Below are 121,896 nucleotides of genomic sequence, written 5' to 3'. Positions count from 1 at the left end.
TTGTATCTGTATGTAAATTGTAAATTAAAATGGCAACCGTTATGAAAAAAACTAAATGATAGAGAAAAACAAGTATTAATTGAAAATCAGAACAGAGATTAAATCAACTAACGGCAAAATCTATTAAAGATATATAAAAGAAACTAACAGCATAAACATATATGAACATGGTGGACTAGACAAAAGTAAATCCCAAAACGTAACTAACCCAAGTCAATTTCAATGAACAGAAAGAAGAGAATTGAGGCACATGGGATCAGAAGGGCCACGAGATGAGAGATGAGGGCAACAAACAACTCAATGGATGGAAGGCAACCAATGTGCCTTGGGGAGCCAAACGGAAGGAACACTATTATCATTCTAAAAAAGATATGAGCGCTGAAAACTTTAGCCACAACGATATGTTGTTTAGGTCTGTGGCATTGAGAGACTTTGAAGAGGAGGGGAAAGATTGCCAGATTGCACCCAAGCCAGTACTTTCTGGAGCTGCCTTGGTGCTGGTGCTAGGACTGCGTCTAGGTCTGGGCATGGTCATGGGCATGATGATATTTTGCACACCTGTTGCAAGCATTTCGCATGCAACTGGTTACATTGAGATTGCCACTGCTACTGCTGGTGCTGCGTCTGCCGCTGATGATGTTGATGATGATGATGATGATGGGCAGCAATGGCAATTTGGCTGATGAAAATTTCATGGGGTTAAAGTTACAGCGACTTGCTCTATGAAAACTCTCAATCATGGCTTTAGCAACCACCCAAAATATGCACTCACTTTACCACTACAGGTTCAGGGAACTTAAAAAATGTGCCACACTCACACACATGCAAATCAGAGAGAGAAAGAGAGAGAGAGATTGAGAGAATGTTGCCCCTTCGGCTTTAAGATGCACTCAACGTTTTTTTTAACTCACTCAAAATGAAAGAACTCACCACAGCAAGTTGACGGCGCATTCAGTTTTGAGTTTATCTCACTCCCAAACACTTAGCCGCTCTTTGAGCACAAAATATCCAAAAGCAAGAGAAGTTAGCAGCTTTGGGAAAAAGCCCGATAAATAAATATTAATGTACATTTTGACATAAGCGATTCAAAGTAATCTACAATTTGACTTCATTTAGGCTTGGGCCAATTAATAAAGTCTAAAGTATAATCCCAATTAAAATATTTGTGTCGATAGATTTAGTTTTTTTTTATTTTTCAAAAACTCTAAGTTTAGAATTCTAAATTAAAGACAAGCGAAACTCCACTTATCAAAAAATTATGATTGGGTTATTATTCTTGGTTAACGAAAACAATAATTAATTATTTTATTAGCAACAAATTATTGTAGGATAGAAGGATGGAATAGACAAGAAATTTAATTTACAGAATCTATCTATATTTTTTAGAAAAAGAACTTTCAGTTTTTGTAGTGAAAATTCATACTTTATATCTATGTAGATGAACTACTGAAACCAATAAGGATTTCAATGGAAGATTTCTATATACATTGATTAGAATTAATTCAAACTTTTCTAGTTAAGTACAAACTAAAACTTTTAGAAATTTTGATATATTATTTATTATAAATCTACATAAAACTACAAGCAAAGGTTTAATAGTTCAATATAAGAATACTTTGCAGTTCATATTTTATTTTGATATGCAATATAATAATTGCATATTAATAATAAATTATTAGACAATTAATGCAATTCGTCTACATTCAGATAATAAATAAATAAATAGACTCACCGATCAAGATCTGAATTTCTTTCCACTAAATACTAAACAAAATTTGTAAATCCAAACTAATAATTGCCTTATTTCTAAAATCTAAAATAAAACCAGCAAATATCCAAAATACAAAACGAAAATTCAAAAAAAAAAATACTTTATGCAAACTTAAAGATATTTGAAAGAACATATTCAAGTCAAAGTCATCCTTTAAATATCGTTCATCTTTCTTTGACTTTCTTTGGCAAAAATGTTCAAAAACGTTTCTAAACCAGAGCAAACTTCAACTCTTGGAGAATATATTCGGGTTCAACTCATAATAATCTTTAAGAAAAGTGTACTCTGATCTCTAGATGTTAGACCTCTAGTTTTGAGGTCCTTTCAGCCTTAGAAGTATACAATAGGGATAGTTAAAACAAAAGTTCAGTGAAAGTTCAAATTTCCCGATTACTTTCCTTATCATTTAACTACTTGAATAGCAAAATAGAACAATGCAAATTCTCAAATTTGCATTGTGATCAAAATTTGTAGTCGATTATATTTTCACAAGACTGTCGAAATTGAAACGAGTCTACGAGCAAAACAACAACATCAGAATCAGAATCAAAAAAAAAAAAAGAAAAAAGATAACACCTTTGGTCTCTAAAGCATTTGATTGCCATATTTATGCAAGATAAAAAGGCAACGGCGACAAGATTAACCACAATATTCTAACAGTAGAAACAAGTTCTCACCGGTAAAGGGGGAAGCACAAATTCAACCCTTTGCTACCAGAAATAAATTATACATACATACATATAAATATAGGTATATATGTGTGTATAAAAATGCACAAACAATGCCAAAAAGACGACGAAGAAGCAATAAAAAACAAAAAAGAGAAACCGAAAAAAGGGTAAATGCAAAAAGATTGGAATGCATTGCGAAATACGAGAGGAGGCTGCATCTTCAAGATGCAATTTGCATTGCACGGGGGTTGGGATGGGGCTTCAGGCTTGCCTTGATAAGCACTTTTTGTTTTTTTTATTTGTCTCTTTTTCGTGTGTGTGTGTGTGTGTGTGTGTGTTTTTGGTGCCTTGATATTTGATATATTCGACAGCAAAAGCTACAAAAACAACAACAAGAACAAGCGCTGCTGTTGCATCCTGCTGATAACTTTTTCCACACCAACTCACACACTTTCCATCTCTTTCTATCGCTCTGTTCGTTCTCTGTCTCCCAGAGTCGCTTCCGTTCTCAGATCAGCAAAATTTACGGTTTTGGTCTAATTCGTTGCTGCCGCCGTTTGCTGCCTGTGCTGCCTGTTAGCCAAGGAAGTAAACAGATTTGAAATGCAGTCGCTAACAGGAACCAAACAGGAAGCTGTTGTTAAATTGTATCTAGCTCATTAAATCAGTTGGATGGATGCGAATAGGAGTCGAGTGTATGTATAGATAGATGATGGTTAGTTTGCTTAGGTAGTTGACTTCACATCGCGGATGTATTCAGTCAGAGAATGTGATTATTTTAGAAATTAAATGTCAACGAGCTGTGCTTTATTATATATACATACATACATAAATACTGTAAGCACATCCAACCATCTACCCATCCATTGCAACGACAGTTGTCAGCAGATTTACAAAAAAAAAACAATATATACGTATATATTCTACTTTATGGGCAAAATTACTTTTTGTAATATTTATAATATCGCTGGTAATGCGTGAAAAGGAAAAAGGCCTACGGCCAATTCAGTCAGTGTGAGGAGACCTATTTTAACCCTAGCAACAAAGAACAAAATATAAAACCGCGTCAACAAATCACAAAAGCTCCACAAAACACAAATAATATATGTTTGTGTGTGTGTGTGTGAGAGTGGGGGTGTCTTATGTGGGGTGTGTGAGTGTTTGGTTTTTTTTGTATCTGTTGGTGTCATGTTGTTAAACAAAGTGCGTAGCCTATGCCTGGCAGCGGAAATTTTTATTAAAAAAATAATCACAAGCTCATACAGGGACACAGAGAGAGAGATAGATATCAGCGAATTTGTGAGGAGTTCAAAAGATACAGGCTAAAAGATGCCCTGACTAAAATCAAAAGAGCCATATTAGGTAAAATACAGCCACAAATTAAGCTAACTTAAGGGAGTAATCTCAAAAAAGGCATTCGTAGCATACTTTTGGGAGCTAAGAAATTTAATTTTTAACACATTTCAACTCCGTTTTGGTAACTTACTGTTAAAAATTTAAGCCAGGAGTATAAATGACAAGTAACTATACGATACAGACTGTAAATTATATTGAAATAAACTTAGACTAAACATTAACGATGTGGAAACTATCTTAGGTTTGACATGCAGTTGATCAAGAAGAAAGCATGGCAGAACTTCTAAATAAAGCCACAAGGGCTCCGATCAAGTCAGGACCGAAACTAGCTTATAATTTTGTGTGTTGGAAAATCAAGCATTTGAAGAGGAAAATCGGGTATTTTAGGGAAAACTTGTTGTTTGTATAATGAAACAATTGAGTGATTTCAGAGGTATAGTCACAGCTAAGTAGAGAAATTTCAGTATTTTCCCTCCACGAAGATTAAGTACACCAACCTTTTAAGTCTTCTTTTATACAAGCATAATCAGGCTAAGAAGCTAACCAAATAATGTAATTAAATGAAGAGCTCAAAATTTGTTCCCCTTGCTGATTTAATAATACTTAATAATTTGAATTTTATGGTAAATACTTTGCTTGAAAAACACTAAGATAAATAAAGTGAAAAGATAATTACAACCCAATAGAAGAATGGTAGAAAAAAAGTAAAAGAAAGTAATTATTGTTTTTTTTTGTATGGTCAAAGTAAGAAAAACCGTATAAATTTTTTAAAACATCAATATCCTTCTAGAGGTAAAACATATTTTTGTAGATATTCATGTAAATAGTTAGGCATATCTTGAAAATCGCCGATCGAATTTTCATAATTTGTTTTTTTTGGGTTATCCCATAATACAACATACTTGCATATATATAAATATTTTTATAAATATTTCCTTTTCTATGCTTTCAGTTTCTAGTTCAAATGCATCTTTAAATACAATCTTGATATGCTCAACTTACATATAATTTAATGACCTTAGAGTATATTTTTTATTAAAAAATATGTTTTTGTTATTAACCTTTTTGCGATTGTACTTTTTGTTTCCGTTTTATTTTTTTGCCAACGCATTTGAAATTATTCAGCTTTATAAATATTTCATATTCATTTAAATGAATTTCTGTAATTGTCATTCGTGGAACTCGTTAGCAAATACTTATAACAAAACAAAAAATCATGTTGCCTACTTTGAGGCGTTGGAGGGGCGGGTGTGTGTGCAAGTGTGTGGGTGTTGTCAACTAAATTACTCGACGATTCTTTGTTCAAAAACTCTAAGCTATAGATTATAATTTTTGTATTGTGTTTGTTTTTAGGCTTGAAGAGGCAAAAGTTGGCATAGACTCATTATGACCTTATTAGCCACGCCCCCATCTTTTAGGTTTTCACTTCACGAGGAAATGGGAAAAAATATATTCTACCCTACGGAAATGCTGCCATTAAACTAACACCAAAGGAAAGCACACACAAACACATGCAATTCCTATCCCAACATGGAATAATTGTCCCCCGACCCCTTTGCCCAAAAAAAGGGTGAATATTCCTTTTAATAGGGTGGTTGTTTAATAAAAATAATAATAATAGTAATACCAAGATGTTGTGTTAGAAAAAAAGGGTTCAAACAGATCAATATAGACCAATAAACGACTTTTGTTTGTTAAAAAGTGCGTAAGAGAGAAAGAGAGAGAACGAGAGAGTGAGTGAGAGGGAGTGTGTATATATTTACAAGTGTGTTGGCTGGTCATTGGCCTCAAAACCAGACGCTAACCATTCCATTTGCCATATTCCATTTCAGGCCAAACAATTTTTTCGAATGCAATTTTCAAAACGAAATTAAAATTTTACGCATTTGCTGCTTACACACACACACACACACATACACACTTATAGAGTGCTCCTTTGGTCATAACTCAACTGGCATAACCCGAAGCACACATTACGTAATTAAGGCCTACCCAAAAGCACTTCAGACTTTGCCCAGCTCCAACTCTAGCCCCCCCCTCCAACCAACACCGACACCCCCCCTTTATTCGCCACATTCGTCTACGTATTGTATATACGTTCCTTCTATTAATACTGGTAGGTTTATACGCTTATTGGCTTGGCCTGCCAATCAAATTGTTGCTGCATTTTTGATTCCATTTTACTTACTTGACTCGACTGTGCCAAATAACTTTCGTTCAATTTGTTTGTATTTTTTTTTTATTTTTTGTTTTTTGTTTTACGCATTTTTCGTACATGTGTGGGTGCAGTTTGGTTTTTCAACTCCTACGATTGAGGGATTATGCTCAATTAGAGCTGTTCATATCGAAACTGGCCAGCAGACAAGGAGGCAATTAAGGCCATTTTCCAAGCCATTGCCGAACTCATGTATGTACATGTGCATACATATATCAAATTGTAATCGAATTGTGTACAGCATCTGAGAGTAATTACCCAGAAACTCTTTCAGGACAGGTGAACATTGTCCTGAACTACCTTCGGGTTTGTACTTTGCTCTTGTTCAGTTTGAAACTTGACCTAGAGCAAAGCCGCTTAGGTTGACGCGTCAAGTTTTGTGAGTTTCGCAAACAGGGCTAATACCAAAACTAACATTGAGTATCAAGCCAAAGCATTGACTACTTTTGTTTTGTACTCGTTTTCGTTGTACTCCGAACTTGGGCGGCTTCTTTGGATTTTGTAGTTGGATTTTGCATACATATAACACTTAGATTTTTGTCTAACTATGGCACTAAAAGCTAAGCACGCTAAGCTGTATTAAGCTTATGCTAGCTTATGTAAATATATTTCTGATTTACAAAGTCTACAGAAAATTTGAATATTTTTAAAATTTTCTCTAGGACAAAATCTATTAAATTTCCCAAATTTCTTTCGAATCTCGAATCGAATCGAGATGACTCTTAAGGAGTTAGATTGAGGTCATGAAAGAAAATAGTTTCATTTCATATATTGTATTTACTTTCTTTCCTTTAATAGCAAACGCAAGCCCATATTTGAAATTTTCGACTACTCTTCTATGTGCCATAAAATTATCTACTCAGACTTTAAGAACAAATGAAATTAAAATGTAATTACCCTATGGTATGCATTAAGTATATTAAAAACATGGTCAAATAACACAAAAGTTAATGTTAGCTTCTTTGCCTTTCTTTTTTTCTTGCAAACGTTTTTCCCCAGTGTGTCTGATGATGCATTTATCAAAAGTCGAAAACCTACGCAGTCATCGCTTGGCCTTTGATCAAGCGCGTTTTGGCTGTTCAACGGTCAGAGCCTTGGAGAAAGAGAGTCATCAAAGGCAACAGCAACACAAACTAATGTGCCATAACAAAACCAAATAGAAGCAAGTCGAAGGAGCAGCAGGTAAACCAGAGGACAGCCAAAGGGAGGCCTCAAAACTGAGAAAAAAACGGCTTATGGGGCCAACAGCGCTGTCGTCGTTGCAGTCTGCAGCGGCAGCAGCGACGTCAACGGCAACGCTTTATAATGACGCGCCTGTCTTTTGCCGGTTTTTGTTTTTTTTTTTTCTTTGCCCATACGCTTTGGGTAATATAATCGGTCACTGACTTGGCATTTGGCGTTGTAATTTGAGAACTCTTCGCGCCTCGATTGTTGCGGGTGGTCAGGGCTAAGGGAGAGCAAGCGATAGAGAGAGACAGAAGCTAAGAGCAACAACAAAAAGTCTAAAAAACCAGAGCAGTTGGCCAGGTACAGTCGTCCCCTAAAGTCGTCCTACCACAATCAAATTGCGATTGCACCCAAAATGCAAGAATACATCCATTGCCACGCACAACAATTTATCACTCTGCAGCAGCCCGAAACCGACAAAAAAAGAATTATAACACAATTCAACTTAGGCATATGAACATATTTGATACCCATTGAAAAAATTATAGGAGAATTTTTTATTCAACTTGTGAAAAATTCAGAAAAATATCTTGAAGTAAAGCAATCGACTTCTTTGGCAGATCTGTTGTTTGTTATGATCAGTAATTACCACTTATGATCATTTTTTTGATTCAAAATGTAAAAATAAAAATAATAATTTATCAAATTAATGAGTTTAATTACGATAATTTATGACTTTTTAAAATCGATCCTAGTTCATATTTGATTTTTAGGTCGATTTCCTACAACAATTTGCTTTAAAACATTCAATATATACAAAAATTGGCTTTAAAACATTAAATACATAAAAGAAAGGAATATAGCAAAGTAATGTTCTAGTATTTCCTTCAATAATAAAAATATTAAGGAAAAATTAAAACAAAACCGAATCCAATTTCTTCGACTTTCCATTCAAACGTTAAAGGTTTTCCGTACTGAGTTACATACTAAAATCTGAAAACTTTGTTTATTATTTATTTAAGAACCTAATAATATAGCTTTTAGTCTTTAGGACTTTGATATAAATTAATATTAATTTTCAAACTCTTAGTTCTCTACGATGTAGCTTAACACTTAGATCTTTTAAGTATATATTGCCGTCATAGTTCACTTCAGAGTATGGCCAATGATCATTATAAATAATAAGTCCTTTTTTATGTCAAATACTAATTTGACCAAAAATAAGATACCAGCATACCTTATTTAATTGCTAGGTATTTGTATTTAAGAACTTCTAGAACATCATTGCCCCTCGAAAGAGGGCACATTTCGGTTTCATTTTAAGAATTCGGAACGCTGGCCAACCGCGGCTGGTCGAGCGGCTGCAAAAAGAATAAAAAAAATAAAAAAAAACAGACTTCACTTTCGTGCTAAATTATATCATCGTCGGTCGACGTCGTAGTCGTCGTCGTCGTCTCCAAATTGCAAACCCAGTTTTGGGGGGAAGAGAAGAGAATTTAAGATGTCTTATAGAAGGGGAGCCAAAGTTGTTCGACTCGGGCTCAACTTTGGAGTGCAACAAATTTGCCACAGGCTTCTTCTTCTCTGAAGCACTCGTAGTTTTTTTTTTTGGTTGTTTTTTTTTCGGTGCACATTTTGTCGTTGCGTTCGTCTTGGTTTCTGCCTCTGATTTCCCGCAGCCGCCACCCGCTGCCATCATTCCTTCATCGCTTTCGGTCTTAAGTCGCCTGGCATATTCGTCAATTTTTGTGCGCATGCAATTTACGCAGCGTCGAAGGAGCCTCAGAATACGAAAAACCTTGAGTACGGTCAGTGACCAGAAAAATGCATAAACATTTTTGTGCTCTCCCTCTTTTTTGCAGTTTTTTTGCCTGACTTGCCATCGTCGCCCGTCATCGTCGTTCGTCGTCGACGCAGCCAGTCAATTGCAAATTTTCGGAAATTTCTTGCAAAGAGAGAGAGGACGAGAGGGCAGAACAACAGAGAGTGCAGTAGAGAGAGAAAGAGAGACAAAGGCACGTACGATCGGACTTTGCGATTTTCGATCCCAATCCCGATCGTTCAGTGCCTTCTTGGGCAATGCTCCTCGGCATGGGGAGCGGCAAGGGATCCCACTTAATGGCTGGCGTATTTTTGGCAGACGCTACGCACATTTTGTGCATGTGCTGAGTTTATTTTTGTTGAATTTTTTGTTTATCATACTCTATAGCAATGGTGGGAAAGAGTATATTGAGATTGTTATAACGTTTGGAATCAAAGTTCTACATAAATTCCACTAGAAAGATTAGATAAACGAGATACATAAGATTGTATAAATATTTACAATTATAATTAAAAATCTTATAAACACGTAAGATTTATTGACATCAAGACGGCTAAAACCCAGTTTTATTCACAATTACTTTATTTATTTAAACTTACTTTTAAACGCACTTTAGTTTCTAATTTTAAAATATTACCAAAACAATAACAAAATGTAGGATGTATACATCTCAATTTGTTGCAAACCGTGGCCAAAATATAAGTTTATTTTCCAATAAGGAATTAGAAATTTGTCAAAAATAGGCAGAATTACAAGTTTTCAAAGATTTTAAGGTTTTAAGTTGAGTTAGTTTTAAAATTTCATCTCTTGCAGATTCTTTGTAAATTCTTTAGCTAAAACTTTTGTTGTTATACTTCAAAAGTAAAGTTAAACTTTACAGGGGGTGCTGGGCTACTAAATCCTACTAGATGAAACTGGAGAAAGGCCAAAGAAAAAGTTCAGAAAGGGGTTAAGGGGCCGCCTTCTCAAAATATCAAGAAAAAATGCATCGCAAAATATAGGAAAGATAGGAAAAACTGCGGAAATTTTTGGCGTATAGTTAGTAAATGATCCCTAAGTTAATACTTCCATTTAAGCAAGTTAATACTTCCATTTAAGCAACAATAGAGCCTCATCCTTTGAACTTACCTACAAATTATTCAGATTCATTTTAATATCAAATTATTTCGCAACCAGCAAAGCCCGATTATCAAGCTTCCTATCCCAACATATCAATATAGACAACAGAGTATTCAAAAGTCGACTTGAAACGATTTCTGAGTGTTGTAATGTGGAGCCACATGCAGCATCATACCCATTTGCTCTTCCACTTTGATGTAGTGTAGAGGCTGGAGGCAGAAAATGCAATAAGTCTACCGATCCACTGCCATAATTTTTGTTTATTTTTTGTTTAGTATTCCTTTTTTTTTTTGCGTTTTTGGTTTTTGGGCTCCCCTTTGCTCTGCAGAGCTGCATTCGCCGCTGCTGCTGCTGTTGCTGCTCTGTTTTCAATTATCAAGGACAAATGTGCGTTGAACTTGATCTCGCTTTTCACCGACTGCATCTGCATCTGCCTGGGTCCCACTGGCGGCTCTCCTGCTCCTCCCCTGGCTCCATGTATCCGCTTTTGTGTTTCACTGTTCTTGTTTCTGTTTACATGGACGAATTTTAAATTTAGAATTCATTTGCCCCCTTTACTGCAGTTTGCTGCTTTTCTATGCTTCTTCCTCCCCCTTCAAACCTAAACATAAAAATTGTTAGTTTAATGCTGATTGAGATTAAGATAAAAAAGGCAAGTGCCGATTAAAAAGCCAAATTTATCGGACATGCAATGTGAATATATTCCCAAACGATCATAAGAAAGCCAACAAATGTGACTGGGAATTTGATTGTGCTTTGATTTGAACACCTTGTCAAAAAAAAAAAACAATTTTTAGTTTGAAGAGTCGTTTGTTAGGTACCCTGTAAAGAAAATGAATAACATAGATGTAAGTAAAAGGAATCAAGTTAAGGATAACATCGTTCATACTTAAAATTTATAGTTTTTTGTGATCTAGAAAAAGTTGGATCTTTTAGTTAATAAATTATTAATTTCTCAAATACTAATTGGGTTACAAATGTTTTGAGATTTATTTATTTACTCTCATTAATAACTTCCGCATACCTTCATTTTACAGGGTATTCAATCTAAAAACTGCCTACACAGTCATTTGGGAAAGTCATCAGCATGGCTTGGGATTGGGAGTCTTCGCTCAGGTGTACTTCAGATTGGGGCTGCCTCGATGTCTGTTCGTTAGCAGACAGACAGAATGAAGCCGGCAAGGTGGATTAAGTTGTTATGCCAGGCATTAGCAAAGGTGTTGCTACAGCAGCAGCAGCAGCTGTTGCTGTTGCTGATGTTACTGCCACACCGGCCACCATTTCCAACTCTTGGATTCGTTGAGTATTTTTTGGCTGCAGCTGAAACATTTTCAGCCAAGTCAAATGGGCCTCTGGCATGCCAATGGCCGGTTAAAAGAATGTATGAGTGTTTGAAAATGGAAGCAAATTGTTTTGATTGCATCGAGAGGTGAGAATGCAGCTAAATGACTTATGCATTTTCTTGTTAAACCAAAGAACTAAAGCAAATCCAAAAAATGGATTTCTTCTAACTTTTAAGCCAAGAAATTGCAGATAAACTCAGCTAAGTATTATAGAATTAAGTAATCTTAAACTCTCCAAGAGTTATTCATTAATATTTATAGATGCATTTAACTGAGTAATGTTGAAATAAATATATCAAGTAAAACCACAAGAATCATATTCCGTTTAGTAAGTTTTATTGACGAATTAACAGCCAGCTCATGTGGAGATTGTTGAAATGATTAGTTCTTAGAAAAGTTTTCCATTCGTCAATGTGTATCCAATAATTTAATAGCTAGAATATTAAAGATCATTGGTTATTGTCATTAAGGCTCACAAACAGTCTTATACTTTGGCTTCTTGTCAGACATTAATGGGCACACTATATGTATAATGATGCTAAAAACATTCATCAACCCTATAAGCAAACTCATCACAACGATTTTTAGCATTTTTCAGTTAATTTACCCAACAGGAGGAAAAAGCATTTGAAATTCCTTTTGCAACTTTTGCCCGCATCGGTGACCGTTGAAAGAGTCTTTAACTAAAAATCTTGCATTCGATCATTTATGGCATTTTATTTGGCGCGTCAGCAAATGTTGCTAAGCAATTTATTTATGACATTTTTTGCTGCCATTTCGATGATGATGGTGATGCCAATGCAATTGCTACTACCACTACTACTACAACTACTATTACTACTGTTGCCTATAGTTTGTTGCATTTGCCACTGTTGTTTAAATGCAACGCGGAATCGTGCGGCAATGTGTGGCACAAAAAAACTGGCCGGATGACGCGTCCAAAACTGAGCAAAAGACCTAGCACACACAGCGACAACTTAAAACTTGTAAAACCTAACAGCAATACCAACAACATTGTGCTAGAAATTGAACAAAAGACATGGCCTCAGCCTCATCCCATGCCACAGAGCAGAGTCTCTGTCAGAGTCAAAGACGGGAGACGGGAAACGGGAGAAGCAGTTGGAGTTGGAGTCAAGTTCCATATTCATTAGTTACAATAAAAAGAACAACAAGAATAGCAAAATAGCAAAAGCCATGATCATCAGCGACTAAATGTGGCTAATGACTGGCCAAGGTGTCTTGACTAAATGCTGCTTGAGCTGAACTTGGCCGTGCCGTCTAGTATACCTTGGCTATAAAAAGTTCTTCATTCGCTTTAACTACAAATTGCTAAGGCCATCACAATTTCCATATGAAACATCCAAATTGGACAATTTTCCAAAAGCAATTTTATATAACAATTATCTCTGTTCTGAGATGAGATGAAGTTTTTTTGAAAAACTAAATACTCTCGTTGAAAAATTGATAGTTGGGCCCCAAAACAGGAAAAACCTAAAGCAACGAAAAATCAAACTCGGGGGGAGACACGTTGCAGTGGCTAACAAGAGTGAAGGAAAAACCTGATTTTTTCATATTTTTTTTTGTTTTTGCTTTGGCCAAACATCAGCCAGGGGGCCGGATATGACCAAATTGCTAGGGTTCCCGGTGGCCGGTAATTGGCAACAACCAGCAACAACAACGACAATTTCTTTCTGTTTTTTCAAGTTTTTTTTTTTAGCAAGTTTTTAGCAAAAAGTGCAACAAATATAAATATGAAGCCCTGGATCTGGACCTTGTAGTCAAACTTGAGACAAATGGAGGGGGGCAGAGCGAAGGGGGGGTTTTAGTTATTCAGCTTCTTTTTCTTTTTAGGCAAAACCAAACGCCAGCCAAGACAGATGTGCGACATTGCAATTTGTTACAGTTGCAGTTGCATTAACGGCCATGCAAGTTACTTTGTGGCCTAGGCTTGGGTCTCGACTTGGGCCTGGGAAGAGCTGGCAGTGGCAGTGGCAGTGGAAGCAATAGCCAACCTAAATATTTTAGTGCCCCGGCCACATTGATGGTTTGCTTTTTTGTGCTCTTGTTGCTGCTGCTGCTTCTACTTCTGCTGTGGCAATTAACATTTTTTGCGTGCACAGATATTTTTCGACTTGAGAGAAAAAGCGGCAGATGCACATGAAATTCACAACAGAAGCTGCTACTGCTGCTGCTGCAGCATGAAACTCAAACAAATTAAACCTAAACCTTAAACCCAACAAAAAAAAAAATATATATGTAAGTTTAATATAACAAAAAAAAGTGCACAGCATTAGTTAAGAAAAGACTTGAAAATACCCTGCAAAGGCGTCTTAGAGTTTTCTGTATCCTTTGGTCTGAAAAATATTGGCAACAAATGATCTAAAATCTCTTTCTTTTTTCTATATAGAAATGTAGCATGCCCTCTCAATTTTGTTCTACATTAATCTTAATTTTATACATTAGAATTAGGTAAATAAATGTATAATTAAATTATTATTAATTGGATTTTAAAACGAACTATAGATTTATAGATCCTTGAGATGATTAAAATACAAATTTGTTATGCCATTATGAAGAAAGTCGTTTGAATGTTTGAAACAAAGTTGACTTAAGCACTAAGGGGAATCTTCTTTATGTAATTTTTTAAGAGTTTATCTAATGGATCATATAAGTATATCAAATGGAGAGTTCTAGGGTCAACCTAAAAGAAGAGTCTATTATCCAAAGAATCCACTTTGAAAATAATTAACAATTGGTAGGTATACCCTTATTAATTTCTAGATTGCAGGGTATGCCAGCCAACTGAAAAAACAACAACAATCGACTCTACTTGGCAGAAAACGTAACGAAATATGTTAAAATGCATCCAAGTGAGTAAATTGTGCGCAGCAACTAGAAGGAAAAACTGAATGTTCTGTTTATGTAGCACACACTCTCTTCACACACACACACACACACACTGAAACACACATCCATACTCACATATATATATATATATATGCATATACCAGACACTTCATAAACTAAGCAAATTATTATTTAAAAGCACACGGCCCAGGGTTGAGCCCCTGGTTTGGGTTTGAGTTTGAGTTTGGTTTTGGTTTTGGCTTTGGATTCTCTCTCTCTCTCTCTCTCTCTCTTTCTCTAGTATTCAAAAGCACTTGTACAAAAATTATACATAAATTGTTTTAATTACGCGCTGCCGCAAATTGTGGCATAGTGGGTGTGAGACAAGCTATACAACAGCAAGCAAGGGGCCGAGTAGAGTAGAAAGAGGTAGCGGGTGGAGTGGAGGGAAGGGAGCAGAATCAGCTGCATCGTCCGCATAGTTTGTTTTTTTTGCTATTGCAGCTAACTTTGAGAAAATTGTTGCCAAATTGCATTCGGTTTGGTCTGCCTACATTAGCTTTAGAGCTTAAAGTGGGCTAAATAGGGCTGGAAAATTAAACAAAACCAGAGACTAGCAATTGGCTTATAGGAAGAAGACCACAATAACTTGAAAATTTTATATTTCAATTAATATTACCAGTTTTTGGAGATTTTATCTCAAGAAACATTATCAGAGGGACGTTTCCTGGAAATTACGGATATATTCTTGTTGAATTTTAACTTTTACAAATGTTTATAATTCGAATAAAAACAGCTTTAAATTGAAGATGAGCGACTTATCTAAGTGTCCGTTGAATTTCTGTGGAAATTCATAATTTCAACCTACCTCGTTAATTGTAGCTATTACAGTGAAACATCGATATAACGAATCTGAGGGGGATCGCAAAATTATTCGTTATATCTATTGATTCGCTATAGGTACTGAAATGTAAAACCTTAGTCCTTTCAAGGGACTTAACAAAAAATTCGTTATATTGGGTTTTTCGTTATAACGAAGTTCGTTATATCGAGGTTTCACTGTATATTCTGATCTTTACATTATAAACTTACCTGAAGCAGCCTAAAAATGAGTTTTTCTGCAACCCTGGGAATTAGGAATATATTTTTTTATTTACCTTCTTTTTTTTTTGTTTGGTAGTATTTTTTAATTATAAGTATGTAGCTACATAAAAAAATGCTCAAGTTCGGCATAGAAAATGATGGTCGGAAGATGGGGGTCTTACAGCCACAGGCAGCAGCTAATTCTACCCCCTGCCCTCGCCACCCTCGGCTACTTTAGTCTTCTTACTCCCGCAAGTGCCACAAAAAATATATATATATGTACATGTAAAAAAAAATTTTGTTCACTTAACATTTTTTGCGTGTGTTCGCGTTTTGAATGAATGGAATCGAGGAAAGGAATGGAATGGTGGCCTAAAGAAGTGAAGAGGGCGAAAATGTAAGTAAGGGACGCCTGTCGACGCAGTCAAGATAGACAATGTTGCTTGCCGCTAAGCCACTGATAATTACCAGGTTGTTGTTGTTGTTGTTGCAGGTTTGTCTCCCTACCTCCACCCTTTCTCCGCTTTATATACCGCTCAGTTGTGTTTAGTACAAATTTATGTTGCCTTCGCATGCGCTTATAGCAGCAGCAGCTAAACATGTGTGTGTATGTGTGTGTGTATGTGTGTGTGTATGTGTGTGTATGGCTGTGTATAAAAGTCAAGTCAATCTTTATACTGTTTTTACATAATTATAACAAGGAGAAGTTACTAGCTGACTGAGTTGACTGATGCTTCAGCTGCTTCAGTTGGCTTTTATTGTTTTCGTTTTAATTTAAATGCCTAAACAATAATTTGTGCATAATTCTTCTGTGGAGGTTGGTGGCGGGGTTATTGTTTTTGGTTAATGCATGCAATGAAAATCAACTCAAGTGATGATGTAAGCCAGTCTAAGTAAGCGAGTCTTGGCCTCTTTTACCATTCTGGCAATTACCTTATGCAAATCTATTCCTACAGCAAACGCCCAATTAGCAAACTTCCGGGTTGCTCCAAAACCCTTGATAGAGAGACCATGTGGCTCTTTTGGTGGGTATGGCGAGATAGTGGTTAGGGTGGGAGGGGGGTCTATACTAAGATATCTACAAATTCATAAACCAAAAGCCACAATTTCCGTTTGCTATTAGTAACACGGACAATGCCAAAGTGTTGTAACTTGCAACATTTTGTCTATATTTTACGCATTTTACGCACAAAAACGATTTTGGGCCCCTATAACAAAGAAGATAAACTGCATTCCAACAAATGGGCGCTGGTTTCCGGTTTCCTGGACGATATATCTATATATATATAAAGGTGTGTGTGGTTTAAATTTACTGCCTCAGCTGAAATGTAAGAAACGAACCTTCAATTTCAAAAGACACGCACAAACAAAAAATAATGCGTAGTACAGTTGCCTCCAAAATGGCAGGCAATGGCAGGCATTTTGCCCTCAAGCTTATGCAATACTTTTTAGAACAAATTGATGTGTGTGAGTATAGAAAAATATCGATATAAACTCCCCATTCCAATTCACACGCCCTTCTAGTTTCTTTAACTTCTTTTAACTGAGTGGATTTTATTTATTTATATTATAAATTTCACATAAACGTAATTACATAAATGCATGTAAATGCGTTAACTTCAATAAAACCCCAAACCCCTTCTTGGTTTTCGACAGTAAGAACGGGACGTTATAGGACCCACCAAAGAAGAAGAAGAAAAAGTGGTAGAAAGGGTGCCAATTTACGCACAATAAAGAAAGTTTCGTGGGCGTGTATGCCTAGAGTGCATTGGGGTAGGTAATTTTTAGCTTCCGTTGCATTTTACCTTTATTGTTGCTTATTTGGGCATGGCTGTCCTCCCTCTCTTTCACTGCCCTAATCGTCTATATCCAATCACTACCACTACTCCCCACTACACCCATGGCCGAATTGCCAACCAACACACTTACTCACTCACTCTCTCTCTCTGCTGTCAGTCTGTCAGCCAGGTAAGTGCCCACCCACTCTTCTCACTCTTTATAAAGGGTTTAATTTTGCTACTTTCCCCAGACCAGCTGCTACCTTCCTCTTTTGGCCCCTTAGGTAGGCATGCGTGAAAAATTTTTCCACCACATCGATTACTTTACGCAAATTAGTGCGTAGATATTTTGCAAAAATGTTCTATAAATAATTTATGTACCTACATTTTGCGTTTTATGCGTAAGCCAAACTGCTTCCCCCCGCATAGAACTCAAACTCAAGTCGCAAACCCATTGAATAAACCCATAAGGTCCATAACTATTTGGAACGAATGACAAAATAAGCCATGTTAATTGACCATTTAATTTTACATCAGCTCAATGCTTCATTTAACAATTTTTATACAACTTACTAACAGGCTTGTAATCTGGTTAAAATCATTGGGAAAATCATTTTAAAAGAACAATTTGCCTTCTACACTATTTGCTTTTCCTGCAGATTGTGTGTAATTAACTTAAAATAAGGCATTACTTCTAAAATGAGAAGCTTTATTGTTAGTTTAGTCTCAGTGCAAGATAATTAAATTATTGACTTAAAAGATTTCCTGACCAAACTTGTCTACATATATGAAATAAATTTTGTTTTATTTAACTGAAATAATGTTTTTTTGTATGACTTAGCTTAACATTATAAAAGTTATACTTAACTTTATCGTTAACTATATCGTTTATTGATTCAAATCGATTCAAATATTGCCTTCCGTCAGCAAAGTTAATAAAATTGATTATTTATAAAATAATTTCATTTTATCTGCAAAAATGCATTTACTTGTAACCAAAATTGCTAAGATTATCTGAATCGTAGATGTGTTTTAAGAATCGTACAACATTTTTTGAGTTCCAGTCATTCGAATTGTTTGCCTCATAGCATTCAGGACAATCGATTTGTCGGGGAAATTGAATTTTCGGAAATTTAGGATCCTCTGTTGAGTCATTAGCCAAACGTTGATTAACTTCATTGTGAGCCGCCCATAACCATTCGATTTCCTCATCTCTCTGGTATGAACGATTTATTTGCCGACGCTGAGCCATTTCCAAGAAATGATTAACACAATCTTCACAGCCAAAAAAATGTTTTACAACACCATAAATGGTAATTAATGAACCAATTGGTTGGGTATTATGGGGTGGTTTAGCTGCCTGCACGGTTAGGTAATGGAAGAGTGTCCACAGGGAACAGGTAAAACCCCGCAGGAATGGACGCGACGAAACGCAGCCCACAAAACGTTTTCCCTTATAGAGTTTTGGTATTTGTTTATCCAATTCCTTAACCTGGTCCTGGAATTGGGCTCCAGTTAATTGCTGCTGTTGGGATAATTTTTGATGCAACAAAGTGAAAAATCGTTCACCAAGTGCACCTAACGGCTTGGAGAGGGCCAGCCAACCGATAAGCCTTCTCAGTGCTATCAGACTGTCACCTTCTATAACCGATACTTTGGGGATTTCAATGTGTATGAGCTTATGAATTGCCTGCTCCAAATCAGAACGATAGATCTGAAGTTTATTTTTAAGTACATATGAGAGAATCATTTGTTTCTCTTGGTCCATGGTAAAACTTATATTTGGTGCCTGGGTTGTGCTTAAGTAATGTACCCAAGCACCTTGCACCATGAAAAAGTCAGTAGTAACTTCAACATACTCATCCAAGGTGTCTTTTCTAGGCTTAAGGATCATTGAATTGCCACTACGAGTGAAAATGACCAATTTCACCTTCTTTGAATCAATTTCGCCATCTTCTTTTAGCCATAAACGGATGTCTTCTTCGGGGTAAATACTTCCAAGGCCGGAGTCCAAATTAAAATTTAAAAACAATTGTTGATCATCTGTGATCCTTACAACGGCATCTTCAAATCTAATCGTTCTCAGCAGTAAATCCCTGCCAATGGTTGATCCTTTCGGTTGATAGACAAGTACAATGTACTTAACATTACTTTGCAATAAGTCATTCTTCATCCATATGGTTTGTTGATTATCATTTGACGTGATCAACTCAAATGTCGGTTGTCCCTCCGCTTCGTATGTATTGTTGCCCACTTGATTGGCCAGAAAATCAATAATACCCTGGTAGTCCCGTAAGTTAGTGGTGTTGCCAATTTCATGCTCAGAACGCCTAAAATTCGAGTGAAAGAAACGCATCGTAGGTGTCGTTCTGATGCGATAGTCTCGACAGACTTTAACGTTTTGTTCCTGAGCGCAATCGAACACATAAACCTTGAGCAGGCGTCTCCAATGATGCAATTGAATGGCTATCCTCTTGAACGTGGGCACAAAGCGACGACAATGGCCACAAAATATATTGATAAACTGCACAAATTTACCCATGGATGGGGCACTAAGTGCTAATTCCAGTGTCCTGTTGTCGAGTGTTTCTACATTATCGTCTAGGCTATAAAGACTCGGTTCACTTTGACCCAAGCTCACTGCCATGTAGAGTGAGAGCACAAGTGCCAAATTGACCAACCTAAGTGGCCGAATCATTTCCAGACGATGTTTCCCGTTTCACTTTATTGTTACAACTGATCTACGTTCCCAAAAGCGCTTCGAATATTATAGTCACGTTTCGTTATGGCTCTGCTTCGGTTACTTAACTACCTACTACCTACCTATACGGAGAGCTGGTGACGTGTCTTTGTTTATGGTTTCAGAAAATGGGTACAAGCGAACAAAGGAGATGATAACAAGAAGATCATACAAAAGGAGGCACATCTAAAAAGGATTCATCAATCATGTTACTATGAAAATTATTATTACAAGTCATAGCCACTACTAACTTGTCTCACAACTTTAAAGTTCTCTAACTGTATGTTAATTTAAACCATCCTTAGAGAACAGTCCTTTAGAAAGATATCATTTAATCTAAACAGAAATCTTCACAGTCATTTAGTTTCCATGTTTAGTCTATTTAATAAACCATCATCCTCTTATACACACTTACACTCAAAGAGAGGGAGCTCGGCGTCAACAAGTTTTCACAGAGTAAGTTACCACAAATGCAACACGTTGCCATCAGCAACAAGTTTGCCAGTTAGTTAGTAAAAACAGTCTAAATATCAAAATATGCAAAACTTTTGTGGCCTTCTCATTTACATGGAAATCTACACAGCTTCACAGCAGTTGTCAGACAAAGATTAAGCCATGAAATCTGATATGTAAAAGCCAAAGACCGAAATAGCCACGAAAATTGTATGCCCTTAAATGCAGGCTACTTTGATGTGCTTAATAATTACTTCACGAGATGATTGTGTTTTGTGCTCAGTTAGAGAAAGCTCTAATGGCAAAATAAAATCCAACAACTTTGAGCTAGAGTATTAAGAATTAAACCTAAAATAAAAATAAAAGAACAACACTAAAACTTTCACCAAAAAGTTGGTAGTGTGAAAACAATCTGTCCGCCGCTAGGCAACTTCTCCGAGGAGAAGCCTCAAATGCAGCTTAAAACTTTTTGGCAACAGTTTATGCGATCCCAACGCCTGCAACTCCGGCTGCCAAAAATCCTTGCAACTCTACGCCTGCTAATTTAATTGCAACAACGAGAGACAGACAAGAGTTTCGCCCTCCCTAGAGACAAGTGGCAACTGGTAACTGGCAACTGGCAAGTGAGTACTGGAGGCTGTCGTCTGTTGTTATGTTGGCATATTTTATGGCAAATTAACTGTGAAAAGGCGTTGCAGTGGAAATTGTTAAGCGAATTAGGCAGCTCATGGCAAGAGAGAGAGAGAAAGAGACTGATCGGAAAATGAATATGTATATAGATTACGTAAGTGTGTGTGTGTGTGTGTCGGAGTTCAAAGGAGTTTATGCAAATTTTATGAAATGAATTTATTTATGAAATAGACGAAGCTATTAAATATTTTAAAATTTACAAATCATAGCAGGTTACAGCTAAAAAAATTTGTCTCTTGCATTTAAAGTGACATTTTTTCAGAAATGAATAACCAATAAAGACGAAATAAGTGTTTGCTTCACTTAGAAGAGGATTTATGAACCATTTCAGTGTGCTCATCTAGCCAAAGAACCTTTCTAAACTTATTGGAAAAACAGAATATAGACTTTGCATAAAAAATATCAAATCAATCTTAAGTCAAAATTTGTTATTTTTTCTTTATGTTGTCAAGACTTCTGTTGCTAAAAAGAAAACAATTCAAGAAAACCAATTCAAAATGAAAATATCGAATTCTGTTGAAAATCAATGTCGATTTTGCAGCTATTATCCATTATTGCTTATTTGCCAATTGTTGTAAAATAGAACTCTCTTCTCTTTCTCTCTCTCTATCTCTTATTGTGAAGACAAAGCTTACCATTTCTTTCTGTACGCCATGGCGTATACATAATGTGTGCTGAGCACAAAAAGCATTTCGCTTAATTAGCTGGTCTATTGAAAAAAGGTTTTGCCAACATATTTTAATGCCACAATAATTGTCGCACTAACTTTCAATCAGCAAGCAAAGACAATGACAGAGCAAACATGGGCCCAGTCTCCAATTGGAGCTTAGTCCTTAGTTCATACATACATACATACATACTTGCCACACAAATGTCGCCCGCCGCCACCTACCGCATATTGTTGCATGATAATCAAGAACAATGCGCTGACTGACAAGAACAATACAGAAAATCGGTTTGCAAATCAGCTAGTCCGACTAGGCTCAGTCGACATGTGGCAATCACTGAAAATTGCGTAAAATACAAATATTGTGCAAGGCTCTTCTCCTGGTTTCGTTTTGGTTTGGGTTGGTTTGGTTTGGTTTGGTTTTTTTTATGCCTTCTCTTTTCCTTTTGGATTTGTTGTGTTTGGTTTTGTTTTTTTGTGCATGGCAGGATATGCTGCGTGAGGACAAGAGGATGGGGAGATAAGAGGGTGGAGAGCTGCGGCAGTCCATCAAAACGATTTGAATGCGTCGTTGACGTTGATGAGTTTGAGTGAAAAGCGGCAGCGGCAACAACAACAAGGCATCCTGCTAGGCTGGCAGGCTGGTTGGCAGGAATAGCAGCAGCAGCAGCAACAACAACAACAATAACAACCAAGCCAAGTTCGTCAATCAAAAGCTAAACCGAAATCTCTTCATGCGTGGCATAGGGCAGAGCCAAAGGATGCTGCTGATGATGCTGATGATGATGACTGAATGACTGACTGACTGACTGCATTGCTGGATGATGCGTTTGTTGTTTGTTTTGTTTTTATTTTCTCGATTTTTTCTTTTTTTTTTTTTGTTGCAAGCCTTTTTGTGCTCTTTCCTCTGAGTTCTATGTTTTTTTTTTTTCCTTTTTCGTTATTTGAAAAACTCTTCAGTTTTGAATTGTTGCCATGTTTTTATTGTTGTTGAGTTTGGTTTAGTTTGCGCTTGCTATCCTCTAAGCAGCAGTCAGCCGAGTATATCCCATAGACATATCCTACATACATACGTACATACGCACACTCATAGACATGGACTCGCGAAGGATCTCATACAGGAGTGGGAACGCATTTGACATTTCATCTGGTGAATGTCTGAAATCGCCGTAGCAGCTGATGATTTGATGTATATGTCCGTCACACGAAGGGAGTTTTGAAATGGCAATGGCAACAACAATGCTCTGAAAAATCGCATTGTTGGCAAAACACTACAGACTAGAAAATACAGATGCTGTAACTGATATGCCAAAGTGCCATGCCCACACACACACACAGGCACACACACACGCACTCACTTGACAAGTCACCAAAGCTTGCAATCAGCCCATTTACCTCACAGTCATATCCTACTCATCCTCTCTCCATCATCTTTACTTCCGCTTTTAATTAAAAATAAAAAATAAACTCAACCAAACCAAACAATAACCAACCGTAGTCAGTACTAAAATGGGGGAAAAATAAAAAATTCACAATTATTTGCGTATAAAATGGAAAAAATTTAAAACCACACAAACACATTTGCATCCATCCATCCATCCATCTAGGATGGCCGCCTGAAAGGGTTAGTCCTGCGGCCAGAAGCACTTGCATTCAGCTATTTGCATGCGTATCTCACAGATACGCACTTTGGTTTATTTCATACACTCTCACATATTCTCATTTGAGGGGGGAATCCTTTTCCTTTTGGGATAGAGAAAAATAGAGAGAGAGAGAATGGGAGTGAGTGCTGAACATCAACAGCTCTTAATTTGTCTGCAAATGCAGCAAACTAATGAAAATTACGCAATTGGAGAGCAAAAAAAAGAAAAAAAAAACAAATAAAGCCTTACCTATACATATACAAAAAAAGGCATTAACTTTGCATAAAGTTTTAAAATCAGGATGGGCAAAATACAACACAAAATCCTAATGAAAAACGTAGAGCAAATGAATTCAATATTATGCATTGGACATTTGTCCTTGGCTTCTGAAATAGAAATCAATAAGAAAATCCTTAGCATTTTTCGCCTTAAGATATGTAGATTAGTTCATATATCAAACAATTCGATTTTTAAGGAAACTTTTATATGATTTACACAAAATTTGTAACTTTTTATAATCAATCTTGTGTCGAGAATATTCTTTTGAGAATTTTCAATTTTCCATTTATATATCCTAAACATGAAATAAATAAGTTTCGTTTACCCAAAAATTTTATAAAAATACTAATCAAAAATTTAGCCATCTTATTGATTATTAAAAACTTCCAATAGCAAGACATTTCTTGTCTAAAGTAAATAATTTAAATGCATTTGGATAATTGGACTATTTCTAGCAATTGGCATGGATTCTTTCGACTCATGAAACAAAAATAAACTCGACTGTAAACAATCTTATTATGAATACCGAATGACTGCATTTCCATTAAAAAGTTTGTTGTCACCTGGACAGCAGAGTAAACTCAATTCCCACTATTTACGTGCATTAGCACGACTAAAAAAAAACACTGGGCGAATGGTTGGAGGAATGGATTCAGTTGCAAATATTCACAGACAGATGAAATCAAATTAAATAGACAATTTTTCTGCTGCTGCAATTTTTTTTTTCATTATTTATACTTTTTTGTTATTTATTTAAACCGCAATATAACTTAAAACCGCAAACGTGGAAGCTAATTTAAATAGGCTCAACAATTAGCAGATGTCATTTTATTTTTTTGTTGAAATTTTTGTTATTAGTTAGTCAGATGGTTAGTTAGTTCGTTAGTTAGTTAGTTGCTGACTTAAATGAAATACAACATGGGTCTGAGGCATTTCCCAGACTTGACTGAGACTATTTAAAATGCATTCATGTAATTGGTGTTGTACAAAATCGCATCAGCGGGCCAATGATGCCTCATTAAAATGCACTTAATTAAAATGCAATGGCAAAATCAACAGCAATTGCAACTGCAACAGCAACAGCAGCAAGAGACATTGCTACTAGCCATTGCCACTGCCATTGCAACGACTGTCAATAGAGTGAGGGAGGCCGGAGGAGGTTTTAGTATGTGTGTGTGTGTGTGTACGGGCTAGCAAATCATTTTCAGACAAAATCCAGTTTGGGTTTCAATAGAAAAACATACCCGACAAACAAAATTACAAGACAAGCCACAAACAAGCAAACAACCAACAAGAATGAAGAGTGTCGCAGCTGATGAATATGGAACTTGCCTCTGACTTTCTGACTTTGTGTTGTCGCCATCGTTGTTGTTGCTACTGAGCAGCCCGCCTAGAAATTGTTGCACGAATCTGTAGCCAGAGGAACAGCAGCAACAGCATCTGGATTTGGGGTTGGGGGCAATAGCAAAAAAAATGTCATAAATAAATTGCTTAGCAACATTTGCTGACGCGCCAAATAAAATCCCATAAATGATCGAATGCGATTTTTAGTCTATGCCGACGCAGCAACAACAACAACAACAACAAAAACACCGTACAGGAAAACAACTGAAGTACAATATGGTCTAAATGCGACTAACAAATACACTTTCCAAAGAGATCACTCACACAAAACTAAGCATTTATAAGCAAATTATGGTATACAATCTAAAAGCTGAGCAGATTTTTATAAAATCTGGTTAAATTAATCAATCGAATTCGGTATTAATGCTATAATTAAAGTGTAAGTATTATACTATAAATATTAATTTTCGACGGTGAAATGTTTCATATTATAAATATACTTATTTACCCTTTGATAAAGTTCGATCTGGGTAATTTTAGATAGACTATAGCGTACCATAAATTTTCAATTTAGCTCCAGTAATCTTTTTGGAATCAATTGAAATTATCATTTTTGGATAAAATTTTTGTGATCTTTTGGCCCAAGGACGTCTTACCACACTTAGGTTTACTGAAGAACTTTTTTTCTTGAACTACTAATGAAATTTTATTGAATTTTTCCTCGATAGAGAGATTTTCCATTAAAATCCGAAAACATTTATATAGTTTTCAAACTTCTTCCAAGTATCCTTCATCTTTTTCCTATCGATAAACCTTCGGATGGAAAGATGACTAAAGTTTAATTCATAGCAGGTCCTGAGACAGCCGAATTAAAGATTTTAAATTCCAAATTAGTTGGCTGTTTTCTCAAGCAAATTACAGTTTTAAGATAAATTTTGAGTTTTATTTGTGTATATTAATTTCAAGCTAAGAAAATCCTTAACCAACTTTGTATTTTAAATGTGTTGGATGTTTTTTTTTCAAATAATATTACGAATTTAAGTTCGTTTTTGAGTTCTATAAATTGAAAACTATATCTTAACTGAAACGTATCGAAATGTACAACTGAAACGCATTAGCTGAACTACCCTTTTCTAAAGTTAAAGTATAACAAGGCGTAGTATAGGCGAGGTGACTTCTTTTTTTGCTGCTCTTTGCTATACGACTACTTGTTGTTGCTGTTTTTTTTTCTTCTTTTTTGTTTAAGAATTTCAAATGTTTTTCCTGGTAAATTAACTAAAAATGCTGAAAACGCTGGACACTGGCAGAGCAGAGCAACGACTTGGTTTTTTTTTTTGTGTGGAGAGAGAAGGCCAAGGCGACACGATTGGTCAACGGTGTTGATCTTGTCTTCTCGAATGGAGATGGACGAAAAGAAGACGCAACCAAACAAACAAACAGAAACAAAAAATAGGAATAGGAATTGGAAGAAAAAAGCAGCCAAAGAACAGCCAAACAACAGCCAAACGAAAGCAGTGGGCAATTTCCTATTTTACCAAAGTGGTCAGTCGCATCGTTGTCTCTTGGTCATTAATGTGGCTTTTAAATGTGGTTTTCATAGAGAGACGATGACGACGACGGCAAAGAAGACGACGACGAAGATGATGTCGCCAAGTGTGCGCCTTAATTATCAGTGAGTCTTGAGAGTATTGGCTGATTTTGTAATTAGGTTTTCATTAGAACTTAAATACAACTATGGACAGTGGTTGGTTGGTTAGTTTTTTGTCCTCTTATTTTTTTGCCGCATATCTGGCATACCGTGTGGCCCGCTCAAATTCATAACATAATGGGCTAGTCTGTCGCTTTGGCAATTTGTTGTGGGTCAAAAAGATGTTGGCAAATGAAGGTGATGGAGATGCAGATGCAACTGCTGATTGAGTTATATATACATACATATATATATATACAGACATTGGTAAACAAAACAGTAGCCAAGTGGCCAAGTGGCTGGCAACATAAGGCAAGTGCATTAACAACAACAACAACAACAATAGTCAACACGAGCTCCACACGAGCCACCCGACAAATCCAGCAGTCTCACCCAGACCCACAATCAAAGTGAAAGATACGACTAAAGAGCCAATGTCTATGTCTTTGGAAGAGCCAGCCAGCCAGCCAGCCAGCCAGCCAGCCAGCTAGCCAGGCTAACTACATAGTCAACGAAACGAAGACCCATGTGCGGCACTTTCTTTGGATTCGGATTATGCAGACATCAGACTGTATGGCTAAGTCGTCTCTTCTGGTGCAGCAGGGAGAGCAAGATGCAAGGAGAAGGAGAAGTAGGAGGCGGCTTTGCTCACGTCTCGAATGTATTTTGATTTATCCACGCGCTGCTGCCGGCGCTGGCTCCTTCTACTCGTGATTAGCGTGGCGTTGTGGCGGAAGGTGTGTCCCAGCCTGGTAACTTGGCAACTGAAGTAGCCAAATGCGCATCCAGCTAACCGATACACAAGCCCCAACACACACATAGAGAGAGAGAGGGAGAAAAAGACAGACAATGAGGACAGGCGGCATGAATGAAAATCGGCAAAGAGTTTTGCTTGTTGCCCTTCTGGTGTTGCAATAAGGCGCGATTGCATCAATGAAATTGAATGGAATGGAATGAACTGGAGTGAAATCTGTGCCATCATCAAATGCGCTTTCAATGGCCAAAGCTAATTAGTGTAGACCACACACACACACACACACACACACAGGACGCCCATAGACATATTCTATTTCACAATCCATGTTGTAATTTCGGCCCTTGGCTAAACAAAAAACTTTATGCACATCTGATGATAATGACAACAAAAATAACAACAAAAACTCTATTAAATGATAGCCTTGAGCACGTTCAATGAACCCAAAAACAAAAACAGAAAGAAAGGAGGAATCATTTATTCCCTATAACTATGATTAAAGAGTTGGGTTAGTTAACTATCTCTTTAGATACATGAATTGGGTAAAAAAAAATGGATATTACAAAAAAGAAAAACCAATAACAAGAAAAATCAAGTGAAATATATTACCTGCTTCCATTAGTTTGGACTTATCATATACAAATAGTTTCTCCTGAAATTGGAAACCAAATCGGTTGAGTTCTTTAAAAGTAAAAGGTCCAAATTCGTAAAAAAATAAAGAGATTAATACGATTTTTTTTGAAAATTTTTATATTTTCAGGAAAATTAAACGTTTTGTTAGCTAAACAGTTAAAAATTTAATATAATTGTTAGCTTATTTGACTTATTTCCTTTCCGTTTCGGCAATATAGAAAAATATAATTTAAAATTTTGTTAGATCCATTCTCTGTCGAGATCAAATGTAAATATATTCAATATATTTTGTAAATCTGGTTTTACTTTTTTCTAAAGATATTGTTTTTTAGATTAATTTGAACTAAAGAACTTGAAAGCTATTATTAGCTTTAGTGCAACAATTAGTGAGTTCTATTAGCTTTAGTTCAAATTAATAAACTAACTCACTTACACAAAGCTAATAAAACAGGCTTTATTTTTGCATGTTGACTTTTTTGTAAAAATACTTTAAAAAAAAATCTAGAACTTTATGAATAACTTTTCTTGGAAAAATCGAGAAACGGCAGAAGATGGATTAAAATATCCTATTCTATTTGTATATATTATGTCAACAAATACATCAACTATATAGATAGATATCTAGGATATATTTACTTATTCTTCTTTTAATTTATTTTTATTTATATAAACATTTAACTTACTTATTACTCTTCATAGGTTCAAAAGGATTTTGGTTAAATACTTGTAAAAAATAAACGATAAGAATTCTAAGCTAAATCTAAGAAGCATTTTGTATAATCTTAGTAATTATTAACTAAAACTTTCTCGCTGATATGATATGATGATGATATAATGTTCACAAACAATTTCACGAGATTTGATTTCCTTTTCTAAAACCTCCAATGCTTTGCCTTGAGAGAAGTTTAAAGGGTATCATTTGGCTGTGCCTACTTAACGAATTGTGTAGTGTTGTTTTTTTTTTATGGATTTTTGTATATTCTATAAAAATGCAAAAATTATGAAAATTCCTGTATTGGGTTACCTGTCTGTGTTGCATTTTTGGAACTGGTTTTTTGTGTTTAGCTATTTTTGGCGCAGTTTCGTTTTGATTCTTGTTCTGTGGTGAAGCGTCAATGAACCTTATGGCCTAGGCATATATAAGATGGCCAACAGCGATGACGAAGACAACAAATTCTGTTGTTATCCACTGGACACATGTCTATGAATTCTAATTATGCGCCAACGAAAAGAGACAGCGGCAAAATTATGCAAAATTTCATTTACCTTTATACACATACATATAAGTATATATATAAATAAATATGTATATAAATGTAGGTATATAAAATATTTTGTCTAATGGTTAAAGCGGCGGCAAAGTCATAAAAGCCAATCAAATTCCTGACGTTTCCTGAGTGTCAATCAGTTGAGTTATTTTAGTGGAAAAAGCCTGGCTAGAAACGTTTCTCGTAAAGTTTTTTTTTTTTGACCATTGCGAAAACAGAAATGCAATTTGCAGTAGGCAGGGGGGTAAGGAGAATGATGTGGGATAGGGAACTGGGACAGGGATAGTCAAGTTTCGAAAGGAAAACCACAAATCTGACAAACAACAAGAAGATCTTACAGCTGCATTTCTAGTACATATAAAGTACTCAGTTTCGCAGGTAATCACAGTGATGATGATGATAATAATGATGATGATGATGAAGAGGAGTGCGCTGGCTGGGCAAGTTTTTTTTTTTCTTCCCTCTGTCTTTGCAGTGGCAACTCGTTTCGATCGAGGGTCTGCCAGTTGGCAATCAAAAATGTGTGGCAAAAATCTCAGCTCAAATACTTTTTTAATGAACCTCTTCCTTTCGGGCAGAGAGCATCAGCAATTTGGCGACACGAAATCAAAGTCATTGCATCTCTTTGCTTAGACCATGGGCGTGATGGGGCTGCAACTTGGACCTTAGCAATGAAATGCATTTTATAATTGCACACGCACTTTTTGTACTTTGGCAAAATTAGAGAAGCAGCAGAAGCAGCAGCAGAAGCAATGGCAAAAGAAAAACCCGCACACCTGAATGAACATTAATGCTCAAATCGCGCATCATGTTGCCCATGTCACCACTGGCACCGCTGGAGCAGGCGGCTGGCCAAGTTAATGACATTGCCAAGAGTCTGAGGAGCATAAAAACCTGGCGACAACTTTGGCCAACAAACAGCCAACCACCAAACAGCAAACGGCAACAAAGCTGGCAAGGAAGGCCAAGCCAAGCCAAGCCGAGTCGGCGTTGATGAGCAAAAACTAGACATTTTCATTTTAGAAAAATATATAGAAAACCACTTTTTTTTCGTTAGTGTTTCGCTTTGTTTTTGGTGCACAATGACAACGTCGATTGCCTCCATCTGACTGGCATGGCCATCATCAGCGTTGTTGTCCAGTTGCAGCTGCTGCCAGCATATTTTAAAAGTTGGCTAAAATATGTCCAACAGGCTATAGCTTTGTCTTTTGTTGAACTGCAAGTTTTTTTTTTTTTTTTCTGTGCGTTTGGAAAAGGTAACCAAAAATTTATTAGTAGCCAAGCAAAGACCATTTCTGGAAATGCACTCAAGCCTGTAGGATGTTTTTTATATACATATATATGTATCTATATATATTTGATGGGTAATAATTGGCTAAACCTAAAGATATGTCTTAAAGTGGTCTATTATTGCTGCCAAAACTAAATTTCGTAATTCCTAACCTACCTAACCTACAATTATAGTTTATATATGGAATTAAACTAAAGAGTTTGACATTTTTTAAAGATTTATTGTTTCTTGTTGAAGTTTTTCTTTCTCTGGTTACTTAGAGCCTAAAAATCTATATTTTATAATGTTAAAAACAGACATCTTGTAGCGAATACATTCTGGCCAGTCTTCTTTAGATTATATAGTGTTCCCTTATTGGGTGAAGCAAAATATACTTGCAGGGTTACAATAATAAATAATGCTTCGGAAACTGTAATTGTCCTTTGTAGCTTTGGGTATCCTCCACATTCGTCAAGCAAAACAAAAACAGTTCTCTAGATCTACATTTTGTTTCTAGTTTTTTCAGTTTGTTAAGTCAGCAACTTCAGAGAGTCCACCTAATAATTCTGTATTTTATATATTCATATGAATGCACTAGCAAAGTTTTACCATCTATTACGTTCTTTATGAATTATAATCTCTGTTAATATTTGATCGATTTTAGTCAATAATATCTTATTGGACGCAAAGTTTAATTTACTTTAATTTGTTGAAGGAAATAAAAGGGAATAATTGAATAGTATTTTAAAATGTTGCTTGAATTAAAGGAATTGTAAAAAAATGTAAGAGATTCAAGACAAATGGTCTCTGGCCTTTCCAAAATCTTTAGAAGAATGAAAAATATCTTCAACTAAAATGATTTTTCTATTTTTAGTTCAAAGTAAATAATACAAATGGAATACTTAATGTTAATGCATTTATTGACAAACTGTTCGCAAGAACTTATCCAAAGAAGATTCTTTAGGAATGTTATCCAAATTTCTTGTGTACGTCATTATACTTAATTAAAAGTGACTGAACAAACGGAGGAATCTGTAGAAAAATTGACGCTTTAAAACGTGATTCTACATAGATTAACCGGTGTTGTTTTCTGTTTTTCACCCCCCTCCTTCTTCGCTAAACCTATACCCTGGTGTCCTTAAGTACGCGAATTTAAAGCTAGCTAAGTATCGAGTTCTGGCTAATCTCTATCTTGTAACCCACCCCCAGCCGACCTGACCCTACCCGAAACTATCGCGTAGTCGGCCAGCACTATAAAAGAACATCTGCTCAACACTCCTTGTGAGATTCAACGTTATATGCTACAGATAAGATAAAATTGTTGACAATGTTCAAATATTTGCAATTATTTGGATCTTAATTATTGTAATTATTAGTGCTCTTCTCTAAATAACAGCCTTGGAATTTTCAAGAATTTAGCTCTCCACCTTACAAACACACATCCCAAGCACTTTTTTTTTGGATTCGTCAAGTATTTATAGAGGACATTTCGTTCGCTTGGCATGCAAAGTTAGTTATGTATTTCCATTCTCCTTATACCCATGTGGCATGAATATTGCAAAAACCTAAATGATATTAAGCAGTTGCATAAACCAAAGTAAAAGCAAAACAACACAAAATGCTGCCTAATTAAAAATACAATTGAATTCTTTTGTTTCTCCTTCCATGTGATTTTACTTTTTTGTTTGTATGGTTTCTGCTTTTTTTCAAAGCGAATGCAAAGGAAAATCAAAAAAAAAAAGAGAACCTACAGCTTGGTTTGTATTCAAAAATGCAGCCTTAATTAAATATAATTTACAATTTGCTGGCGGTCATAATTTTCCAACAAAGACCATGCCGTGTGTCTCAGTGTAGTAGTAGCTAAGAGTGGGCGTGACAGGGGGCGCCTATGGGCCCAGAAAATGTTTCGACAAACAACAAAAGAGCATGTTCCATGGCAATAATGGACGATGTACTAATGTCATTCTATACGTACCGATGGTGGACGTTTTGAATTTCTTTTCGTTTCAAATTATCATAAATTTGTCCAGTGCCTGGTATTGGTAAGAGAGAAGGTTTTCATTTCAGTCCATTATCCTCTCTCTCTCTCCTTTCTTTTAATGCCTTTTTATTTTATTTATTCTCTTTGTGGTTTTGTCAAATATGCAAGGACCCCAACAATTTTAGGGTCAACACGAAAAGTAGCCAGAACCTATGTATGTATGTGGCCAGTGGCTGCAATAAATCATTGAATTGAATTGAAAATTTTGGCAAACTTTAACAAAAACACAACAATACAAAAAAAAAAAACGGTCAATTTACTTTTGGAGTTTTTGTGCTTGCTCCCAGCAGAATTTTTTGAATTTTTTTGGCATTCGCAATGGGTTTCATATAAAAAGGCTCTGAATGGTTTCAATCCTTTGGGATTAGAAGGATTGAAATATAAATACCTTTCTATATTTTCTCTTGTTTGTTGCCAAAATGTATTACTATTCAAAAAAAGAGCTTGACCAATCTTAAAGGCTTTAATTTTATTAACCTTATGCTAAGTTTTTATTGACTTAAATCGATTTCATATATATCTAATCGTTTTTCCTAATTTATTTATAGATTTTGAAATAGTTTTAATATTCTGACCAAAACTAATCAAAGCAAAATCCCAGCAAAAAAAAGTTTGAAGTTTAAAAATTTGGAATTTAGAAAGAGTATTCAAATGGAGTATTCATTAATATTGCGCCCTATTCTCACTCTCTGGCTTAATTATCAATGCAAAATACATTCTTATTTTTTGTGTTTTTTATGTCCTTTTTGCATTTTTTTTTTTTTTGGTTTGGGGAAAAGTTTTTGTTTTGACCAAAATGAAAATGCAAAAGTTAACTCTTGTTTGGGCCGTCTGACTGGCGACAAGGCTTTGTCGTGCGCTAGGGAAATGAATTTTACTTTACGTTTTTTTTTTTTTTTGTTCACCCTTGATGTTTGTTTTCCATTTTTTTTTTTCGGCGACAGGAAGTGCCCCTAGGCTGGCCAAAAAAAGAAAAAAGAAGCTTAATGGAAGAAATAGGCAAGAAAAGAGGCAACTGACATGAAAGCTATAGGCCAGAAATCTCTTTATAAATGCAATTTAAATCTCTTAACAACTGTGCAGCAGTGCGGCAGAAAGAGTCGCTAGAGTTATACACATTTATATGTATGTGTACGAATTGCAGGGGAAAATATGATTATAATTATAAATATTGCGTAAGCAGCAAAAACTTGGCACTTGGCTGACTCACACAGCTCACTTGAACAGGCCACAGGACACACGCATGTTAGCACAAAAACAAAAAGGCCATAACGAAAAGTGCGTAAGTTGCGATGTAGAAAATGCATATAATGGCAAAAGTATATATGTATGTACATACCCCATATATATACATATATCTAAATATATGTACAAATTATTGTACATATGTAAAAACAAGAAGAATTATACAGAAATTGCGAAAGCAATTTTCGAGGCCTGTCTTGGAGGACCCCTGCTTAAGCTCCCTCACCCCATTATCATTTCCTGATGCTTGTTTTATTTTTTTTTTATGGAATGAAAAAAGTTTTGCGGCCCGACCCCCCCCATCCATCCCACTCTATCTCCCCTATATATCTCACTCGCTTGCTCTGCCTCACCAATGCCTAGCGGTCGTTTTGCTGGTCGGGGGCAGATCAATATCCTTTTATGCGTTTGCACATGCATTATGCATGCAGACGTTCGCCCGTTTCGTCCTGGGCCAGCCTACTATTTGATGTTTAGAAAAATTACAGCACAAAAAAATAGAAGCAAGAAAAAAAAAAAAAGAAAAGGCCAAACAGAAACAGAACATCATGCGTAAGTACAGTCGACTGGGGCGTATACGCTATATTTGCTTTCAATTGCAGCTGTTGGCCAAAGGCAAATAAATTCGAAATAAAACACAGAGAAACGGAGTGGGAAAGGCAAGGAAAGGAATTGAAAGGAATAACCAATACCAAATGGGCATCAAATTAGCAATCAAATAGCCAACCAACCAGCCAGCCAGCCAGCCATTTGAAAGCCAATGCAAATAGATATTTATTTTACAAAAATTCTACATATTCTACTTATGCTAGAAATTCACATCGACCATTCAAGCACTTAACAATTGAGTTTTTAGTTCAAGTTCTATTTGATTAAGTTTCAAGCGTTTGTTTTTTTTTTTTTTTTTCATCTATCTTTTTGAGTTGGCTAGTTGTGCATTAAGTTAAGCGTGAATTTATGCTAAAACTTTTGAAAAGCCCTTAACAAGTTTAGAATCTATTAGAATTTAATTAGCATTAACATTAGCCACATCACATATGTAAATCGTAAGAAATTGTTTTTTTCTTACACAATATTTATTTCAAATTTAATGATGAATTTTACTTTGGGTGAATTCTATTCTATTGGGGAATTCTCTAGTTTTTTATTATCTTTTTTTTTGTCATATTTCTAATACTTATTACACTTTCAATTAATATTTATTCATTTAAGTTTTACTTTTCTAGATTGTCTTTGCATTATAATTCCTAATACAATTTAAAAAACTAAATCCAGAATCTGGATTGGTAAGAGAAAATATGAAAAAGAATCGCCTCAATATATTCAATTTATTAAATTCATTATTAAAACTTTATTTTGATCCCAAAAACTATTTCTAAAGGTTGAGAAATCTTCAAGTTCTTTTCTGAGATAAATCTATTAAAAATTTCACAAGATCCTATATAGTTCTATATAGTATTGTATGCATATGGTTAATTAGCAAAACTTGCTGAGGTCTCGGCTCTAATTGAACAATGATTTGAACCGAAAAAAAGTTATTTTCGCAACATCAAGAACAACAACAGAAACAGTTTTCTCTCATGCTCTTTAGTGGCTCACATTTTGCGACCTACAACAACAAAAAGCTTGTTAACAATAAAAACAACTTGGCCAGAACTCTCTCATACAAACACACACACACACACATACCTACGATAAATGCTGTATGGCTTCCTGTGGCAGGCTGTCAGCCTGTGAGGTAACCAGTCCAAGTAGTTGGTGTTGAAGTCGAAGCAGAAGCAGCAGCAGCAGCAGCAGCAACAAAAACAACAACAACAATACCTTTGACGCAATGTCAAACACCTGCTGCCAATGTTAACGCCAAACACGAAAAAAACCCACACTCATACCATGAAGCAAAATGCCAAAGAGTAGGAAAGCAACAACAACAACAACAATAACAAAACACATTGTCCGTCTGTGCGTTTTGTTCTTCGGCTGGTAAGGCAACAAATTCTGCGCAAAAAGTGCAATGAACTTTACAATGCACATGATGGGACATCCAGGGGGTACATAAGGGGTGGTGCACCATTAGGGAAAGGGGCTAAAAGAAAAGTCCCAAGTTTACCCCAAAGTGTAAATAAAGTCTTAACGTTAGAAGGAGACAAAGATAAAGATGAAAATTGAGAGTGAGAGTGCAAAATGCGTATGCAAAAACCAATTCTATGACTTTTGCCTCAAAAAAAAATGCACATACACACACACACACTCACCCACACCCAGGATATCAAATGCCAAACGCCCAAAATGTCAATACACATATACTATTTAAGAGTCAATTGAGAGTGTGCTAGGGTATCAAAGGGCATTACAGGACTAAAGACATTTTGTTAATGAATAAACTTGCTTTGGCATTATTTACAGTATAAGATTATAAAACATTTTAAAACGAGGATAAGATTAGTATATTGTAGAATCATATAGAATAGAATGAAATATAAGTATAGAATATCAGAAAAAGGAATTGATTGATTTTATTCTGTATAATTGGGATGCTGTAATCCCAACCCTAATTAACAATTACAATTTATTTATTTGGTTAAGAGCCCAACTCTCCATAATGATATGAATCCACCTTAGGAACTCCTACTTCACAAGATTGATCTTAAGCTTATCTGCAATTTGAAATCTATAAAAAGTCTATCAAATTGCCATAAATATTAAAAGCTTTCGCTTAATCATAATTATATTTTGCATTATCACGGATTATAACTTCATCATATCAACCAGGTGAAGCTCATGAAGTAGGATAATAATTGATAATATTATAATATTATAATAATTTCGAAATTTAAATTAAATTTCAATTTTTGCTACCAAAACATACTTCAGAGAAATCCAAGCAAAGTGTCTAAGGTATCAGCATTAGTAACTAACTGAAGGTGCGCGATTATTAATCATAATTAATCGAAGGGAAGCATCAAATTTTTAATATTTTCAAATTTATCTGTAAGGCAAATATCATTTGAAAGCATCAGTAACAAAAAAAGATATTTGGTAGTACCAAAATTATGCATTTGTATTTATGAGTTAAGAAATCTTCTTGGAACGTACGCATGTTTTTCTAAAAACCCTTTTTTTCCCCTAAAAACCAATATCGACAAGCTAAAACGTAAAATGTGGAGCTCGTCCCGAATTCGAGAAGTTTTATTGGACCTTTTTAGGCGTTTGGTTCAAGAAGTTTATGATAGAAGAAGGTAAACCCGCCTATAAAAAGAAATCCTGTAAAATTCTTGTCATTTATTTTTGAGGCCTTAGATAATTCTTTTTTTAGGAAACTAACGTAGTGGAATTTTAGAAACGAATTTTTTCAAATTGTCCAAAAATTACGTATGCCATAAAGAGATTTTTTCAGACATTAATCGTTTAGCAATTCATTTAATAAACCGTTTTTTTTTTCTTACAATTAAATCGTAGTTGAAATTTTTGCGCGTCATACGATTAATTGTGACATCATACATATAAGTTACTCTACAAAAGTAAGTCCTCCCTCATTCTGGTGCACCCACCAATCCTAATAAACTGCTAAAATATCGATAAGCAAATTCGATTAAACTTTTGAAGATTAATGCCAGGATCCGCCGCATGTACTTATGTATACTTTCTTACATCCCATCATATATAATATTTATTTATTTATATTAACTAACATTTTATTGTCATACGTATAGGAAAGAGCCAATTTACTTTCCATTTCATTGCCTATCTTAAGGCTGATTTCTTTAAATGAATAAAATGATCAAAAATAATTCAAGGTTGCAAAATTTTCATAGTTACCAAGGCAAGACTAGACATCTTGATATTCCAGCTGCTCAGCACCAAAAGAGAGATAGAGAAAAAATGATGTCAAAGGAATTAATTCCCAATTCATCAAGTTTCGGTCGTATGTATAAGAAATAAGAAAGAAAGAAAAAAATAAAATAAACGAAGAGCAAAGCGAAAATGCAAACCAAAAAGCAGCAACAGAATGAAAACGGCCAAAGTCGACGATGTTGAAAATAAAGTCAACTTGAAATGTGCCGCCAGTTGAAGTTGTTTTTTGTTGTTGTCGTGTTGTCTTGATGTCGTTGTCGGTAGTGTTGTGTCTCCTACCCTTGGGTATGGCCACTTTTATCTGGTTGGTGGCAGTGCCTACTCCAAAACCTAAGCCTAAGCCACTCCAATGGCTCGTCGCTGTCAGTTTTCGTCGACAGCCAAGCCAAGCCAAGCCAACCCGAGCCAAGTCAAGCAACCGGCCAAAAGCAGATGATGAAGCCCTCAAAGTCAGCAGCACCATCAGCAGCAGCGACAACACCAACAACAACAACAGAAAAGAAGAAGACAACATCGGTTTAGGCCTTTCAAAGAATACCATGAACATGGCCGCATCTACATAGATACTTGGCTAGACCATGGCCCAGGCGACACATGTGCACATATTTCTTTTTTTTTCTGCCTTTTCGGCTTTGCCACATTTTCTTTATGCGTTTTTTTTTTTCTGCTTTGCATGCAGTTAAAGCGCAAATGTTCTCAAATTACCCATATGCAAAATGTTAGGGCAAAAAGGATGGAGAGTAGAGTGTGAGAAGAAGATTGGTCTGGATATGACTAGTTCCGATCCGGCTTTGGTGCATTTCGGTTGCCGCTCATATTTCGTCTATGGAAGCGTCTATGGGCGGTCTTTGCCTCAAGATGCCACCGAACCGAAGACAGACAGAGGCAGACAATTGATGTCGCTTCTAGTATGTATATTTTTGTGGTAAGTTGATGTTGACCCATTTTATAACATTTCCCGTAGATGCTGCTGCACAAGAGAAAATTAACACTTTTATGGCCATATAACATTTCCATGATTTATTTGACTTTTTCAATTAGTTGCATACTTTTGCATAGGGCATATTGAATTCGGTGTCATGTATGTAAATGTCAAATGATTAGCAGTCAAAGCCAGGTAATTGAAAGGTGAAAAATTCAAAAGAAAGTCGGAAACACACACAAAGATTTGAATTTCATTGAAAAATAAAGAAAAAAAACTTACTTTAGATGTCTTAAGATGTCTTTAAAGTTCATCAATCATAGGAGAACAAACGGTCAAGAATATTTAGAAGAATTTTTATTTTAAACGTTTTTTATAGGTTTTAAAATATAAATAAGTACTTCAATGTTTTATCTACATCAACTGTTTTCCAAATATGTAATATAATTTTTCCCTTTTTCGAGTAATTGTTTACCTTTTTTACTCATTTTAATTTATATTTAACTATTACTATTGCGCGGACATATACAAAAAGTAATTTTAGTTATTAATAAGAATAACAATTTATTAAATTCATTATTTATTAAATATTAAGTAGAAAGCCATTATGTTGATTAAATTTAATAACTCTTCATTCCACAAATTTTGCTTATTTTTTTTTCTATTTATTTTTGCATTTTCTTTTAAAAGAATTTAGATATTGAAGAATGACAAATTGAGCGGTGAAAATTAATATTAAATATATGCATACAAATTTAAAATTATTATTATATTATATAAAGCTTTTATTCAAAACTTTTCAATGTTAAAAATTGTTATTCGTAATAGTATTTAATATATTCAAAGATTGATTTTAACTACTTATTGTGTGCATGAAATACTCATAAAAATATGTGGCCAATCTTTATGAGGTATTTTTATTCTCCCTCTAGAATCTCGATGGCCTTCATAAACATCTTTTTGGGGAGAGGGTGAGGATAACTTGAAGAGAAGTGAAGCTGAAAATTTGGACTTGTGGACTTGTATTTATCTAGCTTGTGTATACATACATATATGTATTTAAGTATAATCCTCAAAAGTCATCCCCATCATAGTTTAAATTGCTTTATGATCAATGAGTTTATTATGCATATCTATATATCTGTGTGTGTGTGAGTGAGTGTTTATATCCGATGCCCATACCCAAATGCTAGTGCTCCTCCCCCAATTTCCTGTATGGACACATGTAAGGCTGCCCAAATGCTATTTCTTCAGTGCCATAAAGTACTTACTTATTGCTTTTTATGCGCTTTTGATATACATATATTTAATGTGCGTATGTATTAGTGTGTGTGTGTGTGAGTGTCAGTGCATTTGCCATTGCACTTTTCGTCACAGTTTTTGCCAGTCAGTCAGTTTGTCAGTTTGTCTTTTCATAAATGTTAAAGAGAGGCAACAATCAAAAAAGGGAAAGAGAGCTAGAAAGAGACAAGTAATAGGTTAGAGAGAGTGTGTGTGTGTGTGTGTGTGCGTGTCTGTGTATGTGTGCTTAAACTCGCCGCAACTTCATTTTGTGAATGCACAATGGGGTGCCCCTAACCTACGACAACCGAATATTCGCCATTCGGCCAAGTTCAATGAACCGAACGTTTGGTTGAATAAACTTTCACACATACATACATACATACGCACGCACAAGTAAAATCGGTGACGCGTCGAAGCGAACACAAAAAGAACAGAAAGAAGAGGCACACACACAAAAAACAAAAAAAAAATAACAGCAAAATAAACACCCAAAAGAGAGATAGAATATCTTTTTATTATGGGTACTCAAGCTAAAAATTACCCTGACATAACGGCGAGAAATGCATTAAGTTTTGTAATCTTTTGGAAATATATGAGATTACTTTTGGTTTGGCAAAAAGCTATAAAAATTGTATAATACTTAACATTTATGGCCATTTATTAAAAACCTTGTTAAAACATAGCCAAACAAATGCAACTTATAGAAAACAGATGTCAATAATCAATGATGACATTAAATTTGTACTTCATAGCTAATTCCATTGATTACTGAAAGTCAGATAAACTAGCAGGTTTCTATTTTAGTACTATGATTAAACTAGAGTCTTGAAATGAAAATTGTCTAAAAAGTTTTTAAAACTAGATCTTTAAGCTGAATTTGTAGCAGATCTTACTGGATCTACTTATAGGTATACCTTCTTTTCGCAGTACCAAGCTTATTGATATTTAGCCTTTTATTATAAATATATGTATTTATATAAAATTTAAATTTTGTAATCTCTTAAGTAAAGGCCGATCTAGAAGTGCAAAATGTGAGGAACTTTATCCCTTAAAGTATGCAATAGAATGAACAAGTATTAAAGTTTTTTTAATTTATTTTAAATAATATATACCTTTTAATCAAAGAATTGTCTATAAACTATATTTGCTTCGAGTATTGGACAGTTCAAAACTTTATACACATGTTTGAAAAATTGAATTGGTAGTAATATATTTTATATTTGAAAGGATCTTCCGATCATCATTTGCATTGATTAAAAATCCGTTAATTTTGCATGTGAATAAAATTTTAATCTAAAACGATTCGAAACAGATTAAAATAAGAGATCACAAGTCAAGACGAATCCTGGCTAGGAAACCATTTTCTCCAGAAAAGGTAATCATTAATCAGAAAATAAGGCCATTTATGAGTGGATAAAGATTCTCTCTTTACTATTTTTTAATTCTGTATTTACTTACCTAACACATCTTGTAAACTCAATTTAGAAAAACCTAATAAGGTATGATATCAAAAATTGTCACTGTAAGGGTATTCTCAATCCAATAAGTTAAAATTACAACAAGAATACCCATAATCTACACACATTGATGGGGGCTCTAGGGCTAGTTGCTACTTAAACGACATGCTTTTGGCTGTATGGGTGTGCAAATTGATTGTCTTGCATTGGTATTAGTTGACAACGTCAAGTTCTTCATAATGAATGTCTGTTTTTTTTTCTTCTATTTTTTTTTCAATTTTTGTTTGTCCCTTTTGCCATTTTGACTCTTTCAATTTGTCTAATTTTCAATGACGTCGTCATCGCCAACATCGTTATTTTTATCATCATCATCATCATCATCATGATAATGATCTTCAGTGAAGGCAATGAAGTAAAAAACAAATTAGTTGAACTCTACATGATGTTGGGGAATCAATATGGGTAAAGGCGTTAATACACATGTTTCTTGTACATACAAATGTATCTATGTATGATACATATGTATGTATGTATGTATGTGGCTGCGAATTGTATCTGATATGGCTGGCTAGCAAGCAAATCGAATCTACCAGATGCTAGCTAAATAATTCAATAAATCGCGCTTGCCAAACCCCAGATATGTATGTATGTATGTAGTATGAAGAACCACTAGCTATCCCTCCCCTCTTTACCATATCTTCACCTTCCCTTCAGCCATGCAGACAAATGAAATTTAATTTCAATGTGCAGTTTGATGGGGCAAATGGAGCAAGAACTCAACTAACCCTGGCAACCGTAGCAGCAGAGGCAGCTAGAGAGCCAAAGCCAACAACAAAAAAATAACTGCAAGATATTAATAAAGCAAAAATTCATATGAAATTTTAATATGCAAACGAGCAAAAAAGCAGAAGGCAAAAAAGAAAAAAACCAGAAAAAACTCATGAAAATAAAATGCAAAAAATGTTAAGAAAAATACTGATACATAGCATAAGAGAGAGCAAGAGAATCTAGAATTATCGAAGCATATAAATCGAATGTGTGCGAGCATGAGCGAGTGAAGTGGCCAAAGTCTGAACGCATTTCGTTGGGCGATGAAATGGACCAAAAAGGCAAAATTCAAATGAAACTATCGAACAGACCAAGGCATCAGGATGGTTGGACTTGAGGTAAACCGTAAATATGTTCCTAAAAGAGGTGGGGGAAAAAGAAAGCATTTATAGAAAATTGAAAGAGAGTGAAAAGTTGATGAAGCAGAAATATTTAAAACGTAAATATTTATATAACATTAATTCTTAGGCACAAGCAAATGATTCATAATCTAATATAAGTCCATTTCATTTGCCATGAATCACCAAATTGTGTGAGCGAAGCATAAATAGAGCGAACACATTACGTATACGCATTGTGGCAGGCATGCCGTCAGTCAGTCAGTCAGGCAGGCAGGCAGCATGCCAAAAATACAACAGGAACAACAACATTGTGGACTTGACTGCCACACTTTCCCCCTCAATGTCAATGCCACAGTGCGAAGAAGTGCAATAACATCAACACGACTCCCAATTGCTGACTGTGCCTCCACATCGACATCGCCCCAATGCCACAGATATAAAGCCGCCAGCATGCAGCATGCAACAGCAGCAGCCGGCAACCGGCAACCGGCAATGGAGCTGGGCAGCACGTTTCAATGTTGATGCTGAGCCAAAAATAACAACACAGACAGCCAGGCCAGGCCAATAGCAATGGCCATGGTCATGGCCATGAATGGAGCCCCATCGTTTTGGGTGAGTCTGTGTGTGTGTCTTTTGGCTTTGGCCAAAAAGTGCAGCTAACCGAGGCGAAGGTCGTGCTGGACCTAAAACTGGCAACAGAATTACATTATAGGGGGGCCCACTTGCAGACGCTATGCAAATGTCCAACTAGGAATAGGATGTGCCTAGACGCAGAAAGCGAAAACAACCAGTGAAACACCAGTGCGTGGGTAGCCATCGTCGTCGTCGTCGTCATCGTCGTCGTCGTCGTGGCAATCGTTGTGGTTGTGGCAAATGGTCATGGAACTGCTGGCAATCCGCGTAATCATGTAATCGTGCCTATCATTGCTGGTTATGTAAGTGACTAACTGCAATTAGGCTACGCTTTTGTCCCGAACAACTGAAAGGAGGGCGACCCCACCAGGCAGGACAGCGCACAATCATATTGTCAACGCAAATTACACAAAAACAAATTATATTCCTGTCATGGAATTTTCAACTAATAAAGTCCTCAAGTGCTTGCTGTGGAAAACTTTTGAAACGACACCATTACCCTTATTCTTCATCAATAATTATAAAAATTAAATGAAAATGAAGTAGAAATATTCGCTTTAAAGGACTTTAAATAACCTGCACATAAGCAATATGAATAAACAGTTTTTATTCATTAGAAATCGCAGTAAAAAATTTAAAAGATTTAAAAAGATAACGGCTGTGCATCATGCACAATGTTCTAAAAATCAAATAGAATGAAAACTAAGTTTTAGCCCGCTTTTAGGTCAATAAATCTTTTAAATTTATATGATTTTAGATTGATTTTGGATATGGTTTTTACAACTCCGAATTTTAATGATAGAACTTCGTGGTTCTTGAAATTGCTGTCAAGGCAATCTGCCCAACTTTTCTCCTGCCTATAATTTCAAATCTAATAGGTTTATGGGCTTTTCAGTATTGATTAACTTCAAAAATGTCTTAATCTAGGCAAAAAAAATTTAAAAAAAATGTTTTTTGACTTGAACGTTTATTTTTTTTTTATTCTTATGCAAACAATTTAAACAAATTATCCAGGAATGAAAATAAATATGTTTTCGAGTTTTTAATGCGTTAGTACAAATAGTTCGTTAGAAATTCACAAAGTAGACACTTTTATGGAACTTAAATGAAATTTTCCAAGTTAACTTTTCCATCTAGTTTCTTTTTTTACAGTATTAATTGCAATTCAGCTTATATTTAAATGGTATCAAACATTTGGAAAGGTAAATAAAAGTAAATTAAATAGTTACAAATTCACAAAGAAACTTTAATGACATTTTGCAAGTTAAATTTTTGATCAATCATCCTAGTTTCTCTGGGAACATTTTTTATCGTCTTAACTACAATTGAGTTTATATTCAAATTGTATCAAACATTTGGAAATGCAAATAAATTCATTTCGACCGATTTTTTCAAATATAAACGAATGCCATAATAATGTAAACAAAAGTCTCAAAATTTATAAGCAAAATGTAGATTCTAAATGTAGATTTATATACAAAAGTTTTTCATTTAGTCAACTTATTCTCACTCACAAGGTGTAAAAAGCAAGTTAGTCCCAAAGTTTTAAGGTCCCTACTTAGTATCAAAGGTTAGTATGCGAAAATTATAGATATTTCCTAGAAAACGTAGAAATTTTAAGAAAATTGCCACCATAATGAAAACTTACTGCAGTCATTTAAAAAATAAAATTTATAAATACATAGTGAATTCTTAAAAAAAAAAAATTGGAAATTTTTTTAAATTTAGGAATAAAATTTATGTTATGTTTAGGTAACCAAAAAATATATGCCATAAAATGGGAAAGTTGAATGAAGTTTTTCTACTGTTGTTGATTAATTTGAATGTGCTGATTGTTAGATAGAATAGATGACTACCAATTTTATCTAAATATTGGACTAAAAATGTATGAATATTATTTAATATTATCAAATAAAATGTTACTATCATGTTTTATTTAAACAAGTGGGGAATATTTTGAGGGTTTTCTCATTAAAAAAATGTTTACATAAAATGTGCAAATAAATTAAGGTACAAAGATTAATTTAAAAGGCTAATCTCCCATTATAGTTTCGTTTCCTGATATCCCTGATATTTTGTGCTCCATGTTTGTTTTAGTACATGTTTGCAATCAGTCAAAATAACTTTGTTTAAAAACCTTCTCAGTGGGTTAAGACATAAATACTTACTTGTTTTTTCGTCATAAAGTTCTATCAAAAATCACAACTGTACACCAAAAAAAAAAGAACAAAGCGCAGCTAAATGAAGGGCATATGAAAATGTAGAAAAAAAACAAAAAATGTACATACATATAAGATGAAAATATATACATATATGTATGTATGTGTTTATATGTGAATATGTGTAGAGAAAAAAGAAAAAAGTTGGCCCACTCGAAGGCAGACGCCATGGCGTAGAGCGGCAAGCAGATTGCAACTTGGAAACACGTAGACATTCCGGGTGTGGGTGATAGATATGTGTACATATAGAAGGAAAGGGAGGTCGAGTGTGTGTGTGTGTGTGTGTGTGTGTGTGTGGAGCATGTAGACAACTGGCAACAATAACGGCATTTTCGATGCAGCAGCAGAAGCAGTGGCAGTGGCAGTAGCAGCGACTGCGACGTTGACGAAAAGGACGCGCAGGATGAGAGTTGGTTGTCGACGACGAGTTGCCAACAGCCACTTGACACTTCCGTCGTCACATGAATGGAGCCGTAAAAAAGCGACGTTGCATTCGTTTCATTTTGGTTTTTTGCATTTTTCTCCTCTATGTTTTCTTTTTTTTTTCTTTCTTTTTTTTTTTTTGGGCTAGTCGAGGGCAACTTTTTATATTTGGGCATGAATGTGAATGGGAATGTACTGGGGGGGATGAGACACGAGGGGCAAGTTAGGAGTGTAGAAATAAAGCAAATACATTCATGCATAATTTTTATGGCACGAGGAGAATGGGTGGCAACTTCCATTTGGGATGCCGAAACGTTTTGGGAACACACGTGTTTTTTATGCACTTAAATGCAAAAAACCTCCTCCCTCAAGAGCAAAGATAGCAGGAGTCAGAAAGACAGAGAGTGGAATGGGTGGAAGGAGCAGTGGGAGAGGTAGAGAAGGAACACCAAATCCAAGGCAAGTCATTAGCAGAAAAACAAAGTGATGATTAGTTAGTCGAGGTGGTAGGAGTTTGTACAGGTTTTTGCAGTTCAATGTACGCCCAAAAGTAAATAGGCTGAGGGTACACACACCCAACCACCCACACACTCACACACACACAAAGAGAGATAGATACACAAACCGCCAAGGCGCCAAGGTAGGTCAGGGAGCGGGGCAAAAAGTGATGAGAGACCTTTTACACACACACAAACAAAACACAAAAAAGGCCTTTAATGGTATTTTGATGAGCTGAACTAAGCTGAAGGGGGAAAGGAAGGACGGAGGGAGGCGAATCGAGGAGACAACGGCCACAGCCACTGTTCAGCCAGCCTTGGATGCGGCTCAGCACGCACTTGGACGAAAGGCAAACATATGTAGATACATACATGCCCAAGCCTTGCATATCCACAGAGAGTACATGGTACTTGTTCTTGGACTTCTTCTGGTTTTCTGTTTTTCGGTTATGATTGACTGATTTCTGTTGAAACTTTGGCGTCTGCAGGCACGCATGAATTACAATTTTCGAATAACGAAAACTCCCAACTACCGAGAATATGGGGCCCACAATTAGCACTTTTGTCGGCCGTTCGTTTGGTCCGTTCGGCAATGCTTCAAGTGGTTAGCTTCCCCTGATAAGCTGCAGTCTGCAATTGCCTTGAGCTAGGCGCTTGAACTCGCCATCCTCCTTTCCCCTCGTAACCCCTGTGACCGGTCTTTGTCTCCCTCCTGCAAATAGTTTTTGCCGCCTAAATGTAACCCCCCGCGATCTCCTGTTCCTCTTCTAGAGGCTTCTCTTTTTCGTTGATAACAAAGTTTGCTAAAAAATAGAAAATGACGCTCATAAAATAAAAATGTAAAGCCCAAAAGCAAAGCCTATTTACACGCACCACATTCTGTCTGTCGCCAGTGCGTTATAAGATAAACATTTGTTTTCTTTTTTTACATTTTCATTTGGCAAATAACATGAACAAAAACGTTGAACTCGGTTGCAGGCCACAAAGAGATACAGATACAAAAAACTATATACATACATACTCGAAAAGTCCATCCACATTTCCAACGATTACTACCAATGATTTTTCACTTTTGAAAATGTTTTGTCATTCTATGAATCCAAGCATAATTTAAACGCTTCTGACTATCTAACTCAATAGCAAATAACTAAAATAGAACTAACTTTTGCTGCAACGAACTTTTAATACCCTTGCAATTTTTAAAAGACCAAAACAAAAAAAGTAAAGTTTTCTGAAATTGTTATAATTTTTCGTAAGTTAATATTTCGAAAATTCTTTGAATGACTATTTTTTATTTTAATAGTTGAGCAAACTTTTCGAAAATGTCCCTGATTTTGAGTATAATTTATTGTAGGGATTACCTTGCCTTTTCTGTTTTTAAATGAATAGTTTGATAATAATTTTGATTATAAAGAAAAATAAACGGAATAAATTTAGATAAATTTCTTTACTATGAAGCGTATAACAAAATTTCCTTGCTATTAAAAGTTATAATAGCCTTTTTTTATCAGGCAGATCTAAAGTATCAAAATTTGACAACTGCCTTATACAAGTCTTGTTGGTTTACTTAAATCTAATAGAAACTTTTCAATTCAATTCTACAAAGACTATTAGTAAAACTGCGATAAGAATACATAAGTAAATATGTAAAGGTACAAAAAATTGTATTACACACATTACAATAATTCACAAAAATACAGGCCGGCAAAACTTATTGTCAGAGCTTTAGACCTTTTTTTAATGGATAGCCGCTAAGTTGTGTATATTTTCCCTGGTTTAGAATATATTCTACTATATAACTAACAAAAAAATTAAAAAAAAAAGGTTTATTGTAATGATATTATAACTAATATCAGTCAAAAAACGACAAAGCCTATTTTAAGAAATATTTGATTGTTTATTAAAATTTAACATTTGGACAACGGATTCGGGTTCGCATCATTCAGTACCCACGTTTCAAATAAGAAGACGGCACCTTTTTTCCAATGAATTTATTTAAAATTCGGATTTGAATTCGTTATAAACAAACTAGAAATCGTGTTTATTGTATTTTTAAAAAGAATTATACAATTTAACGTTCTATGTAAAGAGGGCCCAAGCTGGCCAGGAAGTCTCGCAAATTGGATTATTTTAGGTAGCCTGTGTAATAACCATGCATGCCATTGATTGGTAAAGCACATTAAAAATTTCACAAACTCTTTTAAGTAAGTATATTCACTTCTAAAAACACAAAAAGGTTTTTACTTTAAACCATGATTCTTGAGTTCCTTCATCAAGGTGTTCAGAAGATTCATCTATAGCCATAAATCGGGGACTTTACTTACAAAGAATTGTATTTATTTTGCTGCTGATTGTATCTATACACATATATTTATATATTCTTTCGGAAAAGTTCGTATTTAGTTAAGCGAACTCTGCGCCTTAAGCAAATAGTTATATCATGGCATAAGAAATTCTTAGTCATTACAACGAAAGTGAAATTATCGCAAATTTCTGAGAAATAAACTTGCCATATAAATATATACTACTTGATTCCACTTAGCTAAAAACAAAGGGGGAAAATCGGCCATCCATATTTAATTGGCACTTTGTCACTCTGTCAGTTGGTCGTGCTGTCAGTCCGTCAGTCAGTCAGCCAGTTGTGATCAGTCATCAAGTGCTCAAAAGTTTATTGCACTGTTCGGTCTGACTTTAGCGCAAAAGCAAATATTGTTTAATAACATTTTTTTTAAAAATAAAATTCACTGATTAAATGCTCAGCGACAACAAAAGAAGCAATGGCACATCGACCGCAGTCCTACCCCAAGACAAAAAAAATTTGTGTCCCCCACTCGAGGCAACTCAGGCTGTTTACTTTTGATAGCCAATAAAATGGCAGAAGTGAAAATAATAATAATAAAAAAAAAACAAAACACAAACAACAACAAAACAGAAGAAAACAAAATTATACGTATACAAAACTTATATGTATGCATGTATATAAATACTTCTATAAGTGTATAGCTTTCTGCTTTTCTGACTGGACTTTTGCATTTGAACTATACCAAACGGATGGAATGTATTATCTCCAACACCATCGCCAGCAACAGGCATGACTTTAAGGAACGTTCCAAATCCTCATCGTGATATCGATGGGGTTTGCTCCACATCTCTTTATAATCGGCTCCAAGTGCATCCTGCAAACTGCTATTCATATAAATGAATGGATATAGAATATGGATAGAAATGCGCCATAGTAATACGAGATATGTCGTCGGGCTGGTAGGAGTATCGAACTATATAGATTAGCTGGCAATTTCACACGTTTCACATTTGATCAATACTCACGGCATATTCGAATTCTTAATCCTTAATGTCTTTTAAATTTCGGTAAAAAAAAAAAATTAAATTTCTACAATTACTTTTGACAAGCCTACTTAGAGCAAAAGTGAAAGATAAAGAGTCGATAACTTTTATCGTTAATCAGTTGGCAAATGAGTTGTGAGAATATATTTTTTCAAAACGATACTAGATTAAATTTCTGATCATACTTAAACAATTTTTTTGAATCCTATTTCTGATTGATATTCTGATATTCATAAATGAAAACGTTTTATGATTAGAAATGACTATTGCATAATACAATTTTCAGAAAAATACGTAAGTAAATTGACAAAAATTTAATGTGATAAATTCTGGAAATTCTTAAAAGCTCCTAACTTTGCAAATCTTAAACTTTCTGAAATTATAACCAATTTTGAATAGTGATATCTCATTTTATTACTTTTAAATTCAATTTTAAATTATAAAGTGTAAATCACAGTAATTATCAAATTATCTTTTAAAGTGAGGAAAAATATGAACATCTAATGAACATCAAAATATTCCCATAAACCTCAATTTCATTAAGCTCCAATTTAGTTAATTTTTGGAGTATTTGAAGAGTTTATGTGTTTATTTTTAAACAAAGCAATGATTTTCAATCTGCATTAAAATCTCGATAACTCAAATTTTGCCAATTTTCACAAATAGTTGTATTGCATCATTAATTTCTTAAAAAATCGGATTGTAATTTTTTTTTAAATATCCAAATTTTAAATTTAAATTTTGATTAAACTTATCGCGGTCGGAAATCAGCAAATATACAGTCTGTAAAAACGAAAGATTTATCTAAGATATATGTAAAAAAACATTTTTTTTTGGAATAACGTTTTCTATTTAATAAATTTGTTTTTACTAACGAATCGAAATAGTTGAAGGTATTAGCTACAACTTTAGTTTAGCCAAGTTTATTGGCCATCTGTCGGTGGGTAGCTTAAACTTAATTTCTGTCTGTAAACAGTCCTAAGGGTGCGAGTAATAGTGCTAAGGGTGCGAGTAAAATAAAGGGATTTTTAGAGATATGCAGTAAGTGCAGATACGAACCTTAAATACGTGTTTAGACCAAGTTAGCAAGGACACAATTTGATAAGAACGAAAACAAAATCTCTCAATCAAATGAAAACAATTAAAAAGAGTTAAGAAATTTTACTTGGTCAAACAAATTTTTGACTTCAATTTCGAACTCTCTAGTTCAAATAGCATTCAAAATGTCATTGCAGATTAAAATTAGGTAGTTCCAAAATAAACTTTAAAAAGAAAGAGTACCAAATAAGTCTTCATTATATTGAAAATTTCGGTTATTTAAAGAGAGCTTGGCTATATTTTGGATATCATTTGTCTACAATTTTAAACCTAAACCAGATTCTTCCTCCGGTCTTAAGTAGCTGATCATGGTTGCCCATGGGCCACACTTTATATCACAGTCAAGATTTAAGCGAATATCGTTTATAGATTGAAACGCATCTAAAAATTGAACATTTCGCTGCTGTTTACCCAGTTGTCCATGATAGGACCATCCAGAACCCCATAATTTGCCGCAGCTTCGCAGTAGCAGGGTATGACGCGATCCCGCATACACTCTAAGAGGTGCACACGAATCCTCATGGGATTCACTTTGACAGCAGCACTCAGTATTTGGTAATTCAACTAGTTGAGGTAGGGGATAAACGGTGGGTTCTTTTAGGAGGCCCCCCGGTTTCATAACACGCATGCCCATCTGACCATGGGAATTATGGCCCCATGCATAGAGATCTCCAAAAGCCGAAATCGCAGCACTATGCCAACCGCCCGCAGTAATAAATGTTATCTGCAATGAATCGTTTGTTTTTACAATAGATAAGAGTTAAGAACAAGTGAAATATTTACTTTGATACCAGCCAGCGCTTCCACAAGCAGTGGCGTCTCCTCCATTCCCAGTACGGAATGACCCAGCTGGCCTCGACTGCAAATATGTGAATCAGTGAGATGCCAAAAAGACAACTTTAATACTTACAGTCCATTACCCCAGGAGTAGATGTCACCATTTCCATTGAGAAGCAAGGCATGCTCATGACCACATATCAACTGCTGGACACGCCACTGACGTTCGGGAAATTGATACAGACAACTGGGAATGCTATAGACAGCATTGGTACTACTGATGGCCACATTGATTTGCGTTCCGCAGGCAATGTGAGTGATTACAGTAGAAGATTCTTTGGGTAAACCAAATATAGATCTTTTAACTGGTGTATTGGTTTTTAGTGTCGTCTTTTCCAATTGAATGCGTTGCAATGTGGCCTCTAAATGGGGTTGCAATTTATAGAGATCACCATTCTGCAGCAAGATTAAGCAATGTGAATCAGTAGCGGCCAGAGCCTGAATTCGATCAGGAGCCTCGACTTCCAGGCATTCATTTGGATCGTTATCAAGCAGACCACGCAGCCAGATTTTTTCTTCCACAGCATAGGCAGTGTAGTGCCAGCTTAGGGCTATTAAGCAATTGTCTCCGGGGTGAGGTGTATCCACATCTACAATGAAAAAGGATTACTTAGTATACTTCAATTAAGTATGCGGTTGATTCCAATGATCGTGTTGATCTACAAACCGCTGAATACAATGTTGTCAGCAGCGGCGCAGTCATTGCCTTTGTTAGTCTGGCCGAATGCATTGAAGCCCGTAAATAGCAACCGTTGCCGTTGCCGTTGCATCTTCTCTTCCGTTTTGGGTATGTCAGTTTCAGTTTCGGTTCCGTTCAGGTCGGGCGGTTATTTCTATTTCCGCGCCGTCGCCGTTGTGCGTTCTTATTCAGTTACTCTGTGGCATTGCACCTGTTAAGTTGTATACGTTTTGTTGTTTTTCGTGGACTTCGGTGGTTGTTCTCCTTGCGACCCAAAGTTTACGTTTTAGCCAGAAGATCGCCACCAAATTCAGAATCGTTTTGTGATAACTTTTGCTGCTGTAATATAAAATGGTATGTCTATTGTTAAAATCAACAATCGCCTGCACTTAAATACAAGTAATATTAGGTGTAATTGTTAGTTATTAAAGTATTTGTTGTTTTTTCCGTTTTGTTGCCCCAAAAATGTCATGGTAACGTGTGTGTGTGTGTGTTGTTATACTCTTTCGAATGGGGGCATTCTCATATTGAAGGTCGTTTCAGTGCATCGAAGGATTGAAATTGCATGTCATATAAGGATTTACATTTATCTGATTCCGTCTATAAGTCGGTTGATCAGTTGATTTCTTTCAGCTTTTTTTCTTGCACTTCTATATGAGACTCCCAAATGAAAAGCGCCCTCAATTTAGAAAGATTTAATATTTTGGGCATAAAGAAAACATCTAAATTTTCCCGCCAATATATAGTTTCACTTTCATTTACAAATACCATATTGTTAATCCACAAATATTATTAACAAAAACAACAAACCTGATATAAACAATAAACAGTCTGGGATTCAGAATAGATACCACAATAATAGCATTAATACATTAATTGACAAAATATGCACAATTATTTATAACGCTGGAAGTGCCAAAAAACTAAATCTATAAGAAGCAGTATGCGAAACAATTATTTTATATACAATTATTTTACATTATTATTGTTTCAAGCAGTCCTCGGGTGGATGAGGACAACGAGGATCCGGGGTTCGAGTCCCAGGATTTAGTTTTCATCTAAGCTGAAGGCCTTACTTGCCAATGCTTGTGAAATATAGTTAGGTTGATAGTTTGCAATAATACTTTGCTATACTTTAATTTAACAATTTTGTTTTATTATTTATTATTGCTTCAAAAATATAAACACAACATTACTCGCGAACTCGAACATGTTCGCGCGTTTTACTCACGCGTTTCACATCGCTCCAACCCATCGATAGTTCGATAGTCACAACGTCGACTCAGCCCTTAGCACTTCGACTAAGGCCTTAGCACTGGTAGGGTATTCGCAATAAAGTATGACTTTTTAATTCATTTTGGCGCTTGTTGTTAATATTATTATATATTATTCTTATTAAGTAGTATTATCATTTAGTATAGGATACTTAGGCGTCAACTATATCTAATACCCTGGCTCAACAGGTTGACCAATTGGACCAATAAGAAGAAAAGTTTGTTTATTGTTTCGAAGTGTTTTGACTCCATAAAAGCGCAAATCTTTTGGGGCGTCATTCCAGTGGCTGCCACCCACGAATCCTTCACTCGGAATGAACGGCCTGCGGCTACATTGTAGTATTTCCAATAAATTTGCTCCAAAACATCTCCGACATTTAGATTTGCATCCATCCCAAATTTAAATCTTTTGTGGCTTATGTCCAGTGCCTCCAATTCCGTTATTCTCTTGTCTTCATTATTCTTGTAGTCAACAAGAAATGTTGCATATAATTTCTTCAAAATTTCTCGTGTTTATGCTACTTGGGCCACTTTCTCGATCAACTCCCTCGGGATCATTAGTAGGCCCCATTCTCGAGAAGAACTTGTCGCCTCTTCTTTTCCGGCAGGCTGTGGCAGTCAACTTTCGATCCACTGCTGTCTGATTCGTCCATAATGTCCATCATTATTTCTTCAATCGCCGCTAGGGAATGGACTGCACGCTCTTCTTTGGGTGGCATCAGTGGGACTACTCCTATCCAATTTATATTAATTTTAACATATTTTATACATTATACAGGGCCTTCTGTCACTCCTGCGTAAATTGCGGCCAAATCCGGATAAGGAAGCCAGGATTCTTCTCTTAGGCCTGGACAATGCGGGTAAAACAACTATTTTAAAGCAACTGGCATCGGAGGATATAACAACGGTGTGTATCAAAGAGCAGATTTGCATATGTTTGCCTAAAATGTGTTTTGATCCTTTACAGGTAACGCCGACGGCTGGTTTTAATATCAAATCGGTGTCGGCGGATGGCTTTAAGCTAAATGTCTGGGACATTGGAGGTCAATGGAAAATCCGACCATATTGGAAAAACTATTTTGCCAATACCGATGTTTTGGTAAGCATTTAATTAAACTGCATTTGAGGGCAAATTTACATTATGTTTTCCTACAGATTTATGTAATTGACTGCACGGATCGCACACGTCTTACGGAGGCAGGCAGTGAACTATTCGAAATGCTAATGGATAATCGGCTAAAACAGATCCCATTGCTGGTATTTGCCAATAAGCAAGACCTGCCCAGTGCCATGACCGCCTCCGAAGTGGCCGAGGCATTGGGTTTGGTACGTTTAGAGGATCGCACCTGGGAAATTAAAGCCTGCACAGCTGTTGACGGCAGTGGCCTTAAGGAAGGAATGGATTGGGTTTGCAAGAATATGAAGAAGTAGTTCAAATAAGTGTTATTTTATATGCTTTAAGCTTGTTAGAATTAAGAATATAATATACATATCTACATGAAACATATAGTAGCTCTTGCCCAACTCTTCAAATTTTATAGATACATAGATTAAAAGAATTGAAAGACGATGTGTTCCAGCGGGCTAAATTTGCTAGTGCGCAACCTTTTGGGCAGCCGTTCTCAAGAGTCTAATATCTTAGTCTTGGGTTTGGATAATGCAGGCAAATCCACTTTAATCGCTCAACTAATCAACGATCAGAGTAACTATGTAAGAAATTCTAGTTTAGTTATGATTAATTTTCTGTAAACTAATTTGCCAATAGCCAATGAAGCCGACTCTGGAGCCCCATGAGATGCATACAAAAATCAAAGGGGCCCGAGTATGCCTTTGGGATCTCAGTGGTCACATTCAAAAGCGTATGTTGTGGTCAAATTACTATGAGAACAAAAAGGCTGTGGTATGAACAAAAAGACGTTATTTCCATCTTAATGCTGAAACTTGAAGTATTTATAGGTTTATGTCATTGATGGCAAAGATGCAGCTCGCTTGAGTGAGGCACGTTGTGCACTTTGCGATTTGATTCTCAATAATCATCTGCAGCAGGTGCCACTTTTGATTGTGGCCAATAAGCAAGATTTAGGTTGTGCTATATCAAGCTCAATGATGTCTTATCTTTTGGGTCTAGATCGTTTAGAGGATGACACTTGGGAAATCAAAGAATGTTCCGCTCTAACAGGCAACGGCATTGAGGTGGGTAGCCAAGGCTCTAAAAATTTTCATAAAATCAATTACAAATTTTACAGAATATTAGAAATTGGATTTACTATAAAGCAAAGAAATAATTCACTAACGTTTAATGGAAATAAAACGACTACGCAACGTCAACAAAAAATAAATTTTTGTAAAATGAATTCGTTAGCAATTTTTAATCTAAAGATTTCTATCAATTTCACCCAAGTGGGTTCAAAGACCTTTTGCAAACAAAGTTTTAGCTGACTTGGCAGTTGAATTTATTGATAAATCTGTCTATATAAATCGTGCATTTGCTCTATATAGATTTAGTACACGTTTAATCTAAAAACTAAGTAAAATGCGCTCTGTGCTTGTTGCTTTTCTAATACTCTGCTGTGGCTTAGCCCTGACTTGGGCTGGAACTCTCCGTCTTTCCGAGGACTATTCTACCGAGGATCGCAGACCCAGTTGGACGCACAGACACTCCTCCTTGTGGCCCTGTGATGTGGCAGATTATCCGGAGGCCTATGTTTTGATGCACAAGGTGGAAAAGCGTTTGGAACGCATCGACAATGATCAGTTGAAAAACCGCATCGTTCAGTATGTTACCCAACAACTGAGACAATGCAAATCGGGCCAACAAATGGATGAGCACTGTGTTAAACGCTCCATTGGCTATGCCATGTCTTTCATCAATCACCACAAGGAAAACTCTTTGACGGAATAAGTTTATCAAAATAAACACACAAAAAATATATAAAAAAAAAGGAATTTAACTAGTATAATGATTGGAAAATTGGTCGAGTTTGATGCGGATCCTGGACAGGTCCTGGCTGGGAATGTATGTTCTCATTCTGGGGGGGCGGAAAGGCTTGAACCTTATCAAAGGCAATTTGTTTGGCTTGCTGACGATTCTTTTCCATTTGGGCAAATTTGCTACGCAAATATAATTGCTCCTTAAAACGACTCGTCCTCTTGTCCTCCATGCTATAGCGTCTGAGCATGTCCCGTCTATCGAAAATGGATGTGGTAATGTCCTGACAGTCACGCGAAGGCTGACAAAAAGTCCATGAGCCAAAGACCGTGTCCACACAGCCGCAAGTACGGCAATAGCCGACAAATGTTCCAATCAAATTGGAATCGGTGCGTCGGCAGGACAAACTGATGGGTCCGCCCAATATATTCAGGGTGTAACCCGAAAAGGTCCACTCCGTAATGTTATCAATAAGTTCATGCTGCTTTGGCGGTGTTGTCTCCTGAATGGTAATGTTCAACCACTGAAAAGTGGGTGCTAGACCGGGAGTAAGTGCTTTGATTTGTGTACTATTGATCTTGACGCATTGTCGCCATTGACGATGAAGGCTAGAGAGGCTTGCAGATGATTTCCTCTTGGGTTGGGCGCACGTGGGTTTCGTCACTTCATCTTCGCTTCCGCTTCCGCTTCCCTTTGTGGTTCCTCTGATATTGATGCGTATACCCAACAGCAAGGACTCCCAAGATCCATTCAAATCACAAGGAGTACCTGAAATTTATATTGTCTTAAATCATAATGGTCCATCATGTTTGACTCACCATCGGAGGGTTCAGCAAAACAGCAGGGCAATGGATTTGCATTTGATTCTTCAGCCTGATTTAATTTCATATCCTTCATAGTTTCCAAACGTTGAAGAATCTTGTCTAATATGGGAGCCAGATTGGGCGTCTGACCTTGGTTCTCTGTGGTGGCCTTGGTAGCATTTGCCATTTGGTTTACGTTTATCTGGCTTGCTTTTGAAATAAGCTTAAACAAAATGAATCGAGACACTTTCACATACCGAAAAACTCACCCACAGTAGCTGCCTGAGGAGGCGGCGGTGTTGAAGGCATCACCATCCCAATCCCCTGCATGCTCTGACCCGTTGCGGAACTTGCTGCCGTGGCTATTCGTTGGGCCAACTCCAAAGGTGACAGTTTCATTTGACTGGCCAAATTATCAATGACATTACCTCCAATCGGCTGCTGAGAGTTCATGCCAGCAGGCAAATCTAAGAGAACTCCTGGAAAAGTGTTTGAACTTACAAAAGCCCTTTCGGGACTCTCCTGTAAGCAGCTGGTCAGCTGGTCATCTTTGGAGGGTACAAATCCTTGGGCATTGCCACTATTGGGGTTATCTTTAGGCAAGGCTTCCTTCCACCAACGTTGCTTTGCCTGCAGAGCCTGATTAATATCATTAATTTGTTTTTCATACTCATCCAAGAGGCTAAAAAGAGAAGAATGCTTCAAGGCTTTTATGCCGCTCTCAATTTGTTGGGGCTCAATGCCGGAATAAATATTGTTTGTGATTGGTTTTTTATGATCCTCCTTTAGACCCGCAGATTTTTGATCTGATTTCTTTGGGGATTCGCCTTCTTTTGGCTTCAGCAAGGGAACCTCATTCCAAACCAATTGTCGATTCTTTGAATTGGGCAAATAGTAAGGTTTAATGCCACCATTAAGTTGACTTTCCTTATTAGTTTTGATATAGGTTTCCAGTGCCTTGAGATAATTATTGTTCTTGACCGATGATTTGGTGGGCATTTCCGCCCCTTCACGTAACCGAGTTTCCGTAGTTTTCTTAATTAATTTTTGACTAGATTCACTTTCGATCGGATCACTAGTTATAGACCGACGCGGATATTTTTGCTCTTTGAGAATTTTAAACAGACGCTTCTTGTACTCATCGTAAAGACCTCCAGACTTGATGAGTGGACGAACCGCCTTCATTTCATTGGCCACTCGTTTGAATACCGAAGAAGCCCTTCTTGGATCCATGCGATCGAATAGTTCATTAATGTCATCGGTATCTTTTATTTCACACTGACTCATCAAGGAATTGTCCGCTGCCACCAGACTAACATCTTGTGTATTCTCCAGAATTGGTTGGTTTATCTCTAGCTCCATTTCATCATTGATCTTCTTGGCTATTTCACCCACCAGATCTGTGTGTGATAAGCGTTTGAAAATATTTACTAATTGTGTGATCGGACTTAGGTGTACGGGCTTGGTCATTGATGATTTTCCAGCGGAGATGGAAAGTGTCTTTTGAAATGCACTCATCATCTCATGATATATGCGATTTAATTCCAAAATTTGACGATCACTATCATCAAGTTGTTGCTTGAATCCAGCATGAGGAGGTAGAACTTTCGAAGAGGTAATTCCCATAAGAGGAGGCCCATCCAATTTCATTGTGACCATGCCACTTACAGCAGGACTCTTTACCTCTGGCTTTTTCCTTACCTCCATTGCCTTTGGTCGTTCATTGGTGACTTTACTTTCTGTGGAAGTTCTAGCCAATGGTATTTGGTTTTCCTTCTTTATAGGTTTAAGATTATTTTTCATATCAGCTTTATTACCCGGAGGCCTATTCAGGGGAGTTTTCTTCTTTATAGATTTAGGATCAGTTTCAATCTCAACATTGTTATTAGAATCCTCTTCCTTCTTCGAAAGCTCATCAGTCTTTATTGTGGTAGGACTCTTCAGGTGCAATTGGGTTTCTTTCTTGTTTGACTTAATATCAGCTTTATCATTAATATCCTCAACCTTTTCATTGGTCAAAACTTCTTTCAAATCTCCACCTATATCGTCCTCTTCAGGATCATCACTTTCCTTTCTGAACCGTTGCCTATAGGCATCATATAAGCGCTGAACATCCACTTTGCTTTCACTTCGGGTCATTCTCTTCCAGCTAGCTGCCTCTTTATATGGCACATTGCGGGTTATTTTACGTTCTTGACTTAAACTCATTTGACTTGCCACATTTGTTGTGTTACTCGGTAACGAAAGGGAAAGCAACATCACTAGGCAAACGATTCTTGTTGGAATTCCGCTAAGAGTGTTGCACGCTTCATACATCTCATTTTGTCACAAAAACTTTTCGTAATCTATTTTGTTATTGTAAATTTTAAAATATACGAAAAACTTATACCAGCTCACTTTATAGCTTATAAGGAAAGTAGTTAAGGCAATAGACGTCTGGTTATCGAGGTAATGGTCGCTCTAGGAGTCTTTTTTTAAGCCAATTTGCTAGTTGGACAGAAGTTTCTTTCATAAAGCTAAAGACCATTATTTTCCATATAATATACCTACACAAATGAGAAGTTTAAATGGTTAGTTTTGCTTAGAAGAGAAATCTTTCATTTCTATATACTCATACAATCTGTCTGGATCTGTGGCGCATCTGGGGCAAAAAGCACTCCAATTTGTTTAATTTCGTGTGGTTAGAGAATAATCCTCGAAGCAAACATTGCTTAAGGACAATTTTAAAGTTACAAAGCATACAAAAAGTTATAAATTTCTTAAAAACAATACTCCTTCAGGATATTCCATACATTAAAGGTTCAAATTCCCCCCATATTACAGCCGCAGATCCGCCAATGGGCTAGATAAATACATATACATACATCCTTTTTCAACAATAACATAAAATAAAACATAAAACATTTAAAATACAATAATAATATTGATATTAGTAATAAAGCAGATCAATTTTTGCAATCCGGAGCATGATTCTCGCATGTTTCATCGTATTTATCCAGTAACAATGACTTCAGAGAGTCTTCGAATTGCGTCAAGGAGCAGGGAGCATCACAATTTGGTATGGTTAGCTCCTTGGGGAACTTATCTTCGCTATTGTAGTAGTAAACCAACTAGAAAAGAAAAACATTTAATTAATTTAACATCAATACAGTGGCTAATACGGTTGTAAAATAGGGGATAGATCCCCCATTGACTTACCTTGACTTCAAAATCAGCATTACTAAACGATTTGCTATGATGAAGCTCAAATACTAAAGCAGAAGCATATTCCGGCAATTTAGCGGTTTGATCCAATATACCCAAAGAGTTCATGACATTGACCAAGGTAACATCGTGGCCAGCATATAGAAATATTTTGCGATCTGGATTTAAATTTCTCTTTCGTTTGTTTTGCATCTTATTTAGAATTTCGGTTAAAAATGCCCCGCCCTTAATCCGCTTCATTAGATTCGTTTCGGTAAAGAGCACATAACTACGTTCAGCCAATGGACGTATCTCCTCCGGATAGATATTCTCTGTCCAATCGGGCAATACCAAACTGGCCTCCTCTTCAGTTTTCAGTGTGCCATAGAGAAGCTCCACATCAAGAACATTAGAAATATTCTATGAATTAAAAAGTAGTCAACAGTTATAGTTTCTTTTTGCATAGTGAAACTAAATAACATACCTTGCCTGTATTTTTCGTAAGCAATTTGTAGAGTTCTTTGTTCTCTTCGTTAAGTTTTTGCAAATCCGGTGGTGGAAACTTATACAGTTTTTGCAATATATTATCATACTTGAGACAGGGTTTCTTCTGGGCCAGTAACTAGTTAAGCATATTGGCCAGTTAAATGATATCTTCTAATTTGGTTTAGATAACAAAAAACTTACAATGTCATCATTGCGAGCCAGAGTATTTACAGCCACCGGCTGCCAGGGTATGGGCAACACATTGTTATTCTCCAGCGGTGGCATAAAACCTGCCAAAACGCTTTGTGCGCTCATCTAGAAACATATACATATATATATACAACAGCCAACTGATTAAGGCCTACCGGGATCGGATTATATACATATATCACTAGATAACTTGACGCACCACACAGCGCTCTGCAGCGGAGCTAAGTACATGCACCTGTTGCTGTGTGTATATACTATTCGATGGCAATAGACGATAGTAGCGCATGCGTAGATTCCGGCCCAGATTATAAGCTTGCAAGCTGCCCTTCTGCAAAGCAAGAACAAAACACATTAACCTCGTTTCAACTTGGCCAACTTTACTGATGACTTACCGGTGTAAGGGCACCAATGCCGCCCTGCCAGTCATGAGCCGCATGAGGATCGTGTGGATAGAAACCACTTGGATTCTTGGCGCCATGGCGAAACAGCTGTGAAAAAGAGAGAGAATATAAACATTAATCGACTGCCTCTCTCTCTCATTGTCTCTGATATTGATTGACTCTCTCTTTCTATCTCTCTATCTTTGTCTCTCTCACAATGGATATCATGCGTAGATTTCTCAAGCCTTGTTCGTCATTGCTGTCTCCAAATACAAAATAAGCCATCATTACAAAGCACAGGGCACTTCCCAAAATGATGACGGATATTTTGGTGCCCCGTCGTGATTTACAGTCTAAGGGCGGCATTTTTGGTTGCTGCAGTTGATCTGACTAGTGCGTGGCAAAAAGCAATCAAATTTTTTGCAGACTAAAAATAGTTTTTGTTTATTTTATGTCAAGTGAGTGCGCCTCCACACGTTTCACACTACAAATTACACCCAGCAAACACAAGAGACGTCTGACTCTAGCAAAGGCCACGCAACAACTGAGCGCCAACAACCGGCCCCAAATGTGGTCAGTCCACAGAAACAGAGAGAACCAGTGGGGAACACACGTACATAGAGAGAGTAACTAGAGAGCATTAGCGTCGATAAGCATGTGTTGGGCTAATAATCAAATTAGCTGCTCAAAAATAAGTCTATTTAAAAAGATTCGACACGGAAATACCCTCTGGAACGAGGGAGCTTGAAGGACAAATCTTTCGTAAGAGATAAGACTAAAATCTGAATTAAACCACAAAAACAGACTGAAGTTGATCAAATTACTATAGAAGTGAGTATAAACTTTCCTAAGCTCGGGAAATTTCTTCATTTCCATTCAAATCCATTAAAATTCTTCATTAAAATACAATTGAGAAATTTTGTGATTTTCATAAAGCAGTTTTCGAAAGAACATTCCGGTTTCGGTTTCAGTTCTTAAATTATTTATGACTGAATGCATAATGAAGCCATTTGCAGCAAACCATCTAAGTATTACGCTCTTATACTGGCGTGTATAAATATATGTATATAAATATATGAATATTTTCAGGACAAAAATTAAATTAGCAACGAATTTCCCAGCAAGAATGCTGAAAATTGAGTTTTCTTTTTTTGACGACTGTATTTGGTGTGGTTATTTGCCTTTTTTTTCATTAAGATGACGCATTTAAGGGTTAAAGGTCAGAAAATCACATAACTATTATTTAACTGTCTTGGTTGCTTTCGCTTCCTTTTTAACTGATATAAAATTTATCCAAATATTTAACTAGGTATGTTGAATTTCTTTGTGACATAAATATGTCGAATTCTACCTTCTGTAAATTAAACTGGTTTATAATTAAAATCCTGTCCAAAATAAGTTAATAAGACAATAAGCCCAATTAAGTTTAGTGAAGTGACTATATTAAAATTAACTTATAAAAATTGACTTAAAAATGAGTACTTATACAAATGAGAATGTAATTAATACATAGCTAAGAACAGATTTAAACATTAAAACCAAGTATTAAACTCAAAACTCAAACTCAAAACGATTTTAAAGAAATAACAGACACAGACTAGAATAAAATCAACAAAAGTTCAAAAATCTTACTTAAACCTCTTTAGTTTGACGTTTCTTTTATATTTTATTTTAAGTTAAATTTTGATTTCAATTTAATCTAAACAGAATTAAGAGGTACAGAAATCCATTATCACCCATTTTAAGTCTTAACCAATAAAAAAAATGATTAATACGTTTTAAAATGTATGAAATATATATTTTTAATCTATTTTTTTTTGGTGTCACTTTCAAGTTGCAACAAAATTGAAAAACGAACAATTTGTACAATTCGTTACAAAAGTACATACATGAGTAGTTATGTACGGGCAAATAATAGTTAGCACCCTGTGAAATTCTTATTGTTATTGTTTCGGATCATTAGGTCTATGGGTTAGCATGTCTCTTGGTCATCGTTTCTTGTGGTCATCTCTCTGCACAAATCAAAAATTGCTCGTATTCGAAATGCAACGGGGTAATGAAAATGTCAACTGGAATGAAATTTGATCAAAAATAAACGCAACAGTGTTCAGGACATTGAAATTGGGCTTATTCTATAACTTCGTCGGATGGTTCGCTTGATGGTTCCTCGACCAGATAACCCTGTTCAGCCTGATAGATGCGTTTGCGTTTGCCTTGAGTCTTTGGCTTCCTTTCATTCTTGTCCATTGTTTCTGTTGTAATTTCAGGGCTAATGCATTGGCTTAGATTAGGATGAAGGGGCTGCTCCTGCTGCTCCTGATAATTGTCCATATCGCCATCGTCTTCTACTTGGTCATCCTCATCATCATCCATAGTGAGAGTCGGTTTTTGGGCAGTCGCCTGGACCAATTGATTATATTGCAAATGCATCCCTATTGGCTCTTCCCTTACATGAACATCCTCTTCCTGTACCACATAAACTGCTCGCTGAGGACAAGGCAGTTCGTTGAAATAGGAAATTATTCCATATGGACTTGGACTCGGCATATATGCAACTGTATTGGCAACTGGCACATACGAGGACATCATAAAATCGTCATCCCCCAAATAGGCATTGAATGTTTGCGTGTTTAATGCCACAGGATATTGATAAGTTCCGGGCATAATATATTCATAATACTCAAGAAATCCATTAGTGTGTCCAGGCTCCGACATGATGACTAACGCCCACCCTTCGATGCTAAAATGAATTCACTGAAAAGTCCTTGTTCTTGTCCTTGATGTTAAACAGCCGTTGCAGTTGCCTCCTCAATCGATGCCCCAACTTGATTGATAACAGTCACACTCAGACGCAAAAAATAGATATGCACCTCGCATTGACGCATCAAGTAGAACTGTAGGAATACCTCAAAGATCATAGGAACCGGCATAAGAACCAAATCTAAAATGGGCTGCCTTTTTTTTGCGTTTTCTGTTTTTCTTGTTTTTTTTTTTGTTTTGTTGTCGAGAGATGATTTTTGATTAATTTGTTATCCGGAAACTGTGAGACGTGACAAATTTTGAATTTCATACAATTGAATTTTGATCTGTGTGTTTAATGCTTTTTGCCTCAGTAACAATTCAAAATTACTTGCACTCAACTCGGAGACTTACAAAGGCAAAGATTACTTTGATTTTCTTTCATATACTATATAGGATTTAATTAAGTACATATGTATATACAGTTTCCTAGTTCTAGGCTACAGTCTTCTTCAAATACTAAAACATAATAAGCGTAAATGTATACTAGTTTCGCCTGAATGATCTCAACAATTGCCACCAAGGACACAGCGTTCCAAATCTTCATCCGAGTATTGTTGATCCATGCGCTGGCATTCACCGTGTCGAGAGCAGCGTTTATATATCAGATAACCACACCAGACACTGATGGGCAATAGGGCCAGACCCAGAGGCATAAGGAATAGTAAATAAAATTCACGAGGATCACTTGTGCCGCCCACAACCTCCTCGTTGTCATCGTAATTGCTCCAATAGACATCTTCGAGTACATCCAAATAGGCCTCTCGAATCTTATGGCCACGATAACTGATGGCCACACAGGCATAGAAGCCAGCATCTCTTGGCCGTATGCCATTGAGAATGAGTTTACTTAGATAGATCTGTGGACTGATTAATTTCTCTGGCGCTGTGAACAACAACTCGTATGTCCTTCCATTGTAACGAACAATCCGAGCACTGAAATTGGATGTCGTTTGGGTATCAGCAATGGGCACCGATCCCACATATGAACGACGACGAAACCATTTAATTGTAGGATGCTCTTCACTATGTACACGACACTGGAACACCACTCGACTGTCCTCCCGAGCTGTCTTATTGCTAGGATATGAATCCAGAAACTCTGGAGCAGCCAAAGAACTATCTGCAATTAAAAAATTTATATTTTAATATGCAAATTGAAACTTTTGAGAAGTCTTACTTTTCACATCCAATTGATAGGTGCGCACCAATTGCACATCCACCGCCTGTCCAGCATCCCATATATGCGGATTAATGGTGCACTTATAGAGACCAGAGTAACGTTCCGTGACATTGCGTAACCATAATTCCGGACGACACAGACTCGGTTGACAGGGCAGTGCTGTCCAGTCTTCGGCGGTTTCCAACTGGTAGCAATTGTTGTCGCTGCATTGCTAAATGGATACAATAATTGGATATAATGCAGAATGTATTCATTTATATCGGAGAGGCATTCACTCACCTTAAAGTACCAATGTATCTTAATGTCAGCCAATTTGCGTTCATCAACCAGACCCCGGAGATCACATTGCAATTTGACATCATAGCCAGCGCGTTGCTGTATCAGCTCCGTGTTTTCTACAAGCAAAAAAAAAGGAAAAACAAAACTGATAATTAAAACCAAAAAAAATAAAGAAAACAAAAATCAAAAGTCTTGTTTACCATACACACATATATATACATACATATGTATGTATATTGACGGATAGGAATATGTGTACCTGAGTACCTGTAAGTATCTCTATCTTATCAACATTTGCGACATTTCTGATAAACAAGAATCCCAAGCATATTCAAAATGAATTGCCAAAATAGACAATTTCGACATGTGAATAGAATTTTGCTAAAAAAAACTCATGGAAATTACCAAGCAATTACAACCAACTATCAGCAATACTTAGTCTAAACTACAATTAACTTTAGCTCACCTGTATAATCGACAAAGTAACCATCAGCTAAACATAGGCCACATATCAATGGGCCAATTAGCCATAAGCTCATTATCTTCAGTAAGCCCATTTCATATCCAATTGTTTGCAAACATCAGGGCATTGTTCAATGAAAAGTTTGTCAAAGAATGTTTTAACCTATGAATGGAGAAAAGAAATTAAATATACAATATGTGACAACTAAATAGGTTCATTCCAATTTTTATTGATAACTTCTTTAATTAACATTTGCCATAATCGCTCTATTAAAGGAATTAGACAGTTAAAAGCTAAAATATGAATTTTTGATAATAAGAACTGTTTAATTTTGATTATTTGGCACTTATTTATCTTAGAGTACGTCAAAAAAGTAACAAATTATTTATCTTACAATTAGAGTACATAATTTGTTACTTTTTTGACTATAAGGAAACAAAACCTTTTGAGAAAAACGCGTTAAAAGTTTCAGTAGTCATTCCGAAAAGTCCTTACACATTTAGCTATATCTCCTAAAGTATTTATCGAATTTCAGAATATGTGCTTAAAAATGTATGTATTCCAAAACTGTAAGAAAAAATAAGGATTTTTTTCAAATATACAGCTGAATACCGTCCTAAAAGTTTTAGTAAATGATACATTTTCACCATATTAATAGGTTTAAATCTGAATTTGGTGGCTCCTTATATGTAATTTAATCGAATATATGTAAGTATCCCATGGCCTTCCCTTAATCATGTTTTGGTATTCAAATATTTATCACATCCCTTTATATTTATGATTTCAAATGAATTTGTCGAATCTAAAACTAATCTCTTCTTTCGGTCTGCAATTTCGTTACCATATAAATTAAATTTGCTGGATTCTCTTTTAAATCGATATATTTTAAATCAGTATATCAGCTTAGAAAATAATTAAATTAATTAATGTTCTTGTTTTCAAGTCGACAGCGATTCCGCATTTTCAAAGTTCCTGATCTCAATTTTCGGTAGAACATCGTTTTTGAGTAAAGCTTTAAGTTCGAAACAGTTTTGAACATTTTTTTTATGTGCAAGTCCTGACAAAAGTAACACAGGTTCAATTTGGAAATGGTTTTGAAATTTTCTTATTTCTAATGCTAATGAATAAGATTAATTTAGGCATAATATTGAACATAAGTTTGACATCGACTTCATTTGTCAATAATTGGCAACCATAAAAAATGGTATAAGAATTCCGATTAAATAATTTATATCAATTCCATTTTGATTCTCACTCAATATTTCGAATTGTTGTTTAGAATAATTCTTGTACATTAATAAAAAGATCGTTTGACTAATATTATTTTCAACGTATTAAAGAATAATATATAAATGTTTGGAAAATTTACAATTACATACATTTCCTTTTGCTAAAAGGCAAACGAATTGAAACCAATAAATTGTTAATTGGCCAACATTGTTAAGGTTCAAAAATGAATAATATTCTGTGCCAGTTCCTATTTTGAAACTTGGTAAGTTTGAAACCTTTTTTAAGCGTTTTCTTAGTCTTGATTTATTGATAGTTGATTGGCTAAGTGCTTGAGATGCATTTCGTATCTTTGGGCGTTCAGAATGATAAATTAGAGTTTCAATTTCACCTTTTGTAAGTGTAATTTTTCTACAACGACACCCTGTATTTAACAAGTAATTTCAATTTTTTCATAGACCAATACACAAACACAGACCAAAAATATTTATTTTCATTTTATTCCATTTTACATTTTGGGCATGATTGATTTTTATTTAATTTTATAGCAAACACTTGGAGCTTCACGATTCATGGGCTTTTTGTTATGTTGTTATTTTGGTTTTTGTTTTTGTTTTTGTTTTTTTCTCCATTTATTTATTTATTTATATCGGCGCTGCATTTTTCACTGCCTCGAGCATATTTTTCACACATTTTATTGTGGCCCCGTCAATGAGAAGCAAAATATTCTATTGTTTATTTACTTGGCCATTGAGAGCAAACGGCGGGTGCCTCGCCTACACACAGAAAACCCCAAATAATATTTAGACCCGAATCCTTGGTTCACATATAAATTATCGCAATTGGTCGTTCTTTTTTCTCTTTTCTCAGCCATTATTGGTAATCATAATAATAATGAAAAATAGAAATGGTAACACAACGTCAACTGGTGGAATAAAATTTATGCAACAATAAATCATTGAACGGTGATAATGCCCATTTATCAAATGTTTATTTATTTTTCTTTTTTTTTTTTGTGGGTTTTTTTTTTGGCTACCGGGAAAGCACTAGCTCTATTATTTTTTTCCAAGTTTTTGTACTTGTTTGAGGATTGCAACACAAAATTTATTGATCTCTTTTGGGTTCTTGACTTTCAATTGATAAGGCCTAATGAGAATGATTTATATTGAAAATTATCTAAATTTTAGCTAAATTTGTATACCCAGAAAATAGATAAATAAAAAAAATAAATTAATAGATTTTAAATTATATTTTAAATATAATCGACTTGCATTTAAAAACCTAAGAGACATAACCATAAACGTTCAACCCTTAATCTCTTTATTTTTTAAGCAAAATTTATTAGAAAGTTACAGTTAGTTAAATATTTTATTTAGTAAGAAAAAATCTAAGCAATAAACCACTAAATCGATTTTCGAAATTAACAATTATAATTAATTTTTATAACAATTATTTTTAATAAAAAATAATAAATTATTTTGTAATTTATACTTCTAAATCTTTCTCTCGACTTTTTATTATCTGTAAAATTGCCTCTCTAAAGTCTTTTCATAAACATTTTCCAAATTTTCACTCTTCAAAATAATGAATTTTATTCCCATTAATATGGGATTTACCATATGACTTACTATTTAATTTAAGTATCCATACAGCATTAGTCATAAATTTTTGTTTGAAAATATAATTGATTACGTTTTAAGCACTTAAAAATTGATTATGATAAACGGCACCATAAAAAAAACAAAGAAACTTTGGCAAATTTTTAATCGAAATTCCCATAAAACACAAATTTGTAAATTTGTAAACACATAGTTCACGTATGTATATATCTTTTCTTTTCAATCTGATCGACATTGAAGATTCATTGACGATCAAGATTTATCACTCTGTTGCTCCATTTGATTGGCATAGACTCAATTGATTTATTTGATATCATTTATTAGGTAGCAAATAGACAATTTGTTTATAGGCCGGCTCCCCGATTTGAACTAACCGCAGCCAGTGGTGAATGGCAAATGATGGTATGTTTGATATCGTATTGAAAGTACTTCACATACACACACACACACACATATGTACATATATATATATGTATGTTTATATATATATTGTGAGAATAGTGCTGATATGGCTAGTTTTGATTAAGTAGCAGTCGCCTTTGTAGGCGACTCTCGGCTCTAGTTACCTAATGCCATGTGAAATTCGATTGGCCTTAGCTCTAAGACTTTACAATTTTTGCACGATCGGTCGTCTATATATATATATATATATATATATACACTTATTTGTAAGTATGTTGTTGGAACGTTTTCATTCTATTTAGAGTTTGCTGTTATTGTTTATTTTGAATTTGTTTCGTTTCGCTTGGTAAATATTTGATGGTATAGCCACACATCGAACGATCTATAGATCGATCGTTTGTCCGTCCGTTTGTCTGTCCGTTTGTTTTGTGCCCCGAACGCGTCCGTACGTAGAGGTGGCTATCAAGAAACTACTGTAATACACAAATCGAACAAGTGTTACCCCTCGGAGGCTAGCAACTCGTCTGCCTCGACATGGCAGTTGTCGTCGTTTGCTCTGGGAACAACTAAATAAATGTGTTTTATAAGCAGTTTTGCTTATCGCCATATCAATATCAATGCGTAAATATACAGTAGTCGATATACGGCACCGATATGAGCAACACACCTATGTACATAAACCCAAATGGCCCCCGCCCGTTAGACCCTCCAAAAGATTAGAGAGCTTGTTATTTTTTTCGGATGGGAGCTATATCGAAAAATCCAACGAAATACTTTTGTTTCTATCCACATGTGTCCAATCCAATTCGATTCGATCGGGCTTCCCAATTCTATCATTCTTTATAGGTACATCCATTTGCCTGCCTCATCGAGGTTTATCATATCGCCAGTTTATCAGCAGGGACTGAAGGAGAGAGCTTATCAAATACAATAAATAGAGCGGGAGCCAAGCGGCAGCTCGTCGACTACGACGACGACGACGACGACAAAACTCGATGGCGTCTATAGATTGCTGCCAAAAACGGCCAACAACAACAATGGCCAACATTCTGACCGGCTCCCATTCATTGCTACAAATCCAAAATAATGCCCAATGGGCTAGTCAACAAAAGCCGAAGTCGGCTATTTTTTTATTGTCATTGCCCATTGCATTGCAGGTGAGCAATTGATAAGCTTCCAAATGGGCATATGAACTGATTAGAAGACTATTAATATAAATATATATAATACAGGGGTGGATTATCATATATGTACATGCAGTGTTCAATAGAATGGGAGGGGACAGCTACCAATTCTCTAAATAAATCTAAAAAAATTCTCTTCACATTTATACCCAATAATTTTCCAAAGGCACAATAATAGATACAATTACTAAAGTTTGCAATGAGTTATTAGTTATAATAGACAACATTTGGCTGATACTTAGTTCACATCTAGTTCATTTCCTTTTTTAAATTTCAAAAGTAATGTAATAGGGAAGGATTTTAAAGGTATTAAGTTTAAAATTCCATTTAACTTCTCTATGGAAGTAGGAACATTGCCTGAACATATGTATGTATATCTATGTAAGTATTTTTAGCAAAAATAATTGGAAATGAGGATACACTTGGCCCTCGCTTAACACGGGGGTTACGTTCTTAGAAATCCTCGTGTTAGGCGAAACATGGATTCAGTACAAAATAAGGGGTTACGTTCTCAAAATTCAAAATTGGCAGAAAACAAATTTGTTATTATTCAAGTTTGGTCTGTTTTTATTAAAGTTTCATACATTTGTTCAAAATTAACCAAATGTTATTATGTATACGCCTTTAATAAATGCATAACATTCATATTTTCCAAATTAAATGGTGGTATTAAATAAAAAAAGGTGCTTCATATAATTAATTACTATGTTAATCTTCTTAGAAACTTAAAAATTTTAAAAAGTAAGGAGATCATATGTTTCAATTCATATCCAAATTTGAAATGCATTTGGTGGCATTTAGAGTTTAAGCCAGTTTGTTTCAAAAAAAAATATATATCGATATTTTGCATTCGTATAAGAACGATGTTTGTAGCGTGTTAAAAGGGGGATGGGAGCAAATTTGTAACCGTGTAAGACCGAGTTCGTGCTAAAAGAAAAAACCTCAACATAATTGTTCTCCCAAAATGCGTAAATAACAGACTTTTTTCCTTTTTATAGTATCTGATATACTTCTTGTTAGGGTATAAAAAAGCAGCATTTCTAACCACAAAGAATTCGTAAATTGTATGACCGAGACATTTTCAATTTGCTGTGAATTTTTAAGTATTGAAATAAATTAAATAAAAACCAGAACAATAAAGAACTAGTAACTGCCGAAAGGTTGTCTTCAAAATTTAATGACCGGATTAATTCTATATATCGGTATATCTATATGAAAACTTGTCATATTTCTATCCAACTGCAGCAGATGTCAGCTTGTGGGATTTTCTTGGTCTATGAAAGAGGCAAAATTTTAATAAATTAATGAATGGTTAAGTTATTATTTATAGCGTAAACTTTTAATAAAGAAAAATTTAGCTTGAACTGATTTTCTTTGTTCCGTTCTACTTAAATTATTATTCGCATTCCACAAAATATTTATTGTTACATTCATCTATTGTGCTGTTGCATTTCATATTTAGAATTCTTCGAGCACATCTGAAATAGTTTTTAATTACCATTAATCGTATATTTATGTTCAAAATGCTAATTAATCGTATGTTTTGAATATATAAAAACACAATTTTAAAGGTTTATTTTAAGGCATTAATGGTTTAAAAAGATACGACACCATTGTGAGCTCTTAAAAAAAAAGTGTTGACAAAATTCCAGAATAAATATCCCAATGTAATTGTTAGAATCCAGAGTCAACATATGATGAATCAAGTATTTATACATATATTCCAGATAATTCAGATATTCAGTAACTAATCTTCAGTTAAACATTTAAAAAAGAGTTGCTGAAAAACAATAATTTTATAAACTTTACGAATGTAATTAATATTTTATTAGTTTCCCTTGGCTTACCAAAAAAAACGTTAGCTACTTGTCCTTGGTTGGTTTCAATTCATTCAGCTCTGTGGCATGTTCGGCCAGCAAATCCAACATGACTTCAATTTTCAGATTACACATATTGTTCTCCTCCTCCAGGGCACGGAATTTCTTGTTCAAACGCAGCATGTCATCCACATCGCCTTTACGTGAGGAATGCATCCAAATGCCATCGGCAAAACGCAACTCCTTGTTGCCCAAATTCAACGAGATGTGACGAAAGTCATCCAGATCCTCCGTGACAACAGGATGACCAATATTACAGCGATTCTGTCGTGCCGGGATGGGTTTTGATTCGAATTTCTTGTTGAACAGCGGCATCATGAGGGATAACTGAAATGAAAAGCCAAAGTAAAAAATATTGTTTTCCTTTTGTTGTTGTTGTCGTTGCTAGTGGCAACCTGTATTTTTTTTTTGTGTGTGCTTACCTGCAAGCAGGGTGGCAAACTGTCAACCGGTGACTGCGGACAGCAGCAATCTGCGAATTGCATTAATCTGAAAAGATTTCACTTGAATTATTAAATTATTTGTTTTTTTTTTTATATAAATTTCTATGAAGCAAAAATTGGAAATGACACAGGAGGCTAATACTTATGAGTTTTCCTGGTACAAATTTTAGACACAAAACATTAACGACACAAAATCATATACTAATTTTTTTTCTCCGGCTTTTCACACTCGTCGAGCAGCGGTGGAGCGGAAGTGGCCCTTGGTGTGGAACAATTGCTGACGGACACGAATAACGATTTGAAAAACTTTCGCGAAGAGCAATCTCAGCTACGTGCCCAGGTAAGCGCTGTACTCGAAGAGAATCAGCGTCTGACCAGTGAACTGGGGAAATATAGGGAATCCATGCGTACAGGGAATGCGGATGAAATGCATAAGCGTCTTCGTTTAACCGGTGAAGCCCTAACCAAGGCCATTAAACAGGTCGATGCCCTGCGCAAGGAGCGCATGAGTCTTGTGACCATGCAGGAATGCTCTCAAAGGACCATTGAGAACATGGAGCTGGAGATTAAACACTATCGTGCCCAGCTAAATTTATCGGGCGATGACAAGGTATGCCATGAGTTTTAATATACAGAGCCCAATAAATTATCTAGTGACAAGTTTTGAATGAACATATTAATTTTCTTCTCCTATTCTGTTTTGACTCAAGCTCAAGGAGAAATACACCAGGACGGTTAAATTGTTGGAGGAAAGAATCAATGCCCAGCAAGAGGAGCTAAAAAATCAGTCCGAGATGATCAAAGCATTGCATGAGCACAAGCAAAAAAGTGGCGACCAATTAGAGAAACTGCAATCGAAGATTAAGGAACAAGCTCAGAATGCACGCGTCATCGATGAGAGTCAAAACAAAATTGTGCACTTACAGAAGCAAATCAAAGAGTATGAGAAATCGTTGAATCACACTCGAAATTTGCTAATCGAAAGCACCAAGCGGGAGACAACGGCTATGCGTAAAGTTCAGGATGCCATCCAACTGAGTGAGGCGGCAGTGGAGGCCAAGGAGAGCGCCGAGAAACGGGCCGAAAGCTATAAAGAGGAAGCCGCTCAATTGGCCACCAATATAGGCTGCATTATGGAGGAAGCCGCCAAACGTGTCGACACTGAAGTGGATCAGCTGAAAGCCAAACTGATGGACAAGGATAAATCTCTGGCCACCCTGCGAGAGAAAGTAAGAATTAAACTTTAAAATTTCCATAAACATAAATTGTAATCCAATATTGTTGCAAAAGTTCCAAAAGGATGTCAAAGAATACAAGGATGCTGTGAAAATGCTGGAAACGCGTAACACTCGCCTGGAAATGAAATATAAAGAGGCCTTGCAACAAAATGAGAAACTTGCCGCCGAAGTGGAAAGCAGTTGCAAGCGTCTAAATAAACTGGAACGTTGTGCCACCAGTGAGGAACTTATTCAGGAAAGGACGTAAGTATACTGTGTACTTATAGAAATCTGTAAGGAAAAAGAATTTTTAAAAGAATTTTCTAAATATTAAAATATTTCATGCGTTTACAATTTGATTGAAACTGCAAAAATTATATAAAAAGTAAATGAAACTATTCTTTAACTTAAATTTTTAAGTATTAAAAAATAAAGATAGTTTCCTATACAATTTTCCACATTATGTGATAATTTTAAACAATTTCGGGCATTTTGTGATAATTCTAACATTTTATTCTCTTTTAGCAAAAAGGATTACGATAGTCGTATCAAAAAATATTTGGAGGCTCACAGAGATATAAAATTAAAATATAAAGCTGCATTGGATGATCTTACGGAAAAATTCGAAAAAGTAATCTATCAACTCAAATTGGATAATGCTAATTTGGTGGCCGAAAATCAAACGCTTAAAAGTGGAGCTGCCGGTGACTTTATAAGGCAGCCGTATCAACAGTCACAATAAGAATATTTGCCATAGTTTGTAAAATTTAGTTATATATTTTAACATATATATGTATATATTTCTTTCTTAAAATACATCTGGTATTAAGAAGCACCAACGGCAATAGAATTGCGGCCGGGAAATAAACTGGGAAACCAATAGCTAGGCTCATCATCATTTTGCCTGTCAATCCAGCAGAGACCCTCACCAACAACTTTGTCCAAGGATTGTTTGGCGCGGTAGTCGGTCCAACTAAAGATCAAAATATATTTATATAAGTAAGTCATTATAAGTAAGTCCAGTCACTTGCCCTAGATCGTTGATAAGTTGAGATTGTGTAACGCAGCCTTGTTCTGTATTTGATGCAGCATTTAGAATATTTGTCTCCTCCATACTCAACTCTCCAGGGATCGATTGCACTATGTACTTGCCCTTTCCCAGTTTGTGGACAACGAAACTATTAGAAAAAGTTCAAAGTTGTTTAGAAATCGCGAATTTGATTCTGATTTGCTTACCCATTTCCAAAGATTGAGAGTTTTTTGGCTGCCATCAATATGTCTTCTTTGGTAATCTCCTGATGCACTTGACTCTGTCCACGGGCGGCTATTAAACGTCGACGCAGCTCTCCCAATTCCATGAGGCCACCTGTTTTGTGATTCGCTGCCAGGCACACTTCCACCACCTGAACACCCAGCTCATAGTAGAAATCACCCATGCCGAGTACACTCCAGAACCCCTTGCCTGTGGCCAATGGATCAACTCCAATTGCGGCACACATTTCCTGGAATTGCTTACGAAACTGCGAATTCTTTTTTATATCCTCTTTGTGTTTCATGGCGAATTCTTCCAGTTTGCCACGGAAAACCTCCATCTGTTTGGTCATCTGCTCCAATTGGGATTCCTGCAAATCAGTTCCCTTGTCCTTGTATTTTTCGGCAGCCAATTTCTGCTGCTGGATGGCTCCTAAGCCAACGCGGCGTCGCATTTTGAATATAAATTTTAAAAATTAAAACACAGAATTAAAAACTGTGAATCAGCTGTTGTTTGTTTTGGTTACTATTATCGATAAAATATCGATGATTTTGATTTAATCGATTATCACTTTTAACCTCACCCTTAGAACTATTACTTACCGGAAGTCCTAAGGACTGAGTAAGTTACTCGCATCCTTAGGACTTTTACTCTCACCCTTAGGAGTGTTACTGCTCATTGGCGCGAACGAACTTTAATTTGAATAAACGATCTCAATAATAGAATTAGAATAAATTACTAATAAACTGAAAGAAAAGTCGTTATGTGAACCATATTGAACTTACAAAAATGATACTTATATATACGACTCTTATGTAATGATTTTTTTGTGAAAACTTTCGGATTATTTTTCAACCGAAGAACCCGCAGTACTTTCAGCAGTAATACCTCCCAACCGCCCCCATAGATCAATCAAGAGCGCTACAAATTCGAATTAGGGTGCGGGAAATAAAATAATATAAAACATTTTGGTTGTAATGTGATGAAAAACCATAACAATACGATCATTCTGCCAAAGAGCCCGCATAATTGAATGTGTCATCAGCTGCTAATGTTGGGCAAGGACACTAAATGTCATTATGGATGGATTTCTGTTTGTTTATAATGCCAGCGGAAATCGAAAACTGGCGTTGATTTCTTTTTTGCTGCGGTCTGCATGTGAATTGCCCTCACAAAATTCGCATTCACACTCACAGAGAGATAGCGTTTCTGTTGTTTTTTTCTCTTTTTTCTTTTTTTTCAGTTTATTATTATTATTAATTATACAATCGCCGAGTGCCGCAAATTGAAACTCGAGCCTCAGAAAGAATGATATACTCAGGCGACTGGATTGGGTAGCACTTAACACCACTTAACGGTAGAAAAATCAGACGATTAGCAAGAGAACATAAAACAAAACAACCAACCAAAAAAAAATATAGGCCTAAGGCCCTCTCGAATTGTGCGGATCATCAATTTGCCCAGTAGTCGGCCAACTCACAGAAGTTTGTTGGCCACAAGAAAGCTGAAAAATATTAAATGGCCTCCCCTCCTCCTCCTCCTCACCAAGGCACATGGGACCAAGATGTGTCTGTGTTAATTAGGCCAAACGTCAATCAATTGCACAATATTTTCCATCAATTGAAATGCATTAGATAAATGTATATGTAGATACAGTGGAACGATTCTAGAGTGAACTATGATGTACAATTCTGTAGAATTCAAAGAGAGTTTTTTTTTTCTGTGAGTTTTAACCTTTTGTTTCTTATTATCGCAGGCAATAAATTTGCTTTCCCACCGAAAGTTAATCAATTACTGAACTGAAAAATTTCAGTAATTCATCATACTTCCGAGAATATATTGGCCATTTCATTGATAATAGTTTGTTGAACCCAGTTTCACATTTTTTTTCTTAAAATGCATCATTTCGGTTTACTTTTAGCACTAAAATAACATTCTTAACCATTGCTAAAATGAGTAAAGTTCATGGGTAACTAATATTTAAGTACTGCTACTAGAATTACACAAAGGCCATTAATATTTTTGCAATTTTCTTTCAAGCGTGTTTAACTTTAATCAAATCATTCGTCATAGTCAGACCATAAAAATGGCCTCTGTAATTGTTGGCAACGAATATTGAATATTTAGTCTCGCCAATCTCCCTCTCTCTATCTGTCTCTCTCCCTCTCTCTTTCTTAGCAATTGGAAAATGTGAAAATGTGTAATAAATTTGGTATATAAATAGAAATTATAGACTTATATATATAAATATATAGGTACATTTTTGTAGATTTATATAAACAATTGTGGCTCTTGCCCTTGTGTTTGATATTTAACTCTTTTATTAACTGTAGGACGGATGACAGTCTTAGTAACAAGAAAGAAAGAAGAACGAAACAATAATAAACAATGTCTGATGAATTGTTTTTTCATGAATTCCATTGGCATGATCGTGTGGGCAAGATAAGATTATCAGGCAAATGAATCTATTGATAATTAAATGTCATAATCATCTTTTGTCAAAATCTTCTTAAGGTTTTACCGAAAACACTTTATTATGCGTTTAAAAAATTCACCTCCATATTTGTATTGATTTATAAATTTTTATTTTCTCTTATAATATTTAATAATTATTCTGTTTTCTGGCAACTTCAGCGTTTGGCTGTACATTTTTTTATTGTAATAATATAAAATTTCTTAAACCGTTAAGTAAATTTTTCGACTTTAGATTAATTTTTGGTACTTTGGATGGACTTAGAAAAAATTTGTGGGTCTTGTTCAATCAAAATACAATAAAAAACTGAAAGTTTAAGACTTATCAAAGTTATACGACCGTTTTGAAAGGGTTAAAGGATTTTTATGTTTAATGTTAGTACATTAGTTATTTAGTTATTAGTTAACTAACTGGCCCAAGCTCATGGTTGCCATAAGTATCATTATTTCTATCAAAAACCTTTTCATTTTCCTAAAGTATGAAAAACGACGAATAAGCTTTAACATGAGATTTATTTCAGATCAGACTTTTATATGAAAGAGCTTTAACAGAAACGAAATGAAATATTCATATCACCATATCAGGTAAACGAAATTACAAAAGGGAACAGCGGGTTTCAATATTTTATTAAAACCATATTCATTCAAGAATTGTTTTAAATACTATTATGAGAACTTTTAACTATTAAACAGTGAACTTTATTAATACAGAAAGACATCAGACATACACAAAACGATGCATCGAAATATTAGCCCGATGTTTTAAAACACCATCGATTATTAACATTGAAACCATGCGAAACCTTATGCGACTACTGGATCAATCTTACACGATTAAATATATATATTTAAGTTGTAATATAAAATTTCAATTTGTTTTGTTTATATTTTGCATTAAAAAAAGGCAATCGACACAATGTAAACTCCACAATAAATAAGAACTGATCATTTAGTTACTGGTGAATGATTCGAGGATCAAACAAACGACATTGCTTGATTCTACGACGACATATGAAACCATTTTGCTGACCATAAAGCAAATTATTTAATATCACCTGAAATTAATCGTCAACAGAAGTTTTACCGACCAATAAATATATTTCTTTAGCCTCTGTGGAAGTCTTGGATGGTAGGGCAGTTGTTAAAGATTTTTAGAGAAAAGTTTAGTGAGGTGGCCAGAATAAAATTTTTCCTCAAACCCCCACCCAACCCTTTCTCTAACCCCCCCCACCCAACCCTTTCTCTAACCGTTAGAGTCTAACGACATACATGCGCGAGTCTGGAAACATTATCTGTGGCCATTTGGCGCACATTCGTATTACTTAAAAAATGCCCTGTTGAATGGTAACTCTTATTTTATATGAAACCCATGTTTGGTTTAACTCGGATTCACTTAACACTGTGTCTTCTACAAACGTAACCCTCGTTTATTCATATTTTTGAGAAAGTAAATCGCTTGAAGTTCTGACAATGAGACTAATTTTATATATTAGTTTCCCCTTTTGATCCAACTTGGATCCAACTCGATTCTCTCTTGGTTTCTCCAGGTTGTGGATCGGGTTTTCTTTCGGCCCTACAAAAGATACACAGCTTGGCCAATTGTAGAAAGGAATTCAAATCATTGGAAAGCTATATTCAATATGAAACATTTTTGAAAAGAAAGTATATTGAAATAGCAATATTTATAATTCATTTTGTGAAGACACTTTTAATCCTTACATATTTCTTTGTAGGCCTGATTCAGCTCAACCATTTTCTGATTTGTTGCTAAGCTTAAGTATTTCAAAATCTTCACATTTAGTACATATTATATTTATCTCTCCGGTCTTAGCATCGCATGATTATTGCCCAGATTTTCTATGATTTTAATTATTATTTTTTTTTGCATATATTTTTTTATTGCATCAATGCAAACATTTGGTATTTTTCTGCATCTGTTTGCATTAAATGTGCCATTATTTAGACAGGAAGTCAGCCGAAGCTGCAGTCACAGATATAGATACACACACACACACTCACACAGTATGGCATTTGCATTTGTATCTGCATCTGCAGTTGCAGTTGCATGTTGCAAGTTGCCCTCATTGGGCTGCCACTCCCAGTTCTCGCATGCAAATGCAAAACTGACGTTGGGCGTGTGACAAAATAAACAAAATTTAAAAGGAAAAACGAGGGAAAACAAACTGAAAACTCAAAATAGCAGCAGTTAAAAATAAACAATATAAAAAAAGAAAAAGCAACGCGCATGCCGTTGATTGCAGAGAAATAGATGGATGGATGGATGAAGGGCCCCCATTCCATATAAGGGATGGGATCATACCTTCAAGAGATTGCATGGCCAGAATTGTTTGCATAGGCCTCTTTTTTTGGGCATTTGGCGTTTATATTTCTGTCAGTTAGAGGGCAAAATATTTGGGCAGCTGGACACGCGTGTGGACCACAAAAACGTATCGCGTGCCTCTCTCAAAAGTAATGTAATATGCCATAAATAGTATCTACATTTTACTTAGGCTAGAATTAAACATGTCAGTCTGAATCTGCCAGACTCAAATGACTGACCATCTGACCGGCTGTCGGCTTAACACACCAGCGCAGAGCAGAGCAGACCAGAGTCGAGATCGAGAAGATACATCAACCAAACTAAACTCTCTGTCTGACAAGCGTACCACATTCAGATCAGTTTTACTGACCAACTGCAATCCTCTTCCCTTCTGTGGCAAGTCTCATTTGATTTTTCATGCACCGCATATCGCATTACATTAATAGACCTCCCTTTACATTTTCACATTTCCACATTGCCACTCCCTAGATGGAGGGAAACTGCATTTAACCACCACCAAGTGAGCGGGAAGAGGTCACCACACCCAAGCACTCATAACTCATTCCAACTGAGCTGAACGATCAACGAACGAAGGAACCAAAAACAAAACTTGAAACGAAACAAAAACTCTTTTGTTAGCTCACACACAAAGGAAAAAGAAAAGAGGAAAAACTCGGAAAAACTCTATAAAAAAATCTTAAACAATAAAAATGCGGCAATAAATGTAGAAAAAAAAAACCAGTTGGGGCAATCTAAATGCCTATCACTTACAATAGAGCAGAAGAATTATGCTGGTGTGTCTCCCTCTCTCTCTCCTTTGTATACCCTTTGTTTGGCATTTTCCAGACGAATGCCCTTTGCAGGCGACAATTGTCGCTAGTTTTCGCTAGTTTAACCAGTTTAAAAGTGTGAAAAGTAACGGGCCAAGTGATGGAAATACAAACATACAACTTACAAGTGGGTCAAGATTTTGTATCTAACATAAAGTTGCAACTGGCGTGCCGCATGCAATGGACACCAGTGAGGCAAATAGCGAGAGACTGACCCACTAGGGACAAACATGCAAGAGGCTCATAAAGTCGCCTTTTGATTTATGCAAGCGGCCCACTTTCTTATGAGATGGGAGGAGATGGGGTTGGCTACTTTTTTTCCCAATCCCAGACGAAATCTTTTCATTTCTAGTGGACAGTTGTGGTGAATTATGAGCTTGGTACGGTCACACGATACCATTAGCCAGGTGGTGGGCCTTTGAGACCTGAGAGATCGCTGAGCGTTGATCCCAACACCTCTCTATGCCATATTACGCCTAATTGCTGCATGACTCTTATCTGTTTGTAAGACAGCTTAGAACTGGACACTTTGCGAACGAACGAACCGACGAACAAATGGATGGATGGATGGGACTGCAATCGGAGGCTCGTGAGATTTATGACGTCCCAGGCTCGGACTCGTTCCAGTTCTCGTTTTCTCGGACTGTTGCTGCAATTAAGCGTCCAAGAGTCACGTAGAGTAATTGCAATAGCTATGCATACAGATACACAGATTCAGATACATACATATGTATCTGTAGCTGCAGCTCAGTTTTGGTTTACCCAAAAACAAAAAATGAACAAAAGATAAATGAAGGAAATTAGCACTGTGGCAATAAGACCAACAACAACAATTATAGTAATAATAATAATCAGTGTAGGGAAAGAAGAAACAACAGCGAAAGTGAATTTCTCATAAAATCTTTTAAAATTTAGCAAATCAAATAAAATTTATGGCTTTTCATGGGTGAACCAATTAAGTACCTCTGCTTAAACTATTTACTAATATAGAATATGAATTTGTCTAACATCTCAATTAATCAGTGGTTTTTAATTTGAGCAATTTGAAGTTAAAATCTTTCTTGGATATTGAAATTTGACCAGTTTCAGAGTTTAAATCTTCGATTTTCCCTCATTTCCCTCATCGATTATCCCTTACTGAGGTCTAGGATACTTTTTATATTATTATATTATAATTAGATATTAGACTAATTCTCTCTGACCTACCTAACTTATTTGTGTAACAAATGCAAAGAACCAAACCAAATCAAAATACCGTTTCGGTTTCGCTTTCATTTGATAAACAGGTTTCGGTTTTGTATTGTGAATATATAACAGTTTCGAATAATAATGGTTACAGTTTCGGTTTCAGCTCCGTGTTCAGGTCCTTACTTCTGAGTTTAAATAACCTTTTGATAATTAGATTCTAAAAGATTGCTTACTAAAATAAATAGTTATGAGCTTGAAAAAATGTTCTAAAATTTTCAACACATGTTTTTTTAAATATGAATTATGACTAGATCTTTTCTACATATTTATTGCTCTTTTTGATTTTTTTAATAAAATTAATGTTTAAATTGACAACATTTAGTCTTAAAATTAATTAGAATTCTCTTCATACATACATATGTTTAAATATTTGAAATTTTCTCAAATTGGGATTGATTTTTAAAAGTTGGTCTAAATAACTATGATTAAATTGACTTAAATTCATGAGGAGATTCAATGTTTCACGGCTTAAATAATGTTTCTGAATCTGCTAAATCAAAAGAGATTTGAAAAGTTTAAAGTAACAAACAAAAAAAAAACCAAAAAAGAAAACATTTTTGTATTCCTTAAATACACAGAAAAGCCTTCGAATATATTCATTAGTTATTATTAGTTGTGTAATAAATTATGTTATTTTTTTCAATAAATGAATAAGCTTATTGCCCAACGCTTAAAATATACATATGTATATATAGATTTCAATTATTAATAGTTTTCCTTACTAAAAACAAAAATAATTTGCAGACTCCTAAAAACAATAGCAACATTTTAAGCCAATTTATGCTATAATTTGATAAGCAAATAGATAAAAAACATAGAAAACTAAATTCAAAAAAAAATAATAGGACAATTGAAAACTTTTTCATTTAAACAATTGATATGCCGCATTAAATTAGTATTTTATTGTACAAACTTTACGTTCGTGATTATTTGTTAAAGAATATTTAATTATTAATAACAATACACTTTGCAGTTAATAGAGTAACAAGTGACAACAAAAATATATGGCCAATTATTGTGACTGATGATGATGATGATGATTATGAGGATGACAATTGTATCGGGATATCCGCAGGACTATCGAGATCTTCTTTGTAGCAGTTGTTTGACAGTTTGATCTTTGAAAGGTCTCGAGAGACATTATTCTTTGTACCTAATAATGTCAGTGAATGTTAATCAAAAAAGATTTGAATCTGGATAATAAAGTGTATTTTGCATTTTCTGTTCCTTGTTCCTCGTTTCTTGTTCCTTGAGGTTGCATTAGAGTCCTTAATTTAAGGACCCCTTTAGCTTACTTAAACCTACGATTTTGTTCACATAGATATTTACATACTAAACTCTCTGACATGGATTTCGATTGCTCTTGAGAGAGTTTGTGTAGGAAAATCGAGTACTTGGAAATATTTGGTTTTTGTTTTGCATAAATAAACAACAATTTGATTAATTTTATAAACTCTTTCCTACAGAAATTGCTATAGAACAATAGATCTGCGACTCTGTCTTTCAATAAACAAACAGATGGCACACACTTTTATTTACACATAGAGAAACACAAAGAATTAAACAATTCAATTCCTTGAAATTATAATGCCTAACAACAATTAAAGAGGTAATAATAATTAATGGACTAACAAGCAAACAGAAGGACTTTGGTTCCCCAAATTTTAGATAGAACAACACAATTGAAATTAAAAAAAATTTATAGCTTCTTTGAAATCAAGCAAATGCTTTAATATAGGTTTAAGTTTCAGTCAAATTTATCAATTATATATCTATATATAGCTTTGAGTCATACTCAAATCAATGTTATGATTCAATTGTTCTTCTTTTAAAGAGAACCATAAACAAAGTCATAAATTATCTCTATTTCTTTACGAACTTTTACATACGAGTTAATTCTGTGTTTATCTTATCTTTTTTGGTTAAGCCAAAAATTGAATTTGGTTAACGAATCGTTTACAATTTGCAGATATCAAATCATCCAAATGATTGTTTTTAGTATAGAAAATTGAATGTTTTGACCAAAGCGATCAGAAATCAGGATCTTGATCGTTCTACCAATTGGTAACTGAGAGGCTTAAATATTGATTTCAACACAAGCCTCTTGACCCTTTTTTGTTTTTTGTTACTTGATTTTGGTTTTGGTTTCCTTTTAGCAAGGCCATAAGAACCGAAAAATTAAAAAGCCAAAAGCAAAAAACAAGACAACGACAATTCCAGTCTATGCTTTTTGGGGAGCAGATGGTAACTTTTTGGCGGCGGCAGTCGGCATCGGCATCGGGCTCATTGTACCAATAAAACGAGAATTTTTTGAGCCTTCTGCTGCTGCTGCTGCTGCAAAAAGAGAAAAAAAGAAAAAGCAAAGCACTTGTTCCACCTTGGCTCAACAAAATGTGAACGGGCTGGGATGGATGGATTGTATCTCAAGTGCGGAAACGGGAAGAAGAGTGCCAGGATGTGTGCCTGTGTGTGTGTGTTTGTGTGTGTCAGATTCAGGTTTTGGTTTTTGGCGCAAAATTTTTGCTCAAAATTACCAGCAGGTATTTGACTGTGCGTGTGTCTGTGCTCAATGATGAGGGCAGAAACAGCAGCCGCAGAAATTGGCGCAAAATTTACAGATGCCTCAAAAAGAAAGAAAGAAAAAAAAAACAAACCCAAAAGAAAGACAGAAGTAGAACAGAGTGAGGGAGAGAGCAGAGCAGAGGAGACCTGGGGCAGGTTGAAAAAAAAATATTCATGTGCATATATATACATATGTATATATAGTTCATATGATGCATGTCAAAGACGAGGGCAACTGCTCCCCACGCACTATAAATAGTATAGTGGGCTGAAAAGACCCTAAATGTATCTGCTAGATACATTGCTTATGTACATATCTGCTGCAGTTTAGAGTTGTGGATGCAGAAATACATAAATGACAGATTTACACACAAAACACAAAGAGACAAAGAGTGAGAGGGAGAGAGAAACGTCTGCCCAGAATTCTTTAATGAGCTCATATATTAATTAAGCAAACGTGACATCAGGCTTCCCATCCCCTGGGTGGATGGTTGAATGGATAACGCGTGCCACATTGCCAATGATGGTAATCATTTTCCTTTTTTTGGTTTTTTGGTTGTAGTACGTGGCCTATGCACTAATTTCTAATGACTCACACAGCATGTGATATTGGTGCATCCAGGGCCAAAGAAAGCTGATTTTAACGGAAGTCGTCTGAATAGACACAGAGATACCCACAACGAAAGTAGCCCATCAACTGCGCCCAACACGTAAACAAAATAGAGACAAAAGATACACTCAGGCATGGCACACTCGAAAGACATAGCTATTGAAATTTTATGTATTGAATGAATTAAGTGTAAAAACCAATGCAACGAATTGAGTATACCATGCACGCAAGGGTCATCAGGTAGAATTTATGTTATAGCAAATCTAGGCTATTTCACTCACTCTTACATAAGGGCAGATAAGGACACATTTTCAATCTGTTCGTTTGGCTCACTAATGAACTAGATCTAGGCTTGTAACTAGGCTATTTTTAATTAGATTTTTGTGAAATTCCGTCGACTGATAGTTTTTTGATTTTTAAATACAGTATACCAAATTTTAATAAGAAAACTTTATCTATTTGCTCAAATTACATTAAACATAGAGGCATATTAAATTTGGCTCAAACGATTTATTGACCTCAAGCCGACTAAAACTCAGTTTTGATTAATTAACAAAAGGTCGAAATGTAGACAAAAAAAATACATAGATCTTCGGGATCGAGATATTCTATTCTATATTCTATATGTTGCTGCTGATAAAGAATATATATTCTATATATATGTGTATCGAAAACATTTCCCTCTGTTTCTCTAATATGCATTTCATCTCAAAAGGTGCATGGTATTTAAACCTAAAACGCAGTTCATCGAAATGACGCATTCCATTTCCATTCACTGCAACTTTCACACATTTTCAAGAGTATGTGTTTTTCCCTCCACCTTTTCCATTTTCAATCTGTTTTCAGCTTGGTCTTCTATTTTTGGCGCGAGGGTTGGTTTATATTTTTTTTTTTGCATGCGAGACCGACCTGTACATTGAGCTAACCCCTCCAACCAATCAACCAACCCTGTCCTTGGTCTGTCCTGCAGGTAGGTTGCTAGCAAATATCACAAAAATGACTAATCACTGGCCAAGACGATCCCCCAACCAGTCGACAACGAAATCAATTTCAATGCCAAAACCAGCTGGTTTTATCGGGCTAACGGGCTAGGCTCAAACTGGCTGACTCAGCAATTATTGAAATTTACTTTTTACCCACATACATACATACTTAGTTATTATTTGTTATTTTATTTCTATGCGGTTTTTCAACTCTTTTCACTTTCATTTTGTCTAAACCGTCTGTTGTTACGCCTGAATTGCCCGCCTTGAGCGCGAAAGTGTTTTTTTTTGTTTTGTTTTGTTTCGTACGTTTTTTGTACGTATGTATGTATTTCTATGTCATAAATTATTTATGCTTATACCTGGTTTCCAATAGGGTCAACAAAAAGTTGTTTTAGAATTGGCAAATAAAAAATAGGTATGAAGAAATGAAACTAATAATTTTATTACTTAGCACTGATTTTAGAGATGTAGATAAAATATTCGGAATACGAAGTTAAAGACAAAATGTGGGTCATTTGTCAATATTTTTAATTTCATAATTTTCCAATCATAGCCAGATTTAAAAGCTCTAATCCCGAGATTTCTCTTTGTTTCTTTCTAAAAGAAGTTGAAGGGACCCAAGTTAATTACCTTTTGTCCCTTTTTTCTTTAAAATTTCACAATTTTTGGCAACGCAAAAGAATATCAAAACTCTCAAAAATCCAGCCCTGATTTAATCCAATTTCAGCTTTCGTTTTTATGGCTTAAAAGAGTTTGACCAATTAAATCGTTAAATTTTGCATGACATTTAGAATTGACCTTGACTTTAAGCCAGAAAATGTTCAAAAATCGGTAGTTAGATTTAAGTGGATACAAATATGAAAACTAATTTGATTATGCAAAGCGTCATCTACAAATCCAACTAAGTATTTTATAATTAATACAATCTAAAATCGTAACTAAAGGTATAAATACAGATTTCATATCAGTTGTTTTTTTTTGCATAAATTTTTCAATTACATATTTGAAAAGTCCCCCCATTCTCTTATTTGATAAAGAAAATTTCCCAATATCTCTCTCTCCCTCTCTTTTGACTCTCTTAGCACTTATTTCTCAGAGAGTAACAGTAGTACTGCTAACTTTTCAAGCTAAAAAAAAGCTAGATGCAAACACCTGTAAACATTTTTATATGTATTTGCAAGTAAAAGAAGATTTTTAATTAACAAATATAAATTAATTAAAGAAGAACACGTTTACAATGAATAATATTTGTTTTACCTATATGAACATTAAATCACTAGAGATTTTCTAATTATAATTACCAACCGAAAAATCTAGCTAAATGGCTACATTGTCAGACTCAAGAAAGAGTGGCAAATTCACCGGAGAGCCAATACTGGGAGTTGAGCACTTAATACTGGGCAGGGGAAATTGAGCGCAAATACGATTGGTTGTTTGTGTGTCTTGAAATGTCGGGAAAAATCTGTATAAAACGAGGGTGCGCACTGGCAAGGGAAATTTTCTTGTTTTAAATTTCAAAGTGAACGGACGTGTGTTCGCTTCGTTTGTGGATTATATTTTCGTAAAAAATCAGGCGAGCTGGATATTTAATGTGTATAAACACCAAATAAAATATAAAAGAGAAACACAAAACCCAAAAATTAAGTGGAAAAAAATGTGTTAATTAGAAAGTCGGCAAAGTGCATTTTGTTTGAAATGAATTGCAATGCTGCGGCTAGTTAGCTGAATAATTAAAAAAGGTGTGTGTGTGTGTGAGTGTGTGCCAAATAATTGTTGTAAATATATACATACACATGTATATATATAAAGAAAAGTTCAAGTGAAAGCACAATATTAAAAAAAATAAAAAGTACTTGCAAAGCATACGAGAAAGCCCCAAAAAGGAGAGAAAGAAAAAAGAAAACTTTTTAAACTCAAAGTGAAACAGCTGACAGAGTAAAAATGCTAACTTTGCCGGTGCAACCCATGGGCGTTCGTACCCTACCATCAGCTGCAGTGACACCTGATCCCATACGAAGGATGGGCTGTAAGAGAAATCTCTTTGGCACCGATCGCAAGGATGGGGACATTGATAGGCGGCTGGAGGAGGAAAATCAGAAAAATATTCATTATATCGATTCGCGATTTGTTATTATTACAAACTACAAATTGAAGGATGAGAATGAGATGATGGCAAAGTGCAATCAGGAGCAGGAGAATCTGGGTGTCGACATCAATCGGATCTCAAAAACAACAACAACATCAACAGCATCAGTGACAACAACAACAACAAGTCTGCTTTGTAGGGATACGACGGGTTCCCGCAAACGTTGCGCCGATTCACAAGGCATTAAAGGTGAGTTATATATTTTCCACCACCAACCCAAAATATCTTCCCTTCTATCCTGCACTCTCAAACTACCACCAGTTTACAGGGTCGTTGCAGTCGAAAATTTCTTTTAATTCCTGCAATACTCCCGCAAGTGAAAAGTGTTTTTGGAAAATTCAACCTTATTTTAGTTTTCTGTAAATTTATTAAAGTTTTTCTTCCATTCGATGCAATTGCGCTTGGTAATTGGAAAAGTCACTTTATTTTAAGGGTTGTCCAATTTAGATCAGATGTTTTATTTCAATTATCGATTATTCAAAAGACATTTCCCGCCCTCAACAACAAGACCCCTTTTGGCCACGTCCTTGTTTCCTTTTTGTTCCCTTCATTCTGTACAGTTCATTCATTCATTTATTTCCACCCTTATTTCGTGATTTTTTTCCCTTAGTTGTTTTGCTCTTCACATTTGTGTTTCATCTTATTGTCATTTCCAGTCTATCTCTCTTCTCCCTTTTTCGTCTCCTTCTTCCTCTCTCCCTCTCTCTCTGTTGCTGTCTTTGTTCAGGTGCAAGTCATACGAGCAGAATACGTAATACACAATTATTAAACAGAAAAAAAAACCTTTTTAGGGTCCGCTGTGTTTTTTTTTCCGCTTCTGTTTTGCTTTTGCCAAGGCCAACTAACTGTAATTAAATTTGCTCTTATCGTTCATTTGAAATCCCTTCTTTTTTTTTGTCACATTCACTCGTATAAGTTATGAGTTGAATTTTTTTTCATTTAGAGATTTTGCTCTCTGTCTCTCTCCCTCTCTCTCCTTTTCGCTATCTATCCCGGTAGGGTTTACACTCTGCTAAAAGAAAAAAAGGTTTTATAAATCTTGAACTTGAATCTGTAAATTAATCGAATTTTGTATGTAGGTGAAAAAACAACAAATTTTATTTTGTGCTTCGTTTTTATCTATATAAACATTGTTTTCTTTGTTTGGAAGACATTTTTGCCATTTCTTTGTTCTATTTCTTTTTATTTTATTTAAAATTGTTTAGTTTGGTGGCCTCTTCTCACTCATTGTTTTTTTTTTGTTTCTTTGTTTTTGTGAGATATCACACACTGTTTTCTGTTATCAATTGCGCTTGGTCAAGGTCCTATGAAACTTTAAGTGTATATTTCTTTTATGATTATATTTATTCACTATTTATTACAGTCCATGACTGAGTGAGTGAGTGTATTCGCCCCCATTCACACAAAATGAAAGGAGAAATTCGTAATCTTGTTGTTGCCTCTGTTACTTACTTGTCGCCAGTTTGTCTTCTGGCAATGTGTCAAGAAAATGAACGAAAAGCGCGCAAACAGAGATAACAAAAAAGACGACAAAAAAAAACTGTATGCCAAAAAAGAAAATGACAAAAAAAAAACACACACAACTGTTGAATAACACAATCCCCCATGAAGGTGGGTGGGGAAAGGAAAGCAAAATTCTGCGCGCCAAAATAAAATTTAGGCGCTAGTTTTTGGTTGTTTTTTTTTCCTTTTTCTTTTGTTTGTGTTTTGCATATTTTGTAAATCAATTGCAACGGTGTGTGTGTGTGTGTGTGTGTGTTGGCAATTAATTGAGAGTCCTCAATTAAACTGAAAATCAGCGCCAACGCCTTGTTGTTGCAGTTCTTTTGCTGCTTCTCCGCCTCCTTCTCATTTGCTTCTTCTTTTACTACTTGTTGCTGTTGCTTGGCCTGCATACATGCATAGATGTCTTTCCATATGCATGTATGTATGTATCTCTGCCAATTCACATTTGAAACAACTATCATTCGCATTTTATGTTCATTTGAAATCGAAAACCGGTTCTCCCTATTTGACAATGATTTGGTTTCTTTGTTGAAACTTATAATATGTGAAGGTGTTTTGAAACTAAATATCTGATCCAAGTGTAATATCTATAAGATAACAGGTGTTGCATTACTTGGCTAATTGAGATCCAATCAGAGAAAAATGTTAAATTCTTTCTTATTCATTAACTCTGTTTACTTTTCTTTAATTGGCAAAAAGTACAGTACACAGTTTTCCACTAGGAAATAGATCTCACATAGAAATGGGATATACATATGTACATATGTACATCTCAATGAGTTTTTAAATAGTGTAATTACTACTATTTTATTTATACAAAGTTCTCTATATGTACACACTAATTATAGAGATACGCATAGAAAAACAGATACAAATGTTTGTGTGTGTGTGTGTGTATGTTTGTGTTCGTTTTAGCTCAACTCTTCTATTGTTAATGAAAAGTATCTATTTTATTTGTATTTTTACTTAGAGCCTGCATTTACCTTTTATTTTTACGACATTTATAATACCCTATATTGATAAAATAAGTGCAGAGTATTTGTATAAAAAAAACTACTACTACACTTTGGCACACGCCTTCAAAAGGCGCAACTGTACATTAGTTGTTGTTGTTCTTTTTTTTTGTATTTTATTTTGTTATTGGGCAGCCGCACCCACAACCACAAACGCAATCTCAACGTCGCGTCGTCACCGTCGTCGCAATCGTCACTCTTATACGCCTGTCGTATGCCCACTCACTCACACACACACACACACACACAGACGCATGCAGCCCCAGACAATCAGGCTCTCTCTCTCTCTATCTTTCTCTCTGTGTGTTGCGATCATCATTGGCTGCTCTCTGGCTCTCTTGCTTCTGCCTGCTGATGATTTCTTTTTTATATTTTTATTTTGTTGGTTTGCCTTTTGGCGCGAATTGCTTCTTTCTTTTGGTCTGTTTTCTGTTTATTTTTAGGTCTCTACGCTGATAAGCCGTGCGTAAATGGTGATCATAACAAAACTCTCGCGCACGCATGTTGTTGATGTTTTTCAAAACTCGTCGTGAAGGTCACCACTGTTGCTGCTGCTGGTGTTGGGGCGCGTAAGTACAGCAGCGCCAAATGTTTTTGCTGTACTTTTGTGGCAGGTCCAGCCACAATACGCACACACACACACACACACACACACATTCGCGCATACATATCAATTAGACAAGTTCTGTTATCGCACTTCCCCCTCTTAGTACTCCACACTCTCCTTGACACAGTCTATCATGCTCCCGTTGGGTCTCTTCTCTCTCTCTCTCTCTCTCTGCTCCAATCTTAATTTTTAAATTTTTGTCCATATTGTTTGAATATTTTGTGTTTTTTGTTGTTCCATGTTTTGATCACCACTGTACTTCACCACAGTTAGAGACAACGCGATGGATTCGTTATTTTTTGTGGGTTTTTGTTTTGCTTTGGATTTTTACTTTGCCTCCGCTGCCTCCCCACCCGCTTTAACATGTTTTTTTTTTGTTCCTCCACCATATAAATATTTATATTATGTTGCCGTTCCTGTTTTCACACACCATTTCGTAAACAAAACGCGTTTTGTTGTTGGCCCCAAAAACGTAATTCTTAACTCTCTACCTGTTGAAAGGGTATATCCGCATCATTGGCACACATAATGCCTGGAAGGGATCTACTTAAGAGGAGATCGCTCAGTTTCAAGTGCTTCTTAATTGTTTATTATTCAAGCTTAAGTCAACTTATTTTGGCATTTGATTTGATAAACTTGTTGCGGATCCATTTTCCATTTATTACACTCTCTCAATATGTGCTTTAGGGTATAATTCACATCGGTGTTTGTGTTAAGAATTCGTTTTCTTTCTATGTTTTCCCCTTTCTTGTTTATTCTTTTGTGGCGAAAGCTTTTTAAAGCCAAGCCAGCTGCGTTCGTGCATGCCCATAACGATAACGGTAAATTTACAACAAAATTAAAGCCATGGTGTCGCCCCCACTTTTAAAATCTCAAAAGGACCACACCCCCCTTTTCCTTGTTTAGTGTGTTGGTTTATTATTTGGTGTCTTCTGCCTTGCTGTTGGATCAACTCCATGACACTGTTAGACTTCTCTCTCTTTCTATCTCTCTTTCTCTGTCTTGCATTTGTATTTTTTTTTTTCTAACTTTAAGTTCTTTTGTCGTTGGCTTAAAATTCCTTCTCTAACTGTACATTTGCTTATAATGTGAAACTAGCAGCCAACGTTGCGACGCCACAGTTGGTTTTTGGTTTTGTGGTTTTGGGGCCGACTGCCTGACTGACTTGACTGTTGGTTGGTTTCTAGATTTTAGGTCAATGCGCAGTTGTAGTTGTGGCTGGTTCTCTGTCTGTCTGTCTGACTATCTGTCTGAGTCGGTTAAGTGTTGTTGCTGTTGTTGTTGTTCTCAACGACGACGACGACGTTGTAGTAACATCTAATTGTAAGCTTTTTATAAAACCTCCTCCAGCGGTTTGCCGTAATCAAGCAACCGCAGTCATCTAACAACAATAACAACAACAACAATGACTACAATATCAAGAACAGTCGTGCTATACTCGTACAGTGTTCATAAAAAGTTTAAAGACATTTGCAATAACTTAGTTATATTTTTGAATTCCTTTCAATCATCTCCAAGTTCTGGAGCGCCATTTTACCATTATAAAGCATCCCCCCCTTTTTTTTCGTTCTTTACATGATAAGTTTGACCTAAATATCACAAATTTTTTCGTTAACATTTTCGTTAAATAAATTTAAGCCACCCTACCCCATTGTAATGTCACGTAAGTGAGAGTACTCCTATTTATCAAATTGCGTTACGTAATATTTCAGCGATGTACCGCTTACGTCTTCAAAAAGCCCTAATTTTGGTCTTGGAAATACAAAAGTCAAATCTTTTGACAATAAACTTTATTTGATTTTTATCGTTTTGAAGTTTCTTCCTTTGAAATTCAACTAAACTAGTTTAAAGAATGCACTAGTTAACTAGGACTAAGGACTAAGACGCTTTTCCCTTTTGCGTAATAATTCTTCAAAATAAGTAAATAAATTTAAACCCCCAAGCTAGAAATTCTCAGTTATTGCAATTCCCTTGAGTGTTTTTTTCCACCATATGCAATGATTGCTTAATATGCAATTAGGAATAAGGGGGTTATATACTATATTGAGGCACTGTAAATTGTATCTCAATTCCCCTCACTACGCATTTAACTAGCGATTGCAATCAAAGATTATACATTGTTGCCTGCATTTCTGTTTCAACTGCACTTATCGCGTTCGCTATGTTCGCTTGTGGATTTGACCATGACATTTATCAGCTATTTGTCAATAGGTCTAAATAAAAAAAGAAGAAGAAAAAAAGTACCCGATAAGAGGGTCTGCTGCGCCGAGGCGTCGTCATTAGGTACACATTTATTCTTTGGCACGTTGCAGTTTTCGCGTGTTACTGCGGCTTTCCCTTTTCTTTTTGTTACGTTTTAAAGGTTATATGACGTTTTTTTGTTTCACTTTTTTTTGTATTTGCCATTTGCAATGTGACTAATTGCTTTTTTCTCTCACTCTTTCTATTTGCAGCCACTTACCCTGTGCGTAAAAATATTAAAATGAGAAATTCGAATGTGCCAGTAATAACACTTGTTATTACTAATAATAATAATAATAATAATGATAGCAGCAGCAACTACAACAACAACAACGCTCAGTTAAAAAGCGTTAATAGTGAAATTATGGATAAAGAGGAGGAAAGCGGCAACAACAACAACAATAACGGCAATAAATAAATTGATATATAATTTATAGTAATTTTAATATAATTTATACGTTTATTATTCTTTTTTTTTTTGAAAATGTTGTCGATAAAATTCATAAAAAACAAAAAAAAAATATTCGAAGAAAATTAAACAACAAAAATAAGATCGACATGCGTGCATCTCCAAAGCACACACACAAACACACACACACACACGAAAAACTCCCGGATGCATAGTGGATTGAATAAAAACTAGAAGTTAATTCAACTCAAATGATTAACTAATTAATAAGTAAAGCATGTACTTTGATTTAATTGAGGAAAAAGTATTTGTATTCCAGTGAGTTTAGGTCCTAGATTGATTTAGCAATGCAGAAAAAGGACGATCTTAACTATTTTTGCTTTAAATTTGGAATTTCGTCCGTTTCGATCTCTGACCTTAATGAAATCAAAGTATAAATGCCCAAAGCTAATTCAATTTAAACATCTCAAATATATATATTCAAATATATTGGCAATACGTAAAATGAAGAGACTTTGTTTTAGGAGCATTTTTTTAATAGTAAATTTAAACTAGAGAATTTATATAAATATATATATGTATGTGTGTATTTTTAATGCATTCAATACCACTGTGCATCCATTAGATACTAAAACTCATCGATCCCCAACACTCCCAATCACCCATTAACCCACCAACCCACCAAACCAACCAATTCAAGCGTTCTCAGTGTGTCTTGACGATGTACGCGTGTGTCTAAAGTATTTGCAAACTACTTTGTGTCATGATCTCAATATAATTAAAAAAGAAAATGAATAGGAAAACCATTTATATTGGATTTTCTGTTCAATTTTTTTTTTTTTTTGGTTTAACTAAATGTAATTATATAATTGAAATTATTTAAAACAAATACAAATATAAATACAAAAAGCAACTTTGTTGTATGAGCAGATCCCAATAAACCAAACAACCAACGAAAAGCGTTCCATTCATTCTTACTGAATGGATTGAAAATTTCTCTAATCTATCTAACTAACTATTGTAAAAATGCTTTGCGCCTATCTTTTATTACTTTTTAAACATTTATTTCTCAAGTCATTTGTCAAAATTTTAAAATTTTTACAATAATTATATGTACTTTTAGTTGTTTGCCTGTGTATATTATAATTATATATTTATATATATATCTAAATGTATGTATAACTTGTATTATTTAAATCTTTTTTTAAATACTTTTAACTCAACAACCAAAACTGTGTATATTGGCATATTGGGATAGAAAAAGAGAGAATGTGAACTCGAAGCAGCTTAAAAAAAACAAACTACAACAAATTAAAAATTACTGTGTATATTTCCATAAAAAAAAATGAAAAAATACAAAAAACAATTGTAAAACTTATGCAAACAAAAAAAAATTATACTTTACCTTTTGGAGCAAAAAGAAAAGAAACAACAAAAACAAAAAACATGAGAAAAAATCTCAAAAATATAAAAAACAAATGAAAACAAAAAAAAAACACATCTTAAAAGCTTTTTTATTTGCTTACACAAAAAAATGGTTGAGGGGAATGGAGTGATTTGTGCCTGAAGCGTAAAGAAAATGAAAATGCAAAGAAAGAGAATGAGAAAACAACAAAAAACAATGAGGGAAAATGACTCTAAAAAGGGCTTCAGGCTGCGGATGCACTACACACACATCGTCTTCCCAAAAAGCGAGGCATTTCAATTTCCAATTTACAGTCAAATCTCATTTTATGGACATTAAAACAAATGCCTGACTAAGAGAATGCATTTTCGAAATGACTCACAAGATGAATTTAAGCACCTGCCAAATGAAACTTTTAGTATATAAATGTTTTACGATCATTTATATAAGTAGGGTTGAAATTTTATCAACAATTTGTCATGTCTCGGAAGTTTAGAATAGTTTTTGCCACGTTTTCAACAAGATAATTTGGTCTATTTAATCTCTGCATTCAACATTTACTTTAGTTTATTAATTTTGTTAAAAAAATGTCGTCAATAGTAGAGAGAAGTTTTTGTTTTAGTGCAAATAATATTTGATAGGCCATAAATGAAATGACTTCAAGTCAATAGCGAAATTTTTTCAATAGGCCAAGTTGTTATAAGTTGTTAATTAATTACATCTTTTTTATTTAAGTCCAACAGACTTATTTAGATTGCTATATTATGAAATTATGCTAAATTATGAACGAAATCGATTTCAAATCAATTTTATTTAATGATTTTTAGCATTTTTCTTTTATTGGAGTTTTTAATTTTAACGAGAAAGAGAGAAGTTTCTGGTTGCTATCAGAATTAAGAGGATATAATACCTGTAATCTTCGAGAAAGTCAAGTATCAGTTGGCATCTCTTTATCGTTTTTGGACTGGATATATTTTAAGTACATTTTCTAAAAATTTAAAGCAAATCTGTTTGGAGATGCAGCTAAATTTGTAAAGCAACAAAATGTCTAGATATACTTAATTCGTTATGAAATTCTTTCTTTCGATAGTTTTGATAATTTTTAGTTTGGAATTTCTGCTCAAAAATACTTCAACTAAAAAACTACTTGAAACAAAAATCGATTGATAAAGGAATCAGCAATGAAAATTGATCTAAGAACAACTTTAGGAGATATGAGATATGCGCAGGGCAAATACCCGGTAGACCCTCAAGGTAGGAGGGCCCTTATATGGAAGATACGTTTGAAATTAGCATATAGTATAGAGGGGGCCTTAGGGTCCCAATCCGGGCCTGGATATGCGAGTCTTTAAACGATCTAATGAGAATAAATGACATAATTTTTGTTAATAAGATATAAATAATATATTTGAGCTCTTAGCTTCAAAGTGAATTTGATACTATTTTATTCCAGCTCTAAATGTTTTGACGCTAAAACTACTTCTGACAAATATAAAGCTGTAGATGATCAATAATAAATTGATCTTACTGAGAGTTCACTGTGGATGTTTTAGAAAATGCTTTCTAGTTGTAATGTGTCGGTCTGTTTGTCTGTCCAGGCATATGTATCTAGTTTTGTGTAGCTGGTGGAGTGGGCACTTAACATTAGATTGGCTGTCACTTCCGGCAGGGGCCTTAGGCAAACGATGGTGATGGCGTTGGCGTAGCCTGGATGATGATGATGATGATGATGACTACAACTACGACTATGATGATGATTGATGCTGCTCTTTGGATCCGTTTATTTAGTATGGTTGCTAGGTGCCTTTCCTATGTGTTTTTTTTTGTTTTTTGGGACGGTTGAACGCTCAAACATTTATATAAGTTTTTAGATACACGCATATAAGGAATGCAATATAGGAACAAGTAGGTATTTATTGTGAATGTTTGTGTGTGAGTGTATGTTGCAATAATGGCAATGTGGAAAAGGCAAATTACATGCTCTGCATTTAGTAACAAGCATGTACAACATATTTTGCCCACTTAACTAGCGGCCTGGTATGGTTATTAGTATGCAATTTCAAGATTTTAATGGCTGCACTCGCACTGCAGTCACACACGCATACACATTTATAGAGACAGAGATGGCAATATAAAGATACACACACATACAGTTACTAAACAGAGACAGATAGAAAGAGCGAGAGAGAGAGATATGTGTGTATAGATGAAATAGAGGTATGCATTTGCGTTGGCCGCATTTTCCTCTGCGCCTTGGTTTTTATTATCATATACCCTGTTTTTAGTAGGTTACATTAGGGTATATTAAATCCAAATTGAGTCAACGAATACTTTAATTCTAATCTCTTAGCTCTTGCTAGAAAATCATGACATGAATCATGAGTTGCTATGAGCTAAGAAGTAGCCATGAGTTGTCCCTTTCTTAAAGATAATAAACTTTAACTATTTAATTGGTTTTGTTTTCTGGTTCTAGAGAAGTATTGCATAATGCCCAATATGCCTGTATATTTATATAAGTCCATATGGCTGTACATACTTGAGATCGAATTTTACGTAACACAATTTCATTATTTTTTGAGAGAATTTTGGGTTGTCTTTTGTCGTTTTTTGGTGCTTGTTTAATTTGAGATATTTATTAAATTAAACGATACTGATTGAGCAAGAAATGACTAAGTGGATCAATAAATTCCTTAAAAAAGTTTTTCATTCGATGTCCTATATATAAATTAAAGAATTATAAAGAGAATTATAATTAAATCTTATAAGTCAAATAATACGATTATAAAAACTTGACGACTTTAATACAATTTAGAAGATAATGTAGTTTCATTTTAAAATAGATTCACCTGGGTAATCCAAGTCTTTTTGCCTAAAAGTTGAAATATATACATACATAAGTTAAATTTTATACGAAAAACTTAATACACGACTATTTATATGTCTATCAAGCCTCTCTCGAGTCAATTTGGCTAAAAATTGTGACAAATTTTATATGTACATATATAACGTCATCATTACAAGAAACTGTTTTTGATTAAATTAGTCATAGTAATACAAATAAATTTTTTTTTTATTTTCTCTCTTTATTCTTTATTAAACATCTACCTAAAGGAGGACAATTATCAAATTTGATAAGACATTAACAAACGGGAGACAATTAGTAGAGATTAATTAAGACAAGGGGAGTGATGATGGTTATTTAGATCGAGTGGGTGAGGTAGTTTGAGCCGTCTGGAATGCATCTGTTGTCCAATAGGTCAATCGCTAGAATGTTGTCATAGCAAGTACCATATGAGCTCATTCTTTTCTTCTATTTAGGAAGAAAATAGTATCAGAAGCGCTTAAAAAAGACTAAGCAAGCTGATTTTTGTTAACATAATTTTTCAAATGCTAGATAGGAAGATCTCTCTACTACATCTACATATATTTACATATACTATACGTACGTACATATGTAACTTATCTAGACGGTGGTACTTTCGCCTACTAGTTAGTAACATAATTTGTTTTGTTTTAAAATATAGTATAGTTAAAAGTTTTTTTTGGCAGTGCAAATGAGGTTAGAAATGGTCACTAAGGTTATTTAAGTGAGAAAACGAGATAGACTTACTGAAATTTCTTTCTTTTTTCTCCAGATTTGAGCAAAACCTTCTTTCGGCTTTAATTAGAATTACAGGGTATCTAAATGTCGCTTAAGAGTCTTCTATTTCTCTTTTTTGCACTCGCATTGCAATAAATTCAAAGCTGCAGAAAAAAGAAAATGAAAAAAAAAAAAAATTTATGACGTTGGCTTTGTTGATTTGTTGCTGACTCTTTCTCGACTCTTGGCTCTGTTGTAACGGTAAATTCAAGCTGGGGCCATAAAAATGATGGCGACGTCAACGACATGGTTCAGCCATTGTTGTTGTTGCTGCTTTTGCTTCTCAATTTTCTATTTTTCTTGGCTTTCACATTTATTTTATTTATTTTTAATGCCTTTTTCTTTTTAAAAATTTGCTTGCCCTCCCTGTCTCTCTCCCCCTTCCGCTTAGCGAAAACGGGAAGCTGCGAACAGAAAGTCAAAGAATGAAGAAAAATCACAATAATTTATAGTATACAAGAGAAAAAGAACATAATTTTAATTGCATTGAGCAATGAGCATTAATCACCATTAATGTCAGATAGAGTTGGTCGATCGTAGGGTGGGGTGGGGTGGGGTTGGGTAGAGAGAGAGAGAGAGAGAGAGACAGAGAAAAAGTGCATTGGCTGGAAAAGCGATGAAAAGCAAGCCAAGGCCATTTGGAAGAACTGTACAGAGTCGACCACCTCTCTCAAATCTTACATGGAATTGAAATCAATCAACCCTGAAGCACTTCTTGCCCCCGTCTACTCTTCATCTTCTTGCCACAAAACGGAACTCACTGCCTTCCTTGAGGCTGCGTGTCTGGGCCATTATGTGAGGTCAAGCCAAGTTAAAGAATATCATGGAATAGTGAAAGAGAGTGAGTGGAATGGGTCGGTTGGCTGCTGCTGCTGTTGCTCTAATCTGCTGACCAAGTTGTGGCCAAGCCCCAGCCGATTCGCATGATTTCCTCGACTTGCCTCATTTGTGGCTTGTCGTAATTTCAGATCCCAAAAATAAAGCAAAAAAAACAAAAAAATACCAGCCAATTTGCAGCAGCAAATCAACAGCATGCAAAGCATTGCTCTTGCTTTTGTTTCTCTTGATTTTGATGATTGTTCCCACAATTTTTTTAAAATTTTTTTAGGTACAATGCTGGAAAATATGTGTAGGTACATACGTGCCACATACAATTGGCCCGTTGCCCCTCATTGTACATAGTTACGGTAATTGCCAGCAAAGTAGGAGAAAAACAAAACAGGGAAAGCAAAAAATCTCAACAACGTGAAAATTTTTCTTTCAAATGCCACCAGAGAGACAGACGGACAGACAGACAGACAGACAAAAGGAACCCTGTGCTTGACAGACTTGAAAGATCTCTGAGATCTGTGAGCTCTTTGGACGCAAATCGGTCCCTGGTCGCTTGTAATTCGTGCACATGCCCTAAGATAGCTATGAAAGACGAGAGAAGAAGATGTAGCACAAAAGATATATATTGTTCCAAAGCATAAGAAGATCACGTACAGCATGAAATGGGGGCGTCATTTACATGGCGAAGCTTGAGGAGCGTGAGGCCAAACAACAGGCCAGGGCAGCAATGCAGGATCGGAGTATGTATCGGATTGTATCTCCACTCAATTGGACTGCCATGGGATCGTGAGCGTGTGAATCAAAAGCAAAAGTGAGGCGATGAAAAGCAAGTGGAGAGTGAGTGAACTCCAGCAAGCCAATAATGTATCTTTTTTGTAACTGAGACACATTTATACAAGTGTTAGAGATCTGAGAACGTGATTTGAAATTATATATTTTGATTCTCATCTTTTAGGCAATGAGTAGCTATCTCACAAGAAAGAATAGCAAATATATTATAATAGAATAAACTCTCTTCTTAAAGGGAGTAGTTCTATTTTAGAAGCCAGAATAGCTGATGTTTTTGAAGCTCATTAGAAAGGGAGAAGGGAATTATTACAGTCTTTATTTTTATCCTCTTGATCCTCTTGAATCAACCTTTTTTTTTTAATTTTTTTCATTAGTATTTCTTTGGATTTCAAAACAATAACTAAACGTAAAACAATTGCATGACAAGTCCAAAGCAAAAGAATTATTTTTTTTTACTAAATCTTTAAAAAATGTTCAAAAATACTAAACAGCAAAATCTTAAGGTTAATGTTAAGTTAGGTCACCAAGGGAAATATATAGGATATTCGTACCAATTTTCAGACCAATCTGCAGATTAGATCATGCGATTTTATTGCTAATTAAAGTGTTCCACTTAAACGGCTAGAATTCTTAAAGAAACAGATTTATAACAATCAAAAGCCACAAAAAAATAAACAATTTTACTCATGTTACATTTTTTTAGGGACTTATTCTTGAATATGTGTATAGAATTCAACGAAAAAATAAGATTAAGGATATCTGTAAATTCTAGATTAAAAAATCCCTTTTAAAAAAAGCGATTGTTATATGTATATAATATAATATTTATATCAATCTATATCTAAGTAGAATATCTTTTCACTTCGTAATAATATATTTACATGTTTGTTATTCATTCCGATCAATGTAGAATATAATTATGTATGTACATATGTATATATTTGTAGACACGGCTCGGATCAGATTGTCTTTTGATAAACAATATGCTATATGAGTTCGGAAACTAGACAAGCAAAGTCAACATACAATTGATATACACAATGCTTATCAGTACTTAATGTCAAACAAGCTATTAGTATTCAATTTATTACTCACTTGAGTCAAAGTATTTAGTCTGTTTATGGCGACTATTAGGCTTTTGCCTATTATTTCAAATAGATAGTATCAGAAGACCGATTCGGAGTACAATTTAGAATATATGCAAGTGCTTTACGTACCTTTCTTTTTTACTTTATAGACATATTCCTATCTATGCCTATCTTAAAACCCTTTCGAATGCTTTTTTACTAATTAATCAAAGATTAATTGAAAGAAAAATTAATTAAATTAAAATTTTCTGTATAGATAATTTGTAGGTAATGCATTTTTTTCTAGCAGCTTTTAGTCCTTTCCGAACGCTGTCGTCCAATGAAGTCCTCAAAGGTTTCGGCAATAATTCTACGCGTTTATTTCTATTATGCCACCTTCTATGGCATAACATTTTTTGGCCTAACGAAAGGGAATCAACTGATTAAATACCATTGGCTAAAATGGTATTGCCTGATTTCTCGCTTTTTATGGAGTTGTTGTTTCATTTACTACGCATTTAGTGCAGTTGAATTTAGTATGGATGATAGCAATGCTTTGATGTTGATTTCAGTGAGATATGTTGGCTGCTTCGCTTGCTCCATACAAATCATGATTATGCAATATTTTCATGGACAAGATCTGATCCGTTTGGTTCAAAGATTTTTCAAAATTTTCCAACGCGTCGGTGAATTGAAGCGACCCAAACAAATGGGATATGGCGGCAATCGCGAACTTTTCTTATTATTGGTAATTGGTTTGAATTCGAGTTATGTTCAAATATCGGTTTTTGGATATCGTTTTAAATATTTAACCCTTAAAGATTATTTGGGCGTGATTAATGACATGTTTCTGACAATCGGAGCCAATTTGATAATGCAAATATCGATTATTGCCTATCTAAGTCTTGGCTATCTTTTCACTGAACTAAATAGTTATATTTGTCATGAATTGAGGAATCAATTTCGGGAATTGAATGTTTCATTCAGTCGGATGCGTTTAAAAGAAGCCTGCCATCATTTGGACAACTGTCTGGCCATCTATGAGGAAATTCAAAGCCTTGGAAATGCCTTCAATCGCATTTTTCAGTTTGCTCTCTTTATGGTTGTAATGTTGAACATGACTATAATGGCAATGGTTTCCTATAAACTGGTCTTGGAGTTTTATCAATTTGATCTCAGTCTATGTGGAGTTGTCATTAAACTGCTAATCGATGTAATATTACTGTCCCTGACAGTTTATGGCGCTACAAGCAATTCACGCATGATAAGACGTTTGAGTTTTGAAAATTATTATATGAACGATGAAAAAGAATGGAATCTAAAGGTAAATATACATAAGTAACTATTAACAAATGATGTAGTAGTATTTAACATTATTTTTATTTTATTTTTTATTTTTAGTTGGAAATGTTTCTGAACCGTTTGAATTTCTATCGATTTCGTGTACGTCTTTTGGGTTTATTTGAGGTATCCAATGAGTTTACCATATTTTTTCTATCCGGCTTGTTTACTTATCTCATTTTTATAGTACAATATGGCATGAAGATAAATGTATTAAAATAAATGTAAACTATTGGAAATAAACATTAACCATTCGAAATGTATAATGCAATTTTGGCATAGACAAGACATTAACATTATTAATCTTGTCATCTAAAATAATAGTTCATTAATTAAGAAATGGATTTTTAAATCATATATTAGATAACTTAAGAAATGGGCTATTTATTTTCACCAGTAGCGGATCTACGGGGGGTGAAATAGGGTAAACTCCGAGTCGGATAGACAATCAGAGTTTGGTTAAGAAATTTTACTTGGTCAAACAAATTTTTGACCTCGATTTCGCCCCCCCTAAATCAAGGGCACGATACGCCACTGATTTTCACTATAGTTCTTTTATCTTCACTAAATAAAAACTTTGTTTAGTTAGTTGCCAAGTGCGTGACAATAATAGTTACAGCCATTAACCTAATCACTGCGTATATTTCTTTAGTAAATATTATGCTATGCTGACATTAGTTAAGTAAATAATTAATATGGGCTTTTAAACTCCTTTCGAATGTTAGTCATGTTCGGTATCTTGAGGAATCTCAGCGTTTCCACGCTCTCGGCTAGCATCCTGCGTTGCACTTTGCTCTATGCCCGTTTCTTGGGAATCTTCCCGTTTGCGGTTAAAAGGAATCGCTTTGAGGGCAAAAGTATATGGATGGCCGACAATTGTTATTGGCAGAAATGGTATAGCCTGATTCTACGTCTAATGTTGAGCTCTTGGTTTTGCTACACTTATTGGAATGTCATACGAATTATTTCTGGTGGCTTTGAATTGATGGTCAATGTTTTGCGTTTCACGATCTGTTTGCTGTGTGCCGTTTGCATTATTGTGATGCAAATCTATTATGGTCAGTGTTTATTGCGTTTGTTGAATAGATTTCTGCGACTCTTTCGACGAGTCCGTGGCCTATCGGAGAGGGGCAAGGATAAGACAGGATTTGGTGGCGTAAGAGAATTGGTCCTGCTTCTGATCAAGACATTTTGCATATTCCATGAGCTCGTGTGCGAATGGCCTATGCTTTTTCATTCGTCTGATCTTCTTACCTTTTCATCGGTGCTGTGCGAAATATTTGTCGGACTTGGAGCTGGCATGGTGATGCATAGCTGTTTTGTGGGTTTCCTCAGTCTGGGTGCCCTCTTTGCCGATTTTAATAGCTATGTACGCCACGATTTACGCCGCCAACTGCGCGCTTTGGAGCGACCTCACGATGCATGCCCCAATCGGCGACATTTGAGGGCTATGGGCTTTCGCCTGGACGAGTGCTTCGCCGTCTATGATGAAATTCAAAGTGTTGGTCGCGAATTCAATCGACTCATTAATGTACCCCTCGTGCTCAGTGTATTGGTTAACTTCTCTGTCATGGCTATGGTCTCATTTCATGCCATAATGTTTTCGAGGACAATTGTTTCCTACATTTGGCTTGTGGTGGCCAAACTCTTCTTGGATATTGCAATCCTCACCATAGCAGTTCACGGAGCTGTAAGCAGTTCCCGTCAAATACGGCGTCTTGGTCTGGAGAATTGTTATGTCAGCGAGCACAATGAATGGCATCTCAAGGTGAGTTGTGGTTATTTATTATTATTAATGAATCTGAATCTAAACTAATCTGTTTTCCAGCTGGAAACCTTTTTGTTACGCTTAAATATTTACGAGTTTCGTGTACGTCCTTTGGGTCTCTTTGAGGTTTCCAATGAGCTAATTCTTTTCTTTCTCTCTGGCTTGATAACTTATCTCACATTTATAATACAATGCAAGTTGCAATTGAAATTTAATTAACAAATAAAACCATAAACAATGTTTGTTGCAAATATATTTATTTTCTGGTTAAATCTGTGACAATCTATTACAAAATCTGATAAGAAATTAGTAAGGTAATAGAACAACAACGAAATATAAGTAATCGGTTTCAAAAAGTTACATTTTAATTTTAATTACAGTGGCCGCAAAAAGTTTGAGACATATATTCTTTGCCCAGGGTTCAATTTAGAGCGAATTGAAAAGCTCAATTTTGTATGTATTTTTATGGTCTTCCTGTTTGACCTCATTTTACGCCACTAATTCTTAATGAAGTATATCTACAATTCAACTACGAAAGATAGTGAATTAAATATTCCGTCGAATGAGATATTGTTGATCAGAATCGGATTAAAAATAAATAGACTTCGTTGCCTCGCTGAATTTCTATATTCTATATTTCCATATTGTATATTTGAAGTCCTTTAAACGTTTGGGTTTTTGAATCAATTTATTAATTTCATCAGTGATGATAAAATTGTCAAAAAATATATTATAGATTTTTATAGATTTTAATATAGATTGGAAGAACACATTATAAATTGAATTAGAGCTTCATGAAATTGAGGTATATTGGAATTTTTGTTGTTTTTTGGCACTTTTTATCTTGTTGAAACGATTACCTAATAATTAGCGTGACTAACATTTAGAAATTTCTGTCTAAGTGGACAGTTTTAACTATTTTGCTTAGGCTGATTTATTTGGCAAATGAATAAACAATAGATCAAACTTTCTGTCATCAAAAATCTTTTTACAATGCCGTCGCATTGGTTAATCGGGCACTGTCTCTGATGACTAATTATATTGTTCAGAAGTATAGTGAGATTTATCGTCACTTATTAATGACAATATGATTTAGTGATTGATTTTAAAATCATAGCTTAAGGCCTAGTAGGAAGATTGGCTGTAATTGACAATCACTGCCCAATCACATTATAATTAAATAAAATCAATGACAAAAAAAAAAAGAACAATAAGACTAAAATTCCAGTTTTTTGGCTATAGTTTCTACAGCTTTTGGTAACGATAAAAAGAGTTAAGTTGTTGAAAATTATATTATCGATTTTCAATATACATACATATGCCTAAATGTCTACATAAATATATAAAAAAAAATAAAGGTTTTTGCATATTTAAGGAATAAATGGTCGATCTTAGTTTACTCAAGCCTTCAAGATTTTGAATAAAATTGAAACAAATTGATGAATTTTGTCGCTCATTGTAATTACTAATATGGAATAGTATAAATAATTTCTATAATTTCGTCTTGCTGATTTAAATGAAATTTGAATGACATATATAACCCATTCGTAGATGATACCCTAGCCGGGACTAAAGAGTTCCCTGCCTTAATCAGTTTTGAGTCATATTTAAGACACTTATCACATTTCAAGCATATGGAAGAGACATTTTTAAATGACGTATTACGTGAATCACGTTTTAATCATCAAGACAAAAACTGATGAAACTGTGTTCCAAATGTTAGCTAAGATTGCGCATTCAAAAAAATCATTATTAAAACTTAATTAAAATACCAAATTTTCTCAACAGATTACGCCTATGACTTTCAAGCTAAAACAAATTTAAAGAAATGATTAACTAATTTATTTGGAAATGAAATGTTTACCAAAATAATTTCATCTATATTTAGTCAATTCATTCAATTTTCCTTAGTGTAATGCACTTGCTTAGTATCTATATGAATATCGTTGGCAAAGATAAACCTCATTTGCAGCAATCAATATAATTGCTTTGCCACTCACAATCATCGAAATTATTCACAGAATAAACTCAAACAACCCTCTTGGTTTAGTCATGTCTGGCAAGTGGCGGTGGAAGGAAAATGTTGGCAGAATATCGGGTCGTCTGCTATATTTCATGTATCGTTATTCGGCTTTCTTTGGCGTGTTTAGCTTTGGTGTGAAAAGAAATGACGAAGCCGATTGTACTCCTCTGGTGGCCTACAAACGCAACTGGTTCAAATGGTTCTGCTTGTTGACCCGATTCCTATGCAGTTCCCTCTACTGTTACTTCTATGGGGTATGGGCATTACGTGTCTCTCATGGTTATTTGACGATGCTGTTTGAAATGCGTTTGCTGGGTTGCCTGATCTGTACGATTTGCATCTTTGTGTTGCAATTGTTCTACCATCAAAAGATCATAGATTTGGTCAATGGATTCTTCAGGCTCTTTGGCAGAATACATGTATTATCTGGTGGACAGAATAATGGCTTTGGAAATAGACTGGAGATGATACTATTAAGTACAAAATTGCTATCATTGGCTTATATCATTTGTTTGCTTCATCTAAAGGTCACACCAATGGCAATTTTAACCATTCTGTGTGACATTTATACATCGGTGGGAACATCAATGATAATGCATGCTTGTTTTGTGGGTTATCTAAGCATTGGTGTCCTCTACTCGAAACTCAATCAGTTTGCCTACAAGGAGTTTCATTCTGGAAAACCTCAAAGTCTACGTGAATCTAGAGCCATGAGATTACGCTTAGAGGAATATTTGGACATTTACGATGAGATACAAGAAATCTCTAGCAAGTTTCAGCGAATTTTTGAAGTACCACTCTTTCTGACCTTGGTACAGAGTTTATCGACAATGGCCCTGATCTCCTATGACGTTATAATACGCAATGGTTTTCGTAATTTAAATCTATGGGGTCTGCTCATCAAGATGTTTGTTGATGTATTACTTCTTACTCTAGCAGTGCACAGTGCTGTGAGTAACTTTCGAGTGATACGTCGACTAAGTCTGGAGACCTATTTTGTAAATCAATCCAAACACCAACATAGAGATGTAAGTTTTTACCTTTCAAAAGGTATAAGGTCTTAATTAATTGTGTTTTTTTTTTCATTAGATGGAAATGTTTCTAAATCGCTTGCATTTTAATGATCTACGTGTACGACCATTGGGTCTTTTTGATGTTTCCAACGAATTGACATTATTTTTTCTATCCGCTATGATCACCTATTTGGCCTTCTTATTACAATATGGAGTGCAGTTAGAACAATTTTGAACACGCTAACAACACAGACACCTGTCGAATTTCGGTTTGGCCCAGGACTCAATACCAATTTCCGCTTAACGTTTTTCTCTACAACTTTTCCCATGAAAGTTGATTGCATAAATTATTTATGCACTTTTGCTTGACATGAAGCAGAAAATTTATGCATTTACCGGGCCACCGAACGTCCGCGACCGAGAAAACATAACTAAAACGGATCGCCTCGACTCGGCCTGGCGAATGGTTAGGTTCACGCTAAAAACGACAACAAAATGCGCATAAAAACAAGGCCGAGGCCGTCGCTCTAATTAGCATAGGTAAAGGTAAGAAAGAAAAAACTCACTCGTCACCCATGCAGCATTATGCACTTGTTCCACTCTCCCCATACAAAAAAAAGATAGATAGATACCGTAGCGTACACTTGAAAGGTACAGGTAAAAGGGCTTTTACGATCGTAATGTAATAATCATGATAATAAAAAAATCAAATTGCCATGGCAATGGGCATTATTTCTTGGGCATTGACAGAATTGTGGCGACGACGCAATCTCATCTCGAATGGGGAGAATTTGACCTGAACTGCTGCTCCTGCTGCGTGCCTTTTCTGTTTTTGTTTTGAGTTTTCTTTTAAGATATATACTTGTTTTTTTTTTTTGTTTTACGTTTGTGTTTGTGCGTGTTGTGTAAACGGCAAGATAATCATAAAACGTAGCATTGCTTAAATTATTGTACTTTCTGAGAGTCCACAGAGTCAGGTTACAGTCATTTTTTCCCATGATTGTTCTGTTGTACCCAGTGCGGTAATTATGGGTCACTTCTTCGACTCTCCGCCTCTGTTCTGTACTCTTTACTTTTATTCTGCAATTATCATACTTTTATATATGTACATACATATGTAGGTAGGTAGGAAGAGTCTCCGACAAGTATGTTAAAGTTAAAAAGAAAAGGAATTAATGATGCTTTCAACATTTCACTAGACAAAAAAAAAACTAAAGCCAAAAGATTCAAGTGCAGGTAGCGGTTGCTTTGGCCAACACTTGACTGAATATATGTATACTTTTATATATATATATCTGACAAAAATGTACAGCTACTTGAACCAAAGCACCAAAGAATATTCTGATAAAACAAACGGATGATGAAAATATCATCATTATATATACCGAAAGCAACCAAAGAGTGAGTCAATCAAGATTAGCTGAGGTAGCCGGTAGCATTCATCCAAAGGGAGCACATTTGCTGCTTGGAGCAATCTCACCGCTAACAACAACAGCAACAACAACAACAGCAACAACAGAAATCTAAGCAATTTCCCATGGTAACTCATTAACTTATGTATCAGCCAGGAAGTAAGGTAGAAATTTTCGTAAATGGAAAGCAAACTATAATGATTTTACACAAAATTAAGTACCTAAAGACCACAAATTGACAGCCGGCAAAAAAAAAACAGCCCTCTAATATAATTGCCTGTCTATAATTTGATATAATTTCTTGTTCAATTAGGTTGACCAAACATATGTAAACCCAAAGTTGAACCTTTGAAAGGGCTTTTGATGATTACTACATTTGTAATGTTGTATTTTTGGTTAATTGTAACAACTTTTGTACTACTCATAATTTGTCATCTGAATAAATGAACTCTATATTAATAATATAAATAATTGAGTATTTTTATGACTAATGTCATGGGTTATAAGTTATAGCAAATCTTTTTAATTTGTAATTGAATGGTCAAAGAATTATCAGAATAAATATTCTGAGTTCCTATTATTCAAATGGAATTTTAAAAAAATCCCTTAGATGCTTTATGTTTAATATAATATAATATTTAGATAGTAAGTGGTTCAAGGCGACTAATGCTGTTATTAATAAAAAATTACTCAACTAAATGATAATGCATATTTGTACTTTATTTTTCAGTTGGATATCTTTTTGCTGCTTCCAAAGAGCTGATCCTTTTCTTTAAGTTTAATAAATATCTTTAACTAAGACCAAAAGTTTCAAGAGTAATTAGAAAAAATAACTCAATACTCTAAATAAAAATGAAGAAACTCAAGGAATTAGCTTAACATTTGTACTAAATTGCTTTGTCTGGGGTATAGTAATGTATTTAAATAATTGAAATGTCCTAGTTAACCGTTTAGAATACTTTTTAAGGAAGTTAATTTCTTCTGATTATTGTTCTTAGCATATTTAAGTGAGTTTTGAGGTGAATATAATTAATTTAAGCAGTTAAGTATGGAAGAAAAACTAAGATTGAAAGGGAAACTAATTATGAACCTAAAATAAGCATTCCATGGGTAAGCATGACGTCACAATGTCTACCCTAAAAAACATAAAACAAATTAAACAACATTTTCTTCAATAACATGTAACAATAGATTTTTCAAATGCCAATTATAATTGAAGAACATTATCGGTCATTTTTAAAATGAAAAAGTCTGGTTTTCGTTAAATAAATCGTATATCTTGTAGTATTTTTTCCCCATTTTAAGGATTATGTATCGTTAATGTACTATCCTTAACACAAAAATCTATATCACGCTATAAATGGCCTATTTTGATTTTGTTGTATTACTCATTTTTCGATTTCAAAATTGTTAGATTTTATAGATTTTGTTTCAGTAAAAACGTTTTGATTTTTTAACTGATTAAATTTACTACACATTAACTTTTTCTTAGCTTCTAGTTAACTGTTATTTCCTTTTTTGGGGCTGAACTAGCTGTTGATTTGCTAATTGCTTAATTAGTTAGTTGGATCTACTAAGCTGATAAAAAATGAATTTCAATCATTTTTTACTCTTTCTAGTTTCCATTCTATTTCTATTAGTTTTGTATTGACTTATCCGCCTGTGATGTAAAATTTTCAAGCAAAAACGAAAAGTCTCCACACGATCGAAGCAAAATTTACCTGATTTGTTGGATTTCTTGAGTTGCCGCGAATTGTGAAATGAAAAATCTTTATTGCATTTGGTTGTGAAATTTTGTTTTTGATATCCAACCGTTCACCTTATGAATAAATCGAGAGAGGCTAATTAAAAATTGCGCATAATATCTAGAGATTGCAGTTACTCATACACACACACACACGAGTGTAGATGCATTTCATGTAAGATGTGGGTATGTGTGTGTGTGTGTGTGTATATTCTTATTTATATGCAGAAACCATCGAACGACAAAACGTTTCACAAAGAATTGGCACGAGCTGAGCACACGTCTCTGTGTATCCATATCTTGTACAGTTCTGGCGCGAAATTTTATGGGCTGCTCCATTGCTCCGCTGTGGGGGCACACATATGGATGGATTCAAAATGCGAATATTGCAAAAGGGAACTCGTTTCCACTGTGGCTGTGGGTTGCATGAGGCGCTGGCGTAGGCGCTTTTGACGTACGCCCAGTTGAAGACTGAGGCAGCAGCAGCATTCGAAGTCGTCGCAGCAGAAGCAGCATCCGTAGAAGGAGCAGCGCGTGTGCTACGTGCCAGCAACATCTGGAGATGGACCTGTTTCTTTTTTTCTTTCTGAGATTTAGAGAGTGTAAAGGAGGAGGCAGAGAGAGAGGCAGAAGGGAAGGGAAAAAGCTGTGCACAGTAGCCAACGGGCCCAGGTACGTTTTAACTCTGAGAACTCTGGACCGAGACGCAAGATAATCGATGTATACTAATTATTTGCTTTGGCTGCAACTGTTTGTCATGCTCCGCTCAACGACTCTTCTCTCTGGTTCTGCTTCTGAGCAAGCCCCTCAGCCCCGAGTCTGGGTACAGCAAAAACAAAAAGCTTGACGGTAGCAGAAAGCAGAAAAACCAACCAATAACCCCTCCAGCCCCAGCCCCACAACCCCGCAGTCTCTCTAGAGTCAGAGTCGAATGGTTTGGAAGATTTGTAGTAAGAGCCCAGATGCGAGTCGCAGTTCGCCAAGTGGAGTGGAGTGGATTGCCATTGCCTGACGCTGAGCAAATATATCGCCGTCAGCTAAAATAATGGTCATCGACAGCATCGACTTGGTGTGTGTGTGAGTGTGTGTTTTGGTGTGTTGGTGTGTCTTGGGCAAGGTTGCGGACTCCAAGTCCGAGTCCAAGTCCGCACGGTAGTCAAGTTTAGACACCTTAAGTACACAGGAAAGCGTCATTTATGCGCTCGTTCCAAAAAACGACAAGCACTAGGCGTGGCTTAGCCAAGAAAAACAAAAAAAGGGAAATTGCTTCTAGGGATACTGTACCTATTAATTACCTAGTGTAAAAGACACAGAGCGAGAGAGAGAGGGATAGCAATCACTCTTTGGCCTAGCTTAAATTATAGATTCAGATGCAGCGATTTCTTTTGAGACTCTGAAGGTCAAACATTTAGCTAAAGATGATGATGATGACTAATAATAAAATCGATTGCAGCTGAAGATCCATATCAATCAACTAGCCTCAAAAACACTAACAACAATAACAACACATAACAAGTTTACCATGCAAACAACAACAGCAACAACAACAACAATAATAATAATAAAAAAAGTACAGTCACAAAAGATCAACAACAACAACAACAGCAGCCAACAGCGCTGTTGACGTCAAGTTTTTTGTTTTTTTTTTAAGGTTCGCTTTTGACCAGCTTTTGATTTGGCCGAGACGTGTGGCAAGCCCAAGCTTAGGCCTCGGAACAGGTTTCTGATTTCAGATTTTGGAGCTGTTTTGTTTTTTTTTATTATTATGTTTTTTTGTTGTTTTTTTTTTTGCAAAAAGTTCAACAACTGCGAGAGCGGCTGTTGCAGATGGTTGTTGATCTCGTGCTGGGGCATTGGGGATTCGGATTGGGGTTTGGGTTTGGTGGGGGAGGGGCTGAGGCTGCTGCTGTTGCTGTTGGGGCAAGACAAAGACAAGTAGCCGAGAGACATGAGACAAACGAACGAGCGTTGCGTAAATTACAGTCAAGAGAAGAAACAACAAAAGCAACAACAACAACAACAACAAATCAATATATACTTACATACATATGTACATATACTATATATTTTTTTTATGATCGGTCGTCGACGTTGCCGTCGTCGTCGCTGTTAACGTTGACGTCGACCCCAATTATGAATTTCTAAGTTCGCTCTCTCTCTCTCTCTCTCTCTCTCTCTCTCTCTCTCTCTCTGGGGCTCTCTGTTTATGTTTTTTTTTTTTTTAAATTTCTAACGCTTCGGTTTTTGTGGATTCCATTTGCCATAAAGTGCGTTAATTTTGTGTTTGAAAAGTGGGTCAGCTCCCCAAATTCGGTTCATCGAACACACAAATAACGAAAAAATGAAACAAAAAAAAAAACGTCAAGCAATGGAGTGATATTCCCTCTCTATCTCTCTCTCTCTCTGTCTCGTCATTTTGGGGTCTTAGGTTGGTGACGCATTTTTTGGATACACTGTAAAACGCAATATATGGAACCAACCATTTTGTTTGTATCTCTGTCTCAACAGCTGGCAAATGATGACGAAATAAATTGTATCTACAATTTTACATTTGATAAGACATGATAAACACGAAAAACACTAAAAAGCAGAAGCAAAAACTACACAAGAAGCCTATCTCTATATAGTTCTCTATCTTCCCTTTTATCTTTGCGTTTGGAAATAATCATTTACAAATTTATCATAGAACTTTACGCAAGTATTTAATTGATTGAAAAAATTGAAAAAGAAACTTGAGGGTTTTGAGGCAGCAATCAGGTTTTCAAAAGTGCATTTCGAATGGAATGTCTTGTCTGAGCTTTAAAGAAATAATGTTTAGATTAACTTGCCAGCATTAAAAACAAGAATTTAATTTTTAATAACCAAGTCTATAAAAAAAACTTAGTCACTGCATTCTTAAGTGCCTCATCTAAAAATGACTGTGAGATATTTTAGTATCTTTATTTAAGTCTTTCAACAGAATATGGCCTAGGTAATGAAGGAAACCCCTGAAATTCATGGCTTAAAGAGAGCTTAAAATAATAAAACAAATAAATAAATATGTACAACAGAACAATTTTAGGATTTTATATTACCCTTTTTAGACAATAGAATTTGTACCTTTTTACCATAAATTCTTCCATCTATAACTCTTCTTAGTTTGAGATTCTGTCATTTATTTGACCAAAATTAATCATATTTAAAAAATAAAAAACAAAAAAAATCACACAAAAATTTTAAAATAATAACACAAAGGAAATTTTGCCACATGACAAACGATTATTGCATAAATTGGCTTAAATATCTAATGAGTTAACCAGCTGCGCATATAAATTTAATTACTATTTGATTATGCATTTAAAAGTAAGTGTGAGAAATATAAAAAAAATAATACAAAATGTTGTACTATGATTTAAACAATTATAAATATACTTTTCAACCAATTGAGACGAAGGGCTTAGCAGTCCTCCTATAAGTTTTTTTAATAACAAAATATTAATAACAAAAATTTTAAAAATAAGTTGCCAGAAACAGAAGTCGATTTTCTATGGAGTTTCGCAAAATGTAAACCTAATTAAATAGATTTGTGACAATATTGAACTCCATTTAGTATTATTTCCCATAAAATCCAAAAAATATATTATAATAAAACATATTATTATTATTATTAATATAAAAATTAAGATCTGAACATTACAATGTGTTCGTTTCTAATTTTTTCTAATTTTCATATAACATAAATACAGTGAAACCTCGATATAACGAACTTCGTTATAACGAAAAACCCAATATAACGAATTTTTTGTTAAGTCCCTTGAAAGGACTAAGGTTTTACATTTCAGTACCTATAGCGAATCAATAGATATAACGAATAATTTTGCGATCCCCCTCAGATTCGTTATATCGAGGTTTCACTGTATATGAAAACACTGTGATAAAAATGCATCAAATGTTGTTATATTACAATTCCTATACCAATATTAAATATTGGTAGATATCTTTAGGTTTTATATAGCAAAATTCTTTAACTATTTTAAAAAAAGTTTTTGTATTCATACAAATTGATCATAGGAAGTAAAAACAATGCCAAATTGGTCCATGTCAAAGAACTAAGACCCTTAGATAAGTCAAAAATTGAAAAATAGAAGACATTAATTAGTTGACCTACCAACTATATATGTATGTATATATAAAACAATTCCTTGATAGGTTGTTTCATGTGGTATTATGGAAAGGATTCTGGATTGATAAATTACTAATTAGCAACATTTTTATTTCGAATTACTTTTAAAAACATAAGCAGCTAAAACATTTGATCTTCCATATTATTATAATAAAAATTCCCAGAAGTTTATGGCTTTTATCGTTTGTTTCTAGGGAATCTTGAAGAAATGTATATATCTACAATATATACATTGTGTTTATACTCACATATGTAAATAATTAAGTAAATAAAGGCAAAACTTATTGATATTGATACTCAGTTTTATTGATTGGAAATTTAAAATAGAGTTTATGGGGGACAATATTATTATCCTAGAGCAATATTAACAAAACCCAATTGTTTGTAGTTTTTAACTCTAAAGACATTATATTTGATTTATTATAGATTTCAGTAGGATATAGTAAAAACTATTGCCAGATGTTATATTGCCAGAAAAGAATTCGAATAAATTCGAATGCTACTACAATCGTAAAAGAAATTTCATTGATTGATTTAAGAGACTTTGGACATGACAATTTATAGATCATTGGCAATTCGTTTTAGGGCGAACTTTAAGCCACTGTCCGATGTGTGGTGTTTTTTTAGGCCAAAACAAGTATTGTGTCTGGCCCACATTCTATTTCATTCTATGTATGTATGGTAAGAAAACGATAAACGAGAAATAGTAAAGCAGACTCGAGTGCCTATGCATTCGGTGGGGACTTCTCATGGAATTTCAAGTGAGACTGCTTGCTCTACAAATTAACTTCAAACAACAATTTGGGCACGCTTATTTATATGTTGTGGTGGAGGGGGAGGAGGAATGGCAAATGAAGCTGTTTGTTTGTGTCACGTTTATGAAGAAACCCAATTCCCCTCCTCTGATCAAGACGGAGTCATCGTTTGCCGCACTTGGCACGATTGTGATTTTGTTTTCTATTTTGTTTCTGGCCATTCGTAAGTGAAAGTAAAGCTCACTGCTGTTTAGGAAGAGAGAGAAAGAGAGGGAGAGGGGGGACTTGAGGGCACTGAAATTGTTGGGGTCAAAAGCATTCGCCGCCTTGTTTGCTGATAAGTGTGAGGCCCCAATTGAATAGAATGTGTGTTTAATGAGCGCTGAATGCCTCTGTACATACAAGTTTCTATATGTACATATGCAACCGCAACAACCACAGAACACACTGCGCCGAGTTGCATATGGTTTTGTAACGTCATGGGGGGGGACTTCTCTCTCTTTCACTCCCCCCCCCCCCCCCCCCCTCTCTCTGTCTCTCTGTCTCTTGGAGTGTGGCGCGGCATCTTTCAACTTGTGGCATTCTGGCTATGTGCAGCAGCACTTTTGAAGCTGAGCGCCAATCCTCAATAACAGACTAAGAATTTTCTAAAGCATCCCAAGCCCTGACTGACTGGGGTGGAAGAGATCTCTGCCAAAAGCTAATTACATTGCAAATACTTGGAATGAACAGGAACAACCAGCGGGAACAACAAAAATTACCAGCTAATGGGTTTTTTTGGAGACCTGCAACTAGTACCTACCACTAGCCGGATATATGCTTGGCTTGTCCGAGTAGTCAGGTTTTGGCCAGCTCCAAATGGGCAAAAAAATAACAACAGAAATTTGAATGTACATATTCTCGTCAATGTCAGGGATTGGGAGTATCCAAACTGAGACAGCGAGACAGAGAGAGAGAGGAGCATATGTGCACCGGAGCAGAGCAGAGCACAAAAAATTAATTCAGTTGCAGTCAAGGCGCAGAAATTTTTTGCCGTTTTGTTTTCTCTTTGCTTTTGTATTGCTTATTTATTTATTTGTGTAATTCGCCAAGCGGATCACCGACAGACAGACAGACAGAAAGACAATAAGAGCCACAGGTCAGATCAGAGTTCAGATGATGACAACACCGACTCGGGGCTAACCTCGCCCGGATATAATAGGCGTGACAAGCGCGTTACGCTTGGCTGGCGCCCAAAAACAAAACAAAAATGTAATCAAAGACAAAGACTCTCTGGGAAAAGGTCTACTCCAACGCCAACTCCAGCTTAGATGACGATGTTGATAATGGCCAGCAATCGGGACCCATAAAAGGGCGTAGCAGGAACTGACGACCCGAAAACCAAAAAAATCAAGCTCTAGCTATGATAATTACACCGTGTCAGTCTTCAAAAAGATTCCAATTGCTTCCAAGCGAACAAACTTGGTGAAACCATCCAAAAACAGTCCAAAAATTGTAAGGCATTTCAAGGTATGTATGATATAATGAACGATAATGAACCCATAAGGCGGCTGTGTGTGTGTGTGTGTAGGTGAAAGAGAAGAGATTCACAAGTTTAATGTTCAAAATTCAGTGGGGGTGATGAGAAAGTTGTTAGAAATTTTTGTTACCTGCTTTTTTAAAATTTACGAGTTCTACTTTTTTTTTTCTTCTTTATCTTGGTCTTAGGATTCACTTGGTTAGATATTTCCAGGAAATGAATTTGCAGTTAGTTAGTTAGCTTAGCCAAACTAACTACTCAACTACTTATTTTTTTTGGCTAAAATTGTATGTGCAATTGTGAGTTAGATAAAGATCGCATAAAGAGTAGAGTTTATTATTTAATTATTCTTCTTATTTATTTATAATTTTATTGTGGCTGAAAAACAATTCACACAATTTTCATTTCATGTTTTCTATTTGCACCCAAAAAGCGAGTGGTTCAAGTGAATTATTTTGTTGTCTAGTGACTTGTCCAAGAGATTAGTGTCAAGAGTTTGAGTCTTGAAGGCAGATATCACTGGACTCAATTCATTTCAAATTCTTTTTTTTTAATTTATGATGAGCTTTAACCAACTGTAACTAACTTTATAAAATTGGCTAATATTTTGTTTTTTGTTTTGATATTCTTTCCCTAAAAAGTTGTAAGCTTGGATAAATATTTGCATAAAAAGTTTCATTTTTGCAAATTTACTATCCATGTCAGTTGATTTTGTTCTAACTTTACAGAATTATATTTTAGATTCTATAAAGGTTCTTCCTAAAGGGCCTAGTAGATAAAATATTTCAGACAAAACATTCCAATGTCACTCAGTAATTACAAAAAGTGACGAAATTTCTAACATTATTCCCATTTGTTTCAAGATTTTTGGGATTTTCAAGTTGTGGTATAACTAAAAACTGTTTAGTTGAAATTATGGTCAGGACATCCTTAAACATCCTCCCAGAGGTAAAAACTTTAATTTTGAAAAGTGTTTATTACTGTCACTGAACTTATTAAAATCCTATATGGCTTATGCAATTCTTTATTATTTTTCTTTTAATAGGAAAGGAATTGTATTTTCGTATTGATTTCATGGTAAACAGCTCGCCAATTTGATTTTGTATTGCAGAATGCCGCCAAAAAGTATTAAGTTGCAAGTTCTCTTAGCTATAGTATCGAAATATTTTGTTAAGAGGATAACAAAACAGATTTCTGTGATGGTGTGAAGTTTCCTTTATCTAGCCCAAGCAAAAAAATTATAAAAATTGGCTAAATGTTTGAATAAAATTCTTAAAAATGAGTCTTGCCCTAGCAGAGTATTTAGAAATATTGACTCTACAGTATTTCTTAGTTGTATTACTACTTTAAAATCCACTTATGATTGACCCATCTATAGAAATGCTCACAGAAATGCACACAGTGTTATTTCGAATTATGTATTTAGAATTCTAAACTGACAAACATAAAAATTTTAATAAAGCCTTGAAAATAAGCGACCTTATTGATCTTAAACTCGATTTCCGACTGATCGGTCTTTAAATAGCTGTATTATAATATACTATGATCAATGAGGCATTTAGGTGACCCTTAGTTCATCAGTTGTATGTAAATCCGATACTCAGTTTGATTTGATATGCACAATCTACAGAAAATAGAAAACATTTGTGCTGATATAAAAGATATATACCACAATGTAATGTTGTTATCTTACATAATTTTTTTTTAATGTTAAAAACTGGTAGAGCTCACAAATTAGTGCCTCTTGCTAAGAAATCAAAGTTCTTTACTGTTTTTTACTTGTATGGAGGAAAATTTTTTTCTTTTTTAATGTTTATTATACCCTTGCAAAAAGGGTATATTAATTTTGGTCAGAAGTGTGCAACGCATAGAAGGAAGCATTTCCGACCATATAAAGTATATATATTCTTGATCAGCACGACGAGACGAGTTCAAATAGCCATGTCCGTCCGTCCGTCCGTCCGTCCGTCTGGATCAACGCAAACTCCTCCTAGACCGTAAGAGCTACAGAGCTGAAATTTTGCATGTAGGCTTGTATATACTGCAGGCGTTGTATATCTCGGATTCAGCCGGATCGGATCACTATATCATATAGCTCCCATACAAAAGGCAAAGTCACGAACAGTGACTTTTCTTAATAACTTCGTTATTTCCTGAGCGATTGTCGTGAATTTTAATATTGGTGAGTTAATTACGCATATAAACGACTATGCCAAATTTGATCAAGATCGGGTGACTATATCATATAGCTCCCATAGGAACGATCTTTCGAAAACAGTGACTTTGGTGAATAACTTCGTTACTTTTGACGCGATTGCTTTCAAATTAAACATTTATTAGTTTAATATATCTGTTAATGATTGTGCCAAATTTGATAAGGATCGGGTAACTATATCATATAGCTCCCATAGGAACGATCGGTGGAAAACAGTGACTTTCATCAATAACTCCGTTATTTCCTATGTAGGCCGTTCTTTCGCAAACATTAGCCTTTTTAGCTTAAACGTTTTTCCACTTTTGATGGCTATAGGTAAGGAAAGAGTTACTAAAAATGTTGCAAGGGTATTCAAACTTTGACGCGGTCGAAGTTAGCCCCGGCCCTCTGGTTATACCCTTGCAAAAAGGGTATATTAATTTTGGTCAGAAGTGTGCAACACATAGAAGGAAGCATCTCCGACCATATAAAGTATATATATTCTTGATCAGCATGACGAGACGAGTTCATATAGCCATGTCCGTCCGTCCGTCCGTCTGGATCAACGCAAACTCCTCCTAGACCGTTAGAGCTACAGAGTTGAAATTTTGCATGAAGGCTTGTATATACTGCAGGCGTTGTATATCTCGGATTCAGCCGGATCGGACCACTATATCATATAGCTCCCATACAAATGGCAAAGTCACGAACAGTGACTTTTCTCAATATCTTCGTTATTTTCTGAGCTATTGTCGTGAAATTTAATATTGGTGAGTTAATTACACATATAAACGACTATGCCAAATTTGATCAAGATCGGGTGACTATATCATATAGCTCCCATAGGAACGATCGGTCGAAAACAGTGACTTTTGTCAATAACTTCGTTATTTTTAAAGTGATTGCTTTCAAATTAAATATTTGTTAGTTTTATATATCTATTAATGTCTGTGCCGAATTTGATAAAGATCGGGTAACTATATCATATAGCTCCCATAGGAACGATCGGTGGAAAACAGTGACTTTGATCAATATCGTCGTTATTTCCTATGCTAAGATTGTAGGCCGTTCTTTCGGAAACAGCTTTTTTAGATAACACGTTTTTCCACTTTAATGGCTATAGGTAAGGAAAGAGTTACCAAAAAAATTGCAAGGGTATACAAACTTTGACGCGGTCGAAGTTAGCCCCGGCCCTCTGGTTTTTATATCCGATCTATCGTAAATGGACAATAAGCACATATTATCGAAGGTAATCATCAAATGAAGTTGGAATCACTAGTCCGTCTCTGGTCTAAATAGCAGTTCAAGTGGGTGACTTCTTTTCAGGCGTCTAATCTGCATGCTCTTGTCCAGTAGTTTCAGAGCTTTTGATATAGAATTAAAAGTCTTTTAAAATGGGATTAATCCTATAATAAATAAATGCTCAAGTAGTCCTATCAGGACGATTTTTTGTCCATTATATAATTTACATCAAATACTGAAGTGTAGATACCGCATTTCAATCATATTGATGGCAAAATGTGAGACAAGTTATCATATATGACCGTGTATATAGACTTTAATGTCAAGTAAGATACTCAATAAGTAAAGTATTGTTTAATATATGAAGGATCCTTTTCCAAAATCTAAAATTCAAAGAATTTAAGCTCAATTAAGTTTATTTGTTCTATTTTGGTTTTTAATGCAGAATGAAATCAAATGAATCGAAATCGGTATTGAGACCTTTACCTTAACCCTTATTCTATTGAATTTTAGTTTGATTAAAAATTGAC

The 121,896-nt window shown here is 35.2% G+C and overlaps 16 protein-coding genes across 22 annotated transcripts in view; 6 read left to right on the top strand and 10 right to left on the bottom strand.

Annotated features, from left to right (window-relative positions):
- Nucleotides 1–515: 515 nt before the first annotated feature.
- LOC124459791 (sulfhydryl oxidase 1) lies at nucleotides 516–19,819 on the bottom strand. Its single transcript, XM_047009421.1, has 2 exons — nucleotides 18,499–19,819; nucleotides 516–679 (listed from the first exon to the last, which is right to left on the bottom strand). Exons 1-2 carry the CDS (start codon nucleotides 19,817–19,819, stop codon nucleotides 516–518), a joined length of 1,485 nt encoding a protein of 494 aa, XP_046865377.1.
- Nucleotides 19,820–49,289: 29,470 nt separating this feature from the next.
- LOC26529851 lies at nucleotides 49,290–49,799 on the bottom strand. Its single transcript, XM_015176701.3, has 2 exons — nucleotides 49,670–49,799; nucleotides 49,290–49,600 (listed from the first exon to the last, which is right to left on the bottom strand). Exons 1-2 carry the CDS (start codon nucleotides 49,672–49,674, stop codon nucleotides 49,381–49,383), a joined length of 225 nt encoding a protein of 74 aa, XP_015032187.1. The 5' UTR covers nucleotides 49,675–49,799; the 3' UTR covers nucleotides 49,290–49,380.
- Nucleotides 49,800–50,994: 1,195 nt separating this feature from the next.
- Nucleotides 50,995–52,401, bottom strand: LOC6651115 (RCC1 domain-containing protein 1). Its single transcript, XM_002073641.4, has 4 exons — nucleotides 52,290–52,401; nucleotides 51,696–52,212; nucleotides 51,569–51,644; nucleotides 50,995–51,509 (listed from the first exon to the last, which is right to left on the bottom strand). Exons 1-4 carry the CDS (start codon nucleotides 52,390–52,392, stop codon nucleotides 51,042–51,044), a joined length of 1,164 nt encoding a protein of 387 aa, XP_002073677.3. The 5' UTR covers nucleotides 52,393–52,401; the 3' UTR covers nucleotides 50,995–51,041.
- A 190-nt stretch (nucleotides 52,402–52,591) lies between these two features.
- Nucleotides 52,592–55,929, top strand: LOC6651114 (ADP-ribosylation factor-like protein 3). 3 transcript variants are annotated; one of them, XM_047011542.1, is made up of 7 exons: nucleotides 52,592–52,655; nucleotides 54,354–54,482; nucleotides 54,543–54,674; nucleotides 54,731–55,285; nucleotides 55,341–55,475; nucleotides 55,532–55,768; nucleotides 55,830–55,929. In XM_047011542.1, exons 1-4 carry the CDS (start codon nucleotides 52,653–52,655, stop codon nucleotides 55,004–55,006), a joined length of 540 nt encoding a protein of 179 aa, XP_046867498.1. In that variant the 5' UTR covers nucleotides 52,592–52,652; the 3' UTR covers nucleotides 55,007–55,285; nucleotides 55,341–55,475; nucleotides 55,532–55,768; nucleotides 55,830–55,929. The 3 variants fall into 3 exon arrangements, with proteins under 3 accessions (XP_046867498.1, XP_002073676.2, XP_023035960.1); XM_002073640.4 differs by having other exon boundaries at nucleotides 55,822–55,929; XM_023180192.2 differs by lacking the exons at nucleotides 52,592–52,655; nucleotides 54,354–54,482; nucleotides 54,543–54,674 and having other exon boundaries at nucleotides 55,044–55,285; nucleotides 55,822–55,929.
- Nucleotides 55,930–56,075: 146 nt separating this feature from the next.
- LOC6651112 lies at nucleotides 56,076–56,517 on the top strand. Its single transcript, XM_002073638.4, has one exon. It carries the CDS (start codon nucleotides 56,109–56,111, stop codon nucleotides 56,475–56,477), a length of 369 nt encoding a protein of 122 aa, XP_002073674.1. The 5' UTR covers nucleotides 56,076–56,108; the 3' UTR covers nucleotides 56,478–56,517.
- On the bottom strand, nucleotides 56,463–59,690 carry LOC6651111. Of its 3 annotated transcripts, none has more exons than XM_002073637.3 (3): nucleotides 57,577–59,682; nucleotides 57,323–57,517; nucleotides 56,463–57,272 (listed from the first exon to the last, which is right to left on the bottom strand). In XM_002073637.3, the coding sequence occupies exons 1-3, from the start codon at nucleotides 59,621–59,623 to the stop codon at nucleotides 56,527–56,529; spliced, it is 2,988 nt and encodes a 995-aa protein (XP_002073673.3). In that variant the 5' UTR covers nucleotides 59,624–59,682; the 3' UTR covers nucleotides 56,463–56,526. The 3 variants fall into 3 exon arrangements, 2 of the variants coding, with proteins under 2 accessions (XP_002073673.3, XP_023035996.2); XR_006954437.1 differs by having other exon boundaries at nucleotides 57,207–57,272; nucleotides 57,323–57,530; nucleotides 57,577–59,690; XM_023180228.2 differs by lacking the exon at nucleotides 56,463–57,272 and having other exon boundaries at nucleotides 57,445–57,513; nucleotides 57,577–59,690.
- A 520-nt stretch (nucleotides 59,691–60,210) lies between these two features.
- Nucleotides 60,211–62,105, bottom strand: LOC6650453 (lysosomal acid phosphatase). Its single transcript, XM_002073636.4, has 7 exons — nucleotides 61,783–62,105; nucleotides 61,579–61,674; nucleotides 61,386–61,514; nucleotides 61,178–61,291; nucleotides 60,975–61,112; nucleotides 60,506–60,910; nucleotides 60,211–60,417 (listed from the first exon to the last, which is right to left on the bottom strand). Exons 1-7 carry the CDS (start codon nucleotides 61,930–61,932, stop codon nucleotides 60,253–60,255), a joined length of 1,197 nt encoding a protein of 398 aa, XP_002073672.1. The 5' UTR covers nucleotides 61,933–62,105; the 3' UTR covers nucleotides 60,211–60,252.
- Nucleotides 62,106–63,398: 1,293 nt separating this feature from the next.
- On the bottom strand, nucleotides 63,399–64,681 carry LOC6650452. The gene has a single exon (XM_002073635.3). It carries the CDS (start codon nucleotides 64,279–64,281, stop codon nucleotides 63,694–63,696), a length of 588 nt encoding a protein of 195 aa, XP_002073671.1. The 5' UTR covers nucleotides 64,282–64,681; the 3' UTR covers nucleotides 63,399–63,693.
- A 58-nt stretch (nucleotides 64,682–64,739) lies between these two features.
- Nucleotides 64,740–70,053, bottom strand: LOC6650451. Of its 2 annotated transcripts, none has more exons than XM_002073634.4 (5): nucleotides 69,146–70,053; nucleotides 66,294–66,452; nucleotides 65,828–65,943; nucleotides 65,546–65,759; nucleotides 64,740–65,488 (listed from the first exon to the last, which is right to left on the bottom strand). In XM_002073634.4, exons 2-5 carry the CDS (start codon nucleotides 66,382–66,384, stop codon nucleotides 64,872–64,874), a joined length of 1,038 nt encoding a protein of 345 aa, XP_002073670.3. In that variant the 5' UTR covers nucleotides 66,385–66,452; nucleotides 69,146–70,053; the 3' UTR covers nucleotides 64,740–64,871. The 2 variants fall into 2 exon arrangements, with proteins under 2 accessions (XP_002073670.3, XP_046867487.1); XM_047011531.1 differs by having other exon boundaries at nucleotides 69,703–70,053.
- Nucleotides 70,054–72,417: 2,364 nt separating this feature from the next.
- On the bottom strand, nucleotides 72,418–73,289 carry LOC6650450 (protein chibby homolog 1). 2 transcript variants are annotated; one of them, XM_047011529.1, is made up of 4 exons: nucleotides 73,185–73,289; nucleotides 73,022–73,088; nucleotides 72,570–72,926; nucleotides 72,418–72,502 (listed from the first exon to the last, which is right to left on the bottom strand). In XM_047011529.1, exons 2-3 carry the CDS (start codon nucleotides 73,082–73,084, stop codon nucleotides 72,585–72,587), a joined length of 405 nt encoding a protein of 134 aa, XP_046867485.1. In that variant the 5' UTR covers nucleotides 73,085–73,088; nucleotides 73,185–73,289; the 3' UTR covers nucleotides 72,418–72,502; nucleotides 72,570–72,584. The 2 variants fall into 2 exon arrangements, with proteins under 2 accessions (XP_046867485.1, XP_002073669.3); XM_002073633.4 differs by having other exon boundaries at nucleotides 73,022–73,289.
- On the top strand, nucleotides 73,254–75,098 carry LOC6650449 (CAP-Gly domain-containing linker protein 1; the record flags this gene model as incomplete). Its single annotated transcript, XM_002073632.4, has 4 exons — nucleotides 73,254–73,652; nucleotides 73,753–74,271; nucleotides 74,333–74,523; nucleotides 74,785–75,098. Coding segments are annotated over 4 exons (1,326 nt in total), but the record flags the coding sequence as incomplete, so codon positions are not given.
- LOC6650448 (vacuolar-sorting protein SNF8) lies at nucleotides 75,021–76,046 on the bottom strand. The gene is made up of 3 exons (XM_002073631.4): nucleotides 75,496–76,046; nucleotides 75,291–75,437; nucleotides 75,021–75,232 (listed from the first exon to the last, which is right to left on the bottom strand). Exons 1-3 carry the CDS (start codon nucleotides 75,963–75,965, stop codon nucleotides 75,085–75,087), a joined length of 765 nt encoding a protein of 254 aa, XP_002073667.1. The 5' UTR covers nucleotides 75,966–76,046; the 3' UTR covers nucleotides 75,021–75,084.
- An 11,996-nt stretch (nucleotides 76,047–88,042) lies between these two features.
- LOC111519418 (GATA zinc finger domain-containing protein 21-like) lies at nucleotides 88,043–95,205 on the top strand. The gene is made up of 2 exons (XM_023180248.2): nucleotides 88,043–88,874; nucleotides 94,265–95,205. Exons 1-2 carry the CDS (start codon nucleotides 88,481–88,483, stop codon nucleotides 94,468–94,470), a joined length of 600 nt encoding a protein of 199 aa, XP_023036016.1. The 5' UTR covers nucleotides 88,043–88,480; the 3' UTR covers nucleotides 94,471–95,205.
- Nucleotides 95,206–102,803: 7,598 nt separating this feature from the next.
- Nucleotides 102,804–106,865, top strand: LOC6650447 (putative gustatory receptor 93c). Its single transcript, XM_002073630.3, has 4 exons — nucleotides 102,804–102,941; nucleotides 103,595–103,671; nucleotides 104,621–105,302; nucleotides 106,854–106,865. Exons 1-4 carry the CDS (start codon nucleotides 102,804–102,806, stop codon nucleotides 106,863–106,865), a joined length of 909 nt encoding a protein of 302 aa, XP_002073666.3.
- Nucleotides 106,866–107,354: 489 nt separating this feature from the next.
- On the top strand, nucleotides 107,355–108,573 carry LOC6650446 (putative gustatory receptor 93b). The gene is made up of 2 exons (XM_002073629.2): nucleotides 107,355–108,353; nucleotides 108,415–108,573. The coding sequence occupies exons 1-2, from the start codon at nucleotides 107,355–107,357 to the stop codon at nucleotides 108,571–108,573; spliced, it is 1,158 nt and encodes a 385-aa protein (XP_002073665.2).
- Nucleotides 108,574–121,865: 13,292 nt separating this feature from the next.
- The window catches only part of LOC6650445 (gustatory receptor for bitter taste 93a), a 1,354-nt gene continuing 1,323 nt past the window's right edge, over nucleotides 121,866–121,896 (bottom strand). The window contains exon 2 of the mRNA XM_002073628.1: nucleotides 121,866–121,896. This exon is cut by the window's right edge and continues 173 nt beyond it. Within this exon, the coding sequence (XP_002073664.1) occupies nucleotides 121,866–121,896 (31 nt within the window).

This window comes from Drosophila willistoni, chromosome 3R (assembly GCF_018902025.1).
Source record: "Drosophila willistoni isolate 14030-0811.24 chromosome 3R, UCI_dwil_1.1, whole genome shotgun sequence".
In the NCBI taxonomy this organism is placed as follows: Eukaryota; Metazoa; Arthropoda; class Insecta; order Diptera; family Drosophilidae; genus Drosophila; species Drosophila willistoni.
The sequence above is the reverse complement of the archived record's forward strand: the minus strand, read 5'-3'. Positions and strand labels throughout refer to the sequence as shown.

Excerpts from the sequence above, each read along its gene's own strand:
- LOC6650447 (XM_002073630.3), top strand. The coding sequence starts at position 102,804 with ATGATTATGCAATATTTTCATGGACAAGATCTGATCCGTTTGGTTCAA. Across the intron at positions 102,942-103,594 it reads GCGAACTTTTCTTATTATTG|TTGGAAATGTTTCTGAACCG; the intron begins GTAATTGGTTTG and ends TTTTATTTTTAG. Across the intron at positions 103,672-104,620 it reads TTATTTGAGGTATCCAATGA|ATTTCTGCGACTCTTTCGAC; the intron begins GTTTACCATATT and ends TTTGTTGAATAG.
- LOC6651114 (XM_023180192.2), top strand. The coding sequence starts at position 55,145 with ATGTGTTCCAGCGGGCTAAATTTGCTAGTGCGCAACCTTTTGGGCAGC. Across the intron at positions 55,286-55,340 it reads TCAACGATCAGAGTAACTAT|CCAATGAAGCCGACTCTGGA; the intron begins GTAAGAAATTCT and ends ATTTGCCAATAG. Across the intron at positions 55,769-55,821 it reads TAACAGGCAACGGCATTGAG|AATATTAGAAATTGGATTTA; the intron begins GTGGGTAGCCAA and ends CAAATTTTACAG.
- LOC6650453 (XM_002073636.4), bottom strand. The coding sequence starts at position 61,932 with ATGCCGCCCTTAGACTGTAAATCACGACGGGGCACCAAAATATCCGTC. Across the intron at positions 61,515-61,578 it reads GCATTGGTGCCCTTACACCG|AAGGGCAGCTTGCAAGCTTA; the intron begins GTAAGTCATCAG and ends CTTGCTTTGCAG. Across the intron at positions 61,292-61,385 it reads CCGCTGCAGAGCGCTGTGTG|ATGAGCGCACAAAGCGTTTT; the intron begins GTGCGTCAAGTT and ends ATATGTTTCTAG.
- LOC6650446 (XM_002073629.2), top strand. The coding sequence starts at position 107,355 with ATGTCTGGCAAGTGGCGGTGGAAGGAAAATGTTGGCAGAATATCGGGT. Across the intron at positions 108,354-108,414 it reads CCAAACACCAACATAGAGAT|ATGGAAATGTTTCTAAATCG; the intron begins GTAAGTTTTTAC and ends TTTTTTCATTAG.
- LOC6650450 (XM_002073633.4), bottom strand. The coding sequence starts at position 73,084 with ATGCAATTCGCAGATTGCTGCTGTCCGCAGTCACCGGTTGACAGTTTG. Across the intron at positions 72,927-73,021 it reads GTTTGCCACCCTGCTTGCAG|TTATCCCTCATGATGCCGCT; the intron begins GTAAGCACACAC and ends TTTTCATTTCAG.
- LOC6650451 (XM_002073634.4), bottom strand. The coding sequence starts at position 66,384 with ATGGGCTTACTGAAGATAATGAGCTTATGGCTAATTGGCCCATTGATA. Across the intron at positions 65,944-66,293 it reads TTACTTTGTCGATTATACAG|AAAACACGGAGCTGATACAG; the intron begins GTGAGCTAAAGT and ends TTTTGCTTGTAG. Across the intron at positions 65,760-65,827 it reads AGATACATTGGTACTTTAAG|CAATGCAGCGACAACAATTG; the intron begins GTGAGTGAATGC and ends GTATCCATTTAG.
- LOC6651112 (XM_002073638.4), top strand. The coding sequence starts at position 56,109 with ATGCGCTCTGTGCTTGTTGCTTTTCTAATACTCTGCTGTGGCTTAGCC.
- LOC111519418 (XM_023180248.2), top strand. The coding sequence starts at position 88,481 with ATGCTAACTTTGCCGGTGCAACCCATGGGCGTTCGTACCCTACCATCA. Across the intron at positions 88,875-94,264 it reads CGATTCACAAGGCATTAAAG|CCACTTACCCTGTGCGTAAA; the intron begins GTGAGTTATATA and ends TTCTATTTGCAG.
- LOC6651115 (XM_002073641.4), bottom strand. The coding sequence starts at position 52,392 with ATGCAACGGCAACGGCAACGGTTGCTATTTACGGGCTTCAATGCATTC. Across the intron at positions 52,213-52,289 it reads TGACAACATTGTATTCAGCG|ATGTGGATACACCTCACCCC; the intron begins GTTTGTAGATCA and ends TTTTCATTGTAG. Across the intron at positions 51,510-51,568 it reads AAGCGCTGGCTGGTATCAAA|ATAACATTTATTACTGCGGG; the intron begins GTAAATATTTCA and ends GATTCATTGCAG.
- LOC6650448 (XM_002073631.4), bottom strand. The coding sequence starts at position 75,965 with ATGCGACGCCGCGTTGGCTTAGGAGCCATCCAGCAGCAGAAATTGGCT. Across the intron at positions 75,438-75,495 it reads CTCTCAATCTTTGGAAATGG|TTTCGTTGTCCACAAACTGG; the intron begins GTAAGCAAATCA and ends TTTTTCTAATAG. Across the intron at positions 75,233-75,290 it reads CAACTTATCAACGATCTAGG|TTGGACCGACTACCGCGCCA; the intron begins GCAAGTGACTGG and ends TTTGATCTTTAG.
- LOC124459791 (XM_047009421.1), bottom strand. The coding sequence starts at position 19,819 with ATGGCAGTGAGCTTGGGTCAAAGTGAACCGAGTCTTTATAGCCTAGAC. Across the intron at positions 680-18,498 it reads CCATAATACCCAACCAATTG|CCAAATTGCCATTGCTGCCC; the intron begins GTTCATTAATTA and ends AATTTTCATCAG.
- LOC6651111 (XM_002073637.3), bottom strand. The coding sequence starts at position 59,623 with ATGTATGAAGCGTGCAACACTCTTAGCGGAATTCCAACAAGAATCGTT. Across the intron at positions 57,518-57,576 it reads TCCTCAGGCAGCTACTGTGG|CAAGCCAGATAAACGTAAAC; the intron begins GTGAGTTTTTCG and ends TTATTTCAAAAG. Across the intron at positions 57,273-57,322 it reads TTTTGCTGAACCCTCCGATG|GTACTCCTTGTGATTTGAAT; the intron begins GTGAGTCAAACA and ends TATAAATTTCAG.
- LOC6650452 (XM_002073635.3), bottom strand. The coding sequence starts at position 64,281 with ATGTCGGAGCCTGGACACACTAATGGATTTCTTGAGTATTATGAATAT.